The sequence below is a fragment of the Nerophis lumbriciformis genome, linkage group LG01, assembly GCF_033978685.3.
Source record: "Nerophis lumbriciformis linkage group LG01, RoL_Nlum_v2.1, whole genome shotgun sequence".
Taxonomy (NCBI): Eukaryota; Metazoa; Chordata; class Actinopteri; order Syngnathiformes; family Syngnathidae; genus Nerophis; species Nerophis lumbriciformis.
The window spans coordinates 824,318-946,213 of NC_084548.2; the positions used below are offsets into that span (position 1 = coordinate 824,318).

General features: G+C 41.4%; 2 protein-coding genes across 3 annotated transcripts in view; one reads left to right on the plus strand and one right to left on the minus strand.

Moving 5' to 3' along the window:
• znf341 (zinc finger protein 341) overlaps positions 1 to 31,149 on the plus strand; it is a 54,076-nt gene extending 22,927 nt beyond the window's left edge. For both annotated transcript variants that reach the window (XM_061973672.2, XM_061973682.2), the window contains exons 9-16: positions 1,176 to 1,323; positions 13,366 to 13,577; positions 13,647 to 13,855; positions 13,926 to 14,022; positions 19,683 to 19,815; positions 23,403 to 23,514; positions 23,596 to 23,666; positions 30,502 to 31,149. In XM_061973672.2, coding sequence (XP_061829656.2) covers positions 1,176 to 1,323; positions 13,366 to 13,577; positions 13,647 to 13,855; positions 13,926 to 14,022; positions 19,683 to 19,815; positions 23,403 to 23,514; positions 23,596 to 23,666; positions 30,502 to 31,079 — 1,560 coding nt within the window. In that variant the 3' untranslated portion in view covers positions 31,080 to 31,149. The remainder of the gene's footprint in view (positions 1 to 1,175; positions 1,324 to 13,365; positions 13,578 to 13,646; positions 13,856 to 13,925; positions 14,023 to 19,682; positions 19,816 to 23,402; positions 23,515 to 23,595; positions 23,667 to 30,501) is intronic.
• Positions 31,150 to 39,641: 8,492 nt separating this feature from the next.
• On the minus strand, positions 39,642 to 121,666 carry itchb (itchy E3 ubiquitin protein ligase b). The gene is made up of 24 exons (XM_061973696.2): positions 121,539 to 121,666; positions 104,809 to 104,900; positions 104,474 to 104,615; positions 93,233 to 93,357; positions 93,024 to 93,158; positions 92,906 to 92,954; positions 92,658 to 92,830; positions 88,234 to 88,477; positions 84,015 to 84,110; positions 83,743 to 83,917; positions 83,555 to 83,624; positions 78,077 to 78,161; positions 77,837 to 77,965; positions 71,868 to 71,940; positions 70,181 to 70,252; positions 61,182 to 61,270; positions 58,635 to 58,794; positions 57,261 to 57,394; positions 51,884 to 52,024; positions 47,788 to 47,908; positions 47,564 to 47,668; positions 47,317 to 47,413; positions 47,005 to 47,077; positions 39,642 to 42,706 (listed from the first exon to the last, which is right to left on the minus strand). Exons 2-24 carry the CDS (start codon positions 104,876 to 104,878, stop codon positions 42,607 to 42,609), a joined length of 2,658 nt encoding a protein of 885 aa, XP_061829680.2. The 5' UTR covers positions 104,879 to 104,900; positions 121,539 to 121,666; the 3' UTR covers positions 39,642 to 42,606.
• Positions 121,667 to 121,896: the final 230 nt, after the last annotated feature.

The window sequence follows — 121,896 nt, forward strand, 5'->3', positions numbered from 1 at the left end:
CAATTTATGAAAGGTAGGTCTAAGTGAGACCTACATAGAGGTTTTTGTTTCATGTCTCTCCGACCTTCCCAGTGGGAGTTACAGGCAGTTTTGTCAGATTTTTCATCCGAGGAGCAGTTTTTTTCTGCGTTTTATTAAAAAATTGCAGTAGAGCGCAATTTTGAGATTTGGGGTTAGGTTTTTTTATTAGATCGCAATTTTTGCCAGTCCTGATGTGTGCGTTCAGTTCGGTGAGTTTTGAAGCATGTTACAGCTCAAAGAGGCAAAAGTGACTGTTTTTAGTACTTTTTTGTCTTGAAGGGGGAATTGCCAACTTCCTGTTGATTTTAGCCCAAGGATGTACAATTATGAAAACTAGGTGTAAGTCAGACCTACATAGAGGTTTTTGTTTCATGTCTCTCCGACCTTCTTAGTGGGAGTTACAGGCAGTCTAGTTTTTTTTTTCCTAGGGGGCGCTAGAGCGCAATTTTGAGTTTTGTGGTTCGGTTTTTTTACAAAAAGGCAATTTTCGCAGGTCCTGATGTGTGGGTCAAATATGGTGAGTTTTGAAGCATGTTAAGTGGGTCAAATTACAGTTTAAAGTGGCGGCGGAAGAATAAAGAATAATAAAACCTTACAAATTCAATAGGTCCTTATGTCCCATTGCATAAGGACTCCCTTTGGGAGTCCTTATGCAATGGGCCATGCGGGCCCTAATAATGGGGGTATATGTTATTGTTTTGCATCGCCTGTCATCCTAGTACCCCCCCACACCCCTCCAGTTGTGTATGTATGCTGTATGTATACTTTTGACCCTCACATTTTCAGTAGAGCCATAATAAATTCATAAAAGAAGCAAACTTCATGAATGTTTTTTGTGAGCAACAAGTATGTGCTCCAATCACTACATCACAACAAAATAAGAGTTGTAGAAATGATTGTAAAGTCAAGACAGCCATGACATGATGTTCTTTACAAGTCTATGTACACTTTTGATCGCGACTGTACATAAAAAAAGCTTGACATATTCTATTTTGTGTGTAATGAGTGTATATCACATATTAGTTTCACATTTGAAGTTGAATTGCGAAATGAATGGAGTTTTAAACCATATTAAAATTTTTTTGGGAGTTTCACCTGTAATCCGAGTCCAACTACTGTAGAAAATGATACCAGCTGTCTCTGGATATAAAAAGGTGTGGCCTCGAGGCGTGGCCAGCACGGTGTCAAGGCTACCAATCACAGTAAAGGTGATGGCGGTGTCAAGCAGTGAGGAGGAAGCTAAGCAGCAGCAGCAGTGTAACCAGCATGAGGCGGCGGAGGGAGACCACACGGCACTCACAGGTGAGACTTGTTTTCAAACATGCTCTTCTTTTTAACCCTTGTGTAACCTTCATATTGTTGTTACTCAGCCAGCGTTTGTGGGTCTGATGGACCCGTTGCATTTTGTGGCTTTTAATGCCTCACAATCAAACACTTTTATGTTCAAATACTGAACAGATGTTTACCTTATCCCAATAAACATCTGTTCAGTATTTGAACATAAAAGTTCTGTGTACCTACTAGGGCTGCGAATCTTTGGGTGTCCCACGATTCGATTCAATATCTATTCTTGGGGTCACGATTCTATTATAAATCGATTTTTTCTGATTCAACGCGATTCTCGATTCAAAAACGATTTTTTTCCCGATTCAAAAGGATTGTCTATTCATTCAATACATAGGATTTTAGCAGGATCTACCCCAGTCTGCTGACATGCAAGCAGAGTAGTATCCATCCATCCATCCATCCACTTCCGCTTATCCGAGGTCGGGTCGCGGGGGCAGCAGCCTAAGCAGGGAAGCCCAGACTTCCCTCTCCCCAGCCACTTCGTCCAGCTCTTCCTGTGGGACCCCGAGGCGTTCCCAGGCCAGCCGGGAGACATAGTCTTCCCAACGTGTCCTGGGTCTTCCCCGTGGCCTCCTACCGGTTGGACGTGCCCTAAACACCTCCCTAGGGAGGCGTTCGGGTGGCATCCTGACCAGATGCCCGAACCACCTCATCTGGCTCCTCTCGATGTGGAGGAGCAGCGGCTTTACTTTGAGCTCCCCCCGGATGACAGAGCTTCTCACCCTATCTCTAAGGGAGAGCCCCGCCACTCAGCGGAGGAAACTCATTTCGGCCGCTTGTACCCGTGATCTTGTCCTTTCGGTCATGACCCAAAGCTCATGACCATAGGTGAGGATGGGAACGTAGATCGACCGCTAAATCGAGAGCTTTGCCTTCCGGCTCAGCTCCTTCTTCACCACAACGGATCGATACAGCGTCCGCATTACTGAAGACGCCGCACCGATCCGCCTGTCGATCTCACGATCCACTCTTCCCCCACTCGTGAACAAGACTCCGAGGTACTTGAACTCCTCCACTTGGGGCAAGATCTCCTCCCCAACCCGGAGATGGCACTCCACCCTTTTCCGGGCGAGAACCATGGACTCGGACTTGGAGGTGCTGATTCTCATCCCAGTCGCTTCACACTCAGCTGCGAACCGATCCAGTGAGAGCTGAAGATCCTGGCCGGATGAAGCCATCGGGACCACATCATCTGCAAAAAGCAGAGACCTAATCCTGCAGCCACCAAACCAGATCCTCTCAACGCCTTGACTGCGCCTAGAAATTCTGTCCATAAAAGTTATGAACAGAATGGGTGACAAAGGGCAGCCTTGGCGGAGTCCAACCCTCACTGGAAACGTGTCCGACTTACTGCCGGCATGCGGACCAAGCTCTGGCACTGATCATACAGGGAGCGGACTGCAACAATCAGACAGTCCGTTACCCCATACTCTCTGAGCACTCCCCACAGGACTTCCCGAGGGACACGGTCGAATGCCTTCTCCAAGTCCACAAAGCACATGTAGACTGGTTGGGCAAACTCCCATGCACCCTCAAGGACCCTGCCGAGAGTATAGAGCTGGTCCACAGTTCCACGACCAGGAACGTAGATCGACCGGTAAATCGAGAGCTTTGCCTTCCGGCTCAGCTCCTTCTTCACCACAACGGATCGATACAGCGTCCGCATTACTGAAGACGCCGCACCGATCCGCCTGTCGATCTCACCATCCACTCTTCCCCCACTCGTGAACAAGACTCATAGGTACTTGAACTCCTCCACTTGGGGCAGGGTCTCCTCCCCAACTTTGTTGATATCGGTATCGGTAATTAAAGAGTTGGACAATATCGGAATATCAGATATCAGCAAAAAACCATTATCGGACATCCCTAGTTGTCAAGCTTATGAGATGTGATGCAAGTGTAAGCCACTGTGACACTATTGTTCTTTTTTTTTTTTTTTATAAATGTCTAATCACTGCTATGTTGAAATTGTAACTAATGTAGCTGCTGACAGAAGCACATTGTATATATGTTATATCATTTCATAGTTGGTTAGAGTAAATTAATACAATGTATAAATATAAGTTCATATTTACATTTAATGTGATTAAAAATGTATTTTCTTTGGTAATTTCATGCAAGTATAAGTTAACTTTATTTTTGTCACAAAACTCATGTAAATTGGAGACGAACATATTGTTTGGTCACATTGTTGGGGGGGACAATTAATATGTGACGGAATAAGGGAAGCAGCATGAGACAGCAAACATATGATGGAAGAGGTTAATGGAGTCTCGGCTTGAAAAGAAACTTAATTCCCTCGGAGTTTGTGAGGCCAATGAGGTATGATTCTTTCTGATATGTATGTGAAATCAATGTGTTTTATGTTATTGGATGTCAGACTAATTGTAAGTTCTGTTTTTCTTATTTATTAGTTCTGACGGCATTATTTTGGCATCGTTGTTACGAGGAGAAGGCATGGCTGAAAATAAATGTCTGTTTGAGAAAAACGAACAACTTGAGCCTTGATTAAGACCTCGGAGGGAGTAACAACTAATATTGATACTATTGTTGATAATATTCATTTTTGTTTCACTACTTTTGGTTTGTTCTGTGTGGTGTTTGTGTCTCCTCTCAATTGCTCTGTTTATTGCACATCTGAGTGTTGCTGGCTCGGGTTTGCTTTTGGAATTGGATCGCATTGTTATGGTATTGATGTGTATTGTTTTGTTGGATTGATTAATTAAAAAAATATAAATAAATAAATTAAAACTTTTTTTTTTTTTAAATCGATTTTTGAAAAATGAGAATTGATACTGAATCGTACAACGTGAGAATGGCGATTTGAATTCAAATCGATTTTTTCCCACACCCCTAGTACCTACACTCTGTCCTCTTCCTGTCGAGGCCTGCTGTGTGTGTGTGTGTGTGTGTGTGTGTGTGTGTGTGTGTGTTCTGGCAATGCTTACTTAATGGGGACATCGCTCTGTTTACACAGTCACCTTTAGGAACCTATGACGGTATGGGGACAAAAAAACAGGTCCCCTAAGGGGAAACCTTTTTAAATGATAGTCAGATCCATTCTGAAGATGCCTAAGTGATCATGTCATATTTAATATGAATTATTTTATTTATTTATTTTTATTATTATTTTTTTTAAATGGTCCTCAGTAGTCACGTACAAATTTGTGTGAATTATGCAAAATTATTTCAATTTGGTCCCCATGAACCATATTAAGTCTTTTTCCCCAGGGTCCCCAGTAAGAATGATCAGCACATTACTTCATCAATCCAGAGATTTAAAGACGTGTATGAGCTAACTGGCCAGTGGACATTTTGCACCATTTTTTTATGCCTCCACAACCTGTAGAAAGGCTGGTCCCCACAAGTCATAATCAAAAACTTGCTACCCATTCCAAATGATAACCTGTGTGTGTGTGTGTGTGTGTGTGTGTGTGTGTGTGTGTGTGGTACACAGAACATCAATTTCCACACTTCTATGAGCCCCGGGTCCAGTGGACCCGTACATCTTATATGTAATATAAATGTGTAGGGGGGATGTATGGTGTGTGGTCATTAAATATGTATTCTGATATATGTTCTTCACAGAAAATGAGCCAAAGTCAGTGAGTCTCAGTTTGAAAAATGAATTAATAGTATCATTTTTCTTTTAATAAAAAAATGAAAACGGGTCCCACAGACCTGAACAGCACAACACCAAAAAGCCTTTTTTTGGAGATACATGTGTGCTAGTTCTAGCTATTAGGCTGTCTAGTTTTTATTATTATTCTTTTACTATTTATTTTACTTGTTGGGGGCAGCTATTTGTGGTTCTATCGTTGTTTTTGTTTGTTTGTTTTTTTAAATGCACTGTAGCACTTTCAGGTTGTTTGCTCAATGTAAAGTGCTTTTACAAATAAAATCTATTATTATTATTAGGGATGTCTGCAACATCGCGTGGACATCGGGGGCGGTACCACTGGATTGGCAGACCGGGGTGGTGGTTCCTCTCTTTAAGAAGGGGAACCGGAGAGTGTGTTCTAACTATCGTGGGATCACACTCCTCAGCCTTCCCGGTAAGGTCTATTCAGGTGTACTGGAGAGGAGGCTACGCCGGATAGTCGAACCTCGGATTCAGGAGGAACAGTGTGGTTTTCGTCCTGGTGGTGGAACTGTGGACCAGCTATATACTCTCGGCAGGGTCCTTGAGGGTGCATGGGAGTTTGCCCAACCAGTCTACATGTGTTTTGTGGACTTGGAGAAGGCATTCGACCGTGTCCCTCGGGAAGTCCTGTGGGGAGTGCTCAGAGAGTACGGGGTTTCGGACTGTCTGATTGTGGCGGTCCGCTCCCTGTATGATCAGTGCCAGAGCTTGGTCCGCATTGCCGGCAGTAAGTCGGACACGTTTCCAGTGAGGGTTGGACTCCGCCAAGGCTGCCCTTTGTCACCCATTCTGTTCATAACTTTTATGGACAGAATTTCTAGGCGCAGTCAAGGCGTTGAGGGGATCCGGTTTGGTGGCTGCAGGATTAGGTCTCTGCTTTTTGCAGATGATGTGGTCCTGATGGCTTCATCTGGCCAGGATCTTCAGCTCTCACTGGATCGGTTCGCAGCTGAGTGTGAAGCAACTGGGATGAGAATCAGCACCTCCAAGTCCGAGTCCATGGTTCTCGCCCGGAAAAGGGTGGAGTGCCATCTCCGGGTTGGGGAGGAGATCTTGCCCCAAGTGGAGGAGTTCAAGTACCTCGGAGTCTTGTTCACAAGTGAGGGAAGAGTGGATCGTGAGATCGACAGGCGGATCGGTGCGGCGTCTTCAGTAATGCGGACGCTGTATCGATCCGTTGTGGTGAAGAAGGAGCTGAGCCAGAAGGCAAAGCTCTCAATTTACCGGTCGCTCTACGTTCCCATCCTCACCTATGGTCATGAGCTTTGGGTTATGACCGAAAGGACAAGATCACGGGTACAAGCGGCCCAAATGAGTTTCCTCCGCCGGGTGGCGGGGCTCTCCCTTAGAGATAGGGTGAGAAGCTCTGTCATCCGGGAGGAGCTTAAAGTAAAGCCGCTGCTCCTCCACATCGAGAGGAGCCAGATGAGGTGGTTCGGGCATCTGGTTAGGATGCCACCCGAACGCCTCCCTAGGGAGGTGTTTAGGGCACGTCTGACCGGTAGGAGGCCGCGGGGAAGACCCAGGACACGTTGGGAAGACTATGTCTCTCGGCTGGCCTGGGAACGCCTCTGGGTCCCACAGGAAGAGCTTGACGAAGTGGCTGGGGAGAGGGAAGTCTGGGCTTCCCTGCTTAGGCTGCTGCCCCCGCGACCCGACCTCGGATAAGCGGAAGAAGATGGATGGATGGATGGATATTATTATTAGGGATGTCCGAGAATGGCTTTTTGCCGAAATCCGATATTCCGATATTGTCCAACTCTTTAATTACCGATACCGATATTGTAGGAGCCTAAATGCTGTTTAAGTTAATTTACATTTTTATGGAAGGTGCTTTATGTTTATTCAGCCAAAATGGGACTATTTACTTTATTTGCATAATACGAAAATGTATATATTTGCATGCTTAGAATATTTATAAGGTACACTTTATTTGTAATTATTACATTTGTCTAAATTTGATGACGTAACTGTTTGATTGCATATATGGCGGAAGGATCTGTGTGGTAGGTTGGTTTTTGGACACAGTGCATTATGGGTAATGGCAGTCAGGTGCGGGGGAATTGAGCCACACAGTTTTTTGACCTCACTCTTACTTTTTCTTAGTCTTGCTTTTTCTAACACCTACTGTAACAAACTCCTTTTATTTTGCCATTCATTTGTTCCCACATCGTTATTGTTTTACGTTTTTGAATAATTAAGTGACAAGTAAACGATACAAAACGAAGAGGAGTGTCTGGAGTTTGTTTGTTGTCGCCGCAGCAAGCGGAGCAGGAGAAAGTAGAGGAGCGTCAAGCTAAAGGCTTAATTAGGAATCTACAGATATATACAGTCATGGAATGAACACATTATTATGCCTAATTTGGACAACCAGGTATGGTGAAGATAAGGTCCTTTTTAAAAAGATTAATAAAATAAAATAAGATAAATAAAAAAATTGTTGAATAAAAAAGAAAGTAAAACAATATAAAAACAGTTACATAGAAACTAGTAATGAATGAAAATGAGTCAAATGAAGTGTTAAAGGTTAGTACTATTAGTGGAGCAGCAGCACGCACAATCATGTGTGCTTACGGACTGTATCCCTTGCAGACTGTATTGATATATATTGATATATAATGTAGGAACCACAATATTAATAACAGAAAGAAACAACCCTTTTGTGTGAATGAGTGTATGGGGGAGGGAGGTTTTTTGGGTTGGTGCACTAATTGTAAGTGTATCTTGTGTTTTTATGTTGATTTAATAAAAACAAAAAAATAAGAACCCTGATACCGATAATTAAAAAAACAATATCAATTAAAGCTGCAAGCAGCATTGGTCGGGCCCGCGTATTTGGCAGGTGCTAGTCCTAAGTGTCCCAATATTTTTGTCAAGTTTTAGTCCCAAGTGTCCCAATACTTTTGTCCAGTGTTAGTCCTAAGTTTCCCAATACTGTTGTCTACTTTTAGTCGTAAGTGTCCCAATACTTTTGTCAAGTTGTAGTCCCAAGTGTCCCAATACTTTTGTCCAGTTTTCGGCTTAAGTGTCCCAATACTTTTGTCCAGTGATAGTCATAAGTGTCCCAATACTTTTGTCTAGTGTACCTACCTAGTCTGCATTGTGTGGGCATGCTGGTGAATCCTGCTTTCAAGCAGCCATCTTAAAAAAACAGCAGCGCAGCAGCATCAGCGCAGCGGTTATTTGAAGGGTCATAAAATCAAAACCGGAGCAGGTATCAAAACTCTTTCGCCAACTTTTAATCAGAAGGGTTCAATCTCTCTCCTGTGTTAGTTTGAAGCCGAAACAACAAAGGCGCTCAGAGGAGATAATGTTTGAAGAAAGGTGACCGGTTTTTACAAAAATGTTGTGTTGAAGGGGGAATAGCAAACTTCCTGTAGATTTTAGCTGGGGGTTGTCAATTTATGAAATGTAGGTCTAAGTGAGACCTACGGAGAGGATTTTGTTTCATGTCTCTCGGACCTTCCCAGTGGGAGTTACAGGCAGTTTTGTCATTTTTTTCTTCTGAGGAGTAGTTTTTTCTCCGTTTTATTCAAAAATTGCTCTAGAGCGCAATTTTTAAATTTGGGGTTAGGTTTTTTCATTAGATCACAATTTTTGCCAGTCCTGATGTGTGCGTTCAGTTTGGTGAGTTTTGAAGCGTGTTAAGGGGGTCAAATTACAGCTCAAAGAGGCAAAAGTGACTGTTTTTAGTACTTTTTTGTCTTGAAGGGGGAATTGCCAACTTCCTGTTGATTTTTCCCCGAGGATATACAATTATGAAAACTAGGTCTAAGTCAAACCTACATAGAGGTTTTTGTTTCATGTCTCTCCGACTTTCCTAGTGGGAGTTACAGGCAGTCTAGTTTTTTTTTTTCCTAGGGGGCGCTAGAGCGCAATTTTGTGTTTTGGGGTTCGGTTTTTTCATTAAAAGACAATTTTCGCAGGTCCTGATGTGTGGGTCAAATATGGTGAGTTTTGAAGCATGTTAAGTGGGTCAAATTAGTGCTCAAAGAGGCGGCCGGTATAATAATAATAAAACCTTACAAATTCAATAGGTCCTTATGTCCCATTGCATAAGGACTCCCTTTGGGAGTCCTTATACAATGGGCCATGCGGGCCCTAATTAAAGCTGCAAGCAGCGATGGACGGGACCGACTTTGACGGCACATAAAATCCAAACCGGAGCAGTAATTAAAACTCTTTCGTCAACTTTTAATCAGAAGGGTTCAATCTTTCTCCTGTGCTAGTTTGAAGCCGACACGACAAAGGCGCTCAGAGGAGATAATGTTTGAAAAAAGGTGACCGGTTTTTACAAAACTTTTGTTTTGAAGGGGGAATTGCAAATTTCCTGTTGATTTTTTGCTGAGGGTTGTCAATAAATGGAATGTAGGTCTAAGTGAGACCTACATAGAGGTTTTTGTTTCATGTCTCTAAGACATTCCTACTGGAAGTTACAGGCAGTTTTGTCTGAGTTTTCTTCCTAGGAGCAGTTGTGTCTGTATTTTCTTCATAGGGGGCGCTAGAGTGCAATTTTGAGTTTTTTTTTTTTTTTTTGTTTTTTTTTATTAGAGCGCAATTTTTGCCAGTCCTGATGTGTGTGTCTAGTTTGGTGAGTTTTGAAGCATGTTAAAGGAGTCAAACTACAGCTCAAAGAGGCAAAAGTGACTGTTTTTAGTCAACTTTTGTTTTGAAGGGGGAATTGACAACTTTCTGTTGATTTTTGCTGAAGGATATCAATAAATGGAATGTAGGTCTAAGTGAGACCTACATAGAGGTTTTTGTTTCAATGTCTCTAAGACATTCCTACTGGAAGTTACAGGCAGTTTTCTCTGAGTTTTCTTCCTAGAAGCAGTTGTGTCTGTATTTTCTTCATAGGGGGCGCTAGAGTGCAATTTTGAGTTTTGGGGTTGTTGTTTTTTTTTATTAGAGCGCAATTTTTGCCAGTCCTGATGTGTGTGTCCAGTTTGGTGAGTTTTGAAGCATGTTAAAGGAGTCAAACTACAGCTCAAAGAGGCAAAAGTGACTGTTTTTAGTAAACTTTTGTTTTGAAGGGGGAATTGACAACTTTCTGTTGATTTTTGCTGAAGGATATCAATAAATGGAATGTAGGTCTAAGTGAGACCTACATAGAGGTTTTTGTTTCATGTCTCTACGACATTCCTACCGGACGTTACAGGCAGTTTTGTCTGAGTTTTCTTCCTAGGAGCAGTTGTGTCTGTATTTTCTTCATAGGGGCCACTAGAGTGCAATTTTGAGTTTTGGGCTTGTTTTTTTTTTTTTTATTAGAGCGCAATTTTTGCCAGTCCTGATGTGTGTGTCCAGTTTGGTGAGTTTTGAAGCATGTTAAAGGGGTCAAACTACAGCTCAAAGAGGCAAAAGTGACTGTTTTTTGTTACGGTTGCATGGCATTGTGATGCCGGAGGTCGTCTTTTCAAGATGCAGAGGGATGTCAGGAAGCGGCTTGCAGGTGAGAATAAATGATTTATTCTGATTGCAGAACAAAATGCTGCGCGGTGCACCACGGCACGGAAAACAAGACGGTAGCCAAAAGATGCTAATATCAAAACTGTAGACTATGAGAGAAACCAAAAGCGTAACTTGTTGCGTAGGAGCAAACAAAACCAACAGACCGAGTGAGGCCAGCGCGTAAACTAAATAGCCCTCTGATTAGTGCCCGGGCAACAGGTGCGCGTCCGGGACACTAACCAGAGGCAGGTGACTATAATCTGCCGTCATGGCAACAGAAACAAACTCAAGAGGTGCTGAAAACACAAGTGACTTGAAAACAAAAACAGAAATATGATCCGGGCAGCGGATCATAACAGTTTTTAGTAAACTTTTGTTTTGAAGGGGGAATTGCCAACTTTTCTGTTGATTTTTGCTGAAGGATATCAATGTATGAAATCTAGGTCTAAGTCAGACCTACATAAAGGTTTTTGTTTCATGTCTCTACGACATTCCTACCGGACGTTACAAGCAGTTTTGTCTGTGTTTTTTTCTAGGGGGCGCTAGAGCGCAATTTTGAGTTTTGGGGTTGTTTTTTTTTTTTATTAGAGCGTAATTTTTGCCAGTCCTGATGTGTGTGTCCAGTTTGGTGAGTTTTGAAGCATGTTAAAGGAGTCAAACTACAGCTCAAAGAGGCAAAAGTGACTGTTTTTAGTCAACTTTTGTTTTGAAGGGGGAATTGCCAACTTTTCTGTTGATTTTTGCTGAAGGATATCAATGTATGAAATCTAGGTCTAAGTCAGACCTACATAAAGGTTTTTGTTTCATGTCTCTACGACATTCCTACCGGACGTTACAAGCAGTTTTGTCTGTGTTTTTTTCATAGGGGGCGCTAGAGTGCAATTTTGAGTTTTGGGGTTGTTGTTTTTTTTTTATTAGAGCGCAATTTTTGCCAGTCCTGATGTGTGTGTCCAGTTTGGTGAGTTTTGAAGCATGTTAAAGGAGTCAAACTACAGCTCAAAGAGGCAAAAGTGACTGTTTTTAGTCAACTTTTGTTTTGAAGGGGGAATTGCCAACTTTCTGTTGATTTTTGCTGAAGGATATCAATGTATGAAATCTAGGTCTAAGTCAGACCTACATAAAGGTTTTTGTTTCATGTCTCTACGACATTCCTACCGGACGTTACAAGCAGTTTTTGTCTGTGTTTTTTTCTAGGGGGCGCTAGAGCGCAATTTTGAGTTTTGGGGTTGTTGTTTTTTTTTTATTAGAGCGCAATTTTTGCCAGTCCTGATGTGTGTGTCCAGTTTGGTGAGTTTTGAAGCATGTTAAAGGAGTCAAACTACAGCTCAAAGAGGCAAAAGTGACTGTTTTTTGTTACGGTTGCGTGGCATTGTGATGCCGGAGGTCGTCTTTTCAAGATGCAGAGGGATGTCAGGAAGCGGCTTGCAGGTGAGAATAAATGATTTATTCTGATTGCAGAACAAAATGCTGCGCGGTGCACCACGGCACGGAAAACAAGACGGTAGCCAAAAGATGCTAATATCAAAACTGTAGACTATGAGAGAAACCAAAAGCGTAACTTGTTGCGTAGGAGCAAACAAAACCAACAGACCGAGTGAGGCCAGCGCGTAAACTAAATAGCCCTCTGATTAGTGCCCGGGCAACAGGTGCGCGTCCGGGACACTAACCAGAGGCAGGTGACTATAATCTGCCGTCATGGCAACAGAAACAAACTCAAGAGGTGCTGAAAACACAAGTGACTTGAAAACAAAAACAAAAATATGATCCGGGCAGTGGATCATAACAGTTTTTAGTAAACTTTTGTTTTGAAGGGGGAATTGCCAACTTTCTGTTGATTTTTGCTGAAGGATATCAATGTATGAAATCTAGGTCTAAGTCAGACCTACATAAAGGTTTTTGTTTCATGTCTCTACGACATTCCTACCGGACGTTACAAGCCGTTTTTGTCTGTGTTTTTTTCTAGGGGGCGCTAGAGCGCAATTTTGAGTTTTGGGGTTGTTGTTTTTTTTTTATTAGAGCGCAATTTTTGCCAGTCCTGATGTGTGTGTCCAGTTTGGTGAGTTTTGAAGCATGTTAAAGGAGTCAAACTACAGCTCAAAGAGGCAAAAGTGACTGTTTTTAGTCAACTTTTGTTTTGAAGGGGGAATTGCCAACTTTTTGTTGATTTTTGCTGAAGGATATCAATGTATGAAATCTAGGTCTAAGTCAGACCTACATAAAGGTTTTTGTTTCATGTCTCTACGACATTCCTACCGGACGTTACAAGCAGTTTTTGTCTGTGTTTTTTTCTAGGGGGCGCTAGAGCGCAATTTTGAGTTTTGGGGTTGTTGTTTTTTTTATTAGAGCGCAATTTTTGCCAGTCCTGATGTGTGTGTCCAGTTTGGTGAGTTTTGAAGCATGTTAAAGGAGTCAAACTACAGCTCAAAGAGGCAAAAGTGACTGTTTTTAGTAAACTTTTGTTTTGAAGGGGGAATTGCCAACTTTCTGTTGATTTTTGCTTTAAGGATGTCAATGTATGAAATCTAGGTCTAAGTCAGACCTACATAAAGGTTTTTGTTTCATGTCTCTACGACATTCCTACCGGACGTTACAAGCAGTTTTTGTCTGTGTTTTTTTCTAGGGGGCGCTAGAGCGCAATTTTGAGTTTTAGGTTGTTTTTTTTTAATAAATTGCAATTTTTGCCAGTCCTGATGTGTGTGTCAAATATGGTGAGTTTTGAAGCATGGCGGCCGGTATAATAATAATAATAAAACCTTACAATTTCAATAGGGTCCTCTGTCCCAAAGGGACATTGCGGTCCCTAATAATTTCCGATATTACATTTTAAAGCATTTATCCGCCGATATTATCGGACATCTCTAATTATGATGATTAACTACATCACTTACCGCCTTCATTGAGCACAGAAGCCTCGGAGCAAACGGAGGAGATGGCACCAGACGCCGATGTGGACGATGAACCGCCCCCCGCTCGGCCTCACGGCCAGGACGGCGATCCCGCGGCCCACGCCAAACAGATCGTGGTGATTGACAGCTCCTACCAGTGCCAGTTCTGCTCCAGCAAGTTCAAGACCTACTTCCAGCTCAAGTCCCACCTCACCCAACACAAGGGGGAGCAGGTGAGCGGTCAATCTTTTTTTTTTGCTCAACCACCACGATTGGTGTGGCCCCTTTTTTTCCTCCCTCAGGTTTACAAGTGTGTGGTCAAGTCCTGCTCCCAGACCTTCCAGAAGCTGGATCAGTTCTTGGAGCACATCAGGACTCACCAGGAGCAGCTGACGTACCGCTGCCACCTGTGCAGCAAAGTGTTCCCCTCTCTGTTTGAACTGGGAGTGCACCAGTACTCCCACTGCTTCTGTCCGCAGCAGAGCACACGCAAGGAGGCCTCGGTCTACAGGTCAGGGTTCTTCTTCTCATTGCCGGCTGAAGCCTTGGCGGAGGTCCCTTGACCAGGTTTGTGTCTGCAGGTGTGTGAAATGTCAAGGCAGGTATTCTACCCAAGAAGCTTTGGAGCAACACCTCCTGACCGCCTCACACAACTTTCCATGCCCACACTGCCAGAAGGTAAGGTCACATACACCATATTGCCAAAAGTATTTGGCCACCCATCCAAATGATGAGAATCAGGTGTCCTAATCACTTAGCCCGGTGTATCAAATCAAGCACTTAGGCATGGAGACTGTTTCTACAAACATTTGTGAAAGAATGGGCCGCTTTCAGTGATTTCCAGCGTGGAACTGTCATAGGATGCCACCTGTGCAACAAATCCAGTCGTGTCATTTCCTCGCTCCTAAATATTCCAAAGTCAACTTTATTATAAGAAAAGTGATGTCATGTCTGTATTATCATGTTTTGTTTTAAGTCATGTTTTGTTTAGTTTCTGTCTTTTCACTCCCTTGTCTGGTCACCATAGCAACCATTAGTTTTCACCTGTCACGTCACGCACCTGTTTCACGTTTTGAGCACGCACCTGCTTTCACTAATCATGTCCATAGTATTTAAGTTCATTCATTTTCTGTTGTTCGTCCTGACGACCTCACAACACATTTATGCTCTGTTCATGCCTCTAACTCCTTTTCATGTCCATCGTTCACGCTGCTCCTTTTTTGTCCATGCCAAGTAAGTTTTTGTTCCATGTTTATAATCTTTTTGTTTTTCATAGTTTATTCTCCGCCACTGTGCGTGCTTTTCATTTGTACTTTTTGCTATAGTCTTTTGGTTTCATAGTTTATTATCCGCCACTGTGCGCGCTTTCATTTATCCCTTTTTTTTGATATATTAAATTGATATATTAAAACCCGCCATGTACCTTAATTCCCGTCTCGCCCGTGCCAACTTTCCGTTGCATCCTGGAAAAGCAAACTCCCAAGATCAAGTCCTGACAAGTGAAGAGTTTGGGAACAACAGCAACTCAGCCACCAAGTGGTAGGCCACGTAAACTGACAGAGAGGTCAGCATAGTGCAAAGACTTTCTGCACAGTCACTTGCTACACAGCTCCAAACTTCATGTCACCTTCCAATTAGCCCACGTACAGTACGCAGAGAGCTTCATGGAATGGCATACTTGCCAACCTTGAGACCTCCGATTTCGGGAGGTGGGGGGTGGGGGCGTGGCTAAGAGGGGAGGAGTATATTTACAGCTAGAATTCACCAAGTCAAGTATTTCATATATATATATATACAGTATATATATATATATATATATATATATATATATATATATAGTAAAATAAATATATATATATATATATATGATAAAATAAATAAAAAAATAAAAATAAAAAAAAATATATATATATATATATATATATATATATATATATAACCTGAGAAATAACAGCTACCAACCATTCACGAAACCCAACACAACACTCCAATACGTGCACCATGACAGCAACCACCCACCCACCACCGACTCAGTGGCCTAGTGGTTAGAGTGTCCGCCCTGAGATCGGTAGGTTGTGGGTTCATACCAAAAGACTATAAAAATGGGACCCATTTCCTCCCTGCTTGTCACTCAGCATCAAGGGTTGGAATTGGGGGTTAAATCACCAAAAATGATTCCCGGGCGCGGCCACCGCTGCTGCCCACTGCTCCCCTCACCTCCCAGGGGGTGATCAAGGGTGATGGGTCAAATGCAGAGAATAATTTCGCCACACCTAGTGTGTGTGTGACAATCATTGGTACTTTAACTTTTAACTTTAACTTAAAAGAATACCTACCGGAATCAATAAAAGGCTATCGATGCTGTCATCTAGCAAAGCTGAATTTGACCAAGCAACCCCCCCGTACCAAAAAGCCCTTGATGAAAGCGGATACAATTTCACCCTCACCTATGAACCCACGCCAGGAAACCAGCCAAAAAAGAACAGAAAACGAAACGACATCATCTGGTACAACCCCCCCATACAGCAAAAACGTCTCAACTAACATTGGACACAAATTCCTCAATCTGATTGACAAACACTTTCCCAAAGACAACACCCTAAGAAAAGTATTCAACAAGAACAACATTAAATTGAGCTACAGCTGCATGAACAATATACGACAAATCATCTCAAACCACAACAAAACAATTGCAAATGAGCCGTCGGCCCCCAGACAGAGCGACTCCAAAACCAACAAAGGATGTAACTGTCGAAAGAAACCTGATTGCCCTCTCAACGGGGGGTGCTTACAAACATCAGTTGTCTACCAATCTAAGGTAATACGCAAGGACATTAACACATCCGACACATATGTAGGATTAACCAAGGGAGAATTCAAAACCAGATGGAACAATCACAAGGCTTCTTTCAGGAACAAAAACCTGCGAAATACCACAGAACTCAGCAAACACATTTGGGACCTCAAAGACAATAATGTTGAATATTCAATAACATGGCAAATTCTTGCATCCAGCACACCTTACAATAGTGGTAATAAAAGATGCAACCTATGCTTGAAAGAGAAACTGTTTATTATTAACCGTCCAGACCTGTCATCCCTCAACAAGCGCAGCGAAATTGTAACAGCATGCCGCCATAGACGGAAACACCTCCTAGGTAACACATGAGCCAATCACCACGCCCCTAGGCCAGCCTGTACCCACCCACTCTGTGCCCTATATAAACCATGGTATGTGAATGCTCCCATTAAAATCTACTGATGATTGAGGGTACCCCCCCTCATGAAACAGGCCTGTAGAGATGAAATAGTCTTGTGATTTTTTTCCCCACACATACATATATATATATATATATATATATATATATATATATATATATATATATATATATATATATATATATATATATATATATATATATATATATATCAAGAGGGACAGAGACAGCGCACAGTGCATGTGGATCACATGTTACCATGGCGAGAAAACATGGAGAGACTGGAATGTAATAGAGTGATCTATGTTTGTCTGTTGCCATCTCCTGGTGAATGTTGGCTATAGCGTACTGGGGTTACTTTTTGGTTGGCCAACGTTTTACGTGGTGTTGCGCACCTGACGTCAAGTGTGTGAGTCTGTTCTGAAGTCTACAGTAAAGAGACGTACTTCATCCCCTCGCCTGGTTATTGCCTCCAACTCAATATGTTACAACAACATTGCTCCATGCGGACCTGGAGGGGGCGTGGCCTCCAGGTCCGCCTGAATTTCGGGAGATTTTCGGGAGAAAATGTGTCCCAGGAGGTTTTCGGGAGAGGCGCTGAATTTCGGGAGTCTCCCGGAAAATCCGGGAGGGTTGGCAAGTATGTGGAATGGGTTTCCATGACCAAGCAGCTGCATCTAAGCCATACATCACCAAGTCCAATGCAAAGCGTGGGATGCAGTGGTGTAAAGGACATCACCACTGGACTCTAGAGCAGTGGAGACACCTTCTCTGGACTGATGAATCACACTTTTCCATCTGGCAATCTGATGGACCAGTCTGGGTTTGGAGGTTGCCAGGAAAACGCTACATTTCTCACTGCATGGTGTGAAAATTTGGTGGAGGGGTTGTTTTTCAGGAGTTGGGCTTGGCCCCTTAGTTCCAGTGAAAGGAACTTTGTATGCTCCCAAAACATTTAGGAAATTTCCATGCTCCCAACCTTGTGGGAACAGTTTGGAGCGGGCCCCTTCCTCTTCCAACATGACTGTGAACCAGTGCACAAAGCAAGGTCCATAAAGACATGGATGACAGAGTCTGGTATGGATGAACTTGACTGGCCTGCACAGAGTCCTGACCTGAACCCGATAGAACACCTTTTGGGATGAATTAGAACGGAGACTGAGAGCCAGGCCTTCTCCAACATAATAAAGTGTGTGACCTCACCAATGCGCTTTTGGAAGAATGGTGGAAAATTCCTATAAACACACTCCGCAACCTTGTGGACAGCCTTCCCAGAAGAGGTGAAGCTGTAATAGCTGCAAAAGGTGGACCCACATCATATTGAACCCTATGGCAGTGGTTCTCAAACTTTTTTTGTCATCCCCCACTTTGGACAAGGGGGAGTTTTCAAGCCCCACCTGCCCCCATCGCCCCAACAGAGCGCTAATGCCAAGCTTTAACATTTTCAAATTTATTGAACATCAAGTTGTATACATTCAAACTCAATAACATAAAATAACACCAAGTTCAATGATAAATAAAATAACTGTGCAGCTGTGGTACAACTTGCATCAAGTTCAATAATAAATAAAATAACTTCCATCAAGTTCAATAATAAATAAAATAAAAGTGTTATAACTTGCATCAAGTTCAATAATAAATCAAAAAAGTGTTATAACTTGCATCAAGTTCAATAATAAATCAAATAAAAGTGTTATAACTTGCATCAAGTTCAATAATAAATCAAAAAAAGTGTTATAACTTGCATCAAGTTCAATAATAAATCAAAAAAAGTGTTATAACTTGCATCAAGTTCAATAATAAATCAAAAAAAGTGTTATAACTTGCATCAAGTTCAATAATAAATCAAATAACTTGCATAAAGTTCAATAATAAATCAAAAAAAGTGTTATAACTTGCATCAAGTTCAATAATAAATCAAAAAAAGTGTTATAACTTGCATCAAGTTCAATAATAAATAAAACAAAAGTGTTATAACTTCCATCAAGTTCAATAATATTGAAAAAAAAGTGTTATAACTTGCATCAAGTTCAATAATAAATCAAATAACTTGCATCAAGTTCAATAATAAATACAATAAAAGTGCCACTTTGCAATCTTTGCAAAAAAAAAAAAAAGGAGGAGCTATGCATTTGGCAAGACAGGGCAAGTGACAGCACTTTTCCCCAGGAGAGTCACCTTGCTTCACTGTGAAACAGCACGGCTGTATGATCAGCTCATATTTCCTCACACAGTGCAGAGAACAGTCGCACTTTCAGTGGTCGTGTTTTGATCAAATTTACCGCGCTCACATCTGTTAGAACCTCATTGAGTTCGGGGCTGAGCTGCCTTGACGCGAGTGCTTCCCGGTGAATGACACAGTGTGTGCCCGTCACATTTTTGTTTCTCTGCAGGCGCTGGCTCTGGCTCGACGACCTTTGAGGTGCGAGTCACAAATGTATATATTTGTGTAATTGTGGTCCACACATTAGCCTGCTACCCATCCGCGCGAAAGTTTGTTCCGTTTAGCCCCGCCCCCATTAGTTACTGTTGCTATGTCTGTCAAACTTTCGCTCGTACCGAGAAATATAAAGCCTACAGTAAAAATAAGTACCGGTAATTTCCATTTATTTATATAGCGGATTTCACAGACAGAATCACAAAGTGATTTACAGTGTGTATAGAAAATGAAAGCATAGTAAAAAAAATAATCTAAGAATATAATAAATAAAAAAATTTAAAGTGAAATTTCCTCCCGTTCCTCGCGCCCCACCTGTCATGTCTCTATTCCCCACCAGTGGGGCGCGCCCCACACTTTGAGAAACGCTGCCCTATGGGTTAGGACTGGGATGGCACTTCAAGTTCATATGTGAGTCAAGGCAGGTGGCCAAATACTTTTGGCAATATAGTGTATTTGAGGCACCACACCTCCAATATGACCTTTTCTACCACTACCACCACAATGTGTCGTGCAAGACGTCTTTATAAAACAGAGCCGCTGTTGTAATAGTCGTAATAATACTTCAAATGAAGCCACCGCCATTTTGGGGAGTTAAAAAAAAAAAAACACTTTGGAAGGCTGCGGTCAGCTACAGCATTGTTGTTTTGACACGGTGCTAATTAGAAACCCCGTTTTTGCAGGTGTTCCCGAGCGAGAGGTACTTCCGGCGCCATCTCCCCACTCACGGCATTGGCGGAAGGTTCAAGTGTCACATGTGCAAGAAGGCCTTCAAGACAGAACACTACCTCAAACTGCACACACGCATTCACTCAGGTGAGGACGCTGTAATTCTGTACCTACAGGTAAAAGCCAGTAAATTAGAATATTTTGAAAAACTTGATTTATTTCAGTAATTGCATTCAAAAGGTGTAACTTGTACATTATATTTATTCATTGCACACAGACTGATGCATTCAAATGTTTATTTCATTTAATTTTGATGATTTGAAGTGGCAACAAATGAAAATCCAAAATTCCGTGTGTCACAAAATTAGAATATTACTTAAGGCTAATACAAAAAAGGGATTTTTAGAAATGTTGGCCAACTGAAAAGTATGAAAATGAAAAATATGAGCATGTACAATACTCAATACTTGGTTGGAGCTCCTTTTGCCTCAATTACTGCGTTAATGCGGCGTGGCATGGAGTCGATGAGTTTCTGGCACTGCTCAGGTGTTATGAGAGCCCAGGTTGCTCTGATAGTGGCCTTCAACTCTTCTGCGTTTTTGGGTCTGGCATTCTGCATCTTCCTTTTCACAATACCCCACAGATTTTCTATGGGGCTAAGGTCAGGGGAGTTGGCGGGCCAATTTAGAACAGAAATACCATGGTCCGTAAAGCAGGCACGGGTAGATTTTGCGCTGTGTGCAGGCGCCAAGTCCTGTTGGAACTTGAAATCTCCATCTCCATAGAGCAGGTCAGCAGCAGGAAGCATGAAGTGCTCTAAAACTTGCTGGTAGACGGCTGCGTTGACCCTGGATCTCAGGAAACAGAGTGGACCGACACCAGCAGATGACATGGCACCCCAAACCATCACTGATGGTGGAAACTTTACACTAGACTTCAGGCAACGTGGATCCTGTGCCTCTCCTGTCTTCCTCCAGACTCTGGGACCTCGATTTCCAAAGGAAATGCAAAATTTGCATGGTTGGGTGATGGTTTGGGGTGCCGTGTCGGTCCACTCTGTTTCCTGAGATCCAGGGTCAACGCAGCCGTCTACCAGCAAGTTTTAGAGCACTTCATACTTCCTGCTGCTGACCTGCTCTATGGAGATAGAGATTTCAAGTTCCAACAGGACTTGGCGCCTGCACACAGCGCAAAATCTACCCGTGCCTGGTTTACGGACCATGGTATTTCTGTTCTAAATTGGCCCGCCAACTCCCCTGACCTTAGCCCCATAGAAAATCTGTGGGGTATTGTGAAAAGGAAGATGCAGAATGCCAGACCCAAAAACGCAGAAGAGTTGAAGGCCACTATCAGAGCAACCTGGGCTCTCATAACACCTGAGCAGTGCCAGAAACTCATCGACTCCATGCCACGCCGCATTAACGCAGTAATTGAGGCAAAAGGAGCTCCAACCAAGTATTGAGTATTGTACATGCTCATATTTTTCATTTTCATACTTTTCAGTTGGCCAACATTTCTAAAAATCCCTTTTTTGTATTAGCCTTAAGTAATATTCTAATTTTGTGACACACGGAATTTTGGATTTTCATTTGTTGCCACTTCAAATCATCAAAATTAAATGAAATAAACATTTGAATGCATCAGTCTGTGTGCAATGAATAAATATAATGTACAAGTTACACCTTTTGAATGCAATTACTGAAATAAATCAAGTTTTTCAAAATATTCTAATTTACTGGCTTTTACCTGTATAAGGCAGTGGTCCCCAACCACTACTCCAGGGACCACTGCCTTATAGGCACAGTCGTCCGTTGCGTTGAGGCTGACTTGCAACGGATCGGATATTTTCTAGCATCCGACATCAAACCACTCTTCCCTCCACCACCACCATCATCGCTCGCCTGTCATGACAAGTTAACAAGCTAAATACTCGAGTCCGTGAACATTGCTCCAAAGTACGGATTTTCTTTTGTTGATTTATTGCGCAAAGTAGGCAGTGATATACAAACCCTGTTTCCATATGAGTTGGGAAATTGTGTTAGATGTAAATATAAAGGGAATACAATGATTTGCAAATCATTTTCAACCCATATTCAGTTGAATATGCTACAAAGACAACATATTTGATGTATAATCATTAACTTTAGAATTTGATGCCAGCAACACGTGACAAAGAAGTTGGGAAAGGTGGCAATAAATACTGATAAAGTTGAGGAATGCTCATCAAACACTTATTTGGAACATCCCACAGGTGAACAGGGAAATCGGGAACAGGTGGGTGCCATGATTGGCTATAAAAGTAGATTCCATGAAATGCTCAGTCATTCACAAACAAGGATGGGGCGAGGGTCACCACTTTGTCAACAAATGCTGAACAGTTTAAGAAAAACCTTTCTCAAGCAGCTATTGCAAGGAATTTAGGGATTTCACCATCTACGCTCCGTAATATCATCAAAGGGTTCAGAGAATCTGGAGAAATCACTGCACGTAAGCAGCTAAGCCCGTGACCTTCGATCCCTCAGGCTGCACTGCATCAACAAGCGACATCAGTGTGTAAAGGATATCACCACATGGGCTCAGGAACACTTCAGAAACCCACTGTCAGTAACTACAGTTGGTCGCTACATCTGTAAGTGCACGTTAAAACTCTCCTATGCAAGGCAAAAACTGTTTATCAACAACACCCAGAAACGCCGTCAGATTTGCTGGGCCTGAGATCATCTAAGATGGACTGATACAAAGTGGAAAAGTGGTCTGACGAGTCCACATTTCAAATTGTTTTTGGAAACTGTGGACGTCGTGTCCTCCGGACCAAAGAGGAAAAGAACCATCCGGATTGTTATAGACGCAAAGTGTAAAAGGCAGCATGTGTGATGGTATGGGGGTGTATTAGTGCCCAAGACATGGGTAACTTACGCATCTGTGAAGGCGCCATTAATGCTGAAAGGTACATACAGCTTTTGGAGCAACGTTATCATGGACGCCCCTGCTTATTTCAGCAAGACAATGCCAAGCCACGTGTTGCAACAGCGTGGCTTCATAGTAAAAGAGTGCGGGTACTAGACTGGCCTGCATGTAGTCCAGACCTGTCTCCCATTGAAAATGTGTGGCGCATTATGAAGCCTAAAATACCACAATTGGGACCCCCGGACTGTTGAACAACTTAAGCTGTACATCAAGCAAGAATGGGAAAGAATTCCACTTCAAAAATGTGTCTCCTCAGTTCCCAAACCTTTACTGAGTGTTGTTAAAAGGAAAAAAAGCCTTTTTTGCAATGTGTTGCTGCCATTAAATTCCAAGTTAATGATTATTTGCACACAAAAAAAGAAGTTTCTCAGTGTGAACATGAAATATCTTGTCTTTGCAGTCTATTCAATTGAATATAAGTTGAAAAGGATTTGTTGTATTCTCTTTTTATTTACCATTTACACAACGTGACAACTTCACTGCTTTTGTTTGACTTTTGTATTAAAATGAGTAAGGAACTCTTATAATAATAACAATAAATATATAATATTGTGTTGATATTGTTACACTGTAAATAAATAAGAAATCTACAGTTATTACATGTGACTTCTATCGGCCGATCTTAACTATGGATGATTGATATTGAATCGGTGCCTAAAACTCTGATGGGAACATACCTACTGTACTTCAGTCATACAATACACCAGATATCGTACTAAGGGCCACAACATTAGAAATGTCCACTAAATATTAATTCCATTTTCCAGGGGAGAAACCGTACAAATGCTCCGTGTGCGACGCCACGTTCAACAGGAAGGACAAAGTTAAGCGCCACATGCTCATCCATGAGCCCTTCAAAAAATACAAGTGTCCTTTCAGGTAAACGCTAAAGAAAGAAAAAAAAAAAAAAAGATCTTGAAATAAAAGACACACTTTGTATTAATGTGACTTTTTCATTAGGACACACGTTGGCTGCAGCAAAGAATTCAACAGACCAGACAAACTCAAGGCACACATTCTGTCACATTCAGGTCAGTAAATACCAGAGGTGTGGACTCGAGTCACATGACTTGGACTCGAGTCATGAATTTGATGACTTTAGACTCGACTTGACAAAATGTAAAAAGACTTGCAACTCGACTTAGACTTTAACATCAATGACTTGTGACTTCACTTGGACTTGAGCCTTTTGAATTGACATGACTTGACATGACTTGCTACTTTCCCCAAAACCCAAAGATGAAAAAGTTATTCGGGAGCGCTCCGTATTTTTCGTTGTGTACTTGTCTATCGGCGTTGCGTGTGTCAGCTGGTGTGCTCTCAGTACAACAGCCAATCAAATTAGATCTGCTTTGTTTTCATCACACAGCATTCATCCAATCAAATTGCAGGACAACCAACGAAGAAGACATGTCCAAACCACACGCCAGTGAACAAAAAATGATACCTAAAATAATTTTGTTTGGGTATAAAAATTACGAGGTGGTCAACACAAAACGGTTTGCAGTATGCAACACATGCGGTTCGAAAATGACTGATGGAGAGGCAACAACTTCCAACTTCGTCCGGCATTTGAAGTTGCACAAAGAACGGTAAGTTTTGAATGTAAGATAACGTTTATTGGCTAAGTAACGTGACTTTTATTTGCTGTGTAGTTAAATCAGTGAGGCTGTAAACTCACTGCTAACGTTATAACGTTATTGCAAACACGGGAATCTGTTGCAGTTCACTACCTTATTCATACTTTTTGTTCAGTGATTTTTTTTTAAGCAGGGTTACGTTAGTCAATATATCACACGTAACGTTAGACGGCGGTCAGCAGCACCGCGTATTTTAGCCACCTAAAATAAAGACAAAAATAGTAGAATAAAGGTCAGTTAAAATGTATACTATATTATGAATATGTGTACCGTTTTAGCTAGCTTTCTGACATACTGTTGGTTGTTTACCTCAGTGGTCCTCAACCACCGGGCCGTGGATCGATTGGTATCGGGCCGCACAAGAAATACATTTTTTTCTTTTCTTTTTTTAATTAAATCAACACAAAAAACACAAGATACACTTACAAGTAGTGCACCAACCCAAAACAACTCTCTCCCCCCTTTTGTTCTGGGCATTGAACATGAAGACTCTTCCTTCACTGTTCCGAGTGGCCATGAGAGTCTTGGCAGTGCCTGCCTCCAGTGCTCCAGTGGAGCGAGTTTTCAGCCATGGTGGCATCATACTACGCCCCCATCGTGCACAAATGACTGACAGACTCTTGGCTAATTTGGTCTTTTGCAAATGCAATGCAGCATAGGGCCCTGACATATAAAAAGTACAACTTTTTTGTTATGTTCACGTATATGTCATGTTTTTTCAATGTTAACACTTTTGTACAAATAAGTACATTTGCACTTTATTTTTCAATGTGTTTGTTCTGTAAAGGAATGAGTTAATGTTTAAAATGTGCTATTATAAAGTGCAATGTCAGCACAATTTTCTTTCCTGCAATTTAAAATGCACTTGTTTTAATAAATAAATACAGCGTTTGAAAAGCATACACAATCTGTGTTAATATATTAGTCTGTGGTTAAAAGGACTTGAAAGGACTCGAAACTCAAAATGCAGGACTTAGGGACTTGACTTGAGACTTTCCAGTCTTGACTTTGGACTTGACTCGGGGCTTGCCTGTCTTGACTCGGACTTGAGGGCAAAGACTTGAGACTTACTTGTGACTTGCAAAACAATGACTTGGTCCCACCTCTGGTAAATACACCCTTTAAATCTTTCCAACCATGTCATCATCCGCAAATATAGTGGACTTAACACTTTTAGAACACCAAACTAATTGAAAAAAAAAACAATTGCTATGCTGTTTCTTTGGCAACTTGTGGGCCGAGAGAGGAAAACAGGGAGATTTGGCAGAAATATGTACAGTAAATCAGTGTTTTTCAATCTTTTTTGAGCCAAGGCACATTTTTAGCGTTGAAAAAATCCGTAGGCACACCACCAGCAGAAATCATTAAAAACAAAACTCAGTTGACAGTAAAAAGTCGTTGTCGCAATTGTTGGATATGACTTTAAAGCATAACCAAGCGTGCATCAATATAGCTCTTGTCTCAAAGTAGGTGTACTGTCACCACCTGTCACATCACACCCTGACTTATTTGGACTTGTTTGCTGTTTTCCTGTGTGTAGTGTTTTACTTCTTGTCTTGCGCTCTTATTTTGGTGGCTTTTTCTCCTCTTTTGGTATTTTCCTGTAGCAGTTTCACGTCTTCCTTTGAGCGATATTTCCCGCATCTACTTTGTTTTAGAAATCAAGAACATTTCAGTTGTTTTTATCCTTCTTTGTGGGGACATTGTTGATTGTCATGTCATGTTCGGATGTACATTGCGGACGCCGTCTTTGCTCCACAGTAAGTCTTTGCTGTCGTCCAGCATTCTGTTTTTGTTTACTTTGTAGCCAGTTCAGTTTTAGTTTCGTCCTGCATAGTAGAGATGCGCGGTTTGCGGACACAACCGCGGAGTCCGCGGATTATCCGCGGGTCGGGCGGTTGAAATAAAAAAAAAATTAGATTTTAAATAGATTCAGGCGGGTGGCAGTTAAACCAATTGGGAAATATATATACATAGTTAAATGTTGTTACCCACATACGAAAAACGAGCAGGCACCTGCAGCATATGCCACAACAGAAGAAGAAAAAAAAAAGAGATGGCAACGCCGGCAGCAAACGTGGTACGTGACAAACTAAAAAAGGGAATACTAAAGACCAGGGGAAAAAAAGGCCAGAAAAGTTCAGCGTGGACTCGTTTTTATGAGGTTGTAAATCAGGATGATAGTAATGCTGGCTACGTGATTTGCAAGAGCTGCGACGCTGTTTATGTCTACGACAGTCACAAAACCGGGACATCTAAACATGGTGCATCACATTTGTGCAAAACCCCGAACCTCCACAAACACCCTGAGCATGAGCAGTTTCGTCCGCCGTGATCCCAGAAGAGTGCCACAGGATGTTAAAACAAGATAGAACGCAGCAGTTTGAGTGACGCGAGCGTGCTTGGAGGTGCGCTCAGCGCGGCTCCCAGATGATTGCGCACTGGTGTGCGTCTGGGCCGTGACAGCGTGGCACGCATTGAATGTCTCTGCGGCATTGGATCAGTCTCCTTTCTTTAACAGGCAAAAGCTTTATAATCTCACTAATGCCTTGCATCGTCTATATTAGATATATAACAACGGGCGGGTGGCGGGCGGGTGCGGTTTTGATTAAATGTTAGTTCGGGTGGATGGCGGATGGTTGACGACTTTTGTGATGCGGTTGCGGATGAAATAATTGCCTATCCGCGCATCTCTACTGCATAGCCTTCCCTAAGCTTCAATGCCTTTTCTTAGGGGCACTCACCTTTTGTTTATTTTTAGTTTAAGCATTAGACACCTTTTTTACCCGCACACTGCCTCCCGCTGTTTCCCACATCTACAAAGCAATTACAGTGGGGCAAAAAAGTATTTAGTCAGCCACCGATTGTGCAAATTCTCCCACTTAAAATGATGACAGAGGTCTGTAATTTTCATCATAGGTACACTTCAACTGTGAGAGACAGAATGTGAAAAAAAAATCCAGGAATTCACATTGTAGGAATTTTAAAGAATTTATTTGTAAATTATGGTGGAAAATAAGTATTTGGTCACTTCAAACAAGGAAGATCTCTGGCTCTCACAGACCTGTAACTTCTTCTTTAAGAAGCTCTTCTGTCCTCCACTCGTTACCTGTCTTAATGGCACCTGTTTGAACTCGTTATCTGTATAAAAGACACCTGTCCACAGCCTCAAACAGTCAGACTCCAAACTCCACTATGGCCAAGACCAAAGAGCTGTCGAAGGACACCAGGAAAATAATTGTAGACCTGCACCAGACTGTGAAGAGTGAATCTACAATAGGCAAGCAGCTTGGTGTGAAAAAATCAACTGTGGGAGCAATTATCAGAAAATGGAAGACATACAAGACCACTGATAATCTGCCTCGATCTGGGGCTCCACGCAAGATCTCATCCCGTGGGGTCAAAATGATCATGAGAACGGTGAGCAAAAATCCCAGAACCACACGGGGGGACCTGGTGAATGACCTGCAGAGAGCTGGGACCAAAGTAACAAAGGTTACCATCAGTAACACACTACGCCGACAGGGAATCAAATCCTGCAGTGCCAGACGTGTCCCCCTGCTTAAGCCAGTGCATGTCCAGGCCCGTCTGAAGTTTGCCAGAGAGCACATGGATGATACAGCAGAGGATTGGGAGAATGTCATGTGGTCAGATGAAACCAAAATAGAACTTTTTGGTATAAACTCAACTCGTCGTGTTTGGAGGAAGAAGAATACTGAGTTGCATCCCAAGAACACCACACCTACTGTAAAGCATGGGGGTGGAAACATCCTGCTTTGGGGCTGTTTTTCTGCTAAGGGGACAGGCCGACTGATCCGTGTTAAGGAAAGAATGAATGGGGCCATGTATCGTGAGATTTTGAGCCAAAACCTCCTTCCATCAGTGAGAGCTTTGAAGATGAAACGTGGCTGGATCTTCCAGCATGACAATGATACCAAACACACCGCCCGGGCAACGAAGGAGTGGCTCCGTAAGAAGCATTTGAAAGTCCTGGAGTGGCCTAGCCAGTCTCCAGACTTCAACCCCATAGAAAATCTGTGGAGGGAGTTGAAAGTCCGTGTTGCCCGGTGAGAGCCCCAAAACATCACTGCTCTCGAGAAGATCTGCATGGAGGAATGGGCCAAAATACCAGCTACTGTGTGTGCAAACCTGGTAAAGACCTATAGTAATCGTTTGACCTCTGTTATTGCCAACAAAGGTTATATTACAAAGTATTGAGTAGAATTTTTGTTATTGACCAAATACTTATTTTCCACCATAATTTACAAATAAATTCTTTAAAAATCCTACAATGTGAATTCCTGGATTTTTTTTTTCACATTCTGTCTCTCACAGTTGAAGTGTACCTATGATGAAAATGACAGACCTCTGTCATCATTTTAAGTGGGAGAACTTGCACAATCGGTGGCTGACTAAATACTTTTTTGCCCCACTGTAGCTACCTGCTGCCACCTACTGATATGGAAGAGTATTACACGGTTACTCTGCTGCGCTCTAGACAGCACCGACGCTCAACAACAACACATCATTTGCAGACTATAATTACTGCTTTGCCAAAAATATATTCAACCCAAATAGGTGAAATGAGATCATCTCCCACGGCACACCAGACTGTATCTCATGGCACACTAGTGTGCCGCGGCACAGTGGTTGAAAAACACTGAAGTAAAACACTACACACAGGAAAACAGCAATAAACTCAAAATAAGTCAGGGTCAGAGGTGGGTAGAGTAGCCAGAAATTGTACTCAAGTAAGAGTACTGTTACTTTAGAGATTTATTACTCAAGTAAAAGTAAGGAGTAGTCACCCAAATATTTACTTGAGTAAAAGTAAAAAGTATGTTGTGAAAAAACTACTCAAGTACTGAGTAACTAATGAGTAACATACACACTCATATCATATATATATATATATATATATATATATATATATATATATATATACATACATACATACATACATACATACATACATATACATTGATATATACAGTATATAATTTATATTTATTTATTTTGCTGTTTTTGTTTACATGTTAAAGGTGTTTTAATGAATATACAAGCATGTTTAACATATAGATTCCTTTCTTTAATGAAGACAAGAATATAAGTTGGTGTATTACCTGATTCTGATGACTTGCATTGATTGTAATCAGACAGTAGTGATGATAACGTCCACGTTTTCAAATGGAGGAGAAGAAAAGTTCCTCCTTTCTGTCTAATACCACATGAAAGTGGTGGGTTTTTGGCATCCTATTTGTCCAGCTTCCATATTTGTTTTTATACACTTTGCAAGAAATACATTGGCGTCAAACTCCGTAGCTTGCTAGCTTGTTTACGCTGGCTTTCGGAGACTCTTGTTTTGAAAGCGCAGGCGCGATGGCGCGGCACTTTTATTGTGAAGACAGGAACGTCCTCATGTGCGGTCAGTCTTGAGGCTTTTGACGGTACGGTTGAAATAAAAAAGGGTCTTTTTTCCTTCACACTTTTGATTGATTGATTGGAACTTTTATTAGTAGATTGCACAGTACAGTACATATTCCGTACAATTGACCACTAAATGGTAACACCCCAATAAGTTTCTCAACTTGTTTAAGTCAGGTCATGTGACCACCTGGCTCTGTTTGATTGGTCCAACGTCACCAGTGACTGCATCTGATTGGTGGAACGAAGTGAAACGTCACCAGTAAGGCAGGCACTTTGAAGGTCTGTCTGACAGACCAAAACAAACAAAGCGTGCATTAACAGATCGATAAAAATTAGTAGCGAGCTGAATGTAGATAAAAGTAGCGGAGTAAAAGTAGCGTTCCTTCTCTATAAATATACTCAAGTAAAAGTAAAAGTATGTTGCATTAAAACTACTCTTAGAAGTACAATTTATCCCAAAAGTTACTCAAGTAGATGTAACGGAGTAAATGTAGCGCATTACTACCCACCTCTGGTCAGGGTGTGATGTGACAGGTGGTGACAGTACACCTACTTTGAGACAAGAGCTATATTGATGCATGCTTGGTTATGCTTTAAAGTCATATCCAACAATTGCGACAACGACTTTTTACTGTCAACTGAGTTTCGTTTATCAATGATTTCTGCTGGTGGTGTGCCTACGGATTTTTTCAACGCTAAAAATGTGCCTTGGCTCAAAAAAAGGTTGAAAAACACTGTTCTGCTTGCCCTTATGATGCTTTTCTCTTAATGTGTGTGTGTGTGTGTTACCTCCATCCAGGCATCAAGCCCTTCAAGTGTCAGCTCTGTCACAAGGCGTTCAGTCGCCGGGCACACATGCTGGAGCACCAGCAGTCGCACACGGACGATTACCGCTTCCGCTGCGCCGCCTGCAGCAAAGGCTTCTCCAGGCAGAGTTACTACAGAGACCACAAATGCTCCGGAGCGGCCAACAAGAGACAGGACCACCACGGGGACAAGGAAGCTGGGAGAAGGAGAAGCGGAGGTGGGTTTACCAGGAGGTCGAGGACTGAGGCGAGGGACCGTGGCGAGCAGGAGGATGAGGACCGTGGCGAGCAGGAGGATGAGGACCGTGGCGAGCAGGAGGATGTGGACCAAGGCGAGCAGGAGGATGTGGACCATGGCGAGCAGGAGGATGTGGACCGTGGCGAGCAGGAGGATGTGGACCGTGGCGAGCAGGAATGTGTGGACCATGGCGAGCCGGAGCATGTGGACCATGGCGAGCAGGAGCATGTGGACCATGGCGAGCAGGAAGATGTGGACCGTGGCGAGGGCGGTCAGGTGACGTCTTCCATCATGCGGGAAGTTGACAGAGACGCATCACAGAGCAACTCCTGAAAGTATTTCTCCTGTTTTGCTGATTTTTTAAGATGAAGGAATGTTTGATAAATGACTTGTTTTACATTAAAACATTATGCAAATTGTACCATGTCTTTGCCAGTGTCCACACAGTACTACGACATCAAAATCAAGCAAGTTTAGACCGTTTTAAAACAATGCTTACACCATACTCGCCAACCCTCCCGGATTTTCCGGGAGACTCCCGAAATTCAGCGCCTCTCCCGAAAACCTCCCGGGACAAATTTTCTCCCGAAAATCTCCCGAAGTTCAGGCGGACCTGAGTGACGTGTTGACAGCCTGTTCACAACATTGCCGTAAACAGCAATGTCGTGACACTTTTAAACAGGACAATACTGCCATCTACTGTACATGCATATGTGACCCACCCATAATGTGTCACATTTTTGTGTTGATTTATTTATTTTATTTTGTGGTTTGAATTGGTTTTTGGAGCTGTCATTACACATTTATCAGTATTCACATTGGGCAGTAGGGCGTTTCTTCCCAATTGAATGCTATCACCTGCAGACCGGAAGTGTCTTGTCATTCTGATGAGCGCGACCAGTCTGTGAACAATTGAAACGTCCTGTGTGCTTTTTCCTCCTGTATAACAGGTTAGTTTTGGTGAATGAACTCACTGAATAATATCCATGTGATCTTTATAAGTTTAAGTACACATTCTGATGGTGGAGCCTAACTCTAAAGTGTTTGTGAGTTGTAGTTTGTATTTGTGAATGAATCCCGTGCACAGCTGCAGTAATCAATACAAAAAGGCGACGTGAGTGCGCAATGTTTATATAGGAACTTCTGATCCTAATTCAGACTCCCAAATTAGAGCTCCCGTTTTCTTATTGATTTTATAATGTATATTTGTATAATGTGTGTGTTCTGAAATAGTGACAGAGAATAGAACAAAGATGGCCAATTCAACCCTTAACTCAACAATGAGTAGATGAGTGTTATGTGTGTGTATATGTGTAAATAAATTAACACTGAAATTCAAGTATTTCTTTATATATATATATATATATATATATATATACATATATATATATAGCTAGAATTCACTGAAAGTCAAGTATTTCTTATATATATATATATATATATATATATTAACCACGCCCCCCGCCCCACCCCCGACCACGCCCCCCACCCCCCACCTCCCGAAATCGGAGGTCTCAAGGTTGGCAAGTATGGCTTACACAAATGGATTGAAAAACGTCCAATTAATAAATAAGGGGGGGGACAGGAGATTGTTACCTTCTTGTGGGTGGACACAGTGAAGAGAATTACATGCAAACTAAGACATAGAATTGTGGTCAAAAGTTTACATACACTTGTAAAACGTTCATGAAGTTTGCTTCTTTTATGAATTTATTATGGCTCTACTGAAAATGTGAGGGTCAAAAGTATACATACAGCAATGTTAATATTTGCTTACATGTCCCTTGGCAAGTTTACCTGCAATAAGGCGCTTTTGGTAGCCATCCACAAGCTTCTGCTTGACCACTCGACCACTAAATTGCTGCAGTTCAGCTAAATGTGTTGCTTTTCTGACATTGACTTGTTTCTTCAGCATTGTCCACACCTTTAAGTCAGGACTTTGGGAAGGCCATTCTAAAACCTTCATTCTAGCCTGATTTAGCCGATCCTTTACCACTTTTGAGGTGCGTTTGGGGTCATTGTCCTGTTGGAACACCCAACTGCGCCCAAGACCCAACCTCCGGGCTGATGATTTTAGCTTGTCCTGAAGAATTTGGAGCTAATCCACCTTTTTCATTGTCCCATTTAAAGCAGCAGTTCCATTGGCAGCAAAACAGGCCCAGAGATTAATACTACCACCACCATGCTTGACGGTAGGTGTGGTGTTCCTGGGACCTTTTCTCCTCCAAACATATTGCTGGGTATTGTGGCCAAACAGCTCCATTTTTGTTTCATCTGACCACAGAACTTTCCTCCAGAAAAGTTAAAGTAGCAATGATTGTCACACACACACTAGGTGTGGCAAAATTATTCTCTGCATTTGACCCATCATCCTTGATTACCCCCTGGGAGGTGAGGGGAGCAGTGAGGAGCAGCGGTGGCCATGCCCGGGAATCATTTTTGGTGATTTAACCCCCAATTCCAAGCCTTGATGCTGAGTGCCAAGCAGGGAGGTAATGGCTCCCATTTTTATAGTCTTTGGTATGACTCGGCCAGGGTTTGAACTCACAACCTACCAGTGACGTGTGGTCACTGGTAGGTTGTGTAGGTTCTTTCCATGTGTCACACATGGAAAGAAAAAAAATGTAAAAAGAAAAAAAATGTATTAAATTGTTATATGTATCCAGTGATTATACTATAAAGTTATTTTCCATTTAACTTCACCAGTTTTAGATTATTTTTATTCAAAATCGCTGAATTTTCACATTTGCCGTTCAAATACTGAGAAGAGACGGTGCGGTGAACAGCAGCCAGTTGAGGCACGTCACTCAGTGCCTCAACATGGATTGCGCAATGACTCGGCTAACTGCTGGCCTGCTGTGCAGTGAGACTGTATTGCTATATGAATTATATTATACATTTCCATAGTTTAGTTAGCTGAGGTATATAATGTACAGTGTATTTTGTCAACAACTGTATGTGTGTAACGTATTTCTTGTGCTGAGCAATCATAAAACTGCTGCGAAGACGCACTGGCTGAGGCTCGCAGTAATTCCGCCTCCTGGTGCCGGTTAATGCACCCCCCGCCGCAGAATGCACCCCCCGACGGGAGCGCCACACCAACCAAAGCCCACGCCCAAACCCTCCACGTGCAAGACCGAATCCACCCAAAAAATGTCACTAAACAAGAAGCCAAAAAGTGCAAAAACAACAATGCTCGCGTCGGAGGAGCCGTGAACGACTGCAGGGACACAACATTAGGTACACCTGCAGACTGCAGCACGGATTTCATATTTCATTCATTCACAACTCCTCCAACACAAACACCAATGTTCCCGCACTTATAAGTAAAGGTAAGACCATAATAATGTTTTTTTTTATTAAATGTGCTTTTTTGTGTGCTACAGTTTGTATGTGTAAAGTTAAAGTTAAGTTAAAGTACCAATGATTGTCACACACACACTAGGTGTGGTGAAATTTGTCCTCTGCATTTGACCCATCCCCTTGATCACCCCCTGGGAGGTGAGGGGAGCAGTGGGCAGCAGCGGCGCCGCGCTCGGGAATAATTGTTGGTGATTTAACCCCCAATTCCAAGCCTTGATGCTGAGTGCCAAGCAGGGAAGAATGCTGGTATGAGCTTTTAAACATAACCCGTTAACTGCTGCCAATCAAATGGTGAATAAGATACTCTTTAGGGTTCATATGTTTGTAAATCTGACTGTGATGAAGTCAGTGCCTCACCAGTCATGAACCTCACCGCACGTCACTGCAACCTACCCATCTCAGGGCGGACACTCTAACCACTAAGCCACTGAGTAGAAGGTCCCAGGGACCCCATCAAGTCACAAAAATGGAGTCCCACTTTTATGTAAGTGTTTTGAAAATAAATGATAAATGTATGCATGATCCTGTTATATCTCACATTCTATATTGTGTTTTGGAAAAAGACTTAATTCATTAAAAAAATGTATACAAAACACATTTTTATGCTTATGTAAATGTATTCAGTTATAAACATTCATTCACTTTCTTCTGTCCTTCACGGATCTAAACTTTACTTTTTTCTATATTTTTATTGTAATATTTTCGGAATGTGTTAATTTTATCCAAAGTTGTCTTTATTTTTTAGTTTTAATGCCATGATTTTAACAGTCCCGCCCGCGTGTGTACAGATTTTCCTCCATGCGACCCCTGAGCTGAAATTAGTTTGACACGGAGAGCCTGCCCCGAAAGTGCTAAAATTAATACAAAAGAATCCAGGAAATTTGGGAAAAAAACAAGACACACTAAGGTTTGATTTAATTTATTAAGGTGACCATTTCATAGATTGTTTTTTTCCCCACATACTTCATGTACATCAGAAATTAGAAAGGGTGAAGGAAAAAAATATAGTGATACCATAAACCTCTTATTAAAACCCTTTACAAAAGGAAAAAACAAACATGTAATTAATGTTTTTAAATTGTATTTACAAGTAGTTTTTTGTGTGGAGGAGGAGAGTGACAGTTTTACATGCAGGTCTTGAAAGGTCCTGCATGTAAAATAAGCAGGAGGTGGTCTTGTGGGTTTTAATTTGCTAACTTCTAAATGGTTAGAAAATTAATGAAGATATACAATACTCTATTAGGAGTTAAAGGGGCCATACCCTGCTCATTAGATGGGCTTTTAATAAAACACTCTGTCAATCTCAAATAGTGTACGTGGGTAAATCTGCATTCTTCTCCTTTTGGCTGACATGCTTGAACGGTGACCACGCTTATACTCTGTTGCGATTGGTCAGACGGCCCCCGACCGTAACTCCCAGGCACCGCGACACACGCCCCTCTTAACTGGTTATGTGATCATCGTTATCAATAAGGAAGAATTGGATATAATTAGATAAAAATTGGAGATCTGGTGTCAGACTGGGCTTCGTTTACAAAACAGCTGTCCGTTAAGTGACCCTGAGGTAGGTCTTAATTAAGCTTCACCAAAAACAATACATTTTCTCTTTTGTCTTGATCCTGTTATAGCTCATCTTGCAACAACGACCTGGACGTCGCTGTTGTTCACTACTACTACTACTACCGTATTTTCCGCACTATTAGCCGCACCTAAAAACCACAAATTTACTCAAAAGCTGACAGTGCGGCTTATAACCCGGTGCGCTTTATATATGGATTAATATTAAGATTCATTTTCATAAAGTTTCGGTCTCGCAACTACGGTAAACAGCCGCCATCTTTTTTCCCCGTAGAAGAGGAAGTGCTTCTTCTTCTACGCAAGCAACCGCCAAGGTAAGCACCCGCCCCCATAGAACAGGAAGCGCTTCTTCTTCTACTGTAAGCAACCACCCGCCCGCGTAGAAGAAGAAAAAGCGCGCGGATATTACGTTTCATTTCCTTTGTGTGTTTACATCTGTAAAGACCACAAAATGGCTCCTACTAAGCGACAGGGATCCGGTTCATGAAAAGACGCAATCTCTCCATCCGCACATGGACTACTATTTCACAGCAACTGCCTAAAGACTTTCAAGAAAAGCTGGCTACTTTCCGTGCATATTGTAAAAACAAGATAGCTGAAAAAAAGATCCGGCCAGAGAACATTATCAACATGGACGAGGTTCCACTGACTTTTGATATTCCTGTGAACCGCACTGTGGATACAACGGGAGCACGTACGGTGAATATTCGCACCACAGGGAATGAGAAGTCATCCTTCACTGTGGTTCTAGCTTGCCATGCTAATGGCCAGAAACTTCCACCCATGGTGATATTCAAAAGGAAGACCTTGCCAAAAGAGACCTTTCCAGCCGGCGTCATCATAAAAGCTAACTCGAAGGGATGGATGAAGAAAAGATGAGCGAGTGGTTAAGGTAAGTTTACGCGAAGAGGCCGGGTGGCTTTTTTCACGCAGCTCCGTCCATGTTGATATACGACTCCATGCGCGCCCACATCACGCTGGTTTTTAATATATTATTAAAGTTTGACTGACCTATCTGACTGTTTTTTTGACATTCCTTTAGCGCAGTTAGATGCGGCTTACAACACGGGGCGCCTTATAGGTGGACAAAGTTTTGAAATATGCCGTTCATTGAAGACGCGGCTTATAACCCAGGGCGCCTTATGGTGCGGAAAATACGGTACTCAGGAAGCTATTGACAGCTAGTCAACAAGAGTTGAGGAAAACACTGCCCCCGGTGTTCTGGCACAGAATTGCAGGTCATGCATTCAGCCCCCACAGATGAGCTATAATAGAATCAAAAGGCTGGCCTACGCTGTAGCATATTGAAGCTTTTAGATTATTTTTTTTGGGGGGGGGGGGGGGTGCACATCAAGTTTAAATGAGTGTTTGAAAGGGGGGGAATAATGAAGTCTTAAGATACACATTTGCTCAAACATGTTCTGGCTGACGCTGTCCAAAAGAGCGCTCGTTGATTACCAGGTGACACCCAGCAAGTTGTGACGTGTGAAATGTGAGATTCCGTGGGAAACCTCTCAAAGTTGTTGTACCCGAATGTTTACGAGATTTCGGAGTGGCATAAAAATGAACCCAGCGCTCAACCTGTAGCAAATGTAGAATAGGACCCCTTTAGCAACAAAAGGCAAGGTTCATGAATATTACTACTATTATTTTCTATGCTATCTTCCACTCACTGTGTAATTAACGCCTTGTCAAAAACACTACCAGTGTTTTATTTATGAATCAGAATCACGAGCAACACCACATTTGGTTTCGGTTTCCTGCATCAAATTAAGAATCTTCAAAAACGAAGACGCCGCTGCTTATTATTGTTTGCTCACGCTTATTTTACCTAGTTGCTGCAGTAATAAAATAAAGCATCGAGGAGGTAACACTTTTTTAATTCACTAAAGCTTCTGGGGTGACGGGGCAGCTAGAGGGAACAGTTAAAACACTATGTCAAAGGATCTAGCTAAGAAAAACAGTCTCAAAACGTTATTTGGTTCGACTTTTTTGGTGTTTTTCCTCCGCAAAATACATGAATATACCTAATTGCCATCTTGGAATACATGTCATCCCCTAAAAGGACGCCGTCAGGGTCATTTATTTGACAAAAACCAACAGCAGAAACATGAGAAGGTGATACTAGTAATTCCTCACTCAGGTAATGGCGAACCTTCATTCACTGCGGTTCTATAAAACTAGAACTCGTTTTCAGTGCAGACATTGCCATTTTTCCCACCGTCTAACAGCAAAATACTGCAGGAAGCAATGAGCCAGGGCTGCTTCTTATTGGCAATGTGTGCGTGAAGCACCAAAAGTTGGTTCTTATACAGGTAAAAGCCAGTAAATTAGAATATTTTGAAAAACTTGATTTATTTCAGTAATTGCATTCAAAAGGTGTAACTTGTACATTATATTTATTCATTGCACACAGACTGATGCATTCAAATGTTTATTTCATTTAGTTTTGATGATTTGAAGTGGCAACAAATGAAAATCCAAAATTCCGTGTGTCACAAAATTAGAATATTGTGTAAGGCTAATACAAAAAAGGGATTTTTAGAAATGTTGGCCAACTGAAAAGTATGAAAATGAAAAATATGAGCATGTACAATACTCAATACTTGGTTGGAGCTCCTTTTGCCTCAATTACTGCGTTAATGCGGCGTGGCATGGAGTCGATGAGTTTCTGGCACTGCTCAGGTGTTATGAGAGCCCAGGTTGCTCTGATAGTGGCCTTCAACTCTTCTGCGTTTTTGGGTCTGGCATTCTGCATCTTCCTTTTCACAATACCCCACAGATTTTCTATGGGGCTAAGGTCAGGGGAGTTGGCGGGCCAATCTAGAACAGAAATACCATGGTCCGTAAACCAGGCACGGGTAGATTTTGCGCTGTGTGCAGGCGCCAAGTCCTGTTGGAACTTGAAATCTCCATCTCCATAGAGCAGGTCAGCAGCAGGAAGCATGAAGTGCTCTAAAACTTGCTGGTAGACGGCTGCGTTGACCCTGGATCTCAGGAAACAGAGTGGACCGACACCAGCTGGACTGCTGCTGAGTGGTCCAAAGTAATGTTTTCTGACGAAAGCAAATTTTGCATTTCCTTTGGAAATCGAGGTCCCAGAGTCTGGAGGAAGACAGGAGAGGCACAGGATCCACGTTGCCTGAAGTCTAGTGTAAAGTTTCCACCATCAGTGATGGTTTGGGGTGCCATGTCATCTGCTGGTGTCGGTTCACTCTGTTTCCTGAGATCCAGGGTCAACGCAGCCGTCTACCAGCAAGTTTTAGAGCACTTCATGCTTCCTGCTGCTGACCTGCTCTATGGAAATGGAGATTTCAAGTTCCAACAGGACTTGGCGCCTGCACACAGCGCAAAATCTACCCGTGCCTGGTTTACGGACCATGGTATTTCTGTTCTAAATTGGCCCGCCAACTCCCCTGACCTTAGCCCCATAGAAAATCTGTGGGGTATTGTGAAAAGGAAGATGCAGAATGCCAGACCCAAAAACGCAGAAGAGTTGAAGGCCACTATCAGAGCAACCTGGGCTCTCATAACACCTGAGCAGTGCCAGAAACTCATCGACTCCATGCCACGCCGCATTAACGCAGTAATTGAGGCAAAAGGAGCTCCAACCAAGTATTGAGTATTGTACATGCTCATATTTTTCATTTTCATACTTTTCAGTTGGCCAACATTTCTAAAAATCCCTTTTTTGTATTAGCCTTAAGTAATATTCTAATTTTGTGACACACGGAATTTTGGATTTTCATTTGTTGCCACTTCAAATCATCAAAATTACATGAAATAAACATTTGAATGCATCAGTCTGTGTGCAATGAATAAATATAATGTACAAGTTACACCTTTTGAATGCAATTACTGAAATAAATCAAGTTTTTCAAAATATTCTAATTTACTGGCTTTTACCTGTATGTCCTTATTTTTGCTTCTTGAATGGGAACTGCACTTTTTGTGGGGAATTTTGCCTATCATTCACAATTCCAATGCAAGACAAGAACACATTTTTTTTTTTTTTTTTGCATTCAAATTTGTAAAATACAAAGAAGCTAATGAAAGTCATCTATTGCGCCCATTAAAAACATCCCCAAAAAATGCTAACAATACTCCATTTATATTTCGTGATCGGAATATAAAGCAAGCGTTAGCGATATTGTTGTCAAAAGCGCTAACGCAAAGGAACTACTTTTAGCGGCGCCGCGATCACAGGGAGAAAACTGGCTTATGCAGCTATTGACACACTGAGCTGCTGAAAGTTAATTCTCGATTATAAATCATGCCTCTCACTTGTATAGTAGAAGGTGGTGGCCTTAAACCGAGAAATTGGTCAACTTTGACATTCAACTTAGACCCGGAGATGTCGAGAAAGACACGAAAAGACGCTCGCTTGCGCTCATCTCTTTCTTTCTTTTTTACTTGCATGATTAATTCTCCATTTAAACGTGAAGATGTAAACATCTCATCAATTGGCACCCCGGTGAGAGCAGACATTGTACAGTAAGTGATTGTTTTATTAGGGAGTCCTTATACAATGGGACATAAGGACCTATTGAATTTGTAAGGTTTTATTATTCTTTATTCTTCCGCCGCCACTTTAAACTGTAATTTGACCCATTTAACATGCTTCAAAACTCACCATATTTGACCCACACATCAGGACCTGCGAAAATTGCCTTTTTTTTAAAAAACCGAACCACAAAACTCAAAATTGCGCTCTAGCGCCCCCTAGGAAAAAAAAAACTAGACTGCCTGTAACTCCCACTAGGAAGGTCGGAGAGACATGAAACAAAAACCTTTATATAGGTCTGACTTAGACCTAGATTTCATAATAGTATATTCTCGGGCAAAAATCAACAGGAAGTTGGCAATTCCCCCTTCAAGACAAAAAAGTACTAAAAACAGTAACTTTTGCCTCTTTGAGCTATATTTTGACCCCCTTAACATGCTTCAAAACTCACCAAACTGAACGCACACATCAGGACTGGCAAACATTGCGATCTAAAAAAAAACCTAACCCCAAATCTCAAAATTGCGCTCTACTGCAATTTTTTAATAAAACGCAAAAAAAAACTGCTCCTCTGAAGAAAAAAATGACAAAACTGCCTGTAACTCCCACTGGGAAGGTCGGAGAGACATGAAACAAAAACCTCTATGTAGGTCTCACTTAGACCTACATTTCATAAATTGACAACCCCCAGCAAAAATCAACAGGAAGTTTGCTATTCCCTCTTCAAAACAAATTTTTTGTAAAAACCGGTCACTTCTCTTCAAACATTATCTCCTCTGAGGGCGTTTGTCGTTTCAGCTTCAAACTAACACAGGAGAGAGATTGAACCCTTCTTAATAAAATTTATCGAAATAATTTTTCTAACTGCTCCGGTTTTTATTTTATGAGCCTTCAAAGAACCGCTGCGCTGATGCTGCTGCGCTGCTGTTTTCTCAAGATGGCTGCTTAAAAGCAGGAAGCACCAGCGTGCCCACACAATGCAGACAAGGTAGGTACACTAGACAAAAGTATTGGGACACTTCGGACTAAAAGTAGACATAAGTATTGGGACACTTGGGACTACAACTTGACAAACGTATTGGGACACTTAGGACTAGCACCTGCCAAATACGCGGGCCCGACCAACGCTGCTTGCAGCTTTAATTATGTCTGTAGTTTGTATTTCTTCTTTAGCATTGGATCTTTAGCAGTGGATCAGCTTATCACTCAGCTTCTAAAACTTGTAGGCCATCCTCCTTATATTCAGATCAAAAATATAAAGTTTGCATCATTAATTGTTCCAAAGTAGTCGTGGTTGGCGCTCATGATTAGCAGTGTTGTTGAAGGAAATAGCGAACGCTGTGATGCGCCTGTGAAATGAATGCGCCAATTTATGCTTAAAATGAGCAAAATATGTACATATTACATTATTATGAATGTGCCTGTTACTATATTACATACAAACTAAGCGTGTATATACATTGACGGAGGCTTTTAGATGTTTTTAGAACGCTTATTAGGCGGAATACAGCAAATCACAATACCTCCATGTCAGCTGACTCTTGCTAGCGTTTATTTACAAGTTAGAATACATAAAAAAGACAGAAAAAAATGTGTTTTCCTTACTTAAAGATTGTGAATGATAGACAAAATTCCCAAAAGAAGTGCAGTTCACATTTGAAAGTATTTCAAAAGTCTTGTTAGCGGGACAGGAGCTACACAGGTGAGAGAGGAGGAGACAATCATTGTGGTGGATGTTGCTTTGTTAGGGGTGCACTCACACTGCTCTACACGTCATCACTTCATCATACAAGCCATATTGCAAATTGCCCGACCCTGTTTGCTTTGAGTGGTTCTATGGTGCGAGGAGGCGGTTATCGTCCATAACTGGAGGGAGGAGGGAGCACAAGACAAGTCTATTTACGTGCATCTGCCCAGTGGACTTTGTGCAGTATTTCAAGTCTTTCTATGATGCAAGGTGGCGATAGTCATTAATAACTAGCAGAAGGAGCGAGTTCATTGATTAGTATACACGCCCAGGTTAGATTCTCTTGCATGAGCAATCAAGCCCAGGTGCACCTTTTCCAAGCGTGCCGAGACCAACAAACGGTTGCCTAAAAAGTGTGAGTGCACCCTAAGAGCCAACACAATACAATCAGCGTCACTGTTGGCGACCCGCTTTTAACCTAGCGATGAATATTTGGACTAATGCAAAGCGAGACACAATTGCTGCCCTCCAGTGGTGATTTTGGCAAACGCTACCATGCCTAAATTGGCGCTCATTCTGAGGTACGGGATCGATGGTGGTAGATTTTGGTTCCGACGAAGGCTAGCGATCGGAAAGGTTTTCCTTTGGGATGGATGCAAGAAACACACAAGAGTCCCATTGTGGTCTTGATCCCTGTGTACCTGCCTCTTGAGGCTGCTTTCAAAACATCACTCCTGTCCAAAGCCTTCCGTCTCCTCGATGGCGAACATCAGCTTCTCTTTCAGCTGCTCGTAGCTCTTGTAGGGCGGCAGGTCCAATCTGTTGAAACTGTAGCAAAGTTTAGGGCCAGGATGTAAGTAAACATGTGATCCATTTACACTGCAAAAACTGAAATCTAAGAAATGTCTCAAATAAGGCTGATATTTGCTTATTTTCGGTCTGATAAGATCATTCTTCTCACTAAGCAGATTTTATGTTAGAGTGTTTTACTTGTTTTAAGGGTTTTGGTCCAAAATGATCTCAGTAAGATATTACAGCTTGTAGCTGAGATTTGATGACCTACCGTATTTTCCGCACTATTAGCCGCACCTAAAAACCACAAATTTACTCAAAAGCTGACAGTGCGGCTTTTAACCCGGTGCGCTTTATATATGGATTAATATTACGATTCATTTTCATAAAGTTTCGATCTCGCAACTTCGGTAAACAGCCGCCATCTTTTTTCCCGGTAGAACAGGAAGCGCTTCTTCTTCTACGCAAGCAACCGCCAAGGTAAGCACCCGCCCCCATAGAACAGGAAGCGCTTCTTCTTCTACTGTAAGCAACCACCCGCCCGCGTAGAAGAAGAAAAAGCGCGCGGATATTACGTACGTTTCATTTCCTTTGTGTGTTTACATCTGTAAAGACCACAAAATGGCTCCTACTAAACGACAGGGATCCGGTTCATGAAAAGACGCAATCTCTCCATCCGCACACGGATTACTATTTCACAGCAACTGATATTCCTGTGAACCGCACTGTGGATACAACGGGAGCACGTACGGTGAATATTGGCACCACAGGGAATGAGAAGTCATCCTTCACTGTGGTTCTAGCTTGCCATGCTAATGGCCAGAAACTTCCACCCATGGTGATATTCAAAAGGAAGACCTTGCCAAAAGAGACCTTTCCAGCCGGCGTCATCATAAAAGCTAACTCGAAGGGATGGATGAAGAAAAGATGAGCGAGTGGTTAAGGTAAGTTTAAGTTAACGCGAAGAGGCCGGGTGGCTTTTTTCACGCAGCTTCGTCCATGTTGATATACGATTCCATGCGCGCCCACATCACGCTGGTTTTAATATATTATTAAAGTTTGACTGACCTATTTGACTGTTTTTTTGACATTCCTTTAGCGCAGTTAGATGCGGCTTACAACACGGGGCGGCTTATAGGTGGACAAAGTTTTGAAATATGCCGTTCATTGAAGGCGCGGCTTATAACCCAGGGCGCCTTATGGTGCGGAAAATACGGTAATCATTTCTTATTTCAAGCATGACATAAAAAATCATGACTTTGACACAATTGTGTCTCATAATTAAAACAGATGACGAGTGTACCACAATGCTACACTGCAACAACTTAATTCCTGTTCGATGGTTATCGCCACATTTTGTACGCTGGGGGAGAGGGACATAATGATTAAACCAATGCATTCTTCTGTAGATTCATTTCAAGTTTGCTTTCTCTAGAAGTCCATGCGGACGTCCATTATGGCACAACTACTCCAGGCATCATTGAACTTATCAATAAAATACTAGCAAAACAAATTCAGAACATTCAGAAAGAGATGATCATATGCTGTTTGTTGATCAACGACAATCAACTAATTGATTTGTTCATATTTGTAAAAGAAATAGGAACATTTATTTAAAAGCGCCCAATCCTGGTGTTGGCTTCACAGAAAGCCAAAGAACAAGCAAGTGGTAATTTATGAGGAAAGAGATTATTCTAGAATGTACCTAATGTCATAACTGGTTTTATTGATTATTGACTATTTTATTGATTATGGGACAAGCAGTAGAAAATGGATGGATGGTACTTTTTCGTCACTTATTGTTTGTCTTTGGTACACTAATGTGTTTATTACATTTTATTTTAGCAAAAATATATATCTATTTTTATATTGCTCTTTTTATCTTTGGTATGAACATTATTATGTAAATTCGAAGTTATTGTTTTTTGTTGTTGCTATTTTTGTATTACAACATTTTATTATTGATCATGTTGTACTGCATTGTAATCTTTTGTTTTGTGATGTTTTTTTGCCTGGACCCCAGGAAGAATAGTCTCCACTGCAGTGTAGCCTAATAGGGATCCTTAATAAACTAAACTAAACTAAGGAACCTCAAAGAGCAACATTTCTGTCCACCATGGTACAGTAACTTGGCATTGCACACACTGTAAATCAGGGGTGCTCATTACGTCGATCGCGAGCTACCGGTCGATCTCGGAGGGTGTGTCAGTCGATCACCAGCCAGCCATTAAAAAAATAGTCCTAAAAATGAGCGATCATAAATCTTCACTATGACGTCACTTTCGTCACTTGATTGACATTCACGGCACCCGAGGGTCTTCTGAGATGACGCTGGCTGCTGCCAGCTCATTAAAATTACCGACTGGAAGGCGAGAAACACTTTATTTCAACAGACTCTGGCGCCGTACCTGCCGTCAAAACTCCAAAGACTGACTGCACAGTTGCACAGTTGCGCTAACAAAACGAGTCTCAGAAAGCTGGCGTGCACAAGCTAGCAAGCTACGGAGTTTGCCGACAATGTATTTCTTGTAAAGTGTATACAAAGGAGTACGGAAGCTGGACAAATAAGATGCCAAAAACCAACCACTTTCATGTGGTATTGGACAGAAAGGAGGACTTTTTTCTCCTCCATTCGAAAATGCGGACGTTTTTAGCACCACTGTCTGATTCCAATCAATGCAAGTCATCAGAATCAGGTAATACACCAACTTATATTCTTGTCTTCATGAAAGAAAGGAATCTATATGTGTTAAACATGCCTGTATTATCTTTAAACACTTTTAACTTATTAACAATATTAACTATATGTGTTAAACATGCCTGTATTATCTTTAAACACCTTAACTTGTTCACAATATTAACTATATGTGTTAAACATGCTTGCATTATCTTTAAACACCTTTAACTTATTAACAATATTAACTATATGTGTTAAACATGCTTGTATTATCATTAAACACCTTTAACTTGTTAACAATATTAACTATATGTGTTAAACATGCTTGTATTATCTTTAAACACCTTTAACTTATTAATATTAACTATATGTATTAAACATGCTTGTATTATCATTAAACACCTTTAACTTGTTAACAATATTAACTATATGTATTAAACATGCTTGCATTATCTTTAAACACCTTTAACTTGTTAACAATATTAACTATATGTATTAAACATACTTGTATTATCATTAAACACCTTTAATTTATTAACAATATTAACTATATGTATTAAACATGCCTGTATTATCTTTAAACACCGTAACTTGTTAACAATATTAACTATATGTGTTAAACATGCTTGCATTATCTTTAAACACCTTTAACTTATTAACAATATTAACTATATGTGTTAAACATGCTTGTATTATCATTAAACACCTTTAACTTGTTAACAATATTAACTATATGTGTTAAACATGCTTGTATTATCTTTAAACACCTTTAACTTATTAATATTAACTATATGTATTAAACATGATTGTATTATCATTAAACACCTTTAACTTGTTAACAATATTAACTATATGTATTAAACATGCTTGCATTATCTTTAAACACCTTTAACTTGTTAACAATATTAACTATATGTATTAAACATACTTGTATTATCATTAAACACCTTTAATTTATTAACAATATTAACTATATGTGTTAAACATTCTTGTATTATCATTAAACACCTTTAATTTATTAACAATATTAACTATATGTATTAAACATGCCTGTATTATCTTTAAACACCTTAACTTGTTAACAATATTAACTATATGTGTTAAACATGCTTGCATTATCTTTAAACACCTTTAACTTATTAACAATATTAACTATATGTGTTAAACATGCTTGTATTATCTTTAAACACCTTTAACTTATTAATATTAACTATATGTATTAAACATGGTTGTATTACCATTAAACACCTTTAACTTGTTAACAATATTAACTATATGTATTAAACATACTTGTGTTATCATTAAACACCTTTAACTTGTTAACAATATTAACTATATGTATTAAACATTCTTGTATTATCATTAAACACCTTTAATTTATCAACAATATTAACTATATGTATTAAACATTCTTGTATTATCATTAAACACCTTAAATTTATTAACAATATTAACTATATGTGTTAAACATGCTTGCATTATCATTAAACACCTTTAACTTATTAACAAAAACATATATTTCATAAATAAGTAAATATAAATGATATATATGAATGAGGTAGATCCCCACGACTTGATCAATTGAAAAGTAGCTCGCCTGCAGAAAAAGTGTGAGCACCCCTGCTGTAAATGAAATAGTTTTTCTTTGGGGACTCACCACGTGTGACTTCTGGGAAGCCAGTTCTCTTTTCCCACCTTCTCAATGCAGAACTTTTGAGGGCCATTGCTTCCTATAAAGTGAGGTACACGCCTAAAGTCATGCAGTGTTACCAATTAGAGCTGGATTAAAAAAAAACAACCTCAAACTCTTTAAATTTAACGGAAGCTTTCATTATTGATATTAAAAGCAAACATAACGACAGGTCTGAATTTGCCTATTTATTTCATTATAGAAAATGCTCAGCACAAGTGTAACCAAAAAATCTAACAAAAATAAACACTCAAATAATAATAATAATAATAATATTACCCATGAGGTCAGCAAAGCCTCCTACAGGAAGGCGGCAGGTCCCGGTGACAAACTGCAACAGCCTCATCCTCTTCTCGTTGTCCATCTCTTTTATTAACTGCAGGGCGGGGAAATGATCCAAGATCAAGGACAGAACATTAGGTACACGAGGCAACAATCCACAGACAGGCAAAATAAGTGATGATGGGGTGAACACGAATAACAAGGTCATCTCTGTTCCTGACTTCCTTATGGTGTCGCTGCTGACCTGCCAGAACCACAGGATCTGCTTGCTGCCTCGAGGGTAATGTCGGTAGATGGTGTTTCTTTGCCAGTCTGCCAGGTCGATCTCCTGCATGCCACACAGCATCACCTGCAAGGACAAACCAGCACATCTCATCTAAAATAAATACATTTTGTTTCCTTAATTGTTAGGACCACCATGTATCGTGCAGAATGGATCAAATCCGATCTGGGTGTATGCGTTTGTACCTCCAGCTCTTTGGCGTCAAAATACTGCAGGTACTGCTGCGGGAGGACCTCATTGAAGCCTTCGAAGAACGCCTGTGTTTGCTCTTCTACGCCCCGAGACAGCCTCCACTCTGCTACCAACCTAAAAGCAATAACATACATTAAAAAAAAGACATTCAAGCACTTTTAAGATAAATGTTATAATCCATGTATTGAGATGTTCATTGATCATTACATGTGTGCAGAGGTGGGTAGAGTAGCCAGAAATTGTACTCAAGTAAGAGTACTGTTACTTTAGAGATTTATTACTCAAGTAAAAGTAATGAGTAGTCACCTAAATATTTACTTGAGTAAAAGTAAAAAGTATGTTGTGAAAAAACTACCGTACTCAAGTACTGAGTAACTAATGAGTAACATACACACACATATCATATATATATATATATATATATATATATATATACACATACATTGATATATACAGTATATCATTTATATTTATTTATTTTGCCGTTTTTGTTTACATGTTAAAGGTGTTTTAATGAATATACATGCATGTTTAATACATATAGATTCCTTTCTTTCATGTTGACAAGAATATAAGTTGGTGTATTACCTGATTCTGATGACTTGCATTGATTGTAATCAGACAGCAGTGCTTAACGTCCACGTTTTCAAATGCAGGAGAAAAAAAGTTCCTCCTTTCCGTCTAATACCACATGAAAGTGGTTGGTTTTTGGTATCTTATTTGTCCAGCTTCCATATTCGTTTTCACACACTTTACAAGAAATACATTGGCGGCAAATTCCGTAGCTTGCTAGCTTGTTTGCGCTGGCTTTCGGAGACTCTTATTTTGAAAGCGCAGGCGCGATGGAGCGGCACTTTTATTGTGAAGACAGGAACTGTGCAGTCAGTCTTTAGGCTTTTGACGGGATGTACGTTTGAAATAAAAAAGTGTCTTTTTTCCTTCACACTTTTGATTGATTGATTGAAACTTGTATTAGTAGATTGCACAGTACAGTACATATTCCGTACAATTGACCACTAAATGGTAACACCCCAATAAGTTTTTCAACTTGTTTAAGTCAGGTCATGTGACCGCCTGGCTCTGTTTGATTGGTCCAACGTCACCAGTGACTGCATCTGATTGGTGGAACGGAGTCAAACGTCACTAGTGACTGCATTTTATTGGTGGAACGGAGTGAAACGTCACCAGTAACGCAGGCACTTTGAAGGTCTGTCTGACAGACCAAAACAAACAAAGCGTGCATTAACAGATCGATAAAAATTAGTAGCGAGTAGCGAGCTGAATGTAGATAAAAGTAGCGGAGTAAAAGTAGCGTTTCTTCTCTATAAATATACTCAAGTAAAAGTAAAAGTAAGTTGCATTAAAACTACTCTTAGAAGTACAATTTATCCCAAAAGTTACTCAAGTAGATGTAACGGAGTAAATGTAGCGCGTTACTACCCACCTCTGCATGTGTGTCACCATGGTCAATAAATGGATTTAAATAAAACAAAAAATAATACAATAAATAAAAATAAAAATAGATGCATTTCTTCATACATTGTAAAATTATTGTTAATTATAGTTTATTAATTTAAATAAAATTGGAATATAACCTTTTGGAAAATCAAGTAAAATTCAGAGTCAGACAACGACGATGATGCTGTGACAGAAATAGCATTTTTGTTGTGTTATTTATCTGCACATTGTGCAATCGTTTAGTGCGCAATATGTATCATTTATTACTTATTTTTAGTTTTTCATTACATTTGACTTTTGTTACTGTATGTCAAAATTTGACTTCGTAAAACACTCAGAAAAGGGAATAAAATAACAGTGGCTGCATGGCCATCATCAAGAATAAAGATGGTGTCTTTGAACATGTGGAAAGATCTGCTCTGATGGTTAGGTCCATCAGTGCTAAATATTATAAACTTATCACTTTCCTCTGGCACTGTTCCCCTAGCATTCAAGAAAGCGGTTATTCATCCTCTGCTCAACAGACCTAACCTTGATCCTGACCTCATGGTAAACTACCGACCGGTGTCCCACCTTCCCTTTATTTCGAAAATCCTCGAAAAAATTGTCGCACAGCAGCTAAATGAACACTTAATGTCTAACAATCTCTGTGAACCTTTTCAATCCGGTTTGAGGGCAAATCACTCTACGGAGACAGCCCTCGCAAAAATGACTAATGATCTACTGCTAACGATGGATTCTGATGCGTCATCTATGTTGCTGCTTCTTGATCTTAGCGCTGCTTTCGATACCGTCGATCATAATATTTTATTAGAGCGTATCAAAACACGTATTGGTATGTCAGACTTAGCTTTGTCGTGGTTTAACTCTTATCTTACTGACAGGATGCAATGCGTCTCCCATAATAATGTGACCTCGGACTATGTTAAGGTAACGTGCGGAGTTCCTCAGGGTTCGGTTCTTGGCCCTGCACTCTTTAGTATTTACATGCTGCCGCTAGGCGACATCATACGCAAATACGGTGTTAGCTTTCATTGTTATGCTGATGACAGCCAACTCTACATGCCCCTAAAGCTGACCAACACGCCGGATTGTAGTCAGCTGGAGGCGTGTCTTAATGAAATTAAACAATGGATGTCCGCTAACTTCTTGCAACTCAACGCCAAGAAAACGGAAATGCTGATTATCGGTCCTGCTAAACACCGACATTTATTTAATAATACCACCTTAACATTTGACAACCAAACAATTACACAAGGCGACTCAGTAAAGAATCTGGGTATTATCTTCCACCCAACTCTCTCCTTTGAATCACACATTAAGAGTGTTACTAAAACGGCCTTCTTTCATCTACGTAATATCGCTAAAATTCGTTCTATTTTATCCACTAGCGACGCTGAGATCATTATTCATGCGTTCGTTACCTCTCGTCTCGACTACTGTAACGTATTATTTTCGGGTCTCCCTATGTCTAGCATTAAAAGACTACAATTGGTACAAAATGCGGCTGCTAGACTTTTGACAAGAACAAGAAAGTTTGATCATATTACGCCTATACTGGCTCACCTGCACTGGCTTCCTGTGCACTTAAGATGTGACTTTAAGGTTTTACTACTTATGTATAAAATACTACACGGTCTAGCTCCGTCCTATCTTGTCGATTGTATTGTACCATATGTCCCGGCAAGAAATCTGCGTTCAAAGAACTCCGGCTTATTAGTGATTCCCAGAGCCCCAAAAAAAGTCTGCGGGCTATAGAGCGTTTTCTATTGGGGCTCCAGTACTATGGAATGCCCTCCCGGTAACAATTAGAGATGCTACCTCAGTAGAAGCATTTAAGTCCCATCTTAAAACTCATTTGTATACTCGAGCCTTTAAATAGCCCCCCTGTTAGACCAGTTGATCTGCCGTTTCTTTTCTCCTCTGCTCCCCTATTCCTTGTGGAGGGGGGAGGGGGGGGGGGGCACAGGTCCGGTGGCCATGGATGAAGTGCTGGCTGTCCAGAGTCGGGACCCGGGGTGGACCGCTCGCCTGTGCATCGGCTGGGAACATCTCTGCGCTGCTGACCCGTCTCCGCTCGGGATGGTGTCCTGCTGGCCCCACTATGGACTGGACTCTTACTATTATGTTGGATCCACTATGGACTGGACTCTCACAATATTATGTCAGACCCACTCGACATCCATTGCTTTCGGTCTCCCCTAGAGGGGGGTGGGGGTTACCCACATATGCGGTCCTCTCCAAGGTTTCTCATAGTCATTCACATCGACGTCCCACTGGGGTGAGTTTTTCCTTGCCCTTATGTGGGCTTTGTACCGAGGATGTCGTTGTGGCTTGCGCAGCCCTTTGAGACACTTGTGATTTAGGGCTATATAAATAAACATTGATTGATTGATTGATGGTATTGCCAGTGATAAATAAGCAGCATAGTGGTCTCCTTATTCAGACTTCTTCCTCATTTGCAACTTCCAGTGTGCAAGAAAACCACACATTTTTTTTAAACATATATCAAGAAATGGTTCTATTTGATCTTTTCCTTCCTGTATTTCATATTACATTCATGTGCTCTGTGTACAGTGTGAGTGACTAAAGTGATCATTTTGGTATAGGTTTATGTATGTCAACACACACCTGATGTACTCTTCTTTGTTCTCCTCCGTAACTTGGATGTCTCCTCCTTCGGGTTTCAGGTCGTGGGTGGTGATTTCCCCTAAGATTTCCTTGTCGACACAGAAGAACATTTCCAAGCCGCACTCTTCGATGTTGTTGTCCCTAAGGGAACAGGGAGGACAATCACAACGCCGAACTATACAGTTTGGATAGCAACACAGATTTACTATCCAGTCAAAATTTCTCATCACAGACATTGTCAAAAGTAGAGATAGTACGATACAACTTTTTCACTTTTGATACAATGCCAATATTGGAGCGTTGCGTATTGGCCAATACCAATATTGATTTGATAAAACAGCAGGAATCATACATACTTTTATTATTTTGTATTATGGAATGTTAGAACAGAAAAGGCTTGATCAAGTGAATTTACTTAAACAGAACAATAGTAGGTATGAATAACACTAACCTATTTATTATTAACTATCTGGAATGGACTTACCATGTCTGTAAATTGAGGTGGAATTGTAATTGTTTTTTGAGCTTAGTGGCCACAATGATTATATCGAGGTTAAACTCTTGACGCAGTGAGTTGAATGATGCAGACCCGTTTGTTACTGGATACTTTCTAATACACAATTGTCTTGGAGACTTTGTATTTGTAAGTAATATACAATTATGTTATTTAATACTTGTTTGTATTGACAAATGCCATGTTTTAGACTGCAATATTGTCCAATTAATGACACTTATTACATATTTCTAGCTTTTGTGCTATTGTGGGCTTAGCTGTTGTGTAGCTGCTTGCTCATAGTAGCCTATAGCGTACCATGTTTACCTTTTTTAAATTCAAAATACAAGAAAAGACCAACCTTGTGTGCTTATTGGAGGACATTTAGCGAACTGTCCTCCAACTGTCTGTGCAGCTTTGCAAAAGTAAACACGCTCTAAGACTCCTTGTATCGCGGCCTAATATCGGAGATTTAAAATGCACACCGATAGAATCGGATACTTGTTTTTTGCTGATATCGAACCGATGTTAATGACGGATTGAGACACCCCGAGTCTTTACATTTAAACCAATACCGGTGCTAAAATTTGTATTTTTAAAACACTGAAGAATGTAAAATATATTTTTTGAAATTTATACCGAGCTTTGAACAGAATAACAATTTAAATATTTCAATAAAATGAAAGTAATAAATGAACACATATGAAATAGAATCCAGAAACATATGGTCATAATTATCACAGCTAAACGAGCAGCAATACAGAACACAGAATGTGCAAAAAACAACCTGTTCGGGTTGAAGATTAGATTTTCAGAATGCGCCTCGATCGCTGTGACCCTGATTGTTGAAAGATGTTTGTGCGGTGTTGGACCTGAGAACTGCTGTTGGAGCGTTTAGAGCAGGGGTGCCCACACTTTTTCTGCAGGCGAGCTACTTTTCAATTGACCAAGTGGAGGGGATCTACCTCATTCATATACAGGTAAAAGCCAGTAAATTAGAATATTTTGAAAAACTTGATTTATTTCATTAATTGCATTCAAAAGGTGTAACTTGTACATTATATTTATTCATTGCACACAGACTGATGCATTCAAATGTTTATTTCATTTAATTTTGATGATTTGAAGTGGCAACAAATGAAAATCCAAAATTCCGTGTGTCACAAAATTAGAATATTACTTAAGGCTAATACAAAAAAGGGATTTTTAGAAATGTTGGCCAACTGAAAAGTATGAAAATGAAAAATATGAGCATGTACAATACTCAATACTTGGTTGGAGCTCCTTTTGCCTCAATTACTGCGTTAATGCGGCGTGGCATGAAGTCGATGAGTTTCTGGCACTGCTCAGGTGTTATGAGAGCCCAGGTTGCTCTGATAGTGGCCTTCAACTCTTCTGCGTTTTTGGGTCTGGCATTCTGCATCTTCCTTTTCACAATACCCCACAGATTTTCTATGGGGCTAAGGTCAGGGGAGTTGGCGGGCCAATTTAGAACAGAAATACCATGGTCCGTAAACCAGGCACGGGTAGATTTTGCGCTGTGTGCAGGCGCCAAGTCCTGTTGGAACTTGAAATCTCCATCTCCATAGAGCAGGTCAGCAGCAGGAAGCATGAAATGCTCTAAAACTTGCTGGTAGACGGCTGCGTTGACCCTGGATCTCAGGAAACAGAGTGGACCGACACCAGCAGATGACATGGCACCCCAAACCATCACTGATGGTGGAAACTTTACACTAGACTTCAGGCAACGTGGATCCTGTGCCTCTCCTGTCTTCCTCCAGACTCTGGGACCTCGATTTCCAAAGGAAATGCAAAATTTGCATGGTTGGGTGAAGAGTTGAAGGCCACTATCAGAGCAACCTGGGCTCTCATAACACCTGAGCAGTGCCAGAAACTCATGGACTCCATGCCACGCCGCATTAACGCAGTAATTGAGGCAAAAGGAGCTCCAACCAAGTATTGAGTATTGTACATGCTCATATTTTTCATTTTCATACTTTTCAGTTGGCCAACATTTCTAAAAATCCCTTTTTTGTATTAGCCTTAAGTAATATTCTAATTTTGTGACACACGGAATTTTGGATTTTCATTTGTTGCCACTTCAAATCATCAAAATTAAATGAAATAAACATTTGAATGCATCAGTCTGTGTGCAATGAATAAATATAATGTACAAGTTACACCTTTTGAATGCAATTACTGAAATAAATCAAGTTTTTAAAAATATTCTAATTTACTGGCTTTTACCTGTATATCTCGATATTTTGCCTCACTTGATGCATATAATCACAGCAGTATGATGATTCTATGTGTTTTGATTGATTGATTGAGACTTTTATTAGTAGGTTGCACAGTGAAGTACATATTCCGTACAATTGACCACTAAATGGTAACACCCCAATAAGTTTTTCCACTTGTTTAAGTCGGGGTCCACTTAAATTGATTCATGATACAGATATATACTATCAGATATATACTATCATCATAATACAGTCATCACACAAGATAATCACATTGTATTATTTACATTATTTATAATCCAGGGTGTGGAGGGGGGCGCCGGATGTAAGTGTCAAAAAGACAGCCAAAAGAGTTTGATATGAGAATAAATCTAAAGTTAAAATATAGGGTAGAAATGCACCCATTTGCAGGAAATGTAGTCTTGATTTTCAAAATGTTCTTTCAAGGCTTGCATGTCTACATTAAAACATTCTTCTTCATACTGTATTAATATATGCTACTTTTAAACTTTCATGCAGAGAAGGAAATCACAACTAAAAAAAATCACTATTTTTTTCATACGGTGTTGATGTGGAAATTTTTGCCTGGGCATTTTGATGGTGTGGGCATGTGGCACCGAACGGAGATAAGCGTCTCGACAGACATTACAATATTTGAACAATGATGACGAAAACTGTTTTCTCTGTCGTGTCCGTGTGTCGAAAATTGTTTTGCGCTTATTTTTTTATTTGATTTTGTGCGTGGCATATAATTGCTATGCGCAGAGGACGTTTGAGCAGTGCGCAATTGCACAAGCGCGCACCTTAGAGAGAACGTTGGTCACACGGCTGCGCTAGCATCACAGCTTACGTTAGCCATGCTGCTACCTCTCTGCTCAAGGAAGACGTATACGTATGTGACGTATGACGTGACAGTATGTGACGTATGACGTGACAGTATGTGACGTGTGTAAGAAGGTGCCCTTGCTGTCTGTGAGAGGGAGACACAGGAAAGAGTGAGAAGAGCCTGTCGTGTAATGCCAGCAGCTAAAAGCAACAGCGTGAGAATCCACAGACCTGTGGATGTGTTGAAGGTGTGCTGGAAAATGCGGAACGGAAATTAGGGAGCAGCAGAAAAGTGGAATGTATTATTTAAATAGGTGCGTTGGAAAACACGGAGCGGAGTTTTTTTTAAACTGGATCTGGATTGGCATTTTCCCATGCCTTGCCGATAAGCATTTTTTGGCAAATATCGGCGGCCGATCCGATCCAAATATCGGATCGGGACATCCCTAGTACCGTATTTTCCGCACTATTAGCCGCACCTAAAAACCACAAATTTACTCAAAAGCTGACAGTGCGGCTTATAACCCGGTGCGCTTTATATATGGATTAATATTAAGATTCATTTTCATAAAGTTTAGGTCTCGCAACTACGGTAAACAGCCGCCATCTTTTTTCCCCGTAGAAGAGGAAGTGCTTCTTCTTCTACGCCAAGGTAAGCACCCGCCCCCATAGAAGAAGAAGCGCGCGGGTATTACGTTTCATTTCCTTTGTGTGTTTACATCTGTAAAGACCACAAAATGGCTCCTACTAAGCGACACACTGTGGATCTAGCTTGCCATGCAAATGGCCAGAAACTTCCACCCATGGTGATATTCAAAAGGAAGACCTTGCCAAAAGAGAACTTTCCAGCCGGCGTCATCATAAAAGCTAACTCGAAGGGATGGATGGATGAAGAAAAGATGAGCGAGTGGTTAAGGTAAGTTTACGCGAAGAGGCCGGGTGGCTTTTTTCACGCAGCTCCGTCCATGTTGATATACGACTCCATGCGCGCCCACATCACAGATGGTGTCAAAAAACAAGTGAAGCACACAAATACAACACTCGCCGTCATTCCGGGTGGATTAACCAAAGAACTCCAACCGCTCGATATTGGTGTCAACAAGGCATTTAAAGCATGACTGCGAACGGCGTGGGAACAATGGATGACCGAAGGCGAACACACATTCACTAAGACAGGGAGACAGCGCCGGACGACATACGCCAACATCTGCCAGTGGATCGTAAATGCCTGGGCGGATATTTCGGTCTCAACTGTGGTCCGAGCTTTCCGGAAGGCAGGATTCACGGAACTGCTGGAAAAACAACAGCGACACTGACTCTGATGACTTCGACGAGACGGAGCCGGCCATTTTGGATCCCGTAATTCGCCCAACTTTTTAATTCGGACACCGTAGGAGAAGAATTCGAGGGATTTATGAATGAAGAATAACTTCAGAAAGTGAGTGTTATGTTTATTTTGTGTGTTGTGACATTAACGTTCGAGCAACATTAAGTTATTGCTATTGCTCTGCACTATTTTGAATTTTACTATGTTTGTGATTGCACATTTGCACATTACCGTACATTTTGGGAGTGAACAGAGTTGTTAGAACGCTGGTTTTTAATATATTATTAAAGTTTAACTGACCTATCTGACTGTTTTTTTGACATTCCCTGTAGCGCAGTTAGATGCGGCTTATAACACGAGGCGGCTTATAGGTGGACAAAGTTTTGTAATATGCCGTTCATTGAAGGCGCGGCTTATAACACGGGGCGGCTTATGGTGCGGAAAATACGGTACTCAGTTTTGAAAAATACTGTGAACAAAAACAGAACTTACTTGATCCACATGAGAGAGTTGTAGAACTCGGGATCGATGGACTCCAGGTCTTTGAGGGCTAAAGGCTTGTTCAGCATGCGCTTATAAAAGGGTAGCGAGAAACCCGTGTCGATGAACTTGCCGTGGAAGAGCGCCTAAAAAAAACACAGACCAGGAATTAGGTTGGGATTTTGTCCTCGTTAGACACACTAGTTCAGGGGTCGGCAACCTTTACCAGTCAAAGAGCCATTTTGACCAGTTTCGCAAATTATAGAAAACAATGGGAGCTGCAAATTATTTTTGAAATTTTAAATGAAATAACACTGCATACAAAGTTTTATTTTTGCTTTGAGCTATGTATAAACCAGGGGTCTCAGACACGCAGCCCACACCTTTATATGGAATTTGAAAGCTGGTGTGGCACGCGGGTTTCAAATGAATGGCGCTTGTCAGCGTTATGCATGTCGTGATGGTACAGCATATAGCACCCACTACAACCAGCGTGCCTGATCAGCCACACGTTGTATGGTGTTTCCGCTTGCTCACGTAGGTGACAGCAAGGCATACTTGGTCAACAACCACACAGGTTACACTGACGGTGGCGGTATAAAAAAAAAAACTATAACACTCTTACTAATAATGCGCCACACTGTGAACCCACACCAAACAAGAATGACAAACACATTTCGGGAGAACATCTGCACCGTAACACAACATAAACACAACAGGACAAATACCCAGAATCCCATGCAGCCCTAACTCTTCCGGGATACATTATACACCCCCGCCCACCTCAACCGACGCACAGAGTGATGTGTGAGGGAGCAGGGGGGGGGTTTGGTGGTAGCAGGGGTGTATAATGTAGCCCGGAAGAGTCAGGGCTGCATGGGATTCTGGGTGTTTGTTGTGTTGTGTTTATGTTGTGTTAAGGTGCGGATGTTCTCCCGAAATGTGTTTGTCATTCTTGTTTGGTTTTGGTTCAAAGTGTGGCGCATTATTAGTAAGAGTGTTAAAGTTGTTTTATATGGTCACCGTCAGTGTAACTGTGTGGCTGTTGACAAACTATGCCTTGCTGTCACCTACGTGTGCAAGCAGAAGATGTGTATAGTATAACAAGTGTTGGGCTGGCACGCTGTTAATACAGATTGTAGAGAGCGCCAAATTTGTACCATCATGGCACGCCCTTATTATAGCTGTAAGGGTGAAAATCGGCGAATATAAATCCCGGGAGTTTTCTGCGAGAGGTACTGAAATCCGGAAGTCTCACGGGAAAATTAGGGGGTTCAGCAAGTAAGCTGCTGAGCCGCATCAGAGTGATCAAAGAGCCGCATGCGTCTCCGGTGCCTCGGGTTGCCGACCCCTGCACTAGTTGATAGAATATGTACAAGGACTAACCATGGCGATGAAGCGGCCGATGAACTTGAAATATTTCAGATGGTCGGGGTTGATGTAAGAGGCCGGGTTGATCTGCAGACAGTAGTTTTCTTTCCCGGCGTATTCAAACAGACAGTACATGGGGTTCAGCACCTCGTGGGACAGCAGGAAGAACCACTCCCTGTAAGAGAAGAAGAGGAGGGATAACGACTCTCGTCCAACACTTAATTACTACGTTTACACTGCAGGCCAAAGTGGCACAAATCGGATTTTTCCAGCTGACTGTTTACACTGCAAGTACATTTTTTGTCAGACTTCAGTGTAATGTGGCCTCAAAGTTACTTGCATGCGCACTTCCATAAAGTGAAAACAAGGGACATTGACCGGGAGGAAGTCGCTACTACTACAAACGAAAAGAAAAGTCGGAACTACTTAAAAATGAGTGTTTTTTACATGAAAGTAATATAATGTATGAATGGATGTATATAGTGTAATATATTTGGGAGGGTTGTAATCTTTTTATGGCTGTTAAGTAGAGGAGACACAGACATCAGCGTGGATCTACGTTAGCTTTGATTTTCAACTCACATGTAAGCAAATGCGCCACCATCACTTTCTTTGGAATCAAAATATATAATTATATATTCATACCTGCCAACTTTTGAAATCAGAAAAACCTAGTAGCCAGGGTCCAGGGGCCGCAGGCCCCGGTAGGTCCAGGACAAAGTCCTGGTGGGGGGTTCAGGCTTCGCCCCCCGACGCAAAATGATTATTAGCATTCAGACAGGTTAAAATGTTGCTAAAACCATCACTTTTCTATCAGTCACAGTGACTTTTCAAAACAAAAATATTACAGCAAAAATCATATGGGTTGATTGACATGTTTATTCTGTAAGCTAACTTCAATAGTTTGAAATTATTTTGACAGTTAATGCCAGTTATCCTGTCAACCTTTCACAAGACTTCAATTTGTTCATTGAAAGTATAAACAGTATAAACACTTTTTACAGTAAACAAATGGTAAAACAGTACTAAACAATTCCATTAAAAAAAAAATTGGTGTCATTATTAACTTTCTGTCCAAGCTTGTATAATCTACTGCCTTGTTCAATTGTAAAAAATATTCTGTGCCTAAAATTCACATTTCTATCACAATTATCATACTGTAAACATGGTAAGCTAACTTCATTAAAATTAATAGGCCTGTCAATAGCATGGAATTACAATTCAAATGTAGTTTTTTTGTAAGCCTTTCAAAAGAATTCAAAATATGAAAAATTCATGAAAATTAATTTAAGCCATCAGACACTTGAAAAGTGGCACATCACATCTCTAATGTAATCATTTGAACTTTTCAACAGAAATAGCACTGCAAAAATATTAAGGACATACTTCTGTATTTTGGTAGTTATGCTGTCAACATTTAACAAGATTTCTTCAACTTGGACTTGAAAGCATAAATAGTATAAACACTTTTAACAGTATAACAGTACTAAACAATTCCAATAGATAACATTGGTGTCATTACCTTTTTGTGGCTAAAATCCGAAAAACGTTGAAAGTTTTCCACTTGTATCGCTAGCAACGGCATTAGACTTGTGTTTTTTTGTCCCAACGTGGTCTTTTACATCGCTAATTCCTCCGTGTCCGATCGAAAAATCTTGTCTGCACAAGGTGCAATTCGCGTAGTTTTCACCCTTTTTGGAACGGATAATTATTCCCGGATAGGCTTTTGAATATTCTTCACGGAATGACTGCAGTTTTCTTTTCGGTTTAAGACTCGTTTGTGATTTTTCTCCGGCTGATTCCATGATCGTTCGCTCGTTTGGAAACAATGGGCAACAGGTGCCTCGTGCTTGGCAGCGGTGCTATAAATAGCCTCGCGCATGGCATTCGGAATGGCTCGATAGGAAGTTACGGGAAGCAGTGTCGATTGTCATTGTTGTTACGCGATTTCGTGAATAAAACTTTTAAAAAAAATTTTTTTTTTTAATTAATGAAAAACCGTATTTTTTATCACTGCAACCGTAACCCGGAATAGGTTGATGAAAACCGTACTAATTACGGGAAAACCGGAGTATGTGACAGCAAAGACTTACTGTGGAGCAAAGACGGCGTCCACAATGTACATCCGAACATGACATGACAATCAACAATGTCCCCACAAAGAAGGATAAAAACAACTGAAATATTCTTGATTGCTAAAACGAAGTAGATGCGGGGGAAAAAGCCACCAAAATAGGAGCGCAAGACAAGAAGTAAAACACTACACACAGGAAAACAGCAAAAAAGTCAAAATAAGTCACGGCGTGATGTGACAGGTCATGACAGTGAACCTACTTTGAGACAAGAGCTATATTGATGCATGCTTGGTTATGGTTTGAATTCATATGCAACAATTGCGACAACGACTTTTTACGGTCAACTGAGTTTCCTTATTTGAATGATTTCTCCTGCTGGTGTGCCTCCGGATTTTTTCAACGCAAAAAATGTGCCTTGGCTCAAAAAAGAATGAAAAACACTGTACTAAACACTGTGATTATCCATTAGTTCCCACTTGGTACTTGCCTTGCAACACCGCCATAGTCGAGGCCTTCTTCTCCTGGAAAGATGATCCACAGTCTTCTTCGTAAATCCTGAGCGTTAAAGCTCATTATCTAAAATTCAAATATGTACACAGTCAGGGCAGGTCAGTGGAGAGCACAAACATTGACAATTCAGAAGGTGGGTAAGCATACACACATGTTTTCAGGTGTCACCCCATCCCGCATTGAGTGGAATGCACATTTCACAAGATCACTATTGCTGTGTGATGACACACTTTTTTTCACCAGGAACACGGAACACACCACACATGATGACAGCAACAACAAAAACATCCTCTTTTCCAGTAACAATGTCGCTATTGTTTTTTGTTTTTTTAGTTAACTTCAACCTCCATTATGTTCTCCAAGTGTGAGGCGGACTCTTCCAGTGGCAGCGTGTCGAAGAAAAGTAAGTGGAATTCAGAGGTGGGTATTAACGCGCTACATTTACTCCGTTACATCTACTTGAGTAACTTTTGGGATAAATTGTACTTCTAAGAGTAGTTTTAATGCAACATACTTTTACTTTTACTTAAGTATATTTATAGAGAAGGAACGCTACTTTTACTCCGCTACTTTTATCTACATTCAGCTCGCTACTCGCTACTAATTTTTATCGATCTGTTAATGCACGCTTTGTTTGTTTTGGTCTGTCAGACAGACCTTCAAAGTGCCTGCCTTACTGGTGACGTTTCACTTCGTTCCACCAATCAGATGCAGTCACTGGTGACGTTGGACCAATCAAACAGAGCCAGGGGGTCACATGACCTGACTTAAACAAGTTGAAAAACTTATTGGGGTGTTACCATTTAGTGGTCAATTGTACGGAATATGTACTGTACTGTGCAATCTAATAATAAAAGTTCCAATCAATCAATCAAAAGTGTGAAGGAAAAAAGATACTTTTTTATTTCAACCGTACATCCCGTCAAAAGCCTAAAGACTGACCGCACATGAGGACGTTCCTGTCTTCACAATAAAAGTGCCGCTCCATCGCGCCTGCGCTTTCAAAATAAGAGTCTCCGAAAGCCAGCGCAAACAAGCTAGCAAGCTACGGAGCTTGACGCCAATATATTTCTTGTAAAGTGTATAAAAACGAATATGGAAGCTGGACAAATAAGATGCCAAAAACCCACCACTTTTATGTGGTATTAGACAGAAAGAAGGAACTTTTCTTCTCCTCCATTTGAAAACGTGGACGTTATCATCACTACTGTCTGATTACAATCAACGCAAGTCATCAGAATCAGGTAATACACCAACTTATATTCTTGTCTTCATGAAAGAAAGGAATCTATATGTTAAACATGCATGTATATTCATTAAAACACCTTTAACATGTAAACAAAAACAGCAAAATAAATACATATAAATTATATACTGTATATATATATATATATATATATATATATATATATATATATATATATGATATGAGTGTGTATGTTACTCATCAGTTACTCAGTACTTGAGTAGTTTTTTCACAACATACTTTTTACTTTTACTCAAGTAAATATTTGGGTGACTACTCCTTACTTTTACTTGAGTAATAAATCTCTAAAGTAACAGTACTCTTACTTGAGTACAATTTCTGGCTACTCTACCCACCTCTGGTGGAATTAAAGCTGCAAGCAGCGATGGACGGGACCAACTTTGAGGGCTCATAAAATCCAAACCGGAGCAGTAATTAAAACTCTTTCATCAACTTTTAATCAGAAGGGCTCAATCTCTCTCCTGTGCTAATTTGAAGACGACACGACAAACGTGCTCAGAGGAGATAATGTTTGAAAAAAGGTGACTGTTTTTACACAACTTTTGTTTTGAAGGGGGAATTGCAAACTTCATGTCGATTTTTGCTGGGGGTTGTCAGTGTATGAAATATAGGTCTAAGTGAGACCTACATAGGTTTTTGTTTCATGTCTCTACGACATTCCTACTGGGAGTTACAGCCAGTTTTGTCTGTGTTTTCTTCCTAGGGGGCGCTAGAGCGCAATTTTGAGTTTTGGGGTTTGGTTTTTTGATTAGATCGCAATTTTTGCCAGTCCTGATGTGTGTGTCCAATTTGGTGAGTTTTGAAGCATGTTAAGGGGGTCAAATTACAGCTCAAAGAGGCGGCGGTATAGTAATAAAACGCTAGAAATACAATAGGGTTCTCTGTCCCAAAGGGACTCGGTCCCTAATTAGACATTGGCCGGTAAATCAACACTGGCTGCAGGCCGCACTAATGCCGCGATCAGCATCAAGAATAAAGATGCTATCTTTAAACATGAGAAATGACATGCTTCCATTTAGGTTCTGGGGAAAGCGGCACCAAGAAGAAAACGGAGGGTGAGTGGAGAAGTGTGTGTGTAAACACATACGCAAAGTTAACGTTTGGTTTCAAGCTCAGCTAAGACGAAGCTGCAAGTTGGACAAAAGCATGTAAGGAGGGCGACGATTTTAGAGATCGCTCCAAACTTTAAACTCCTCTTTCCAGCGCTGGTATTGCTATTGTTTGTACTTAATCTTATGTATAGAATAATTGTGTTATTTTCAATTCTATTCACCTCTCAGTAATTTATACAGCCTTAGAAGTAAATGGTCTGGGTGGACTCCTTCCTCTTAAAGGGAGAGTCCCAATAGTTTGTAACAACGGTCTCTATAGTAACTTTGTTTTAATAAAACACAATATACAGTTGTGGTCAAAAGTTGACATACACTTGTAAAGAACATCATGTCATGGCTGTCTTGAGTTTCCAATATTTTTTACAACTTCTATTTTTTTGTGATAGAATGATTGGAGCACATGTTTGCCACAAAAAACATTCATGAAGTTTGGTTCTTTTATGAATTTATTATGGGTCTACTGTAAATGTGAGCAAATCTACTGGGTCAAAAGTATACATACTGCAATGTCAATATTTGCTTACATGTCCCTTGGCAAGTTTACCTGCAATAAAGCGCTTTTGGTAGCCATCCACAAGCTTCTGGCAAGCTTCTGCTTGAATTTTTGACCACCCCTCTTGACGAAATTGGTGCAATTCAGCTAAATTGGTTGGTTTACTAACATGGACTTATTTCTTCAGCATTGTCCACACGTTTAAGTCAGGACTTTGGGAAGGCCATTCTAAAACCTTCATTCTAGCCTGATTTAGCCATTCCTTTACCATTTTTGACATGTGTTTGGAACACCCAAGTGCGCCCACTCCAACCTCCGGGCTGATGATTTTAGCTTGTCCTGAAGAATTTGGAGGTAATCCTCCTTTTTCATTGTCCCATTTACTCTCTGTAAAGCAGCAGTTCCATTGGCAGCAAAACAGGCCCAGAGCATAATACTACCACCACCATGCTTGACGATAGGGGAGGTGTTCCTGGGATTAAAGGCCTCACCTTTTCGCCTCCAAACATATTGCTGGGTATTGTGGCCAAACAGCTCAATTTGTGTTTCATCAGACCACAGAACTTTCCTCCAGAAGGTCTTATCTTTGTCCATGTGATCAGCAGCAAACTTCAGACAAGCTTTAAGGTGTGGCTTCTGGAGCAAGGGCTTCCTTCTTGCATGGTAGCCTCTCAGTCCATGGCAATGCAAAACATGCTTGACTGTGGACACTGACACCTGTGTTCCAGCAGCTTCCAATTCATTGCAGACCTGCTTTTTGGTTGTTCTCGGTTGAATCTTGATCATCCTGACCAATTTTCTCTCAGCAGCAGGTGATAGCTTGCGTTTTCTTCCTGATCGTAGCAGTGACAAAACTGTGCCATGCACTTTATACTTACGGAAAATTGTCTGCACAGTTGCTCTTGGGACCGTAAGCTGCTTTGAAATGGCTCCAAGTGACTTTCCTGACTTGCTCAAGACAATGATTCGTTTTTTCAGATCTGTGCTGAGTTCCTTAGACTTTCCCATTGTTTGTAACCGAGTCTAATGACTGCATCACATGAGCCCTATTTAAATGGGCTCAGAGAAGTCAACAGGTGTCGTCAATCATAATCACTCACATGAAGTTAAGAGGCCATGCCATGAAGCTAATTTGATTTGATTGTAACTTTTCTATATCACCAAAATTGATCATGTATGTTGTATACTTTTGACCTAGCCGGTTTGGTCACATTTTCAGTAGACCCATAATAAATTCATAAAAGAAGCAAACTTCATGAATGTTTTTTGTGACCAAAAAGTATGTGCTCCAATCACTCTATCACAAAAAAATAAGAGTTGTAGAAATGATTGGAAACTCAAGACAGCCATGACATTATGTCCTTCACAAGTGTATGTAAACTTTTGACCACGACTGTAAATCTCACATTACGAACATTGTAAACTGACATTCTTCTCATTTTGGCCAAAATAAACAATTACATAGGATGCTCATTAACTGCCCCTTCTTTGTATACAGCTAGGTTAAACCTCCGCCACCACTCAGGTGGCGGAGGTTTAACCTAGCTGTATAGAGAGACACACCACATTTAACCAGCTAGATGCTTATACTAATTTGATAGTGGATATACTTGGATGAACATTGGAGAATCTGGCATCAAACTATGTTCACAAAACAGCTGTCTTTAAAGTGGAAAGAGCAGAGAAGGCGTGACCATTAGGTAGGTCTTCAGATCCAAGAAAACCAAACATATTCCCTTTGCTGCCTTTAACTCCGATTCAGGTACAAACAATTCTTACATCCAAAATAAAAATAACCCCTTCCTGGCTGCCATTTTCATGAAAAAGCATCAAACGGTACAGAGCAGTAGTTGTAGGTTATTGCTGGGCACCTAGCACACTCCTAAAGGGAAGAAGACATGATGTGAGAAATTCACAAAATGTCATGGAAATCTTTTTTTTTTCTTACACTGTTCCTCCTGAATCCGAGGTTTGACTATCCGGCGTAGCCTCCTCTCCAGTACACCTGAATAGACCGGATAGTCAAACCTCGGATTCAGGAGGAACAGTGTGGTTTTCGTCCTGGTCGTGGAACTGTGGACCAGCTCTATACTCTCGGCAGGGTCCTTGAGGGTGCATGGGAGTTTGCCCAACCAGTCTACATGTGCTTTGTGGACTTGGAGAAGGCATTCGACCGTGTCCCTCGGGAAGTCCTGTGGGGAGTGCTCAGAGAGTATGGGGTAACGGACTGTCTTATTGTGGCAATTCGCTCCCTGTATGATCAGTGTCAGAGCTTGGTCCGCATTGCCGGTAATAAGTCGGACACGTTTCCAGTGAGGGTTGGACTCCGCCAAGGCTGCCCTTTGTCACCGATTCTGTTCATAACCTTTATGGACAGAATTTCTAGGCGCAGTCAGGGCGTTGAGGGGATCTGGTTTGGTGGCTGCAGGATTAGGTCTCTGCTATTTGCAGATGATGTGGTCCTGATGGCTTCCTCCGGCCAAGATCTTCAGCTCTCACTGGATCGGTTCGCAGCAGAGTGTGAAGCGACTGGGATGGGAATCAGCACCTCCAAGTCCGAGTCCATGGTTCTCTCCCGGAAAAGGGTGGAGTGCCATCTCCGGGTTGGGGAGGAGATCTTGCCCCAAGTGGAGGAGTTCAAGTACCTCGGAGTCTTGTTCACGAGTGGGGGAAGAGTGGATGGTGAGATGGACAGGCGGATCGGTGCGGCGTCTTCAGTAATGCGGACGCTGTATCGATCCGTTGAGGTGAAGAAGGAGCTGAGCCGGAAGGCAAAGCTCTCGATTTACCGGTCGATCTACGTTCCCATCCTCACCTATGGTCATGAGCTTTGGGTCATGACCGAAAGGACAAGATCAGGGGTACAAGCGGCCCAAATGAGTTTCCTCCGCCGAGTGGCGGGGCTCTCCCTTAGAGATAGGGTGAGAAGCTCTGTCATTCGGGGGGAGCTCAAAGTAAAGCCGCTGCTCCTCCACATCGAGAGGAGCCAGATGAGGTGGTTCGGGCATCTGGTTAGGATGCCACCCGAACGCCTCCCTAGGAAGGTGTTTCGGGCACGTCCGACCGGTAGGAGGCCACGGGGAAGACCTAGGACACGCTGGGAAGACTATCTCGCCCGGCTGGCCTGGGAACGCCTCGGGATCCCCCGGGAGGAGCTGGACGAAGTGGCTGGGGAGAGGGAAGTCTGGGCTTCCCTGCTTAAGCTGCTGCCCCCGCGACCCGACCTCGGATAAGCGGAAGAAGATGCATGGATGGATGGGTCATGGAAATCTTGTTAAGTTCTTGTACCGGACCATTTAGGAGAAATAGCAGTGGCATTAATTTGAAACCACTGACAACCTCAAACACATCAAGCTCAAGATATGGCACGTCCACATCATACAGAATAAAAGTACATTTTAAACATATACATATCCTTAAATTGTCCCAAAATATGTCATATTAACTACACTGCAAAACATACAAAGAAAAATTATACTTAAATAATAGCTAAATTGGCAAACTGTAACAACTTTGAGAGGAAAACCCCCCACAAATAACAAGAAAACCAAAATTGTTCATTTTCTAATCCATCCATCCATCCCATCCATTTTCTACCGCTTATTCCCTTCGGGGTCGCGGGGGGTGCTGGAGCCTATCTAATATCAATCTAAAACACGATGCACTTTTGCCAACAAAGATTAAAAGTGCTGTTTGCGACTTCCTCACAGCATACTTGCCAACCTTGAGACCTCCGATTTCAGGAGGTGGGGGGCGGGGGGCGTGGTTAAGATATATATAATAAGAAATACTTGACTTTCAGTGAATTCTAGCTATATATATATATATATTTTATTACATATATATGTATACACACATATATATATATATATATATATATATATATATATATATATATATATATATATATATATATATATAAATAAAAGAAATACTTGAATTTCAGTGTTCATTTATTTACACATTTACACACACACAACACTCATCTACTCATTGTTGAGTTAAGGGTTGAATTGTCCATCCTAGTTCTATTCTCTGTCACTATTTCAGAACACACACATTATACAAATATACATTATAAAATCAAGAAGAAAACGGGAGCTCTAATTTGGGAGTCTGAATTAGGATCAGAAGTTCCTATATAAACATTGCGCACTCACGTCGCCTTTTTGTATTGATTACTGCAGCTGTGCACTGGATTCATTCACAAATACAAACTACAACTCACAAACACTTTAGAGTTAGGCTCCACCATCAGAATGTGTACTTAAACTTATAAAGATCACATGGATATTATTCAGTGAGTTGATTCACCAAAACTAACCTGTTATACAGGAGGAAAAAGCACACAGGACGTTTCAATTGTTCACAGACTGGTCGCTCTCATCAGAATGACAAGACACTTCCGGTCTGCAGGTAATAGCATTCAATTGGGAAGAAACGCCCTACTGCCCCCTACTGACCAATGTGAATACTGGTAAATGTGTAATGACAGCTCCAAAAACGAATTCAAACCACAAAATAAAATAAATAAATCAACACAAAAATGTGACACATTATGAGTGGGTCACATATGCATGTACAGTAGATGGCAGTATTGTCCTGTTTAAAAGTGTCACAACATTGCTGTTTACGGCAGACAAACTGCTTTACGGGGGACGAAAACTTGACTGCTGTTGTTGTGTGTTGTTACCGCGCTGGGAGGACGTTAATGAAACTGCCTAACAATAAACACACATAAGAAACCAAGAACTCGCCCTCGACCATTAGCTGTTTATATTGTGGGAAAGCGGACGTGAGAACAGGCTGTCAACACGTCACTCAGGTCCGCATGGAGCTGGAGGCCTCCAGCTCCGCCTGAATTTCGGGAGATTTTCGGGAGAAAATTTGTCCCGGGAGGTTTTCGGGAGAGGCGCTGAATTTCGGGAGTCTCCCGGAAAATCCGGGAGGGTTGGCAAGTATGCTCACAGTAACCTCTATCAAAGCAAAAAAATAACAAGAGCACCACCAGCTAGCTTAAGTTACCATTAGTGGTTTAGCAGAACACATTTGTTTGAGAATTGTCTACACCTTTCACAATTAAAAAGTTTATGTAATAAGTGAATTACATTTATATAGCGCTTTTCTCAAGTGACTCAAAGCGCTTTACATTGTGAAACCCAATATCTAAGTTACATTTAAACCAATGTGGGTGGCACTGGGAGCAGGTGGGTAAAGTGTCTTGCCCAAGGACACAACGGAAGTGACTAGGATGGCGGAAGCGGGGATCGAACCTTCAACCCTCAAGTTGCTGGCACGGTCGCTCTACCAACCGAGATATAACGCCCCAGGCCGTTAATAAAAATTATTAACGGCCTGAATGAAATGATTATAGTGTTTCCGCATGTCACTCACCCGGTCTCATCAACACGGACACGCAGAGCGTGTGCACAAATACTAAAAGTAGTCCAAGAGAAGCAACAAACAATTTGCAGTCATGTTGTTGTTATGATAAATAATACATTGAATGACAGCTAATGCTAGATATTGAAATAGCTATTATTAACTAACAACACCTAAAGCTAATGCGCGTGCATGTGTTACGTTCGTACGTAGTTATGTAAGGGGGCGGGATATACCGTGTAAAATGCATTGGAAAGTTGGCGCCCTCTTGGCATCTGTGTAAATGTTGCAAAGTCTAATAAACAAGCTTTGTTTTTCCCCAACCACAAGAAAACGTTTGGCCAATAAAAACAAATACAAGTGACTTGACTGGTTCCTACGCATAAGTCTGAAAAGTTGTAAATGTAGGATAGGGCCTCTTTAAAACCATCATAAAGTTGACCTACATGATGGGCAGTGCCAACATGTACCATGACCGCCTGACAACCAGGATTCTCTGCAGTGGATATTTGTGGACATGCATGAGTGGGATATTTATTTCAGAAAGGTGTAACTTTGACAAAAGCAATAGACCACGAACAAATGCAAACTCCAAATGAGGCTGGTTTTCAGGAGGATATACTGTATTTGTCCATTGTTACTGCACTCGTTGACCTTTTACCATGACAAATACCACAGCCATAACTATAGTGTAGTTGCATTTTAATGAAACAATTGCTTACCTGCTGGAAGGAGTCCTCAAACAGCGTTTTTCTAGTCACAGTGATCTTAATATGCTGAGGCATTGACAGTTGCTGGGGAAGATATCACAAACAGCAAGTCATTTCAATTCAAGTCACTTCCTTATTGTATGCTTTAATTTCACACTACTTTAATATGTAAATGAGGCAAACTAAAAGATGTGACTTTTCCACCCAAGCAAAAACGTTTTTATTAGCACCTGTACCAAGAATGTGATGGTTTATGTCTCTGTTTTTCTTGGATAGTAGTGTTATGCATAAACTACTTAAGAACCCAAGGAAGAATTGTGGAAAATGTGATGCAGATACTAAAAGTACTTTCCCCTACTTTGGAAGTTTTTTATCATTTTTTTGTGTGTGGATGATTTGTAAAATGCATGCTTTTATACTACCGTATTTTCCGCACTATTAGCCGCACCTAAAAACCACAAATTTTCTCAAAAGCTGACAGTGCGGCTTATAACCCGGTGCGCTTTATATATGGATTAATATTAAGATTCATTTTCATAAAGTTTCGGTCTCGCAACTACGGTAAACAGCCGCCATCTTTTTTCCCCGTAGAAGAGGAAGTGCTTCTTCTTCTACGCAAGCAACCGCCAAGGTAAGCACCCGCCCCCATAGAACAGGAAGCGCTTCTTCTTCTACTGTAAGCAACCACCCGCCCCCATAGAAGAAGAAGAAGCGCGCGGATATTACGTTTCATTTCCTTTGTGTGTTTACATCTGTAAAGACCACAAAATGGCTCCTACTAAGCGACAGGTTTCCGGTTCATGAAAAGACGCAATCTCTCCATCCGCACACGGACTACTATTTCACAGCAACTGCCTAAAGACTTTCAAGAAAAGCTGGCTACTTTCCGTGCATATTGTAAAAACAAGATAGCTGAAAAAAAGATCCGGCCAGAGAACATTATCAACATGGACGAGGTTCCACTGACTTTTGATATTCCTGTGAACCGCACTGTGGATACAACGGGAGCACGTACGGTGAATATTCGCACCACAGGGAATGAGAAGTCATCCTTCACTGTGGTTCTAGCTTGCCATGCTAATGGCCAGAAACTTCCACCCATGGTGATATTCAAAAGGAAGACCTTGCCAAAAGAGACCTTTCCAGCCGGCGTCATCATAAAAGCTAACTCGAAGGGATGGATGGATGAAGAAAAGATGAGCGAGTGGTTAAGGTAAGTTTACGCGAAGAGGCCGGGTGGCTTTTTTCACGCAGCTCCGTCCATGTTGATATACGACTCCATGTGCGCCCACATCACGCTGGTTTTTAATATATTATTAAAGTTTGACTGACCTATCTGACTGTTTTTTTGACATTCCTTTAGCGCAGTTAGATGCGGCTTACAACACGGGGCGGCTTATAGGTGGACAAAGTTTTGAAATATGCCGTTCATTGAAGGCGCGGCTTATAACCCAGGGCGGCTTATGGTGCGGAAAATACGGTACACATGTTGGACTCTGAAAACATTTACAGAGTGCTACAGTATTTTTATTCTAATATTCAAATAGGAAGCGCACTTGCAAAAAACCATAACATGTCATGCTGGGCTTAACCAAATAGAAAAGTTTGTAACAATATATACTTAGCTAAAAAAAACAACAACTGAGTTATTTATAAATGTGCTATTAAAGATTGTTAAAGTGCTGTTAAAGATTCTTACCTGGCACCAGAATCTGAAGTATTGTACTTTGGCTTTGAAGTCTCTGACGTAGGTGATCTGAGGCCCATTTTCACTGTAAACAGATAACATGTACAACTTAATAAGCAATATTTTATCAAATTTAAACATGCTGCCCTGATTTTTATCCCTATATTTTACATACTGTAAATCAATTGTATATTACCGCAATTTCCAGTCTTTAAGCCGCTATTTTTTCCCTACGCTTTGAACCCTGCGCTTTATAAAATGTTGTGGTTATTGCAACGGAGTACATCAGCCCCTGAGCACAAACACAAGCACACATACCCACAATTGTCTTTCCTTCACCCGCACATCTTCCCTACCGTCAAGGCTGTTATATTAGGAACACTAGTAACGCCATTTCTCCTCTTTTTCCTCTATTAAATACAACTTAAATGTGCACACATCTTATCTAGCGTGCTGCGTTGTCCTTGCCAGCCACATCATACCAATAAAATTGCCAAACTGGTCACTGTTGGGGTGGACCAATTCAATTGTTTACATTAAATCAAACACACTCATACGCTCATTTAGTCAGTCATTTAGCGTTTTATGCAACTACCCAAAGTTTCTGGGGGCCCCTTTGATGACAGTATCAACCTTGTTTACGTGTGGACTTCTGCTCCAGACGGGGTCGCTGTATTCAGCTACAGCAGGCCTTGGCAATTATTTTGACTCGGGGGGCCAAATCTTGCGAAAAAAAAATGTGTCTGGGGGCCTGTTTATCGATTTTTTGGAACACTAATACAAAATCTCAAAATAATGTCTGATTGAATGCTAAAAAGGTTATGACAGACCGCCTTAAAAAACAGAATGGATTTTTTTTTTTTACTGAATAAGACACCCAGAATGTACATGAAAATAAAGAATGTGGGATTTACAATATTAACTATGAAGGATAAAACACTGAATAATGACCGTCACAATCCCTCTCCATCCACATATTTTACAATCAAGCGAAACGCAACAAAAATGCAACAAACACAGCGAAATATGAAAGCGAAGGGTAAAAAAAAAAAAACACCTACAATCTGATATATGTGATATACAGTGACGTGCAGTCACTAGAGGCAGGTGAGGCGGGGCCTCACCTGCCATCATGGAAAGAAAAAAAATGTAAAAAGAAAACAAATTAATTCAATTGTTATATGTATCCAGTGATTATACTATAAAGTTATTTTCCATTTACCGTATTTTCCGCACTATAAGGCGCACCTAAAAACCACAAATTTTCTCAAAAGCTGACAGTGCGGCTTATAACCCGGTGCGCTTTATATATGGATAAATATTAAGATTCATTTTCATAAAGTTTCGGTCTCGCAACTTCGGTAAACAGCCGCCATCTTTTTTCCCGGTAGAACAGGAAGCGCTTCTTCTTCTATGCAAGCAACCGCCAAGGTAAGCACCCGCCCCCATAGAACAGGAAGCGCTTCTTCTTCTACTGTAAGCAACCACCCGCCCGCGTAGAAGAAGAAAAAGCGCGCGGATATCACCGTACGTTTCATTTCCTTTGTGTGTTTACATCTGTAAAGACCACAAAATGGCTCCTACTAAACGACAGGGATCCGGTTCATGAAAAGACGCAATCTCTCCATCCGCACACGGATTACTATTTCACAGCAACTGATATTCCTGTGAACCGCACTGTGGATACAACGGGAGCACGTACGGTGAATATTCGCACCACAGGGAATGAGAAGTCATCCTTCACTGTGGTTCTAGCTTGCCATGCTAATGGCCAGAAACTTCCACCCATGGTGATATTCAAAAGGAAGACCTTGCCAAAAGAGACCTTTCCAGCCGGCGTCATCATAAAAGCTAACTCGAAGGGATGGATGAAGAAAAGATGAGCGAGTGGTTAAGGTAAGTTTAAGTTTACGCGAAGAGGCCGGGTGGCTTTTTTCACGCAGCTCTGTCCATGTTGATATACGTATGTTTGTGATTGCACATTTGCGTACATTTTGGGAGTGAACAGAGTTGTTAGAACGCTGGTTTTTAATATATTATTAAAGTTTGACTGACCTATCTGACTGTTTTTTTGACATTCCTTTAGCACAGTTAGATGCGGCTTACAACACGGGGCGGCTTATAGGTGGACAAAGTTTTGAAATATGCCGTTCATTGAAGGCGCGGCTTATAACCCAGGGCGCCTTATGGTGCCGGAAATACGGTAACTTCCCCAGTTTTAGATTATTTGTATTCAAAATCGCTGAATTTTCACATTTGCCGTTCAAATACTGAGAAGAGACGGTGCGGTGATCAGCAGCCAGTTGAGGCACGTCACTCAATTGTGCCTCACCATGGATTGCGATTGCGGACTCGGCTAACTGCTGGTCCTGCTGTGCAGTGAGACCGTATTGCTATATGAATTATATTATACATTTCCATAGTTTAGTTAGCTGAGGTATATAATGTACAGTGTATTTTGTCAACAACTGTATGTGTGTAACGTATTTCTTGTGCTGAGAAATCATAAAACTGCTGCGATGACGCACTGTGTGAGGCTCGCGTAATCCCGCCTCCTGGTGCCGGTTAATGCACCCCCCCCGCCGCAGACTGCACCCCCCGACGGGAGCGCCACACCCAAACCCTCCACGTGCAAGACCGAATCCACCCCAAAAAAGTCACTTAACAAGAAGCCGAAAAGTGCAAAAACAACAATGCTCGCGCCGGAGGAGCCGTGAACGACTGCAGGGACACAACATTAGGTACACCTGCAGACTGCAGCACGGATTTCATATTTCATTCATTCACAACTCCTCCAACACCAACACCACTGTTCCCGCACTTATAAGTAAAGGTAAGACCATAATAACGTTTTTTTTTATTAAATGTGCTTTTTTGTGTGCTACAGTTTGTATGTGTAAAGTTAAAGTTAAGTTAAAGTACCAATGATGATTGTCACACACACACACTATATGTGGTGAAATTTGTCCTCTGCATTTGACCCATCCTCTTGCTCACCCCCTGGGAGGTGAGGGGAGCAGTGGGCAGCAGCGGCGCCGCGCCCAGGGAATAATTGTTGGTGATTTAACCCCCAATTCCAAGCCTTGATGCTGAGTGCCAAGCAGGGAAGAATGCTGGTATGAGCTTTTAAACATAACCCGTTAACTGCTGCCAATCAAATGGTGAATAAGATACTCTTTAGGGTTCATATGTTTGTAAATCTGACTGTGATGAAGTCAGTGCCTCACCAGTCATGAACCTCACCGCACGTCACTGGTGATATATCACTAAGCTCTAGAACTTTGTTGTACAAATCTCCTTCCGCGTCTGTCCCTGACACCCACATTTCAAGCTCTGGAAAGACTCTGTGGAAACGCTCCCCACCCACACTGCTTGGTACCTCGTCTGAGCTGCTGTGACTTAGATGACCATAGTAACTAAGCAGATGACCATAGTAACTAATTCGATTAGCATAGTAACTAGTATATCATGCAAAAGCGCAGATTCCAACCATTGAAATACTTTGTATAGTACAAGACTTACGGTCATTTGAAAACATCATTACATCATAATGGCAGCTACACTTTCCATCTTAAAGATCTAAAAAGTATATTTGGGAATGTCCGGCGGGCCAGATTGAATACCTTAACGGGTCGCATGCGGCTCCCGGGCCTAAATTTGCCCAGGTCTGAGCTACAGGTAGGACCAAGGCTTGCGTTGATAGGAGTAGGGTCTGGGGGGACGCTCCCTAAAACCTGTCAGGTTTTTATTTCATTTTCGCAAAATTGATTTATTGACTTTTAATGTTTTTTTAATGGCCCGCAGATACCCTGTTACCTTTGTCATCGATAAGACAAGACGAAATGCACAGAGTGTACCCCAAAGTCGAAGAAGATCGGCCAGGCCATCGAAAAAGGAAAAAACCCGCCGCATGGAATGGAAATCTACCACCACAAATGGGGCCTGGAAGGCCGGACCATTGCTCACGGAAGAAGGAGGAAGCCAGCATTCTTCAGTAGGTATTAGGGATGTCCCGATCCGATATTTGGATCGGATCGGCCGCCGATATTTGCAAAAAAATACGTATCGGCAAGGCATGGGAAAATGCCGATCCAGATCCAGTTTAAAAAAAAACTTCGGTCCGTGTTTTCCAACGCACCGATTTAAATAATACATTCCACTTTTCTGCTGCTACGTAATTTCCGTTCCGCATTTTCCAGCAAACCTTCAACACATCCACAATTCTCACGCAGTTGCTTTTAGCTGCTGGCATTACACTACAGGCTCTTCTCACTCTTTCCTGTGTCTCCCTCTCACAGACAGCGAGCGCACCTTCTTACACATGTCACATACTGTCACGTCATACGTCACATACGTATACGTCCTCTCCCAGCAGAGAGCGAGGTAGCGGCATGGCTAACGTTAGCTGTGATGCTAGCGCAGCCGCTAAGGTGCGCGCCAGCTCAAACGTCCTCTGCGCACGGCAAATCTATGCCACGCACAAAATCAAATAAAAAAATAAGCGCATAACAATTTTCGACACACGGACACGACAGAGAAAACAGTTTTCGTCATCATTGTTCAAATATTGTAACGTCTGTCGAGACGCTTATCTCCATTCGGTGCCACACGCCCACACCATCGCCGAGGCAAAAATTTACACATCAACACCGTATGAAAAAAATAGTGATTTTTTTAGTTGTGATTTCCATCTCTGCATGAAAGTTTAAAAGTAGCATATATTAATGCAGTATGAAGAAGAATGTTTTAATGTAGACATGCAAGCCTTGAAAGAAAATGTTGAAAATCAAGACTACATTTCCTGCAAATGAGTGCATTTCTACCCTATATTTTAACTTTAGATTTATTCTCATATCAAACTCTTTTAGTTGTCTTTTTGACACTTACATCCGGCGCCCGCCTCCACACCCTGGATTATAAATAATGTAAATAATTCAATGTGATTATCTTGTGTGATGACTGTATTATGATGATAGTATATATCTGATAGTATATATCTGCATCATGAATCAATTTAAGTGGACCCCGACTTAAACAAGTTGAAAAACTTATTGGGGTGTTACCATTTAGTGGTCAATTGTACGGAATATGTACTTCACTGTGCAACCTACTAATAAAAGTCTCAATCAATCAATCAAAACACATAGAATCATCATACTGCTGTGATTATATGCATCAAGTGTTCATTCAAGGCTAAGGCAAAATATGGAGATATATATCGTGTATCGCAATATGGCCTTAAAATATCGCAGTATTAAAAAAAGGCCATATCGCCCAGCCCTTGTTTCAGTGATGCCATTTCTGTTTGTCATGTATAATTTTGTCTATTTTGTGTTTATCCTTGAATAAACAGGTCAGTTTCTTGTTACCAACCATTGTGTATTATTCAAACTCCCCTAATTCAGCTGGCTAGTTGTTATCAAGAGTACTAAAACCCTTTCCAACATGATTCTGACAACTAAGTAGGCTAAATAACTTTAAACTTTAATACATGCTCGGATAGGCCATTATCGGTCAGTATCGGTATCGGTATCGGATCGGAAGTGCAAAAACAATATCGGTATCGGATCGGAAGTGCAAAAACCTGGATCGGGACATCCCTAGTAGGTATGTAAATTACCTACTGAAATTACAGTAAACGGAAACGTAAAGTTGTCACATCTACATGTTTGCGCACTAAACCGGTTTAGATGGGTGGATGGCTGTCACAATAAAAGCGTCAAGTGGCACTGCACAATAGTTATGACCATGAGTCATCAGAGGTGTTGCGTCTGATTGTACAAAAAAAGAAAAAAAAAGGGTATCCCTTGGTTATCAAAATACACAAGAGTTCTATAAATAGAGAGGCTGTGACTCATAAGGTATGCTTCAATTGAATACCTGGAAGATTAAAGCAGCCTGCTGCTAAACAATACAGAAAAAACAGCTATACTAAGACATAAGTACAGTTTGGGAAAAAAAAAAGAAGAAATTTGACGTACAGTGAGGATTTTCCAGTGCGAGGGTCGATGTAGGTGGTGGTTCTTCTGTTGTGGTCTACGAAATAAGGAATACCTTCGACGGTAAACCTCATCTCCCAGCCCTCTGGAAGCGGCTTATCATTCAACAAGCTAAAAAACAAAAGCATTTACTATTATTTTGGTGAGTTCTACTGACTTTTATCAGAGGCAACGTCAATTGACACAAGTGCTGGTCAAGTTAAATGCACACAAAAAACAAACCCTTGTGTCCGTGGATCTTCCCACTGCGTCGACCTTGTAGGATGATGCACAAAATACACTCGGCCATTGCTGTCGGTTCTCTTTTCTAAAACAACAAAAAAACAATTGTTGATAAACAAAAAAGAAACAAGAATCTGTAAAACTATTATTACACCTTGAACACAGCAAAAGGTCATGTGACCAAATATTTTTTTTTTATGTTGCCAATCTATAGATTTATACACGCAAACCAACATTTGGTGACAAACAACCCCCCGCGCCCCAACGAGTCAGAGGTTTTCTTCCCATCACTCACACAGACCAGTGGGCAAGTAAGTTAACAACAAAGAAGGCACAATGATACCAATTTAATAATAAAGCTGCACAATGAAGCAAAGTCTGTAATTTAGCATCTACCAAATACGATCAGTAAAATATGATGAAAAACCAGAAAAAAAAAAAATACAATACCGTATTTTCCGCACTATAAGGCGCACCTAAAAACCACAAATTTTCTCAAAAGCTGACAGTGCGCCTTATAACCCGGTGCGCTTTATATATGGATTAATATTAAGATTCATTTTCATAAAGTTTCGGTCTCGTAACTACGGTAAACAACCGCCATCTTTTTCCCCGGTAGAACAGGAAGCGCTTCTTCTTCTACGCAAGCAACCGCCAAGGTAAGCACCCGCCCCCATAGAACAGGAAGCGCTTCTTCTTCTACTGTAAGCAACCACCCGCCCGCGTAGAAGAAGAAAAAGCGCGCGGATATTACCGTACGTTTCATTTCCTTTGTGTGTTTACATCTGTAAAGACCACAAAATGGCTCCTACTAAGCGACAGGGATCCGGTTCATGAAAAGACGCAATCTCTCCATCCGCACACGGATTACTATTTCACAGCAACTGATATTCCTGTGAACCGCACTGTGGATACAACGGGAGCACGTACGGTGAATATTCGCACCACAGGGAATGAGAAGTCATCCTTCACTGTGGTTCTAGCTTGCCATGCTAATGGCCAGAAACTTCCACCCATGGTGATATTCAAAAGGAAGACCTTGCCAAAAGAGACCTTTCCAGCCGGCGTCATCATAAAAGCTAACTCGAAGGGATGGATGAAGAAAAGATGAGCGAGTGGTTAAGGTAAGTTTAAGTTTACGCGAAGAGGCCGGGTGGCTTTTTTCACGCAGCTCCGTCCATGTTGATATACGATTCCATGCGCGCCCACATCACGCTGGTTTTAATATATTATTAAAGTTTGACTGACCTATTTGACTGTTTTTTTGACATTCCTTTAGCGCAGTTAGATGCGGCTTACAACACGGGGCGGCTTATAGGTGGACAAAGTTTTGAAATATGCCGTTCATTGAAGGCGCGGCTTATAACCCAGGGCGCCTTATGGTGCGGAAAATACGGTAACATTTTGTGTTTGCAAAACGAGCAAACACAGAAGTTGGTTGATACATTTTAGCGTAAATGCATATCAATTTGCGAAACAAGGGTGTTAATCGCATTTAAAACATAACATGGCCAAGACATCCTGTTACCCACTAGCATGAGCAGCTAGAGATTGACATAACTTTGTTTTCCAAACCACTGGAATGAAGAAAGTGAGTGTGAAGGACAGGGTTGAGAAGAAGTGGATGATACTTATTGAATTAAAGAAAGAAATCATCAAAAACATGACGTGTATATAGCCGACTTGGTGAAGCAGTTCAATCGTAGCACCGCTAGTCTGCACCATACTGAAGCAGCATTAGTTGATAGTGCCAGCCAAAGACGTTAAAATATCAAATCGGCAGACATGTATCCATAAAAATATGGAAAAAGCTACTGATGGTGTGTTTGACAGAGAAATAGCTCAAAAGAGATACCATAGAAGTTGCACGTTATAATTACTACATTACTTCATAAAACTAATATAGTTCTTTCCAGTACATCCTATTGTATTGTTTGTCATACAATATTTCTTATTGAAAAGTTCATTTTTATTTATAAAATGTCTGTTACGTCTTAAAATTGTGCTGTTTTGGGAGGGGGCCAAGCGCAGATTAAATTAATTTCAATGACCATTTGTACTTTACTCATACCTGCCAACTTTTGAAATCAGAAAAACCTAGTAGCCAGGGTCCAGGGGCCGCAGGCCCCGGTAGGTCCAGGACAAAGTCCTGGTGGGGGGTTCAGGCTTCGCCCCCCGACGCAAAATGATTATTAGCATTCAGACAGGTTAAAATGTTGCTAAAACCATCACTTTTCTATCAGTCACAGTGACTTTTCAAAACAAAAATATTACAGCAAAAATCATATGGGTTGATTGACATGTTTATTCTGTAAGCTAACTTCAATAGTTTGAAATTATTTTGACAGTTAATGCCAGTTATCCTGTCAACCTTTCACAAGACTTCAATTTGTTAATTGAAAGTATAAACACTTTTTACAGTAAACAAATGGTAAAACAGTACTAAACAATTCCATTTAAAAAAAAATTGGTGTCATTAACTTTCTGTCCAAGCTTGTATAATCTACTGCCTTGTTCAATTGTAAAAAATATTCTGTGCCTAAAATTCACATTTCTATCACAATTATCATACTGTAAACATGGTAAGCTAACTTCATTAAAATTAATAGTCCTGTCAATAGCATGGAATTACAATTCAAATGTAGTTTTTTTGTAAGCCTTTCAAAAGAATTCAAAATATGAAAAATGAATGAAAATTAATTGAAGCCATCAGACACTTGAAAAGTGGCACATCACATCTCTAATGTAATCATTTGAACTTTTCAACAGAAATAGCACTGCAAAAATATTAAGGACATACTTCTGTATTTTGGTAGTTATGCTGTCAACATTTAACAAGATTTCTTCAACTTGGACTTGAAAGCATAAATAGTATAAACACTTTTAACAGTATAACAGTACTAAACAATTCCAATAGATAACATTGGTGTCATTACCTTTTTGTGGCTAAAATCCGAAAAACGTTGAAAGTTTTCCACTTGTATCGCTAGCAACGGCAATAGACTTGTGTTCTTTTGTCCCAACGTGGTCTTTTACATCGCTAATTCCTCCGTGTCCGATCGAAAAATCTTGTCTGCACAAGGTGCAATTCGCGTAGTTTTCACCCTTTTTGGAACGGATAATTATTCCCGGATAGGCTTTTGAATATTCTTCACGGAATGACTGCAGTTTTCTTTTCGGTTTAAGACTCGTTTGCGATTTTTCTCCGGCTGATTCCATGATCGTTCGCTCGTTTGGAAACAATGGCAACTGGTGCCTCGTGTTTGGCAGCGGTGCTATAAATAGCCTCGCGCATTTAAAAAAATTTTTTTTTTTTTTAATTAATGAAAAACCGTATTTTTTATCACTGCAACCGTAACCCGGAATAGGTTGATGAAAACCGTACTAATTACGGGAAAACCAGAGTAGTTGGCAGGTATGTTTACTGTTATGAGTTTGGCACATGTGAACACATCGCCCGTCGATTTCAAGCAAAGCAAACCATTAGAGTGTGTTTGTTGTGTGCGGGGGGACAACGGTTGTTGTTTTTTTTGTCAAATGTAAAAATTAAAAAGGAACTGTCACAAAGTTTCCATTGCTGTGCCTTTCACCCACACACATCAAACCACGCTGTTATCTTAAAAAACATATCCCAGCCTTGCACTGATGTCGAGTTTAAATGTTATGCCTTTAATTTGAAGTTGAAATGAAAATGTTTGTAAACATTTGTTTCATACATTGGTTAGTGACAATAGCATTAGATTGTTGTACCATATTACAACCCCTCAAGCTCAGTCTTTGTCAGTGGGTAGAGTAGCCAGAAATTGTACTCAAGTAAGAGTACCGTACTGTTACTTTAGAGATTTATTACTCAAGTAAAAGTAAGGAGTAGTCACCCAAATATTTACTTGAGTAAAAGTAAAAAGTATGTTGTGAAAAAACTACTCAAGTACTGAGTAACTGATGAGTAACATACACACACATATCATATATATATATATATATATATATATATATATATATATATATATATATATATATATATATATACATATATATACACACACACACACATATATATATATATATATATACATATATATACACACATATACATAATGTATATATATATACACACACACACACATATATATATATATATATATACACATATACATAATGTATATATATACACACACACACACATACATATATATATATATATATATATATATATATATATATATATATATACACACACATATATATATATATATATATATATATATATATATATATATATATACACACACATATATATATATATATACATACATTGATATATACAGTATATAATTTATATTTATTTATTTTGCCGTTTTTGTTTCCATGTTAAAGGTGTTTTAATGAATATACATGCATGTTTAACACATATAGATTCCTTTCTTTCATGAAGACAAGAATATAAGTTGGTGTATTACCTGATTCTGATGACTTGCATTGATTGTAATCAGACAGTAGTGCTGATAACGTCCTCGTTTTCAAATGGAGGAGAAAAAAAGTTCCTCCTTTCTGTCTAATACCACATGAAAGTGGTTGGTTTTTGGTATCTTATTTGTCCAGCTTCCATATTCGTTTTTATACACTTTACAAGAAATACATTGGCGGCAAACTCCGTAGCTTGCTTGCGCTGGCTTTCGGAGACTCTTATTTTGAAAGCGCAAGCGCGATGGAGCGGCACTTTTATTGTGAAGACAGGAACTGTGCAGTCAGTCTTTAGGCTTTTGACGGGATGTACGGTTGAAATAAAAAAATTATCTTTTTTCCTTCACACTTTTGATTGATTGATTGGAACTTTTATTAGTAGATTGCACAGTACAGTACATATTCCGTACAATTGACCACTAAATGGTAACACCCGAATACGTTTTTCAACTTGTTTAAGTCAGGTCATGTGACCGCCTGGCTCTGTTTGATTGGTCCAACGTCACCAGTGACTTCATCTGATTGGTGGAACGGAGAGAACGTCACCAGTGACTGTATTTGTTGAAACGCAGGCACTATGGAGGTCTGTTTGACAGACCAAAACAAACAAAGCGTGCATTAACAGATCGATAAAAATGAGTAGCGAGTAGCGAGCTGAATGTAGATAAAAGTAGCGGAGTAAAAGTAGCGTTTCTTCTCTATAAATATACTCAAGTAAAAGTAAAAGTATGTTGCATTAAAACTACTCTTAGAAGTACAATTTATCCCAAAAGTTACTCAAGTAGATGTAACGGAGTAAATGTTGCGCGTTACTACCCACCTCTGGTCTTTGTCAGTGGTTTGACGCAGACTTAACTGATCCTGAAAACATTTGAGTGATTGTCCTATACTTGTTGGGTCACTACAGGCAATTAAAAAGACTGCTTTTGTGACAACAATTTAACAGTAAAAACCCGTTGGTGTTATACGGCGGTAAATTTTATAATAACTTGTGTTTACATGCAGGCAACCTACCCCATCCATGTGGTAGAGCCCCAAGAGGATCATACTCCTTATTCTGTGTGGCTGCCGCCTGGTCCTGCGTCTGTATATGACACACACATTACTAACAAGCAACATGTGACCACAGCTGATTGTTTGCTTGTACGAGACATGCAAAGTCCCCAAAGAGACCATATAAATCATCATGACGTCTCACTCACCCCGAATATAAACCTCTGGTTGAACTGCTGCATGGCGCCCTGCAGCTGGCTACGCTGGTGCTGCCACTGCTCGTAGTTGCGCACGGTCTCCACCGTGGGGCGCTGCCACGTGGTGGTCCGCGTCATGTGGTCGACAAAGTAAACCCGGCCCATCTGGTCGACGCGACGTTCCCAGCTACAAATGGAGTTGAAGAGGTTTGGAAGAAGAAAAAAAAAATACATAAACCTTATGAAGTAAAATACTACAGGAAAAGGAATGAAGGCATTCTTACCCCGGTGGTAACGGTTCCGGGCGCTCCCACGTTGTTCTTTTTTCGACGTGGTCAACAAAATACAATCTGCCGTTCTGGTCCACCCTCTGCTCCCACCTTGATAAAAGCACATAAGTGAAAACATTAGGTAATACAAAACAGCTCCAAGAATTAACAGACCGACTAAACCATGGGTGCCCAACTTACAGCCCTGGGGCCATATTCCGCCCTATTTAAAAAATAACATAATTCATTGTCAAAGCTGGGGTACCTAAGTTATATTCCAGTGTTTCCCACACATTCATTTATTTGTGGCGGCCCGCCACGAAAGAATTATGTCCGCCACAAATGGATTTTTCGGCTTTTGACTCGCTCGACCGCTCATAAAAGCAATGGGACTCTGTCTGTGAATGTACCTTGTAGTTACAACTCCGGTGCAGTAGGTGGCGGTAGCCTACTATGCATTGTAACTCCGCCAATAGCACTTAATTCACCTGGTGGGCCAGAAGAAGAAGAAGAAGAAGAAGACGAAGAAGACGAAGACGGACGGGCGGGATCAAAATACGAGGGTAATATAAGTTATAGGTAGATAGGTTATAGCTGCATCGCTCGCGGCTCGTCATATATTTAACGTTAATCCGCGATTTCACCGAGCGTTTCACTGACGGTGAGCAGCCTGACGCTGCTTCATTAACACCGCCGCTGTTTGACTCGGGTCCCGGGTCAGACGGACGTAATAATAATCACCTGTTTTCATACCGACGAGCAAACGTGTCCAGGTTATAACCCTGTTGTCAATAAACACACGTGGAGACGGTGCTTCAGATACTACATTAATACCGGTACTCAAGCTAAAATGTCCACTGTCCACTGCAGCATGTGAATGCAATGAAAAGAACAAAATCTGAGCCAACCAGCTGTTAAAATGTTGTCCAGGTTAATGTTTTGGCCATTAAAGGCCCTTCATTTCAAGATTTCAACTGTGATCGGGCTTTAAACATGTGGCTGACCTGTTCAGATGGGTGTAACTGCTACTGGTCAAATAATGTGAAATAGCATTTAATTTTACATGTATGCAATGCCATTTAAATGTAATTATAGATAATAATAATAATAAATACTGTGTAGTGTTGTAAATAGTCAACGGGAAGGATTTTAGTAAGATATAAGCCATGAGCACTACACAGCCAGAAAAAAACCTAGGCAGGACAAGTAAAAATATTGGGGCAAGTAGATTTGAGAAGTCGGGCAAGTAGAAACATTAGGGCAGAGGGAACAGGTGAGACTCAGCAAACACTGAAAAATAAAGCAGGGTCAGATCAGAAATGCACTTTTCTCATGAAAAGGGTCCCAATTTATATTCTTATGTGCCTTATAGAGAGGACCACGGCAAAACATACACCTCTGCCTCTGTTTCACTTTATGTTGCTGGTAAATAATATGGTTGTAGTAGTAGGCTAAAGTTAAATTATTTAGTATTCACTAATTAAAGGGGCAGAGCTTTAAGAGACATTTTAGCTTTTATATTTTATAAGATATATTTTTTGTAAGAACCACAATTAATAAATATATTTCAGTGAATAACTAATTGTTCAAATCTGTATATAAATATGTACATAAAGTGTTGTAATTATATTCCAACTCCGCGTTCTTCTTGGTCATCGCCGCTGCCGCCGCCGCCACCCCCCGCCCCTCGACCACACCACCACAAATAGATGCCTGCCCTGTGGGAAACACTGTATTCTTTAACAAAAAACAACAACATATTACCATCATACAGTTTATCGTAACAGTAATAATTTCTGAAAAAATCGTACGCCTGCGTGCTGTCTGTGCCTTGTAATTAAGTATTTTAGTAAATAAAACCCCGGATTGGCGGTCAACCCCCCCAGATCCAATCACAGGATTTAGAGAAAGGAGGGGTGAGCAGAGCCCATGAAGGAGCCTCCTCATTGGCTGACGCGATATATAGTGAAGCGTGTGCACGCTTGTTTTCAGTAAAGCTAATGAACACCCACCTGGAAAGATCGCAATGCCTGCGTTTGCTGTTACAGCATAAAATGCTAAAAAACCCAAAAAGAGAAAATCAGAGAAAGAAAAGAAAGACGCTGTACTAGGGCTGGGCAATATATGGAATATACTCGATATATCGCAGGTTTGTCTCTGTGCGATATAGAAAATGACTATATGGTGATATTGGAGTATACGTTCTCACGCAGTTGCTTTTAGCTGCAGGCATAACACTACATGCGTTTATCACTCTTTCTTGTCTCTCCTTCTCACAGATGCATAAAACAAGTGCACCTTCTTACATACGTCACATACCGTCACGCGTGCGACGTCATACGCCCTCGCGGAGCAGACAGGTAGCGGCATAGTAACGTTAGCGGTGGTGCTAGTGGTAATACGAGAGAAAGAAGGTGCGGATCTGGTAACAAATGAAGGAAGAATTAATTCCCAAGAAAAACAGTAGGGAGTCCATCGTCTGGCGGTGGTTTGGCTTCAAGTGGGTAGATGGTGAACAAGTATGCTGCAAAAGCGTTGCTACAAAAAGTAGCACCACTGCTAATGTGTAGCATCATTTGAAAATTCCCCCTCTAGAGAATGAAGAGTGCTTGAAACTCCGCATGTCAACATCTCCAGCTGGTGCCACACCCACAAAATGCCCAAGCAACCATTTCCACATCAACACCGTACGAAACAAAATAGTCAACAACAGAAGGAGATAACGTCCGCAGGAACCTACCACATAGCGAAGGACATACACTATTTGATTTCCTATTATGCAGCTAATTTTTATTTGACACTTATTGAAATGTCTTGTTGAAATGAGTCCATGGTTCTCGCCCGGAAAAGGGTGGAGTGCCATCTCCGGGTTGGGGAGGAGATCTTGCCCCAAGTGGAGGAGTTCAAGTACCTCGGAGTCTTGTTCACGAGTGAGGGAAGAGTGGATCGTGAGATGGACAGGCGGATCGGTGCGGCGTCTTCAGTAATGCGGACGCTGTATCGATCCGTTGTGGTGAAGAAGGAGCTGAGCCGGAAGGCAAAGCTCTCAATTTACCGGTCGATCTACGTTCCCATCCTCACCTATGGTCATGAGCTTTGGGTTATGACCGAAAGGACAAGATCACGGGTACAAGCGGCCGAAATGAGTTTCCTCCGCCGGGTGGCGGGGCTCTCCCTTAGAGATAGGGTGAGAAGCTCTGTCATCCGGGGAGAGCTCAAAGTAAAGCCGCTGCTCCTCCACATCGAGAGGAGCCAGATGAGGTGGTTCGGGCATCTAGTCAGGATGCCACCCGAGCGCCTCCCTAGGGAGTTGTTTAGGGCACGTCCGACCGGTAGGAGGCCACGAGGAAGACCCAGGACACGTTGGGAAGACTATGTCTCCCGGCTGGCCTGGGAACGCCTCGGGATCCCCCGGGAGGAGCTGGACGAAGTGGCTGGGGAGAGGGAAGTCTGGGCTTCCCTGCTTAAGCTGCTGCCCCCGCGACCCGACCTCGGATAAGCGGAAGAAGATGGATGGATGGATGGATGGATGGAAATGTCTTGTGTGACATCATGCAGAAAAGTGCACTTTATTTGTTTTAAACTAGTGTAGTGGCGTTCTGTACAAAAAGTGCACTTTAGTTTAGTGTTGTTTTGATGTCATCTTAGTGACATCATGCACAAAAGTGCACTAATAGTTTGTTTTAAAATGTCTCTGACAATCTTGCACTTTCTGTTTTTGAAATGACATGAATGTTTAATAACTGTTTAATAAATACCCTTTTGCTAAATTGACTTAATTGTGGTTTCCCTCTCTGCATGAACGTTTAAAATTAGCATATATTAATGCAGTATGAGAATGTTTTAGTGTAGACACATAGAATCATCATACTGCTGTGATTATATGCATCAAGTGTTCATTCAAGGCTAAGGCAAAATATCCACATATATACGGTGTATCATGACATGGCCTAAAAATATCCACATATTAATAAAAGGCCATATCGCCCAGCCCTACGCTGTACGTCTAAAAAACCAGAAGAAAACCCAAAGCAGGGATAAATATTGGTCCGGCATATTCAAGATGGAGGGCATTGCAGGCCATTCTTGGACTATCTTTGGACGCGCAAGTGGCTGTTTTCGTTCTAGACGGGTAATCTAACGTTCCAGTTGGATTGGTTTTAGGCATCTATGGTACAGAATGTATTGAAGTGGCGGTTTGTGTGCGTGCAACATTAACTGAAGAAGAACTAACCCAGGAGGTAGCGGCCCAGCGTTGACTGCAGGCACCCTGGAGGTGACAGCAGGGCCAACGCTGCTGGTTGGCTGTCTGGTTGCTGGGGGCCCTAAGGTCGACGCTGTGGAGTTCCTGTCTGCACTCCCTGAAGGACTGGAATCTGGTGCTGCTGAGGGTCCTGGGACAGTAGAACGCACGGGTGTGTCTGAACCCGCCTGACCAATACTGCTTTCAGATGGTGCAGAGCTGTTGCTGGTAGATGCTAAGCAGAGAAAGAGATTGATTGATTGATTGATTGAGACTTTTGTTAGTAGGTTGCACAGCGAAGTACATATTCCGTACAATTGACCACTAAATGGTAACACCCGAATACGTTTTTCAACTTGTTTAAGTCGGGGTCCACTTAAATTGATTCATGATACAGATATATACTATCATCATAATACAGTCATCACACAAGATAATCATCAGGGTATATACATTGAATTATTTACATTATTTACAATTCGGGGTGTGGAGGGGAGGGGGGGTTAGGTTTGGTTGCTATCATCAGTCATCAACAATTGAGAACAGAGAAATGGATATTAAAACAGCGTAGGACTGACTTGGTAGGATATGTACCGTATTTTCCGCACTATTAGCCGCACCTAAAAACCACAAATTTACTCAAAAGCTGACAGTGCGGCTTATAACCCGGTGCGGTTTATATATGGATTAATATTAAGATTCATTTTCATAAAGTTTCGGTCTCGCAACTACGGTAAACAGCCGCCATCTTTTTTCCCCGTAGAAGAGGAAGTGCTTCTTCTTCTACGCAAGCAACCGCCAAGGTAAGCACCCGCCCCCATAGAACAGGAAGCGCTTCTTCTTCTACTGTAAGCAACCACCCGCCCGCGTAGAAGAAGAAGAAGAAGCGCACGGATATTACGTTTCATTTCCTTTGTGTGTTTACATCTGTAAAGACCACAAAATGGCTCCTACTAAGCGACAGGTTTCCGGTTCATGAAAAGACGCAATCTCTCCATCCGCACACGGACTACTATTTCACAGCAACTGCCTAAAGACTTTCAAGAAAAGCTGGCTACTTTCCGTGCATATTGTAAAAACAAGATAGCTGAAAAAAAGATCCGGACAGAGAACATTATCAACATGGACGAGGTTCCACTGACTTTTGATATTCCTGTGAACCGCACTGTGGATACAACGGGAGCACGTACGGTGAATATTCGCACCACAGGGAATGAGAAGTCATCCTTCACTGTGGTTCTAGCTTGCCATGCTAATGGCCAGAAACTTCCACCCATGGTGATATTCAAAAGGAAGACCTTGCCAAAAGAGACCTTTCCAGCCGGCGTCATCATAAAAGCTAACTCGAAGGGATGGATGGATGAAGAAAAGATGAGCGAGTGGTTAAGGGAAGTTTACGCGAAGAGGCCGGGTGGCTTTTTTCACGCAGCTCCGTCCATGTTGATATACGACTCCATGCGTGCCCACATCACGCTGGTTTTTAATATATTATTAAAGTTTGACTGACCTATCTGACTGTTTTTTTGACATTCCTTTAGCGCAGTTAGATGCGGCTTATAACACGGGGCGGCTTATAGGTGGATAAAGTTTTGAAATATGCCGTTCATTGAAGGTGCGGCTTATAACCCAGGGCGGCTTATGGTGCGGAAAATACGGTACAGCAAGTAGTGGACATAGAGAGAGAGAGAGAGATCAGAAGGCATAAGAAAAGTATCTACATTTGATCGATTACATTTGATTATTAACAATCCGGGGAGGGTGTTAGTTTAGGGTTGAAGTTGCCTGGAGGTGTACTTTTATTGCGGTTTTGAAGGATGATAGAGATGCCCTTTCTTTTATACCTGTTGGGAGCACATTCCATATTGACGTGGCATAGAAAGAGAATGAGTTAAGACCGTTGTTAGATGGGAATCTGGGTTTAACGTGGTTAGTGGAGCTCCCCCTGGTGTTGTGGTTATGGCGGTCATTTACGTTAAGGAAGTAGTTTGACATGTACTTCGGTATCAGGGAGGTGTAGCGGATTTTATAGACTAGGCTCAGTGCAAGTTGTTTTACTCTGTCCTCCACCCTGAGCCAGCCCACTTTGGAGAAGTGGGTAGGAGTGAGGTGGGATCTGGGGTGGAGGTCTAGAAGTAATCTGACTAGTTTGTTCTGGGATGTTTGGAGTTTAGATTTGAGGGTTTTGGAGGTGTTAGGGTACCAGGAGGTGCATGCGTAATCGAAAAAGTTTGAACGAGAGTTCCCGCTAGAATTCTCATGGTGCTTTTGTTGACCAGAGAGGAGATTCTATAGAGAAATCTCATTCGTTGGTTGACCTTTTTGATGACCTTGGTTGCCATTTTATCACAGGAAAGATTAGCCTCTAGAATGGAACCTAGGTAGGTGACCTCATCTTTCCTGGTGATAACAATGTCATCCACTTTTATAGTGAAGTCACTGACTTTCTTAAGGTTGATGTGGGACCCAAACAGGATGGATTCCGTTTTACCCAAGTGTATGGATAGCTTGTTGTCAGCGAGCCAGGTGCAAGTTCTACAGAGTTCAGCACTGAGGATTTTCTCCACCTGTGACTTGTCCTTGTCTGATACCAGCAGGGCCGAGTCATCCGCAAAAACAAGAACAATTCACAGTCGCATGCTGATGACAAGTCGTTTATGTATACTAGGAACAGTAAAGGCCCCAATATACTGCCTTGGGGGACTCCACAGCTCACTGAGAGAGGGGGGGGGGGGCACGGTGCCGTTCACCTCTACCACCTGTTCCCTCCCCTCCAAGTAAGATTGCATCCAGCTCGATGAGGTTTTGTCAAATCCGATTGCTCTGAGCTTATCCAACAGTATAGCGTGGTCAACGGTGTCAAAGGCCTTCTGAAGGCCCAGCATGACCATGCCGCAGTCCACCTCATGTTTGATGTGGTCGCTCAGATAGAGAAGGCATGTGTCAGTGGAGTGGTTAGTTCTGAAGCCGGATTGGAATTTGTACATGAGTTTATTAGTGGCAAGGTAACGATCGACCTGTTCATAAACTATTTTTTCCATTACTTTCGAAATGGCACTGAGAATAGAAACAGGTCGGTAGTTGCCAGGTTCCAATTTGTTTCCTTTTTTAAAGAGAGGGAGTTACTCTTGCTATCTTAAAATCTTTTGGTACTTGGCCTTGTGAAATTGAGAGGTTTATTATGTGCGTGATGATTGGGGCAATGATGGAGGCAGAGTCCCTGAGGAATCTGGAGGGGATATTGTCAAGGCCGGTGGCCTTGTTTGGGTGGAGCGCGCTCAATTTTTTAAAGCACCTCATCTGCTGTGACCATTTCTAATTTGAAATCATTGTTGGATACTCCTAGCTTTCTGTAGAAGGCTTTAATGTGTTCTACACCAAAGCGACCAGAGTGGTGGGACAGCTTGTTGACAAGCGGCTATGCTGGTGAAAAAGACGTTAAGTCTGCTTGCTACCTCTATTTTGTCTCCTTGATGCTGATGTTGGTGAGTCTGGTTTTAAGTTTTTGGCTGCAACCGGGAAGCTGGTTGTTGAGAATTTTGAGAGTTGAAAGGAGTGAATTGAGTTTGTTATTATTGGGTTGTTTATCTACTTCTGTTTTACACTTTTGGTATTCGGAGTATTTTCTGTCTCTGCCTTTTATGGCAGCTAGTAGGTCTGGAATCATCCATGGTTCAGAGCGGGCTTTGATCCTGACTGTTTTCACGGGAGCCATGTCATTTAGTATCTTTAGGAATGCTGTTTTGAAGCGATCCCAAGCAACATCGACCAGGTTGCTCGCGAGCACAGAGGACCAATCCTACTCATCTCATTTTAAATTGAAATTATCACTGGTGTATGTTTTAAGGGATCTGGATCGGGCTGTTATGTGGCCATTGGCTTTGGGTTTAGCTATTTTGCGGGTGCAGAAGGTTAGATAGTGGTCGCTAAGACCACAGATCATGACCCCACTATTTTTTATTTTAGGCCGGTCTGAAGTGAGAATGAGATCTATGGTTGATTGGGTGGAATCACACACCCTTGTAGGTAGTGTTATTAGCTGGGAAAGACCGTGTAGATTACAAAACGTGCTGTTGGATATGAAGACAGGCGCATCTCTGCGTTGAATATCTGTGTTCAGATCTCCAGTTATAATTTTCTCCACGTTGTCTGCCCCAGCCAAGCACTCCTCCAAATCCCCATAGAAATCACTCTGATTAGGGGGTCTGTAAACAGTCCCTATCAATACCGGCTTAGCGTTTTTAAATTTGATGCCAGTGTCATTTCAGTCTACAATATCATTCCTGTTCATGGTGACAGTATACACTGACAAAAAATTGGCAGAGCTTTAGGCGTAATTGTAAGATGTGTAGTGAAGCCTGCTTTTTGACAATGCTGACATTTGACTGCTGGTGTGCTTGATGATATGAATATCATACCCGGTGCAATGATGGGTCTGCGAGGGGTTGGAGGAGGAGGCCTGGAGGGTCTACGTGGCCGCACACTCCCAGACGACACCCTGGGAGAACCGGAGACGGTCCCTGACTTTCGCCCCTGAGGAGATGAGCGGTGTTCTATGTTGTCTACAGAGGGCGAACTGTCTCTGCTATGTCTGTGAGGACAGAGGAGATGCACGGAATTAATAAAAATGACCACAACAAGTCAGTTTCCGTCATTTCATTCATACCTTGGTGTATGCTCTCCATTGGGCTGCTGTGAATCTCCATTTGACATAACTGAAGAACGATAAATGGATCGGTGATGACTTTGTTCACACTCACCCACAACTAACAGCGAGGACTCACTGTGATAGTCGACTTCAGCCTTGGCAAACACCTCGGTATCAACCGCCATGCCGTCCAAGCTGACACACAGGTCTCCCACCACGTCTGTCTGGTCTCTGTCGGCACACAGCTTTATGGTCTGCACCACATCTGAGACTAAAAGAAGGACATAAGAACCAATCAAGTATCCGAGTCTGTATGCCATTTTTTTTCAAGAATGCATGACTCACGTATCATGTTATTGGACTTGAGCGTGGCACTGATGTCCAACATGGCAATGCCAAGGAGGATGTCAGCCTTCAGGGTCTGGTGGCTCCACACGCGAAACACCAGTTTGCTGAACGGCGTCACGATTCTGTGGAAATCCCAACGAACGTGCGTTTTAAAAGACTCCAAAGTTGCACAATTTAGGTAGGTAGGTAGGTCTTTATTGTCATTGCACAAGTACAACAAAACTTTGTTTTCAGCACAAACCTGTTCAAGATTAGACAAACAGAACAGGAACACTGATGGGTCGCAACAAGGCGACCCGTAAAAGATGGGGAAAAGGTAAACGCTGGGGAAGGATGAGTAAAAAAAATACAATCTAGACTGGGCTCCTAAGGGGGCCCAGTCTGGAGTGGGAAAAAAACCTCCATAGCAAAGCACATATACATATTACAACGTACATCTCGAGATATCTAGCAACAGAGGGGAGGGAGGGAGGGGGCCATGGTGGCAGGCTGCAGCTCTCAGGCGCTGCTCATCCATCCATCGCCCCTATGGGATTTGCGTCAAGGGCGTTGGATTGGGGCTGGGTTATGTGTGTGTGGCGTATATTTTTTGTGGATGCATGTGTGTGTGTAAACCTGCAGTGTGTCTCTGTTCCGCGGCCTTGATGTTGTGCAGCCAATAGTCAGTCCAAAGTCAACAACAACAGGTGTGTGTCCATGAGAGACAAGAAGGGAGTTTGTTGTGTCTTCGCCGCACTGTCCTTCGGGAGAGTCTCCAAGCCAGGGAAACAATCTAAGTTAGAATGTTTTGTATGCGAGTGAAAATAAAATTTGCTTTTCACTCTAAATTGTCTATGAAGTTTGAAGTTCAAATCACGTCAGATGTCGGCAAATCTCGCAGGACTTCAACTCTGTGAGCATTTAAAACAGGGGTGTCTAAACTTTTTCCACTGGAGGTTGGAAATGAAAAACTAAAAGGGTGTGAAACGGCCATTTTGTTTTGTTTTCCATTTTGTAAAAAAAAGGTTAAAACTATACAATATGCTACAAAGTTCAATACAACTAAATGGGAAAAACAGCCGGCAGCTATAAGCATCAACATTTCAACGCCTGTTTTATTATTATTTTTAATAAACAACCAAAAACGGAATTTACTGTGACAGGCTACTTGATATGTACAATCAACGTTCCGTCTAAAGTGCGCAACTGTGCAATTTCGCACTGCTCATGCGTCCTCTGCGCACAGCAAATTTATGCCGCGCAGAAAATAAAAAATCCCATCTGAACTCTAAACAAAACAAACACATTACAATTTATTCTGTATGATTTTGCAATGCAACTCTGTGAGTGACAGGTGACAACAGGAGTGGCCCTAACGGATAAAATAATGTTTGTCAACACTTCAACTAACGTCTGTCGAGATAATAATGACAAGAATTCCATTAATCACTTTATTAAGCAAAACTATTTGTAACCACACCAAAAACATTAGTCAAAAAAACGTATATCTCGAAAAACTGGTCATTTTCTGCCGCACAAATCAGGCTTAAACCAACTCTTTGTCATCTGTCATATCAACAGCAGCTGCTCGCTCTGTCTCACCTGCACGAACACACGCACTAATGGCACTTAGCTAGTGATGCCTTTATGGCCACACAAAAATTCGGACAACTCCAACACCACACAATGTGTAAATGCCAGGTTGTAACTAGGGATGTCCCGATCCGATATTTGGATCGGATGCCGATATTTGCCAAAAATTGCGTATCGGCAAGGCATGAAAAAATGCCGATCCAGATCCAGTTTAAAAAAAAAAATCCGGTCCGTGTTTTCCAACGCACCGATTTAAATAATACATTCCACTTTTCTGCTGCTCCGTAATTTCCGTTCCGCATTTTCCAGCACACCTTCAACACATCCACAGGTCTGTGAATTCTCACGCAGTTGCTTTTAGCTGCTGGCATTACACTACAGGCTCTTCTCACTCTTTTCTGTGTCTCCCTCTCACAGACAGCAAGTGCACCTTCTTACACACGTCACATACTGTCACAACATACGCCACATACTGTCACGTATACGTCCTCCCCGAGCAGAGAGGTAGCGGCATGGCTAACGTTAGCTGTGATGCTAGCGCAGCCGTGTGACCAACGCTCCCTCTAAGGTGCTCGCCTGTGCAATTGCGCACTGTTTAAGCGTCCTCTGTGCATAGCAAATCTATGCCACGCACAAAATCAAATAAAAAAATAAGCGCATAACAATTTTCGACACACGGACACGACAGCGAAAACAGTTTTCGTCATCATTGTTCAAATATTGTGACGTCTGTCGAGACGCTTATCTCCATTCGGTGCCACACGTCCACACCATCAAAATGCCGAGGCAAAAATTTCCACATCAACACCGTATGAAAAAATTTGTGATTTTTTTAGTTGTGATTTCCTTCTCTGCATGAAAGTTTAAAAGTAGCATATATTAATGCAGTATGAAGAAGAATGTTTTAATGTAGACATGCAAGCCTTGAAAGAAAATTTTGAAAATCAAGACTACATTTCCTGCAAATGGGTGCATTTCTACCCTATATTTTAACTTTAGATTTATTCTCATATCAAACTCTTTTAGTTGTCTTTTTGACACTTACATCCGGCGCCCCCCTCCACACCCTGGATTATAAATAATGTAAATAATTCAATGTGATTATCTTGTGTGATGACTGTATTATGATGATAGTATATATCTGTATCATGAATCAATTTAAGTGGACCCCGACTTAAACAAGTTGAAAAACTTATTGGGGTGTTACCATTTAGTGGTCAATTGTACGGAATATGTACTTCACTGTGCAACCTACTAATACAAGTCTCAATCAATCAATCAAAACACATAGAATCATCATACTGCTGTGATTATATGCATCAAGTGTTCATTCAAGGCTAAGGCAAAAATTTGTGTATCGCAATATGGCCTTAAAATATCGCAATATTAAAAAAAGGCCATATCGCCCAGCCCTAGTTCAATGATGCCATTTCTGTTTGTCATGTATCATTTTGTCTATTTTGTGTTTATCCTTGAATAAACAGGTCAGTTTCTTGTTACCAACCATTGTGTATTATTCAAACTCCCCTAATTCAGCTGGCTAGTTGTTATCAAGAGTACTAAAACCCTTTTCAACATGATTCTGACAACTAAGTAGGCTAAATAACTTTAAACTTTAATACATGCTCGGATAGGCCAGTATCGGTCAGTATCGGTATCGGATCGGAAATGCAAAAACAATATCGGTATCGGATCGGTAGTGCAAAAACCTGGATCGGGACATCCCTAGTTGTAACACTGACTCCTCAATCAGATGTGTGTTTGTTTTACTGCCAGTTATTAAGGGTTCTAATCTAAGGATATTATTCATGAAAAACAGTAACTAGATTTCATAAATGCTAATAGAAAGATATATTTTACAGACAGAAAGTTACAGGAACTAAATGTAATCTCTGAAAGGGGTAACATTTATTTTCAAGGCAGGATCCCCGACTAGACATACAATACTAGCACATAGCTCATGAAAAACTTTTTTTTTTTTGTTAATTTCATTGTAAGATGGCCAAATCACTGAATCAATGAAAATGACTGCTGTCATTGTATTATTATAGTAAAACATTTAAATTGTTATGATGTCGGGTTTGGGACAGGTGTGATGCTGCTGTGGCCACAGTGTCCACGTCTGATGTTGCTCACATGTGCTCCACTGAATGCTACGGAAGTTTGTGCATTTGCTCACACATGCATGACAAATTAGAGGGAACATTGTGTACAATATCCTCTCTTTAAGAAGGGGAACCGGAGGGTGTGTTCCAACTATCGTGGGATCACACTCCTCAGCCTTCCCGGTAAGGTCTATTCAGGTGTACTGGAGAGGAGGCTACGCCGGATAGTCGAACCTCGGATTCAGGAGGAACAGTGTGGTTTTCGTCCTGGTCGTGGAACTGTGGACCAGCTCTATACTCTGGGCAGGGTCCTTGAGGGTGCATGGGAGTTTGCCCAACCAGTCTACATGTGCTTTGTGGACTTGGAGAAGGCATTCGGCCGTGTACCCCGGGAAGTCCTGTGGGGAGTGCTCAGAGAGTATGGGGTAACGGACTGTCTTATTGTGGCAGTTCGCTCCCTGTATAATCAGTGTCAGAGCTTGGTCCGCATTGCCGGCAGTAAGTCGGACACGTTTCCAGTGAGGGTTGGACTCCGCCAAGGCTGCCCTTTGTCACCGATTCTGTTCATAACCTTTATGGACAGAATTTCTAGGCGCAGTCAGGGCGTTGAGGGGATCTGGTTTGGTGGCTGCAGGATTAGGTCACTGCTATTTGCAGATGATGTGGTCCTGATGGCTTCCTCCGGCCAAGATCTTCAGCTCTCACTGGATCGGTTCGCAGCCGAGTGTGAAGCGACTGGGATGGGAATCAGCACCTCCAAGTCAGAGTCCATGGTTCTTTCCCGGAAAAGGGTGGAGTGCCATCTCCGGGTTGGGGAGGAGATCTTGCCCCAAGTGGAGGGGTTCAAGTACCTCGGAGTCTTGTTCACGAGTGGGGGAAGAGTGGATCGTGAGATCGACAGGCGGATCGGTGCGGCGTCTTCAGTAATGCGGACACTGTATCGATTCGTTGTTGTGAAGAAGGAGCTGAGCCGGAAGGCAAAGCTCTCGATTTACCGGTCGATCTACGTTCCCATCCTCACCTATGGTCATGAGCTTTGGGTCATGACCGAAAGGACAGGATCACGGGTACAAGCGGCCCAAATGAGTTTCCTCCGACGAGTGGCGGGGCTCTCCCTTAGAGATAGGGTGAGAAGCTCTGTCATTCGGGGGGAGCTCAAAGTAAAGCCGCTGCTCCTCCACATCGAGAGGAGCCAGATGAGGTGGTTCGGGCATCTGGTCAGGATGCCACCCGAACGCCTCCCTAGGAAAGTGTTTCGGGCACGTCCGACCGGTAGGAGGCCACGGGGAAGACCCAGGACACGCTGGGAAGACTATCTCTCCCGGCTGGCCTGGGAACGCCTCGGGATCCCCCGGGAGGAGCTGGACGAAGTGGCTGGGGAGAGGGAAGTCTGGGCTTCCCTGCTTAAGCTGCTGCCCCCGCGACCCGACCTCGGATAAGCGGAAGAAGATGGATGGATGGATGGATTGTGTACAATATGTGGAATGCAAATAATGACATGCAATTGCTCGGATGCTACCGTAAAGACAATTTGCATACACTATAAAAAGACAACAACGCTATGTTAAACTTTTTTGTTCCATCTCCAAAACACTGATGTCTTAAATGGTGTGTAGTTTTACTCTAGTTTAGTGTTTAAAGTCTCTTCCCTTGACACTGTTGCTCATGGGAGAATCAGTTCTGAAAGTAAAACAACTTTGAAGCCAAACAGTATTACATAACTTATGTGTTCAAATTTGGAGTAAAAAAACAACAACAATAGCAGCAATTGTGTGCGGCAAAACGCCAAAACAGTATAGACTACAACTAAATTAACCTCGGCACAATGCATTTTGAGCTCCAATGAAAGGGTGCTGTCAAAAGTACTGCAGGGGCAGCTTTTGACAATGCAAACACAACAAAAATGGAACAAACTATACTGCTTGTGTAGCAGGTCCTTCCCGTCAACTTGATATGGACTCAGGTTACATCGCATAGTAAACACCTGTTACATAACAACTTTGACTCCTGCAGGCCACACAGAAACTAGTTAGCTCTGTTTTAAGACACATTTCTGCACGCATGTACTGGACTGAAATTACAGTTTGGAAACAAGTCTCATATACTCTTAAACTGGACACACTTTTAAAACAAGGCAGTTTTCTGCTGGGCATGTACTACAGGGCTATCCAAAATATGGCTCAGTGGCATCTTAAATAATGTCCCGTAATATTTGTTTAGTAACATTGAAGCTAATACTCAACATACATGTCAATCTTTTTTGGCATGAAATCATGTTATTAGTCAATGAACATGTCTCTTACATTACACCCAAAAGCGCATAACTATTTATATTTAGCAATATAAAAAACCTTTCCGCCCACGGTGCAAATAATTAAAAATCAAGTTAACATACATGTGCCAAACAGTGTCACCTGCCCACTGAACTGTGTTGACTTTATTAAAAGTGTCTAAGCACCATACACAATTCAAAAATTACACCCATTTATAATATGTATGTATACAGGTAAAAGCCAGTAAATTAGAATATTTTGAAAAACTTGATTTATTTCAGTAATTGCATTCAAAAGGTGTAACTTGTACATTATATTTATTCATTGCACACAGACTGATGCATTCAAATGTTTATTTCATTTAATTTTGATGATTTGAAGTGGCAACAAATGAAAATCCAAAATTCCGTGTGTCACAAAATTAGAATATTACTTAAGGCTAATACAAAAAAGGGATTTTTAGAAATGTTGGCCAACTGAAAAGTATGAAAATGAAAAATATGAGCATGTACAATACTCAATACTTGGTTGGAGCTCCTTTTGCCTCAATTACTGCCTCAATTACTGCGTTAATGCGGCGTGGCATGGAGTCGATGAGTTTCTGGCACTGCTCAGGTGTTATGAGAGCCCAGGTTGCTCTGATAGTGGCCTTCAACTCTTCTGCGTTTTTGGGTCTGGCATTCTGCATCTTCATTTTCACAATACCCCACAGATTTTCTATGCGGCTAAGGTCAGGGGAGTTGGCGGGCCAATTTAGAACAGAAATACCATTGTCCGTAAACCAGGCACGGGTAGATTTTGCGCTGTGTGCAGGCGCCAAGTCCTGTTGGAACTTGAAATCTCCATCTCCATAGAGCAGGTCAGCAGCAGGAAGCATGAAGTGCTCTAAAACTTGCTGGTAGACGGCTGCGTTGACCCTGGATCTCAGGAAACAGAGTGGACCGACACCAGCAGATGACATGGCACACCAAACCATCACTGATGGTGGAAACTTTACACTAGACTTCAGGCAACGTGGATCCTGTGCCTCTCCTGTCTTCCTCCAGACTCTGGGACCTCGATTTCCAAAGGAAATGCAAAATTTGCTTTCGTCAGAAAACATGACTTTGGACCACTCAGCAGCAGTCCAGCTCTTTTTTTCCTTAGCCCAGGTGAGACGCTTTTCGCGCTGTTTCTTGGTCAACAGTGGCTTGACACGAGGTATGCGGCAGTTGAAACCCATGTCTTTCAAGCGTCTCTTGGTGGTGGATCTTGAAGCACTGACTCCAGCAGCTGTCCACTCCTTCTGAATCTCCCCCACATTTTTGAATGGGTTTTTTTTCACAATCTTGACCAGGGCGCGGTGATCCCTATCGCTTGTACACTTTTTCTGACCACAGTTTTTCCTTCCCTTTGCCTCTCCATTAATGTGTTTGGACACAGAGCTCTGAGAACAGCCAGCCTCTTCAGCAATAACCTTTTGTGTCTTTCCCTCCTTGTGCAATGTGTCGATGGTTGCCTTTTGGACAGCTGTCAAATCTGAAGTCTTCCCCATGTTTGTGTAGGCTTCAGAACTGGACTGAGAGACCATTTAAAGCCCTTTGCAGGTGTTTTGAGTTAATCAGCTGATTAGTTTGTGGCACCAGGTGTCTTCAAAATGTAACCCTTACACAATATTCTAATTTTGTGACACATGAAATTTTGGATTTTCATTTGTTGCCACTTCAAATCATCAAAATTAAATGAAATAAACATTTGAATGCATCAGTCTGTGTGCAATGAATAAATATAATGTACAAGTTACACCTTTTGAATGCAATTACTGAAATAAATCAAGTTTTTCAAAATATTCTAATTTACTGGCTTTTACCTGTATATATGATCTTTGGGACCCTACCGGTTGATAGCAAAAATATTAGTAAAAAAAAAGTATTATTATGACCTCAGTGACACCCCCAACCGGAGAGTGAATAACAGACCTGCAATCAGGCACGCATTTTAACCCCTGAACTCGCCCGCACCCTTTGCCTCTCTCTCTCTCTTCAGCCTCACATCTGCGGCACACTTCACCCGCTGGTCTCGTCAACGTGCATTTTGTGGCGTGCTCATGAATCACCGAGCTGCAACAATGGATTAAGGCTGACTGTTGCAACCCATCAGACTTTTTCTAGCATCTTCCTGCATGCGAGGACTTGCATTTTGAGGACGCATCATTAGAAAGGCGCCCACACTTTCTGGGCAGCAATCAAGCGGCCTCTATCACACAGGAAAAAACCTGCCAGGTGAACAGCTGATTTTACTACTTCCGCTGCTGACGTAACCTGACTGGCGTCCCATATGTCACCATAGGATGAACAAATATAGTACTGCGCTAGCCTAGGACTATAATAGCCATACACAGCTTCTCCAGCAGGGATTCTCAAATAGCGGCACGGGGGTCACCTGTGGCCCGTGACTTGTTTGTCATTGGCCAGCCACAATACAAAAAAACACCTGCAAAAATTGGTTTTATGAGAAAAAAATTAAATTTTGACTAGAGCCAATAATAAAACCACAAAGCTTTGTCTTTTTAAAAAAATGTTACACACACACACACACACACATACAGTATATATATATATATATATATATATATATATATATATATATATATATATACACACACACACACACACTCATTAATATACATACCGTACATATACAGTGGGGCAAAAAAGTATTTAGTCAGCCACCAATTGTGCAAGTTCTCCCACTTAAAATGATGACAGAGGTCTGTAATTTTCATCATAGGTACACTTCAACTGTGAGAGACAGAATGTGAAAAGAAAATCCAGGAATTCACATTGTAGGATTTTTAAAGAATTTATTTGTAAATTATGGTGGAAAATAAGTATTTGGTCAATAACAAAAATTCAACTCAATACTTTGTAATATAACCTTTGTTGGCAATAACAGAGGTCAAATGATTACTATAGGTCTTTACCAGGTTTGCACACACAGTAGCTGGTATTTTGGCCCATTCCTCCATGCAGATCTTCTCGAGAGCAGTGATGTTTTGAGGCTGTCGCCGAGCAACACGGACTTTCAACTCCCTCCACAGATTTTCTATGGGGTTGAGGTCTGGAGACTGGCTAGGCCACTCCAGGACTTTCAAATGCTTCTTACGGAGCCACTCCTTCGTTGCCCGGGCGGTGTGTTTGGGATCATTGCCACGTTTCATCTTCAAAGCTCTCACTGATGGAAGGAGGTTTTGGCTCAAAATCTCACGATCCATGGCCCCATTCATTCTTTCCTTAACACGGATCAGTCGGCCTGTCCCCTTAGCAGAAAAACAGCCCCAAAGCATGATGTTTCCACCCCCATGCTTCACAGTAGGTGTGGTGTTCTTGGGATGCAACTCCGTATTCTTCTTCCTCCAAACACGTCGAGTTGAGTTTATACCAAAAAGTTCTATTTTGGTTTCATCTGACCACATGACATTCTCCCAATCCTCTGCTGTATCATCCATGTGCTCTCTAACAAACTTCAGATGGGCCTGGACATGCACTGGCTTAAGCAAGGGGACACGTCTGCCACTGCAGGATTTGATTCCCTGTCGGCGTAGTGTGTTACTGATGGTAACCTTTGTTACTTTGGTCCCAGCTCTCTGCAGGTCATTCACCAGGTCCCCCCGTGTGGTTCTGGGATTTTTGCTCACCGTTCTCATGATCATTTTGACCCTACGGGATGAGATCTTGCGTGGAGCCCCAAATCGAGGGAGATTATCAGTGGTCTTGTATGTCTTCTATTTTCTGATAATTGCTCCCACAGTTGATTTTTTCACACCAAGCTGCTTGCCTATTGTAGATTCACTCTTCACAGTCTGGTGCAGGTCTTCAATTATTTTTCTGGTGTCCTTCGACAGCTCTTTGGTCTTGGCCATAGTGGAGTTTGGAGTCTGACTGTTTGAGGTTGTGGACAAGTGTCTTTTATACAGATAACGAGTTCAAACAGGTGCCATTAATACAGGTAATGAGTGGAGGACAGAAGAGCTTCTTAAAGAAGAAGTTACAGGTCTGTGAGAGCCAGAGATCTTCCTTGTTTGAAGTGACCAAATACTTATTTTCCACCATAATTTACAAATAAATTCTTCAAAATTCCTACAATGTGATTTCCTGGATTTTTTTTCACATTCTGTCTCTCACAGTTGAAGTGTACCTATGATGAAAATTACAGACCTCTGTCATCATTTTAAGTGGGAGAACTTGCACAATCGGTGGCTGACTAAATACTTTTTGCCCCACTGTGTGTATGTATATATATATATATATATATATATATATATATATATATATATATATACGGTATATAGTTGACACATTGGTAGATCTTGCTTTGGTTTATGTCTGAGACCAGGGACCTTGGGTTCAACAAGGTTGGTGATCACTGCTCTATATATAATACTATAAACTGGCGTTAAGTGAAAGCAGTTGTGTTCTTCAAATTGGTAGTAGAACGACACAGAATGTCCTTCATACCGACAGCCATCAGACTGTATAATGCATATGTTCCTTCTTGACTGTACTTAAATGTAGAATATATGTATAATATATTTATATTATTCACATGTGAACAATGATGTATAATAGACTGTATTTATATTATTCACATGTGAATAATGCTGTATAGTATTTATTGTCTATTGTGAGCGAACTGTGGTGCTGAATTGCCCCCAGGGATCAATAAAGTACTTTCTATTCTATTCTAGTGCAACAATATCGTACATTCAGATTATGGCTGTCACAAGGTAGTTTTCACATGCTGATAACATCATATTTATCCAGTTAAGTTCTTTAGCGGGAAAACATTTGAACAAATTACAAATACTTAAAAATATTTAAAAATAAATAAATATACATATATACAAATATATATATATTTCAAATTAACGTTTTATTCTATTTTACTATTTTATTTTAAAACCAATTTGAATTGCTGCTAAAATAAATGAACTGCAATTTACAGCAGCAGTTAAATAAGAGGGAATATTTGCACAGTATCTGAATCCTGCACAAAATAAACTATTGTGTGGGATATAATTACAACACCAAAAAACAGATTGTTGACGTTCACAATACCACATCGGGTGAAATATCTTTCAAAGCTGAATAAATTGACCTTCAGCAAATAGCAGGCAGGAACAGACACATTCCTTGCATTTGCAATCCTCTCAACACACGTCATTCTAACTGCGCCATCTTTACAAGCACCGAGACATAATGGAATACGTCACATGGGGAGGGAGGCGTGGTCATCCTCCCTTGACTTACACAGTGAGTGGCTGCTTCCATTTGGGGCTGTGGGTGTTGTTGCACTTCTCGGTTTTTTTGGACTGGCCATCCACGGTGACTTCCACGTAAGGACTGGGACCGAACCAGTTTTTCTTGTTCTCTTTCAGTTTCGCTGATAGCACTGAAGCAGGTAGACAAGAGAGAGAGAGAGAGAGAGCCCAGTAAGTAGATATTCACAAGATATTTCCGGGACAATGAGCTTGCAGGTATAATGCCTATGCCTCGGAGGCAAGGAGGATTAAGAAGATCATACTTCCTTATTCTTCAAAACAAAACTTAAGGAAGTTGTGTAGGAATTATTGAAGTGAAGTTACCAACGATTTGTAGCTGTGCCTTTATATGGTAACCATTGGAACTGGCTGCCCTGGTGACTTCACTTGCCATGACATAGGGCTGGGATGAAGGCCTGTCGCACACAGAACAAAATCAGCACACAAAACATCTCCAAACGGTAATATTAGCATCGGACATAACAACAATAGAAGTGTTTGGATTTATTCACAAGTATAATAAAGCAGTGCTTCTCACATTTTTTACATCAAGTTAAGGCTGGGAGATATAATCGATATATCGCGGGTTTGTCTCTGTGCGATATAGAAAATGACTATATGGTGATATTGGAGTATACGTTCTCATGCAGTTGCTTTTAGCTGCGGGGCATTAAACTGCATGCGTTTCTCCCTCTTTCCCGCCTCTCCTTCTCACAGAGACTTTAAAACAAGCCCACCTTCTTACATACTAACACGTGAGCAACGTCACACGCTCCCGCGGAGCGAGAGGTAGCGACATGGTAACTAAGGCTGAAACGACGCGTCAACGTAGTCGACGTCATCGGTTACGTAAATACGTCGACGCCATTTTTGTGCGTCGATGCGCCGCATATTTACGTCACACTACTGTCATGGCAGATCGCAAAGCAGACGGTGCGAGCGAGGGGAAAAAAGCACGCCAAAAGTCATCAAAAGTGTGGGAGTATTTAAATAAACGGCCTAATAACGTTGTTGTATGCACACTGTGTCGAGCGGAAATGGCCTATCATAGCAGCACAACGGCTATGAACGAACATTTGAAAAGAAAACACCCGACAGCGTTCTTGCCATCACCATCAACTAGTCAATCGTCCGCGTGAGTATACGTTGTCATCATTACACAAAAACATGAATGTGTCATTTGTATCTGCGTTGTAAATTCATAAACTAAAGCACCGTTTCGCTCTGAGAGGAGCGTTTGGCGTGCCTGTTCAGTGTTTACAAAGACGCGCTCCTCTTTAACGCTGTGGAGAGGCGGGGCCGGCGAGCGAGAGGCGAGGCGCGCCGGGAGAGACGCCGCAATCGTGCCCAGGTGCGCGATCCGCGCACCTGGGCACAATCATCCAATCTCCTCTCGCTGAAGAAAAGGGGAGCAGCAGAGAGAGAGGGAAGAGAGACTGGGAGGAGCCATAGTGAAGGTGACGTGGAGCGAGAGAGGAGGAGAGACAGAGACAGAGGACGACGAGCGAGCGAGGAAGAGGAGCTGAAAAGCGAGGAAAGAAAGAGAAAAGAGTTGGAAGAGAAAATACTTTGTGTAAAATTAGAAGATTGTAAACCTGGCAAAGCCGTCGGGCGTTCAGTCTGTCGGTCCTGAAAGAACCCCACGGCACAAGACGTGTCACAAACGCTAACGTTAATTAGTTGTGCAAATACGTTTTACAACATTAACAGTTACATATACTATGTACAAACGAACAATTAACTTTCACTTTAATCATACTATCATTGTTGTGTTATTAAGCAAAATAAGCAATACTTTTACTTTTGTTGAAATGTTTACACTGTTGTTACAGAATATTTTTTTTTGTATTGGATGTTTATCTTTATTTTTGCACATTTTAGCAAATAAGCAATACTTTTACTTTTGTTGAAATGTTTACATTGTTACAGATTATTTTCGTTTTGCACTTTTTTGCATTGGATGTTTATCTTTATTTTTGCACATTTTAAAGCAAAATAAGCAATACTTTTACTTTTGAAATGCTTATATTATTGAAGAATATTAAGATTTGCACCAGATGTTTACTTTTATATTTGCACATTAAAAAGCAAATAAGCTACTTTTAATTTTGTTAAATGTTAAAAGTTTTAAATGTCTACATTGTTACAGAATATTTTGTCATGTTGTTGTCAATGTTGACTGAGTGGCCATACTTTTTTTTTTTTGTAAATAAAAGCCATGCCTTTTGAAAAAACTGGCCTACATTTATTTTTTCATCTTTATTTTAAATAAAAAAAAATAATCGGTAAAAGGACAAATAATCTATAGATTAATCGAAAAAATAATCTATAGATTAACCGATTAATCGAAAAAATAATCTATAGATTAATCGATAGAAAAATAATCGTTAGCTGCAGCCTTAATGGTAACGTTAGCTGTGATGCTAACAGCTAACGGTGTGGTTTGAGTGGTAATACGAGACAAAGAATGTGTAAATCTGGTAACAAATGGAGGAATAATTAATTCCCAAGAAAACAGCACGGGGTCCATCGTCTGACGGTGGTTTGGCTTCAAGCGGGAAGATGTCTTTACATGTCAACATCTCCGTTCGGTGCCACACCAACTAAATGCAGAAGCAACTATTTCCACATCAACAAAGGACATATACTATTTGATATGCAGCTCATTTTTATGTGACACTTATTGAAACATCTTCACAAAAGTGCACTAATAGCTTGTTTTAAAATGTCTCTGACAATCTTGCACTTTCTGTTTTGAAATGACATGAATGTTTGTGCCACTGCTTAATAACTGTTTAATAAATACACTTTTGCTGAATTGACTTAGTTTTGATTTCCCTCTCTGCATGAAAGTTTAAAATAAGCAAATATTAATGCAGTATGAACAAGAATGTTTTAATGTAGACATGTAGAATCATCATACTGCTGTGATTATATGCATCAAGTGTTCATTCAAGGCTAAGGCAAAATATCCACATATATATGGTGTATCGTGACATGGCCTAAACATATCCACATACAGTGGGGCAAAAAAGTATTTAGTCAGCCACCAATTGTGCAAGTTCTCCCACTTAAAATGATGACAGAGGTCTGTAATTTTCATCATAGGTACACTTCAACTGTGAGAGACAGAATGTGAAAAAAAAATCCAGGAATTCACATTGTAGGATTTTTAAAGAATTGATTTGTAAATTATGGTGGAAAATAAGTATTTGGTCAATAACAAAAATTCAACTCAATACTTTGTAATATAACCTTTGTTGGCAATAACAGAGGTCAAATGATTACTATAGGTCTTTACCAGGTTTGCACACACAGTAGCTGGTATTTTGGCCCATTCCTCCATGCAGATCTTCTCGAGAGCAGTGATGTTTTGAGGCTGTCGCCGAGCAACACGGACTTTCAACTCCCTCCACAGATTTTCTATTGGGTTGAGGTCTGGAGACTAGCTAGGCCACTCCAGGACTTTCAAATGCTTCTTACGGAGCCACTCCTTCGTTGCCCGGGCGGTGTTTTTGGGATCATTGTCATGCTGGAAGACCCAGCCACGTTTCATCTTCAAAACTCTCACTGATGGAAGGAGGTTTTGGCTCAAAATCTCACGATACATGGCCCCATTCATTCTTTCCTTAACACGGATCAGTCGGCCTGTCCCCTTAGCAGAAAAACAGCCCCAAAGCATGATGTTTCCACCCCCATGCTTCACAGTAGGTGTGGTGTTCTTGGGATGCAACTCAGTATTCTTCTTCCGCCAAACACGACTAGTTGAGTTTATACCAAAAAGTTATATTTTGGTTTCATCTGACCACATGACATTCTCCCAATCCTCTGCTGTGCTCTCTGGCAAACTTCAGACGGGCCTGGACATGCACTGGCTTAAGCAGGGGGACACGTCTGGCACTGCAGGATTTGATTCCCTGTCGGCGTACTGTGTTACTGATGGTAACCTTTGTTACTTTGGTCCCAGCTCTCTGCAGGTCATTCACCAGGTCCCCCCGTGTGGTTCTGGGATTTTTGCTCACCGTTCTCATGATCATTTTGACCCCACGGGATGAGATCTTCCGTGGAGCCCCAGATCGAGGGAGATTATCAGTGGTCTTGTATGTCTTCCATTTTCTGATAATTGCTCCCACAGTTGATTTTTTCACACCAAGCTGCTTGCCTATTGTAGATTCACTCTTCACAGTCTGGTGCAGGTCTACAATTCTTTTCCTGGTGTCCTTCGACAGCTCTTTGGTCTTGGCCATAGTGGAGTTTGGAGTCTGACTGTTTGAGGCTGTGGACAGGTGTCTTTTGTACAGATAACAAGTTCAAACAGGTGCCATTAATACAGGTAACGAGTGGAGGACAGAAGAGCTTCTTAAAGAAGAAGTTACAGGTCTGTGAGAGCCAGAGATCTTCCTTGTTTGAAGTGACCAAATACTTATTTTCCACCATAATTTACAAATAAATTCTTTAAAATTCCTAGAATGTGAATTCCTGGATTTTGTTTCACATTCTGTCTCTCACAGTTGAAATGTACCTATGATGAAAATTACAGACCTCTGTCATCATTTTAAGTGGGAGAACTTGCACAATCGGTGGCTGACTAAATACTTTTTTGCCCCACTGTATATATGGTGTATGGTGACATGGACTAAACATATCCACATATATATGGTGTATCGTGACATGGCCTAAAAATATCGAGATATTCAAAAAGGCCATATGGCCCAGCCCTACATCAAGTAATACATCATGTTTTATTATTGCTGGGCAAGTAGCACTGCTTTTACTACCTTCACTTATCTTCGCCAATTATCTTTGTTCTGGCAGGTGAATAAAAGGGTGTCCTGATATGATGACAATATTTCTTGTTCTCTTTAACAGAACAGTGAACAAATAAATAATAAATAAATAATATGTCATAGTAAGCATAAAAATATTAAATAAATAAATAATAAATAATCTTTATCTCAATATTAAAAAAAAGGAGAAAAAAAACATAATTCTTGTTCTGTGTACTTTGTAAACTCTTGTAGTTGAACAGTCTCTTAAATTGAATCATATTGGTGCTTTGTTTGATTTTTTTACTTAATCCGTTCCATAATTTAATTCCACATACTAATATACTAAAGGTTTTAAGTGTTGTACAAGCATACAAATGTTTTAAATTAGATTTTCCTCTACGGTTATATTCCTCCTCTTTTGTTGAGAAGAATTGTTGTACATTCTTGGCGAGCAGGTTATAGTTTGCTTTGTACCGTATTTTCCGCACTATTAGCCGCACCTAAAAACCACAAATTTACTCAAAAGCTGACAGTGCGGCTTTTAACCCGGTGCGCTTTATATATGGATTAATATTACGATTCATTTTCATAAAGTTTCGATCTCGCAACTTCGGTAAACAGCCGCCATCTTTTTTCCCGGTAGAACAGGAAGCGCTTCTTCTTCTACGCAAACAACCGCCAAGGTAAGCACCCGCCCCCATAGAACAGGAAGCGCTTCTTCTTCTACTGTAAGCAACCACCCGCCCGCGTAGAAGAAGAAAAAGCGCGCGGATATCACCGTACGTTTAATTTCCTTTGTGTGTTTACATCTGTAAAGACCACAAAATGGCTCCTACTAAGCGTCAGGGATCCGGTTCATGAAAAGACGCAATCTCTCCATCCGGGAATGAGAAGTCATCCTTCACTGTGGTTCTAGCTTGCCATGCTAATGGCCAGAAACTTCCACCCATGGTGATATTCAAAAGGAAGACCTTGCCAAAAGAGACCTTTCCAGCCGGCGTCATCATAAAAGCTAACTCGAAGGGATGGATGAAGAAAAGATGAGCGAGTGGTTAAGGTAAGTTTAAGTTTACGCGAAGAGGCCGGGTGGCTTTTTTCACGCAGCTCTGTCCATGTTGATATACGTATGTTTGTGATTGCACATTTGCGTACATTTTGGGAGTGAACAGAGTTGTTAGAACGCTGGTTTTTAATATATTATTAAAGTTTGACTGACCTATCTGACTGTTTTTTTGACATTCCTTTAGCGCAGTTAGATGCGGCTTACAACACCGGGCGGCTTATAGGTGGACAAAGTTTTGAAATATGCCGTTCATTGAAGGCGCGGCTTTTAACCCAGGGCGCCTTATGGTGCGGAAAATACGGTACATCATTTTAGCTGTTTGCAAATGCACCAAATCGTTGAATTTCAATATTTGTGATTTAATGAATAAAGGGTTTGTATGTTCTCTATATCCAACATGATGTATTATTATAACTGATCTTTTTTGTAACACAGTTAATGAATGAAGCTCACATTTGTAGTTGTTTCCTCATATTTCTACACAATAACTCAGATATGTAACACTAGCGAGCAGTAAAGAATGAGAGTCTGTGAGTTTATCAAAGTGCAGTTATCAATCACGGTTTTTCGATCGTTTTAATTTAAAACGGTAACACTAACCATCAGTTATCATTACTATTGTTTTTCGTTACATCCTTAATGTGTATCGTATGTATTGCTCAGATTTAAATGATGTCACGTTCGGCTCATTAAATATGCGAGGTGGTCTGGTCTCAATGGGTACTTGGGGCGGTATAGCCCGGGTTGGTAGAGTGGCCGTGCCAGCAACTTGAGGGTTCCAGGTTCGATCTCCGTTTCTGCCAACCTAGTCACTGCCGTTGTGTCCTTGGGCAAGACACTTTACCCACCTGCTCCCAGTGCCACCCACACTGGTTTAAAAATGTAACTTAGATATTGGGTTTCACTATGTAAAGCGCTTTGAGTCACTAGAGAAAAGCGCTATATAAATATAATTCACTTCACTTCACTACTAAGCACCGTTTAGCCTTTCTTGATGGAAAATACCTTACGCTTGCGTTGTTTTCAGCTGTACGAACCGTTCAAATTGCGAAAAGGTTAAACGTTTCTCAGACTTCCTCAAGTAATCAAGAAGGGTAGAAGAGTGCAAGATTTCATGCTGGCAGGCACTCCAGTCAAAGCAGAGCTGAAGAACGCACAAGTTTGCTGTGACCACTTTGTTGTTAGATATATTTGAAATATACTTCCCTCGTTCAGTATTTACCATTAATATTGTTTGTATTTTAATTTTTAACAAACAGAAACCTCTACTGCGGCTGTTGTGGATCGGTGGAGGGAATACTTCGAAGACCTCCTCAATCCCATCAACACATCTTCCAATGAGGAAGCAGTGCCAGGGGAATCTGTGGTGGGCTCTCCTATTTCTGGGGCTGAGGTTGCCGAGGTAGTTAAAAAGCTCCTCTGTGGCAAGGCCCCGGGGGTGGATGAGATTCGCCCGGAGTTCCTTAAGGCTCTGGATGCTGTGGGGCTGTCTTGGTTGACAAGAATCTGCAGCATCGCGTGGACATCGGGGGTGGTACCTCTGGATTGGCAGACCGGGGTGGTGGTTCCTCTCTTTAAGAAGGGGAACCGGAGGTGTGCTCCAACTATCGTGGGATCACACTACTCAGCCTTCCCGGTACGGTCTATTCAGGTGTACTGAAGAGGAGGCTACACCGGATTGTCGAACCTCGGATCCAGGAGGAACAGTGTGGTTTTCCTCCTGGTCGTGGAACGGTAGACCAGCTCTATACTCTCGGGAGGGTCCTTGAGGGTGCATAGGAATTTGCCCAACCAGTCGACATGTGCTTTGTGGACTTGGAGAAGGCATTCGACCGTGTCTCCCGGGAAGTCCTGTGGGGAGTGCTCAGAGAGTACCATACTGATCATACCGGTCCACTCCCTGTATGATCAGTGTCAGAGCTTGGTCCGCATTGCCGGTAGTAAGTCGGACCCGTTTCCAGTGAGGGTTGGACTCCGCCAAGGCTACCCTTTGTCACTGATTCTGTTCATAACTTTTATGGACAGAATTCTAGGCGCAGTCAGGGCGTTGAGGGGGATCTGGTTTGGTTGCTGCAGGATTAGGTCTCTGCTTTTTGCAGAAGATGTGTTCCTGATGGCTTCAACTGGCCAGGATCTTCAGCTCTCACTGGATCGGTTCGCAGCCGAGTGTGAAGCGACTGGGATGAGAATCAGCACCTCCAAGTCAGAGTCCAAGGTTCTCGCCAGGGAAAGGGAGGAGTGCCATCTCCAAGTTGAGGAGGAGATCTTGCCCCAAGTGGAGGAGTTCAAGTACCTCGGAGTCTTGCTCACGAGTGGGGGAAGAGTGGATGGTGAGATCGACAGGCGCATCGGTGCGGCGTCTTCAGTAATGCGGACGCTGTATCGATCCGTTGTGGTGAAGAAGGAGCTGAGCCGGAAGGCAAAGCTCTCAATTTATTGGTTGATCTACGTTCCCATCCTCACCTATGGTCATGAGCTTTGGGTTGTGACTGAAAGGACAAGATCACGGGTACAAGCGGCCGAAATTAGTTTCCTCCACCGGGTGGCGGGTCTCTCCCTTAGAGATAGGGTGAGAGGTTCTGTCATCCGGGAGGAACTCAAAGTAAAGCCGCTGCTCCTCCACATGGAGAGGAGCCAGATGAGGTGGTTCGGGCATCTGCTCAGGATGCCACCCAAACGCCTCCAGAGGAAGATGTTTGGGGCACGTCAGACCGTCAGGAGGCCACGGGGAAGACCCAGGACACGTTGGGAAAACTATTCCTCCCGGGAGGAGCTGGACGAAGTAGCTGGGGAGAAGGAAGTCTAGGCTTTTCTGCTTAGGCTGCTGCCCCCGCGACCCGTCCTCGGATAAGCGGAGGAAAATGGATGGATAGATGGAATTACTGGTTTGCAAAAAATATTTTTTAACCCAAATAGGTGAAATTAGATCATCTCCCACGGCACACCAGACTGTATCTCACGACACACTAGTGTGCCGTGAAACACTGGTTAGAGCAGTGGTTCTTAACCTTGTTGGAGGTACGGAACCCCACCAGTTTCATATGCGTATTCACCAAACCCTTCTTTAGTGAAAAATAAAATGTTTTTTTTCAAATTCAAGACAAAGTTATATGTTTTTGGTAACACTTTAGTATGGGGAACATATTCTAAGTAACAAAGACTTAATTTTGAATTATTTGGTTATGGTTGGGGTCAGGGTTAGAGGGTTAGGGTTAAAATTAGGCCATGCCGAATAAGGCATTAATAAGTACTTAATAATGACTAGGTAAGAGTCAGTATGTAACTAATTTGCATGTTAATAATCAAGTAATTAATGGTGAATATGTTCCCCATACTAAAGTATTACCATGTTTTTTTACTGGTGCACAAAATTAACCGTGCATGAACATCACCTTGTTCAAAGAACAAAACCAACACAGTGCATAAACTCACAACAAATTACACACCTGCAACTCAGTCTGACTTCTGCTGTTGCCGTATCTGTAATACGCCGACAGGGAGAAGTTTTTATTTACGTGTACAGCTCCACTAATGGACATTGGAGTGTTACTTTCAAAGGCAAAATTAAAGTATTGCTAGAAACATACTTTTATATGGGACTTTATTGTATTATATGTATAGTACATGCTCCAAAAAGAAAAAAGCATAAAACACCACCAGAATTAGAGATATTGCAAGTCAAAGTGATGAAGTGACTGTTTTCACTGCTGGACTCTAGAAAGAGGTCCACAGCCTCCGAAGCAGAACCTCCAGGTTCTGTAACAGCTTCTTCCCTCAGCCCGTAAGACTCTTGAACGCATCATAATTAAATTATCCTCTCAACTCCCCCCAAAACGGATTTACTCGCTGGAATAAAAAAGACAATATAACATACATCCATAAACGTGGACGCATGTGAAAAAGTGCAATATATTTATCTGTACAGTAACCTATTTATTTATTTATATATGCACCTTATTGCTTTTTTATCCTGCACTACCACGAGCTTATGTAACGAAATGTCGTTCTTATCTGTGCTGTAAAGTTCAAATTTGAATGACAATAAAAAGGAAGTCTAAGTCTGAAGCTTAGTGTTACGCTCATGACTTGGTGTAACTAAACATTACCCTATAAGATGAAGGCAATTGCATTTTATTGATATTTGAAATTTATTCAATGTTTATAAATGAATATTTAAATATACTAAATTTAAAAAAAGGGAATAAATATTCAAAATAAGATCATTAAATTAAATCTAGTTTGGTTACGTCATCATGAGCGCAACACAAGGTTGTAAAAAACGGCAATTCTAAATAAGATGTCAAAAGCAAACTGAAATCAAATACACACAGCTTAAAGATTGATCAATACCTACCGTATTTTCCGCACTATTAGCCGCACCTAAAAACCACAAATTTACTCAAAAGCTGACAGTGCAGCTTTTAACCCGGTGCGCTTTATATATGGATTAATATTACGATTCATTTTCATAAAGTTTCGATCTCGCAACTACGGTAAACAGCCGCCATCTTTTTTCCCGGTAGAACAGGAAGCGCTTCTTCTTCTACGCAAGCAACCGCCAAGGTAAGCACCCGCCACCATAGAAAAGGAAGCGCTTCTTCTTCTACTGTAAGCAACCACCCGCCCGCGTAGAAGAAGAAAAAGCGCGCGGATAATACCGTACCGGTACGTTTCATTTCCTTTGTGTGTTTACATCTGTAAAGACCACAAAATGGCTCCTACTAAGCGTCAGGGATCCGGTTCATGAAAAGACGCAATCTCTCCATCCGCACACGGATTACTATTTCACAGCAACTGATATTCCTGTGAACCGCACTGTGGATACAACGGGAGCACGTACGGTGAATATTCGCACCACAGGGAATGAGAAGTCATCCTTCACTGTGGTTCTAGCTTGCCATGCTAATGGCCAGAAACTTCCACCCATGGTGATATTCAAAAGGAAGACCTTGCCAAAAGAGACCTTTCCAGCCGGCGTCATCATAAAAGCTAACTCAAAGGGATGGATGAAGAAAAGATGAGCGAGTGGTTAAGGTAAGTTTAAGTTTACGCGAAGAGGCCGGGTGGCTTTTTTCACGCAGCTCTGTCCATGTTGATATACGATTCCATGCGCGCCCACATCACGCTGGTTTTAATATATTATTAAAGTTTGACTGACCTATTTGACTGTTTTTTTGACATTCCTTTAGCGCAGTTAGATGCGGCTTACAACACGGGCGGCTTATAGGTGGACAAAGTTTTGAAATATGCCGTTCATTGAAGGCGCGGCTTATAACCCAGGGCGCCTTATGGTGCGGAAAATACGGTATTTAAGTTTAGTAATACTTAAATATGATGATTTATCAAAATATAAAAGAAATATACCTGAACAGAACGCTCATGATGGTTACACCAAAAAAAGTAACGCTATGAATCGCGTTTTTCCAAGTTTTTGGGGCATTTTTATGCTATTTCCAAGCATCTCCTTTTTATTATCGTTGATTTTAAATGGTCAAACTAATGCATATTATATATGCATGCCCTAGTAAACCAAAAAAAAGGCATTTATTTTGATTGTTACATTTTGAAGTACATTTGTGCAGGTGGGTGCGAATGTACCCATTACCAGAGCTGTACACTTCCACCATGGGTGTCAAACTCTGACCCGCGGGCCAAATTTGGCCCGCCGTGTAATTTCACTTGGCCCTTGAGGCGATATCAAATTAACACTAGAGCTGGCCCGCCGATTATATACAGCGGCGGTGCCGCGGTAACACCGTATTCACCGCTAATTGTCATACTTGCCGACTCTCCCGGGAGACTCCCAAATTTCAGTGCCCCTCCCGAGAATCGTCACGTCCCCTTTTCGTCCAGTCCAACGGGTGCTGACCCAGTCACATAATATGTGCGGCTCTGGCACGCACACAGAAGTGAATGCAACGCATACTTGATCTTCAGCGATACAGGTTACACTGAGGGTGCCAGTATAAAGAACTTTAACATTGTTAGAAATATACGCCACACTGTTAATCCAAACCAAACAAGAATGACAAACACATTTCGGGAGAACATCCGCACAGTAACACAATATAAACACAACAGAACAAATACTTTGCAGCACTAACTCTTCCGGGACGCTACAAGGTGTGTGTGTGTGGGGGGGTGGTGTATATTGTAGCGTCCCAGAAGAGTTAGTGCTGCAAAGAGTTCTGGGTATTTGTTCTGTTGTGTTTATGTTGTGTTCTCCCAAAATGTGTTTGTCATTCTTGTTTGGTGTGGATTCACAGTGTGGCGTATATTTCTAACAATGTTAAAGTTGCTTATACGGCCACTCTCAGTGTAAACTGTATCGCTGTTGATGAAGTATGCGTTGCATTCGCGCATGTGTGCGTACAGAAGCCGCACATATCTTGTGACTGGGCCGGCACGTTGTCAGAAGGGGATGAAAAGCGGACATGACGACAGCAGACGTTAAAAGCAGTGCCTGTAAGGCACGCCCCCAAGACTGTTGAATACGAGATATAATGACTAAGGCTGAAACGACGCGTCGACATAGTCGACGTCATCGATTACGTAAATACGTCGACGCCGTTTTTGTGCGTCGACGCGTCGCATACCGTATTTCCTTGAATAGCCGCCGGGGCGCTAATTCATTTAAAACCTCTTCTCACTACTTACCAAAAGGCGTGGGGTAAATTTAGGCCTGCGCTTATAAATTTGAGTGTGATGTAAGGATACCATCATGAAAAGCACATTTAATAAAAAAAAAAAAACATTATTATGGTCTTACCTTTACTTATGAGTCCATGCACAGCTGCTTCTGATCAAAAGCATTGATAACTTGTTTATAGAAGTCTTCCTTATCTTCCTTCAGTTTTAAAAGTCTCGATGGAGATATTCCTTTAAGTATTACCTCCTGCTTCCATTGAAAGTCCAGTTTAGAAAACTGTTTTATTTTAGATATGTAATCCTCCATGTTAAAAGTGCTCCCTCTTGTGGCTTGTTGTCTTCTTCTGCAGCACCGGTCTTCTGCAGTACCGGTAGTCGCAAGAAGGATCACTAGCGCCCTCTACCACCAGGAGGCGGGAGTCATTTAATGACTCATATTTGACACACGCAGCTACGGTATATTAATAAAACATAGCTGCTTACTGTTCTTTTTAGCATATTCAATAGCTTGGACCTTAAATCCTACGGAATAGCTCTTAATCTTCTTCCCTTTATGCGATTTCAAATTATTGAAATCAGCCTCCTCCATTTTGAAAATGATGACAGGTGAAATGTCACTCATGACGTGACGAGTTTGACCCGGCGGAAGTTCTAGACATATGCTAATTATTTTGCGAAACGAGTTTGACCCGGCGAAAATTCCAGACATGCGCTAATAAAATTAATATTTTGCAAAACGAGTTTGATCCGGCGTTAATCCTGAGCCGGCGGTAAGGCCAAGCATGCGCTAATTATTTTGCGAAACGAGTTTGACCCAGCAGTAATTCGAGGCATGCGAATACTATATACCCGGCGCCAATTCAAGGAAATACGCACTTTTTTGTATTGGATGTTTGTCTTTATTTTTGCACATTTTAAAGCAAAATAAGCAATACTTTTACTTTTGAAATGCTTATACTATTGCAGAATATTAAGATTTGCACTGTATGTTTATTCTATATTTGTACATTAAAAAGCAAATAAGCTACTTTTAATTCTGTTAAATGTTAAAAGTTTTAAATGTTTACATTGTTACAGAATATTTTGTCATGTTGTTGTCAATGTTGACTGAGTGGCCATACTTTTTTTGTTTGTAAATAAAAGCCATGCCTTTTGAAAAAACTGGCCTACATTTATTTTTTTCATCTTCATTTTAAATAAAAAAAAAAATCGGTAAAAGGAAAAATAATCTATAGATTAATCGATTAATCGAAAAAAATAATCGATAGAAAAATAATCGTTAGCTGCAGCCTTAATAATGACTGATGAACACTTTCGTTCGATAATGAAGGTTGCCTCAGCTCAAAGCCTGAGCCCCGACATTAATGAACTAGCATCCAAGAAAAGATGCCAGGTATCTGGCTTGGGCACATCAGATTAGATCAGTGTGTTGCAAATTGAGCAGTTTAAAGTCCAGAATGGTTGGTTTATTCATTATTTTATTTTCAAATGTATTAGCCTGTGGAAAAAGTTAATGTTGATATTTACCTCAGAAGGCTGCAATAGAAAAGAGGCATTCAATTTTTATTTAAATTGTATTTGATATGCCATTGATATTCTTTAATTATTATTATTATTATTATTTGAAACTCGATTTTGCATGTCACTATAAAGTTATATAAGCCTTGCTTGTTCAATATTTAATACAAAACTTGTTTGGGTCCCTATCAGAAGTGGGTAGTAACGCGCTACAATTACTCCGTTACATCTACTTGAGTAACTTTTGGGATAAATTGTACTTCTAAGAGTAGTTTTAATACAACCTACTCTTACTTTTACTTGAGTATATTTATAGAGAAGAAACGCTACTTTTACTCCGCTACATTTATCTACATTCAGCTCGCTACTCGCTACTAATTTTTATCGATCGGTTAATGCACGCTTTGTTTGTTTTGGTCTGTCAGACAGACCTTCATAGTGCCTGCGTTTCACCAAATGCAGTCACTCGTGACGTTCACTCTGTTCCACCAATCAGATGCAGTCACTGGTGACGTTGGACCAATCAAACAGAGCCAGGGGTCACATGACCTGACTTAAACGAGTTGAAAAACTTATTGGGGTGTTACCATTTAGTGGTCAATTGTTCGGAATATGTACTGTACTGTGCAATCTACTAATAAAAGTTCCAATCAATCAATCAAAACTGTGAAGGAAAAAAGACAATTTTTTATTTCAACCGTACATCCCGTCAAAAGCCTAAAGACTGACTGCACAGTTCCTGTCTTCACAATAAAAGTGCCGCTCCATTGCGCCTGCGCTTTCAAAATAAGAGTCTCCGAAAGCCAGCGCAAACAAGCTAGCAAGCTACGGAGTTTGCCGCCAATGTATTTCTTGTAAAGTGTATAAAAACGAATATGGAAGCTGGACAAATAAGATGCTAAAAACCAACCACTTTCATGTGGTATTAGAAAGGAGGAACTTTTTTTCTCCTCCATTTGAAAATGTGGACGTTATCAGCACTACTGTCTGATTACAATCAATGCAAGTCATCACAATCAGGTAATACACCAACTTATATTCTTGTCTTCATGAAAGAAAGGAATCTATATGTGTTAAACATGCATGTACCGTATTTTCCGCACTATAAGGCGCACCTAAAAACCACAAATTTTCTCAAAAGCTGACAGTGCGCCTTATAATCCGGTGCGCCTTATATATGGGTTAATATTAATATTAATTTTCATAAAGTTTCGGTCTCGCAACTACGGTAAACAGCCGCCATCGTTTTTCCCCGTAGAAGAAGAAGAAGCGCGCGGTGCATGCTGGGATATGTGACGTTTCATTTCCATTTGTGTGTTTATGTAAAGACCCCAAAATGGCTCCTATTAAGTGTGTTGTCTGTCTAATTATAAATAATGCAGACGAGGCGTGTTAACTGAGTTCTCAACGTTTACTCACAGCGTGCTCATAACCACATTCTAACTGCCAGCATACAACAACGCTTCTCAGGGCTACCGCGCATGCTCGTCACTATCGTTGCATGCTGGGTAGTGTAGTTGTTATATTTGCTAGCTCATAACATCACATTAAGAGACATGCTTACGCGCTTAATTCAATACTCGCCGTCATTCCGGGTGGATTGACAAAAGACCTCCAGCCGCTAGATATTGGTGTCAACAGGGCATTCGAAGCTAGACTGCTAACTGCGTGGGAACAGTGGATGACAGAAGGCGAACACACGTGACGTTCACCAAGACAGGGAGACAGCGCCGGACGACATACGCCAACATCTGCCAGTGGATCGTAAATGCCTGGGCTGATATTTCGGTCACAACTGTGGTCCGAGCTTTCCGGAAGGCAGGATTCACAGAACAACAGCGACACTGACTCCCGATGACTTCGACGAGACGGAACCGGCCATTTTGGATACCACGCTTGCGCAACTTTTCAATTCGGACACCGAAGACGAAGAATTCGAAGGATTTACGAATGAAGAATAACTTCAGAAGGTGAGCGCTATGTTTATTTTGTGTGTTGTGACATTAACGTTCGAGCAACATTATGTTACTATTGCTCTACACCATTTTGAATTTTACTATGTTTGTGATTGCACATTTGCGTACATTTTGGGACAGAGTTGTTAGAACGCTGGTTTTCAATATATTATTAAAGTTTGACTGAACTATCTGACTGTTTTTTTGACATTCACTTTAGCACAGCGTTTTTTTGACATTCACTTTAGCGCAGCGTAGGCGCGGCTTATAGTCCGGGGCGGCTTATTGGTGGACAAAATTATGAAATATGTAATTCATAGAAGGTGCGGCTAATAATCCGGTGCGCCTTATAGTGCGGAAAATACGGTATATATATATATATATATATATATATATATATATATGATGTGTGTGTGTGTATGTTACTCATCAGTTACTCAGTACTTGAGTAGTTTTTTCACAACATACTTTTTACTTTTACTCAAGTAAATATTTGGGTGACTACTCCTTACTTTTACTTGAGTAATAAATCTCTAAAGTAACAGTACTCTTACTTGAGTACAATTTCTGGCTACTCTACCCACCTCTGCCCCTGCCCTAAGGGTTCGATCGAACGCAGGTTAAGAACCACTGGGTTAGAGTGTATGGTTGATACAAGTTATTGGTACGGGTTTGTTTTGTACTTAGCTAACTCCCACTTTAAGCTATAGTTTGTTAATGTTAAACACATTAGAGTCAAATCTCCACTGTTTTATGACAGCAAAGTTGAAGGCATGAGCACTGCAGACGGAGCTAAAGCGAGGTCGGGAAGCGGGTTGTTGTTATTGTTGTTGAAGGAGCGGTTTGTTGTTGTTGTTGTTGTTAAAGGAGCGGTTTGTTGTTGTTGTTGAAGGAGCGGCTCGTTGTTGAAGGAGCGGCTTGTTGTTGTTGTTGTTGAAGGAGCGGTTTGTGCTGCGTGAGAATGTTTTCTGCTCTGGTATGCTAGCTAACTGTTAGCATGCTAGCTTCAGTCGGCACCATCATTAACAACATGGCAGGGACACCGAAGTCTACGGCTGGGAAAGGGAAAAAGGGGCCCGGTTAGTGGTGTCGGTTTCTTACCCGAACTCCAGGGTGAACTTCAGTGGCGTCCAGCCCCCCTTGGAGCAGGTTGTTTTGGGGGAGAGTCGCGGGTTTTACTTCAAGGAAGCACAAACTTCGACCATCTTCCTCAACTCTTATCACGTGACTGCTGGGACTTCAGGCGGAGCATGCGCAGTAAAACTCAACAACTAGACTGTTGTCGACAAAAAAAACAATAACTAAGTGTTATGTTTTATTTTTATTTTTTTTTACAAAATGTTATCTCCCTGGGAATACATCTTAATTTAGCTACACAAGTGTTGTCACACAGTACAGTAATGATAAAAAAAAAATAAAAAAAATAAAAAATACTATGTTTTATACCTTTTCTCGCCAA

Excerpts from the sequence above, each read along its gene's own strand:
- itchb (XM_061973696.2), bottom strand. The coding sequence starts at position 104,878 with ATGGCAAGTGAAGTCACCAGGGCAGCCAGTTCCAATGGTTACCATATA. Across the intron at positions 84,111-88,233 it reads GCTGGGCCGCTACCTCCTGG|GTGGGAGCAGAGGGTGGACC; the intron begins GTTAGTTCTTCT and ends GCTTTTATCAAG. Across the intron at positions 83,625-83,742 it reads ACCAGAGGTTTATATTCGGG|ACGCAGGACCAGGCGGCAGC; the intron begins GTGAGTGAGACG and ends TGTCATATACAG.